The 144179-nt window shown below is 37.7% G+C and overlaps 1 protein-coding gene and 1 long non-coding RNA gene across 3 annotated transcripts; one reads left to right on the plus strand and one right to left on the minus strand.

The window, feature by feature from the left end:
* The first annotated feature begins 32879 nt into the window (after positions 1 to 32879).
* On the plus strand, positions 32880 to 93242 carry LOC136147922 (uncharacterized). The gene is made up of 3 exons (XR_010659414.1): positions 32880 to 33014; positions 92493 to 92567; positions 93165 to 93242. It is a non-coding gene; the product is annotated as an uncharacterized lncRNA (long non-coding RNA).
* On the minus strand, positions 34495 to 117319 carry ENPEP (glutamyl aminopeptidase). 2 transcript variants are annotated; one of them, XM_065907269.1, is made up of 20 exons: positions 116442 to 117319; positions 102554 to 102695; positions 100478 to 100609; positions 89604 to 89724; positions 88092 to 88246; positions 87828 to 87941; positions 84616 to 84750; positions 82215 to 82280; positions 79648 to 79713; positions 79361 to 79512; positions 69050 to 69129; positions 60010 to 60143; positions 59828 to 59883; positions 51414 to 51564; positions 50327 to 50400; positions 50114 to 50218; positions 49856 to 50026; positions 46865 to 47005; positions 37410 to 37488; positions 34497 to 36377 (listed from the first exon to the last, which is right to left on the minus strand). In XM_065907269.1, the coding sequence occupies exons 1-20, from the start codon at positions 117074 to 117076 to the stop codon at positions 36231 to 36233; spliced, it is 2856 nt and encodes a 951-aa protein (XP_065763341.1). In that variant the 5' UTR covers positions 117077 to 117319; the 3' UTR covers positions 34497 to 36230. The 2 variants fall into 2 exon arrangements, with proteins under 2 accessions (XP_065763342.1, XP_065763341.1); XM_065907270.1 differs by lacking the exons at positions 88092 to 88246; positions 89604 to 89724 and having other exon boundaries at positions 34495 to 36377.
* Between the last annotated feature and the right edge of the window lie 26860 nt (positions 117320 to 144179).

The following is a 144179-nucleotide window of genomic DNA, read 5'->3' on the forward strand; positions in this document are numbered from 1 at the left end:
TTGGGGGTGACATGGCATTTGTACATCTGTTTAAATTATTAGCACAGGAAGCAGGTAATAGATATATCCAACATGCCCTATGTTCCTTAAACGGGGAGAATAAGAGCAAAAGACTAAAAGGTATAGAACAACAGATGTTAAATAACACAGAGAAGCATTTTTGGATGCTTCCAGTTCTCTGACTAAAGAACAATTTCTTCACTGGAAGAATTGAAACACAGGCTAGATCATCACCTATAAAAATGCAGAACAGAAAAATCCTGGATTAGGATGTTGGATAAACTCTGAAAACTGTCTTCAAGGCTACTTTCTCATCTGTCCTAAGATATATTTATTCAGTTACCTGCAATAAGGAGCAGATTTATAGGAACTCCCATACGTGAACCTCTAAAATCTTGTAGCAGTTTCATCACAGGTGACACAGTAGACATTTTGCAGGGCCATGGAGTGTAATTCATGTTTTCCCAATTACATTAGCATCCAGAAACAAAGCAGAGATGACTAGAGAAGAAAGATACTCTATTAATTCTGAAGATTTAAAAAACTTCCCTGGGATAGATGTATTTTCTGAAGCTAAGATTCAATTGTTTTGGCCTCATTTTAAAGCAGGACATTGTGGATTAGATTGATTTATAAGATTTAAAGTCAACTTGTCTATCACAAAGTACAAAGAAGGTGAGCATAAATCAAATCATTTTCCCCACTGAGAATCATTTCATTATCTACTGTTTAAGGAACATCTAAGGGATCTATTATGTGCCCTATATGTTTCTGTAGGTGTTAAGCTTTCAATCAACTAAGCAGAGTCATATAACTGTTGATAATAGAGTTGGGAAAAGAGCTGAGGTTTCTTAAATCTAAATGTAATATGCACAATTTGGGGTTTTTTTAAGAGCTATATTACTTTTTCTAGAGTAATAAGAAGGAAAACTACACAGGAGTTTCAAACTACTACATAAAAAGTAATAAGCTACAAGCATATATTGTACAACGTAGGGAATATAGTAAATATTTTGTAATAATTTTAAGTGGAGTATAATCTATAAAAATATTGAATCACTATGCTGTATGTCTGAAACCAATATAACATTGTAAATCAACTATACTTAAATAAGAAAAACAAAAAATATACAGAAGATGAGTGAGTTGATGTCCTTATCCTTAAATAACTTCAGAATTATTGCTAAGAAAATATTTGCAATTATAAAAACAACAATATGCCTGTAACATTTTATTAGATAATTTTGTCTAATGTAATAATATTTCTCTAAACAGAAACAGAAAACAAAACTATACTCTTCACCAATCATCTCTGAAGTTATTAAAGAACCTTTTCTCAGTTTTATTATCTATAAATTGGGATTAATACTTACGTAGAACATACATGAATGTTATGCAAACACTGATTTGTTATCTATTGTGCTTTGAAGATGTTTCTGATAACTGTGAAATGCTTTCTAAAAAATATTTCATTTCTCAAATTTATTAGGACAGTGATCATATGTGCACTGAATAATGCATATTAAAATGCCAATCTTAAGCCTAAAGTAAACATTTTTTATTTCTTTATGTTACACAGGTTCAGTGTCCTGAGCGCTTTCCAGGGAATGTAAAAGCCCATTCTTAGGTTGCCGTCTTAGAAAAAGCTCATGCTTAACATCTTATCAATGATCCTCCTGGGTTATTTTTCTATCATCATTATTTTTATTTTATCTTACCAGTATAGATTAAGAAGAAAAATATATAAGGCAAACTATTCATAAATATATCAACATTTGAACATGTATACTTGCCTTTCAAAATCTTAATTAATATGGCAAGATTTTTAGATTGTAGTTCAAAATTCTTAAGTTTTTTGCTATGTAACTGAGGGGGAATGTCTGCTTTTTCTCACTTCTTACAAAATGTTTCTAGCCTATGAATCTTCACTTATCCTTGGGATCCACTGGGATTAACATTTATAAACTGCAAATACACAAAAGGCAAAGGGCCAAGGCTTTCCAAACAGGTATAATTTGCTTTTTTTAGTGGTGGTAAATGAGGTAATATTAATTATCATTAAGAAGAATGGAGAATACTCATTTTCAACATATATTGCAATTAAACACAGTTTCTTTAAAAACTGAATTGGTCTGGGTTTAGAATCTAGAAAACATAAGAAAGTGTATTTCTGATAATGAATGACAGGAGCATCCACTATTTCATACTAGATGGCTACTTACAAGTGCCATGTGGCAATGGTAAATATTTAAAATACTGAAAAATTAATATATTTAGTTCCCTTCTTAGAAAGGCTGAGGGCTTTTTAATTGAAAAGGCACTGTTAACCTATGTTTGAAGATTTAGTTTTAAGGACATTATCGTATAAACTAACTAAAATGTTGAATGTCTTTGAATGTGGAGTATAATTTTCTGAAAGACAATTAATCCATCCTCAACTTGTATGATCCTTTGCCCTAATAAATTGGTTCTCCTTTTGTGGCTTTGATATTTACAATTTAATTGACACTATCAGTGCAACAAATGATACGTATCTTCATATTTTAGAGTATAAATTTCATAGAATTTTTGATACATTATAGCTCATAAGAGTCTATCATTAACTCAGTGCATTAAAACAACACTGGAGAAATAAATACATACCATTTTAGATGGTATAATGGGAAAGAAGAGATTCAGTGTGGAATACACTGACCATTACCAGGGGTTCTTGGTTAGCTATCCTCTTCATTTATTTTTAGGCAAAAATAAGACCAAACCCATCAATTCAATAGCTCAGGTATTCAGATTGCATTTCTTTAAAAAGTGCTTTGAGGAAGGCAGTTTGAAGAACGTCTGGCCCATCGACATGCAAACAAATTCGAGTAAATACTTGGAAATGCTAAAATCGATCATTTATATTCTAAACATGTCACATTTATTGGAAGACTCTAAAACTTTGCTGGGGCTTCCCAGGTGGCGCTAGTGGTTAAGAACCTGCCTATCAAGGCAGAAGGCGCAAGAGATTCAGGTTCAATCCCTGGGGCAGGAAGATCTCCTGGAGGAGGGTACAGCAACCCACTCCAGCATTCTTGTCTGGAGAATCCCATGGACAGAGGAGCCTGGTGGGCTACAGCCCGTAGGGTTTGCAGAGTCAGACGCAACTTAGCACGCAATCAAAACTTTTGTTTAGCTCTGAGCTCGTATGATGGTTTCCCACTAGGAAAAAAAAAAAAAAAAAGGCAGAAAAGCCACTCCTTTCAACAAAAGATTGGAGGGAGACTTTTATGGCAAACCACTCCAGTATTGGTGCCTGGAGAATCCCATGGAAAGAGGAGCCTCGTGGGCTACAGTCCATACATGGAGTTGCAAAGAGTTGGACACGACTGAGCGACTTAGCAGGCACAGTTTTTTTTTTTTTTAATGTAAATGTAATTAAATTATGGGGGAAATTTTATCTTAAAAACAAAAACTAAACTATGAGTTAAACTAGATCTTATATATCTTTGTATATCCTCAGATCCTAACAGAATCAGGTATAAATTCACTAAATAGGAATTGAATGAATTATTTTACAAATGAAATTAAACAAACATTTAAAAAATGTAGCATCTTTAGTATTTATTACTAAGTTTGGCATCAATTCAACAATAGCAACTCAGTTTATTTTGTTTTCAAGGGCCAAATCTGTATCATTAAACATCATTTTATAGGTAATTTAAAAACTTTATACAGGTAGGCACAGTTGTATAAATACTACTTATTAACTCACATAAATTTAAAATTAATTTTTAAATTAATATGGAATCATTTAATGTTTTTCTGGTTAAAATCCCAAGCATGAAATATATCAAATAGAATGCTAATGTAAATGAGTTGATGCCAAATCACAAAGAGCTAAAAAACAGAAATTTGAGTACGTCTGAACATCTGTCATTTACATGGCTAACTAGAATAAGTAATTTTTTTTTTATTGAATCTGAAGTTTATTTTCATTTATTTCAGACACTTGGAAACTAGCCATTGTTATTGTGATTGATGTTGAACTTTTAATGGATCATACGTATGCCAATTTTAATAGGCAGTAATGTTTTGTCTAAAAGTATGAATGTGGGCTTCACTTGTAGCTCAGTTAGTAAAGAATCTGCCTGCAGTGCAGGATACCTGGGTTCGACCCCTGGGTTGGGAAGATCCCCTGGAGAAGGAAATGGCAATCCACTCCAGTATTCTTGCCTGGAAAATCTCATGGACAGAGGAGCCTGGTGGGCTGCAGTTCATGGGGCCACAAAGAGTCGGGCATGACTGAGTGACTAACACTAACGTGAACGTGTGAAAATTAAAACAAAATGGAATCCCTGACAGATGTTCAGTTTGAATATCACTATCTTGCACTTTATCTTGTGTTTTCAAGTTCTCTTTTTTTCTCAAACGTTTGAGAAAATCTCTCAACAGCCCTTGGAGTGACAGTGCGTCTTCACTGAGATCTTCTGGAATTCTGCATATCTTTATTCCCAATTTATGTTAAATGTCCAAATCCAATCTAGGACTACTAAATATATAAATAATACTAATTTACTAAAAAGAATTGCTCCCTCTAGTGAATTGACAGTATTACTTCACTTTCTGGCATGGCTGCACTAATTTAATAAATGATATAAATGATTATGACTATCAGGTTAATGATAGTGATCTGGTCTGCTTTTGCTGTATTATATAAATTTTAATGCTTTCTGTGCTTAAACATTGGGAAGTTTCATAATGATCACTTTGAGCTGTTTGCTGGATATTTCAGCACACTATTTGTACATTAAAAAACTGCATTGAAAAAATTATTTATTCCTAAAACCCTTCGTATTACTTTGGAAACACATTTGGTACCAAGTTATTTCCAGGGTTATGACCACGTTACTTCAGCAAAATAAAGAGGGTGATTTAAAGCAATTGTCCTTATAGTTAAAATACAGTAGAAGTAAGTTTAACTGGAAATTCAAGTCTAGACATAATGACTGTTTTTGCTCTGGTTACCAGAAAAATCAGACATTTTTAGCCTTATCCCTCTCTATTAATCAGAAATGTTGTGCAACTAATGATGGCACATGCAAAAATACTTGACATTCTTTGGAATTTTATTTAAATTTCTATCACAATACTTGAATATAAAGTAAAAGAGGGGGTTGCAGTGAAAGAAGAGCACTATTTAATTCTCAATTTGTTAATGCAAGACCTGGTCATCAAATAATTCATTTTAAACCACAGGAAGGAGAAATTAAAATTGAGAAGTTGTCCAGCTGATTACATTTATATACCTAATTAATTTAAATACACCAGTAATAACAGAATAAAACAAAACCAAATCAGTCAGAAGACTCAACTATTCTTTCAAAGCAGGATTGCTTTTGTGGGGAATTTGAATCACTTGGATCATTAGTTCTGTACTTGACCACTTTGCCTCAATAGGCAAAGCCTTTTTACATTGTAATTTCAGTTAATAAAGCAGATGGCATGGGTTACCAATCCCATCAAGTTAGTTTTCCTGTATCAATAATAATAGAGTAACTCCATCAAGTTTTATGTAGTTTTCACCTTCCAGGCACTTAGCAAATATTAATTTATCATCGCAGCACTCCCACGAGGAGGTAGGAATTTTTAATAAATAAAATATAATAAAATATAGTCTAGATTGATTTATTTGAAAGCATCCGTGAAAGACAAACAGAGAAACTCTAAAAATTAAATGATTATATTAACTATATGAAAGAAGGTAATATTGTTTTATGACTCACTCTCCCTGGAAGTCATTTCAGGAGAAACTCATGGGAGTCAGGGGCCTGTCAAGGCTTTACAGATTTTGTTTCCACGCTTCCTTCTCAAGGGAAGGAACAATTGGCAGCTTCTCCCTGGAGACACGGCTGAGCCCAGGTGAGGGGCAACCGGGGTCTGGCGGCCGGCCCTTCCCGGGAATCCCCGGGCCCCCGGAGGGCAGAGGCCCCGCCCCGGACGGCGGCGCGCGCCCGCGGGCGGGCGGGGATTCCGGCGCGCGGAGCTCAGCTAGGTAGGTCCCGCTCAGGGCTTGAGGCCCCTCTGCCTTTCCGGAGCCTTCCTCCCTCCCCTGCTCGGCCGAGCGCGCCGTCTACTCTGAGGACCCGCAGCTTCGCGCTGGCCCCCGGGCCTCCCCGCGCGCGCCCCTGGCTCCTCGCTCCCAGGCGGAGCGGCGCCCGGCCGGCGGGAGGCCTGGGCCGGCGCCCCGAGCCAGCCTGGGGCTGGGCGGCGGTGGGGTGGGTAGGCGGTGGAGCGCGAGGCGGGGCCCGGGCTGCGCGTGCGGGCGCCGGGCGCGGCTCGGGCCTCGCTCGCCGGCGCTCCGGGCGTGGAGCAGACGGTGGTCCAGGCTCCAGAGAGCCGGACGCGCATGCACACAGCGGGCAGGCGGCTGAGGTTTGCGGGCTCCGCGTCCCACGCGTTCCCTGGCGTTGGGGCCCGATTACAAGTCAAGGGAGGGGACCAACGGTCAGACTGCAGGGAGGAAGACTCCATCTGCAGTTCCTGTCACCGTTCCCGGCGACTCTCCCGGGTCCCCGGCACTGTCCTTTGTGAGACCCTGACGGATGTCTGCCGCTGGACATTGCTGAAGCTTTCCAGTTGTCCCCGTGTGTGGCATTGGACGTTGCGCCAAAGCCTCTGAGCCGTCGCTATAGGCAAACCTCGCATCCCAGCACCACTGTTGAGCTTTATCCAAAGGTGACATCGGTGTCTCTGTAGAAATAACTGATGAGGAAGAACATTTATTTACTTGTTTTAATTTAATAAGTAATGAGAAATCAAGGGTTTGGATGAGTATAGAAGAGTTCAGAGGAAGGAGAAGGGCAAGAGTATAAAACCAGAAGACATTTATTTGGTATATTCCCAGCCTTTCTCTTGCACTGAGAAAAGGACCCCCTTTGAAAACATGAAATGAGATCAGGAAAGGTTCATTGTTTCTCAGATGGAGAAGACATTTCTGTTCTCCTGAGTATTTCTGCTGCTGATGACCTTTGACTTAGGGAGATGAAAAGGATAAGTAAGATTTGGACTTAAGTTGGACTTCATCAAACCTGTCTGTCTTCAGTGAGGTTTTATCAGCGCTTTCATTCCTTGAAGTTGAATACTGCATGTGTAATGCACACACACACACACACACACACAAACCCACACACCTATGATTCTGACAATAAATGGCCCATCCAGTTAATAGCCTATTTCTATCTACAAAGAATTGAGGTTCAGTTCAGTTGCTTAGTTGTGTCCAACCTCTTTTTGACTCCATGGTCTGCAGCACGCCAGGCTTCCCTGTCCATCACCAACTCCCAGAGCTTGCTCAAATTCATGTCCATCCAATCGGTGATGCCATTCAACCATCTCATCCTCTGTCGTGCTCTTTTCCTCCTGCCTTCAATCTTCCCCAGCATCAGGGTCTTTTCCAATGAGTCCGTTCTTTGTATCAGGTGGCCAAAGTATTGGAGCTTCAGCCTCAGCATCAGTCCTTCCAGTGAATATTCAGGACTGATTTCCTTAAGGATTGACTGGTTAGATCTCCTTGCAATCCAAGGGACCCTCAAGAGTCTTCTCCAACACCACAGTTCAAATGCTGTGTTCTTTGGCACTCAACTTTCTTTATAGTCCAACTCTCAAGTCCATACATGACTATTAGAAAAACCATGGCTCTGACTAGACGGACCTTTGTCAGCAAAGTAATGTCTCTGCCTTTCAGTATGCTGTCTGGGTTGGTCATAACTTTTCTTCCAAGGAACAAGCATCTTTTAATTTCATGGCTACAGTCACCATCTGCAGTGATTTTAGAGTCCAAGAAAATAAAGTCTGTCTCTGTTTCCATTGTTTTCCCATCTATTTGCCATGAAGTCATGGAACCAGATGCCATGATCTTAGTTTTTTGGATGTTGAGTTTTAAGTCAGTTTTTTCACTCTCCTCTCACTTTCATCAAGAGGGTCTTCAGTTCCTCTTCACTTTCTGCCATAAGGGTGGTGTCATCTGCATATCTGAGGTTATTGATATTTCTCCCAGCAGTCTTTTTTTTTTTTTCCTCCCAGCAGTCTTGATTCCAGTTTGTGTTTCATCCAGTCCAGCATTTTGTATGATGTATTCTGCATATAAATTAAGTAAGCAGGGTAATAATATATAGCCTTGACATATTTCTTTCCCAATTTGGAACCAGTCCATTGTTCCATGTCTGGTTCTAACTGTTGCTTCGAGAACTGCATACAGCTTTCTCAGGAGGCAGGTAAGGTGGTCTGGTATCCCCATATCTTTAAGAATTTTCCACAGTTTGTTGTGATATACATAGTCAAAGGCTTTGGTGTAATCAATAAATTAGAAGGAGATGTTTTTTTGGAATTCTCTCTTGCTTTTTTGACAATCCAACAGATGTTGGCAATTTGATTTCTGGTTCCTCTGCCTTTCCTAAATCCAGCTTGAGAATCTGGAATTTCATGGTTTCACATACTGTTGAAACCTGGCGTGTAGAATTTTAGCATTACTTTGCGAGCATGTGAGATGAGTACAGTTGCTTGGTAATTTGAACATTCTTTGGTATTGCCCTACTTTGGGATTGGAACGAAAACTGACCTTTTCCAGTCCTGTGACCACTGCTGAGTTTTCCAAATTTGCTGGCATATTGAGTGCAGCACTTTCCAGCATCATCTTTTAGGATTTGAAATAGCTCAATTGGAATCCCATCGCCTCACTAGCTTTGTTCCTAGTGATGCTTCCTAAGGCCCACCTGACTTCACATTCCAGGATGTCTGGCTCTAGGTGAGTGATAACACCATCATGGTTATCTGGGTCATGAAGATCTTTTTTATATAGTTCTTTTGTGTATTCTTGCGACATCTTCTTAATATCTTCTGTTTCTGTTAGGTCCATACGGTTTCTGTCCTTTATTGTGCCCATCTTTGCATGAAACATTCCCTTGGTATCTCCAATTTTCTTGAAGAGATCTCTAGTCTTTCCCATTCTATTGTTTTCCTCTGTTTCTTTGCCTTGATCACTGAGGAAGGCTTTCTTATCTCTCCTTGTCGTTCTTTGGAATTCTGCATTCAAATAGGTATATCTTTCCTTTTCTCCTTTGCCTTTCTCTTCGCTTCTTTTCTCAGCTATTTGTAAGGCCTCCTCAGACAATCATTTTGCCTTTTTTTTCTTGGGGATTGTCTTGATCACTGCCTCCTGTACAATGTCAAGAACCACTGTCCAAAGTTCTTCAGGCACTCTGTCTGTCAGATCTAATCCCTTGAATCTGTTTGCCACTTCCACTGTATAATTGTAAGGGATTTGATTTAGGTCATACATGAATGGTCTGGTGGTTTTCCCTACTTTCTTCAATTTGAGTCTGAATTTGCCAATAAGGAGTTCATGATCTGAGCCACAGTCAGCTCCCAGTCTTGTTTTTGCTGAAGAGCTTCTCCATCTTCAGCTGCAAAGAATATAATCAGTCTGATTTTCATATTGACCACCTGGTGATGTCCATGTGTAGAGTCTTCTCTTGTGTTGTTGGAAGAGGGTGTTTGCTGTGACCAGTGTGTTCTCTTGGCAAAACTCTGTTAGCCTTTGCCCTGCTTCATTTTGTACTTCAAAGCCGAATATGCCTGTTACTCCAGGTATCTCTTGACTTCCTACTTTTGCATTTCAGTCCCCTATGATGTAAAGAACATCTTTTTTGAGTGTTAGTTCTAGAAGGTCATGTAGTTTTTATTTATTTTATTTTTGGCCACACCACACTGCTTGCAGGATCTTAGTTCTCAGACTAGAGATTGAAACCAGTGCTGCAGCAATGGAGGTACAGAGGGGTCCTAACCTCTGGACACCCCCCCCCCCCCGAAACTCCTTGAATGTGGTTATCAAAACTGCATATATTGAAAAAGAACACAAAATGTAATTGTTAGGTCAGTTTATCTCTCAGTTGCTTTCACAACAAAAATCTGGAACAACCGACTAAAGGGTTTAAAGCAACTGACAAGTTACAGCTCAGTTACAGATCAAGCAGATAGATATTTTGTTAAACATTCACTCCCAAAACACAGGAGTAGACTGACTCCAGAGAAGTCATTGTAATAACCCTGCTTGGCTTTCCTCTTTTTATACTTGCCCTTTCCTCCTTTTGGTTGTGCCCTGTGCCAACTAGGGCTTGTACCCAACACAGATCAAGAAAGGGAATGCAAATGGGCATATGCTCAAGGCTGATTGACAGTTTCAAGTTATCTAACAGGCTCTATTGCACACATCTTCCCATATTTCAGTGTGTTATAATCTGATGTATATATGTATAGAATATTTATAAACCCTTAATGGACTCCTAGCTGTCTAGGGTCACTAGAGGAAGCCCCTATGGTTAGCTTGTATCCACTATGTGCCTAGGGAATATGTGCAGGAGTTGTAAAAGTCTCTGTGGTTATTTTGTTGCATGTCTATGAGATTTCCCTCTGTGTCTGGGATGGGGTTTGGAGATCAGCTTGCATACTTTTCAGCTAGGCCACCCCTAGTTGCTCATTGAAGTGAGGTGAAAGTCGCTCAGTCGTGTCCAGCTCTTTGCGACCCATCAGTTATACAGTCCGTGGAATTCTCTAGGCCAGAATACTGGAGTGGTTAGCCTTTCCCTTCTCCAGGGATCTTCCCAACCCAAGGATCGAACTAGGTCTCCCGCATTGCAGGCGGATTCTTTACCAGCTGAGCCACAGAGAAGCCCAAGAATACTGGAGTGAAGATCCAGGGGATCTTCCTGACCTAGGAATCAAACTAGGGTATCCTGACTTGCAGGTGGATTCTTTACCAACTGAATTATTTAACTTCCTACCTAACATAACTATTAAGAACAGTAAAAGTGGGGATGAAATTATTATTTGGTAAAGTTAATTAGCAAATTTGTCCCTGAACTTCCCCAGGTTCCTTTGATGAAAGTACTTTCTGCTCAGAGTGAAAAGAACTAAAAGACATTTTAGTTTTGCAAGGCCATTCTGTAAAATCCTTAACCTGCCACTAGAGGATGCTCTTAATTCTTAATATGAGAGGACTAATCTAGTGAAATGAGTTTTTTTTCCACAGTCGATATGTAACAGGAGATGACTTTGGAAATTGCACTGCTTTGCTATTCACATGTTGATGTCTTTTTGCTACTAACAGTTCTTTTATACAAAAAAAGTGTGATTATCACATATTTTCAGGTTCATATCAATTCTGTTTAGTTGTTGGTATCTAAACAGAAAATGAAACGCTTTTATTTTTGGCTTATACTTTTGTATTTCAGTATGGTATGTAGGCCTGGAATGCTTTTGCTTGCTGTTACTGAATTTCCTTTTTTTGCAATTAGAAAGAAAACTCACTTTAAAAAATATAATCTTAAAAATTTTTTATTTGTTTTTCTGCATCAGGTTGGGTCTTAGTTCCGTCATGTGGGATTTTTCGCTGTGGCTCACAGACTCTCTAGTTGTGGCACAGAGATTCAGTAGTTGCGGCACTCGGGCTTAGCTGCTCTGCATCATGTGGGATCTTGGTTCCCCAGCCAAGGATCCAACGTCTGTACCCTGCATTGCACAGTGGATTCTTAACTACTGGACCACCAGGAAGTCTGAAAACTCACTTTTTATTAAGGCACAGTTCATGACCAAAATGCACTGTCTGTCACTTTTCTTATTAACCATTATAGTGAATTAAATGGTCATTCACTTTTACCTGCTCTCTTTTTTAATAAGATAAGGGATATTCAGAAAGAACTTTTCAAATAGGCAATATATAATTAGATCTCAAATAAGCAAAGACCAAATGAATATAGGTGAAGATTTATGAAAAGTTCTAACAGCTGAGAAAGACTTTATTGCTCATCCAGGGCATGCATATTGCATTCAAAATATTTCAGTTTCTGACAAGTGATATCTGCCGCTTCAGTGTCATATGGCAAAGTATTAATCTACAACATGAGATTTAAAGTAAACATTCAACTTTCTACATGACATACAAGAACTGCCCTTTTAGGCTTTTAGGTCTCATTGCAACTTGCGAACAGGTTGGATTTTAGCAGTTACTGAGCTCCTACTATGTGCCAACTACTGTGCTAGGTTATGTACAGTTATCTCATTTTATCCTAATAATAATCTTATGGGGCAGATATAGCACCTTTTTTAAATGAGGAAATAGGCTTAGTGAAATTAAAAGAAACTTGTTCAGGATCCAACAGCTATCAAGGGGTGAAGCTAAGATCAGATTTGATCTGATTAATGGCAAAGCCTATCCTCTTTCAGTTCATCCTGCTCGAAGAAATTTAGCAAGAACAAGGATATGTTAAGGAATCATTCGTACATTTGTTAAGTAGTTCTTGAATTTTATTTTCATCAGCTAAATTCCATACTTATTTTGATTTCCTTCATTTTTATCTGTTGCCTCTTTTCTGTATCAGGAACCCATTCAAGATACCATAATTGCATTTAATTGCTGTACTTCTTTGCAGTGCCTTTTGTTTGTAACAGTTTCTCAGACTTTTATTGTTTCTGATGCTTTTGACAGTTTTGAGAACCAGTCAGGTGTCAAGACTTTGTACATTGTCCCTCAGTTGCAGTTTGCCTCTTATTTTTCCACACGATTAGATTATGGTTATGGATTTCGGGAGAGTGACCAGAGAGGTGAACACCTCATCACATGATACCAAAGGTGCATACCATTAATATGATTTATCACTGATGCTGGCATGGAATACCTGACTGAGGTACTGTTTGTCAGGGCCTCCACCTTAGAGTTGCCTTTTTTCTCCCTTTCCATCCTATACTCTGTAAGGAGTTCATTGTGCACAGACTGCACTTAAGGATAGGGAAGATATGCTCCACCTCCTTGAGAGCAGAATCAGTTCACTTCATTCACTCAGTCATGTCCAACTCTTTGTGACCCCATGGACTGCAGCATGCCAGGCTCCCCTATCCTTCACCAACTCCCAGAGCTTGCTCGAACTCATGTCCATCCAGTCAATGATGCCATCCAACCATCTCATCCCCGGTTGTCCCCTTCTCCTCTTGCCTTCAATGTTTCCCAACATCAGGGTATTTTCCAGTGACTCAGTTCTTTGCATCAGGTGGCCAAAGTATCAGGGCTTCAGCTTCAACATCAGTCCTGCCAATGAACAATAAGGACTGATTTCATTTAGGATGGACTGGTTGGATCTCCTCACAGTCCAAGGGACTCTCAAGAGTCTTCTCCAACACCATAGTTCAAAAGCACCAATTCTTCAGCACTGAGCTTTTTTTTAATGGTCTAACCCTCACATCTATACATGACTACTGGAAAAACCATAGGTTTGACTTGAAGGACATTTGTTGGCAAAGTAATGTCTATGCTTTTTAATATGCTATCTAGGTTGGTCATAGCTTTTCTTCCAAGGAGTAGATGTCTTTTAATTTCATGTTTGCAATCACCATCTGCAGTGATTTTGGAGCCCCCCAAAATAAAGTCTGTCACAGTTTCCATTGTATCCCCATCTATTTGCCATGAAGTGGTGGGACCAGATGCCATGATCTCAGTTTTTTGAATGTTGAGTTTTAAGCCAGCTTTTTCACTCTCCTCTTTCACTTTCATCAAGAAGCTCTTTAGTTCCTCTTCACTTTCTGCCAAAAGGGTGGTGTCATCTGCATATCTGAGGTTATTGCTATTTCTCCCGGCAATCTTGATTCCAGCTTGTGCTTCTTCCAGCCCAGCGTTTCACATGATGTACTCTGCATATAAGTTAAATGAGCAGGGTGACAATATACAACTTTTATGTATTCCTTTCCCAATTTGGAACCAGTCTGTTGTTCTATGTCCGGTTCTAACTGTTGCTTCTTGACTTGCATACAGATTACTTAGGAGACAGATAAGGTGGTCTGGTATTCCCATATCTTTAAGAATTGTCCACAGTTTGTTGTGATCCACACAGTCAAAGGCTTGGCATAGTCAGTAAAGCAGAAGTAGATGTTTTTCTCAAATTCTCTTGCTTTTTTGATGATTCAGCAGATGTTGGCAATTTGATCTGTGGCTCCTCTGTCTTTTGTAAATCCAGCTTGAACATCTGGAAGTTCTTGGTTCACGTACTATTGAAACCTGGCTTGGGGAACTTAGAGCATTACTTTGCTAGCTTGTGAGATGAGTGCAGTGTTCAGTAGTTTGAGCATCCTTTGGCATTGCCCTACTTTGGGATTGGAATGAAAACTGACCTTTTCCGGCCGTGTGGCCACTGCTGAGTTTTCCAAATTTGCTGGCATACTGAGTTAAGTACTTTGACAGCATCATCTTTTAGGATTTGAAATAGCTCAATTGGAATCCCATAACCTCCAGTAGCTTTGTTTGTAGTGATGCTTCCTAAGGCCCACCTGACTTCACATTCCAGGATGTCTGGCTATAGGTGAGTGATCACACCATCATGGTTGTCTGGGTCATTAAGATCCTTTTTGTATAGTTCTCTGTATTCTTGTCACCTCTTCTAATATCTTCTGCATCTGTTAGGTGCATACTGTTTCTGTCCTTTATTGTGCCCATCTTTGCATGAAATTTTCCCTTGATATCTCTGATTTTCTTCAAGAGATCTCAAGTCTTTCCCATTCCATTGTTTTCCTCTATTTATTTGCATTGTTCACTGAGAAGGAGTTTTCTCATCTCTCCTTTCTCTTCTTTGGAACTCTTTATTCAAATGGGTATATCTTTCCTTCCTCCATTGCCTTTAGCTTCTCTTCTTTACTCATCTATTTGTAAGGCCTCCTCAGACAACCATTTTGCCTTTTTGCATTTCTCGGGATGGTCTTGATCACTGCCTCCTGTACAATGTCATGAACCTCCGTCCATAGTTCTTCATGCATTCTGCCTATCAGATCTAATCCCTTGAATGTATTCATTCACTGGATAGATCATGGGAGAGAGTTCTGATAAAACGTGGTCCACTGGAGAAGGGAATGGCAAACCACTTAAGCACTCTTGCCTTGAGAACCCCATGAACAGTATGAAAAGGCAAAAAGATTTGACACTGAAAGGTGAACTCTCCCGATCAGTAGGTGCCCAGTATGCTACTGGAGAACAGTGGAGAAATAACTCCAGAAAGAATGAGGAGACGGAGCCAGAGTGAAAACAATATCCAGTTGTGTATGTGAATGGTGAAGGAAGCAAGGTCTGATGCTATAAGGATCAATATTGCATAGGAACCTGGAATGTTAGGTCCATGAATCAAGGTAAATTGGAAGTGGTCAAACAGGAGATGGCAAGAGTGAACTTTGACATTTTAGAAATCAGTGAAATAAAATGGACCAGAATGGATTATTGGGTTTGATTCTAAACAGGATTTTGCCCCTCCTACCATCTTGGTAGGGCTTCTTTGCCCTTGGACGTGGGGTATCTTTTCCTAGTGGGATCCAACATTCTCCCATTGATGGTTGTTCAGCAGTAAATTGCAATTTTGGAGTTCTTACAGGAGAAGATAAATGGAATATCTACATCAATTATGTGAACTTCTATACAGGAGATTTGTATACTCTTCCTCAGTTATTTATTTGTTTAATAAATTTATCGGCTCTGTTTAACCCACCCAGTTTGTAGTACTTTCTTATGACAGCTTTGTTGTTGTTCAGTTGCTGAGTCATGTCCAAGTCTTTGCAACCCCATGGACTGCAGCACACCAGGATTCCTTGTCCTTCACTCTCTCCCAGAGTTTGCTCAAATTCATGTCCATTGAGTCAGCCACGCCATCCAACCATCTCATCCTCTGCCTCCCCCTAATGAACATGCTTTTATTAGGGTCCGTAGTGGAGTGTTTTGGGATTCCCTGGGCTAAGGCAGTACCATGGGGGCTTATCTAAGGAACACACAAGGAGAAAGCCCTGGGAGAAAGGGAGACTATTGATTACAAGGACTGTAGGGGGAGCCATATCAGGAACTTTGTGACTTTGTGGGTTGTTTAGGGTGTGTGCTTGCATGAAGGGCTTGTGTCAGTTTAAGGTCCCTCTAGGCCATTTGACCAAACAAAATGATGCTGAGGCAGCAATACCGTGGAGTAGGTTACCTAAACTCTTTGACAGTTTTCTTACTTCCCTCTGGAGTAAAGGCCTCAGTTTAACTTTCAAGACTTCACATATTCTGAATCCTACTACATCACTTCAAGTTTGTGATACTATGTTGTGGTCCTCGCCCCTTCATCTCTTCTGTATACATTGTATCAAGTTTATTAAAAACTCTAGCCTCCACCCCCCACCCCCCACCAACTTTGTTGTATCCCTCTAACTACATATTACTCATCCTTCAGGATAAAATTTAAGGCCTAATTCAACCAGGACTTGGGCAACTCTTTTTTTTTAAGTTAATTTATTTTTTAATTGAAGGATAATTGCTTTACAGACTTTTGTTGTTTTCTGTCAAACCTCAACATGAATCAGCCATAGGTATATATATATATCCCCTCCCTTTTGAGCCTCCCTCCCACCTCCCTCCCCATCCCACCCATCTAGGTTGATACAGAGCCCCTGTTTGAGTTTCCTGAGCCATTCAGCAAATTCCCTTTGGCTATCTATTTTATATATGGTAAGGTAAGTTTCCGTGTTATTCTTTCCACACATCTCATCCTCTCCTCCCCTCTCCCCATGTCCATAAGTCTATTCTCTATGTCTGTTTCTCCATTGCTGCCCTGTAAGTAATTTCTTCAGTACCATTTTTCTAGATTCAATATATATGTGTTAGAATATGGTATTTATCTTTCTCTTCCTGACTTACTTCACTCTTTATAGTAGGCCAGTTCTTTAAATTACTGTTTAAGGTTAACTTTTACTATTCAAACATCAGTTGAAAGCTAACAGCTCATTTCTACTTACTGATGTACATTTAAAGATATATCTTCAGAGGCAAAATAGTAGATAATTGGAAATATTTCTGAATAATGCTAGTCAGAGAATCCTACCTGGTGTCTAAAAACCTCATATTATATCTACTGGTTGAGTAGATATAGTTTTGTGCAATGCTGGGAAGGATTCCACCTGAGTTTTAGTCCATCAACAATTTATATGCCCCATTCCTTCTAGCTGAATTCTCAGCCAACTGAGAAACAAATAAGGACTTGCTATAGATAAAGGCTAGGTTGGAGGGCATAGTTTAGTAAAAATGGCAGTAAAAATGACAAACACACACACACACACACACACACAAAAAATGACAAACACAGACGGTCAGGTAAACTCACTACTCTGCCACAACTACCTGGGCAAATTCATGTCCATTTCCCCTCCCTCCCCCTCCTCCCACAGGGAACCTTTATTGCTGAGTTTGCTTTATTTCTGAAAACATGTCAGAACATACACTCTCTAGACAGGTAGACTCCTGGAAGAGGAAAGAAGTGTGAATTGACCCAAATATGCCCAGGATGTGAGAAGTGAATCAAGGGACAAAGAAGGATCCTGCTCTGAAATATGTGGGATGGAATACAGGGGCAGAGGAGGAATCAGTACTTTTGCTCCATTAGAAGATACTTCTACATTGAAGGACACATTAGGTGTGGAAATACTTTCATTCATAACATTTTCTGCTGTTGCTTAGTCACTTCAGTCGTGTCCGACTCTGTGTGATTTTATGGACTGCAGCCGCCAGGCTCCTCTGTCCATGGGATTTTCCAGGCAAGAATACTGAAGTGGGTTGCCATTTCCTTCTCCATTCTAACATCTGGGGAGAAAGAAAAGGGATTTTTTTCCAGTTTCCTTGGAACTCAGCACTTGCACCAATAGTCTGAAAACTTTCAAGAAAGAATATTTCTCTTCTACCACCTCTGAAATAATCCAAAGATCACCCTAATTCTTGAGTTTGATTTGTGGATAGCGACATCCTTGATTTATAAATTTCCTGTTGTCTATTGACAGTGTTCTATACAACATCAGACTTTACTACCATCACCAGTCACATCCACAACTGGGTGTTATTTTCGCTTTCACTCCATCTCTTCATTCTTTCTGGAGTCATTTCTCCACTGATCTCCAGTAGTATATTGGGCACCTACTGACTGGGGGAGTTCATCTTTCAGTGTCCTAGTTTTTGCCTTTTCAAGCTGTTCATGGGTTTCTCAAGACAAGAATGCTGAAGTGGTTTGCCATTCCCTTCTCCAGTGGACCATGTGTTATCAGAACTCTACACCATGACCTGTCTATCTTGGGTGGCTCTACACAGTATGGCTCATTAAATTAGACAAGGCTGTGGTCCCTGTGATCGGTTTGATTAGTTTTCTGTGATTGTGGTTTTCATTCTGTCTGCTCTCTAATGGATAAGGATACGTGGCTTGTGGAAGCTTCCTGATGGGAGAGCACCAAAAAACTGATGCTTTTGAACTGTGGTGTTGGAGAAGACTCTTGAGAGTCCCTTGGACAGCAAGGAGATCCAACCAGTCCATCCTAAAGGAAATCAGTCCTGAATATTCATTGGAAGGGTTGATGCTGAAGCTGAAATTCTAATACTTTGGCCACCTGATGTGACAACCTGACTCATTTGAAAAGACCCTGATACTGGGAAAGATTGAAGGTGGGAGGAGAAGGGGACAACAGAGGATGAGATGGTTGGATGGCATCACCAACTTGATGGACATGAGTTTGAGTAAGCTTCAGGAATTGGTGATGGACAGGGAAGCCTGGCCTGCTGCAGTCCATGGAGTTGCAAAGAGTTGGACATGACTAAGAGACTGAACCGAACTGATGGGAGAGACTGAGGGAGAAACTAGGTCATGTTCTGATGGGCAGGGCCATTCTCAGTAAATCTTTAACCTAATTTTCTGTTGATGGGCGGGGCTGTGTTCCGTCCCTGTTGTTTGACCTCAAGCCAAAATTATAGTGGAGGTAATGAATACAATGGTGACCTTCTACAAAAGGTCCCATGCACACACTGGAATGTTAGGTCCATGAATCAAGGTAAATTGGAAGTGGTCAAACAGGAGATGGCATGACTGAACATCAACATTTTAGGAATCAGTGAACAAAAATGGACTGGAATGGGTGAATATAACTCAGATGACCATTATATTTACTACTGTGGGCAATAATCCCTTAGAAGAAATGGAGTAGCCCTCAAAGTCAGCAAAAGAGTCTGAAATGCAATACTGGGATGTATTCTCAAAAATGACAGAATGATCTCTGTTCGTTTTCAAGGCAAACCATATCACAGTAATCCAAACCTATGCCCAGACCAGTAATGCTGAAGAAGCTAAAGTTGAATGGTTCTATGAAGACCTGCAAGACCTTCTAGAACTAACACCCAAAAATAGATGTCCTTTTCATTATAGGGGACTGGAATGCAAGAGTAGGAGGTCAAGAGATACTTGGAGTAATAGCAAATTTGGCCTTGAAGTACAAAAGGAAGCAGGGCAAAGGCTTACAGAGTTTTGCCAAGAGAATGCACTGGTTATCACAGACACCCTCTTCCAACAACACAAGAGAAGACTCTACACATGGACACCACTAGATGGTCAATACCAAAATCAGATTGATTATATTCTTTGCAGCCAAAGATGGAGAAGGTCTATGTAGTCAGCAAAAACAAGACTGGGAGCTGACTGTGGCTCAGATCATGAACTCCTTATTGGCAAATTCAGATTTAAGTTGAAGAAAGTAGGGAAAACCACTGGACCATTCAGGTATGACCTAAATCAAATCCCTTATGACTATACAGTGGAAGTGACAAACAGATTCAAGGGATTGGATCTTATGGAGTGTCTGAGGAACTATGGACGGAGGTTTCTGACATTGTACAGGCAGCAGTGATCAAGACCATCCCCAAGAAAAAGAAATGCAAAAAGGCAAAATGGATGTCTGAGGAGGTCTTACAAATAGCTGAGAAAAGAAGAGAAGTGAAAGGCAAAGGAGAAAAGGAAAGATATACCCATTTGAATGCAGAGTTCCAAAGAATAGCAGGGAGAGATAAGAAAGCCTTCCTCAATAATCAATGCAAAGAAACAGAGGAACACAATAGAATGGGAAAGACTAGAGATCTCTTCAAGAAATTTGGAGATACCAAGGGAATATTTCATGCAAAGATGGGCACAATAAAGGACAGAAACGGTATGGACCAAACAGAAGCAGAAGATATTAAGAAGACGTGGCAAGAATACACAGAAGAACTATGTAAAAAAGATCTTCATGACCCAGATAACCACAATGGTGTTATTACTCACCTAGAGCCAGACATCCTGGAATGCAAAGTCAAGTGGGTCTTAGGAAGCATCACTAGGAACAAAGCTAGTGGAGGTGATGGGATTCCAGTTGAGCTATTTCAAATCCAAAAAGGTGATGCTGGAAAGTGCTGCATTCAATATGCCAGCAAATTTGGAAAACCGAGCAGTGACCACAGGACTGGAAAAGGTCAGTTTTCATTCAAATCCCAATAAAAGGCAATGCCAAAGAATGTTCAAACTACCACACAATTGCACTCATCTCACATGCTAGCAAAGTAATGTTCAAAGTTCTCTAAGCCACACTTCAACAGTATGTGAACCAAGAGCTTCCAAATGTTCAAGCTGGATTTGGAAAAGACAGAGGAGCCACAGATAAAATTGCCAATATCTGCTGAATCATCAAAAAAGCAAGAGAATTTGAGAAAAACACCTATTTCTGCTTTACTGACTATGCCAAGCCTTTGACTGTGTGGATCACAACAAACTGTGGACAATTCTTAAAGATATGGGAATACCAGACCACCTTATCTGTCTCCTGAGAAATCTGTATGCAGGCCAAGAAGCAACAGTTAGAACCGGACATAGAACAACAGACTGGTTCCAAATTGGGAAAGGAATACATCAAGGCTGTTTATTGTCACCCTGCTCATTTAACTTATACGCAGAGTACATCATGCCAAATGCTAGGCTGCATGAAGCACAAGCTGGAATCAAATATGTAGATGACACCACCCTAAACTGTGGAAAATTCTTCAAGGGATGGGAATACCAGACCACCTGACCTGCCTCTTGAGAAACCTATATGCAGGTCAGGAAGCAACAGTTAGAACTGGACATGGAACAACAGACTGGTTCCAAATAGGAAAAGGAGTACGTCAAGGCTGTATATTGTTATCCTGCTTATTTAACTTATATGCAGAGTACATCATGAGACACGCTGGCCTGGAAGAAGCACAAGCTGGAATCAAGATTGCCAGGTGAAATATCAATAACCTCAGATATGCAGATGAAACCACCCTTATGGCAGAAAGTGAAGAGGAACTAAAGAGCCTCCTGATGAAAGTGAAAGAGGAGAATGAAAAAGTTGGCCTAAAGCTCATCATTCAGAAAACTAAGATCATGGCATCTGGTCCCATCACTTCATGGGAAATAGATGGGGAAACAGTGTTAGACTTTATTTTTTGGGGCTCCAAAATCACTGCAGATGGTGATTGCAGCCATGAAATTAAAAGACGCTTACTCCTTGGAAGGAAAGCTATGACCAACCTAGGTAGCATATTAAAAAGCAGAGACATTACTTTGCCAACAAAGTCCGTTTAGTCGAGGATGTCATCCTCGACTCGATGGACATGGGTTTGAGTAAGCTCCAGGAGTTGGTGATGGACAGGGAAGCCTGGCACGCTGCAGTCCATGGGGTCATAGAGTCGGACACAATTGAGTGACTGAACTGAACTGATTGACAGTTTATGGATGAAAAAGATTGGCAGTTAACAAATAAGGCACAGCTAAACAGCTAAAACTATGGCTAAATCTGTAAGCTGTATATGAAATCAAGTGCCCACATTGGATCTTGTGTTTCAAAATTAAGACTCTCCTTTCCCAATATCAAGAAGATATATGAAAATAAAAACATCCACATGAGAAAATCTAAGCATGGCAGGTAGAACCAGAATTTAGGATAGATTCTGAGGCAGTTTTAGATGAAAAATGAATTTGGTGAATAAATTTAGAAGATTAGATCCCAGTGATCTCTAGGACACTGTTAGCTGTTGTTCAATTGCTAAGTCATGTCTAACTCTTTGAGGCCCCATGAACTGCAGCCTGCCAGGCTTCCCTGTCCTTCACCATCTCTCAGAGTCTACTCAAACTCATATCCATTGAGTCAATGATGCCATCTAGCCATCTCATCCTATGTCATCCCCTTCCCCTCCTGCCCCAAATCTTTCCCAGCATCAGGGTCTTTTCCAATGAGTTGGCTCTTTGCATCATGTGGCCAAAGTATTGGAGCATCACTATCAGTCCTTCTAACAAATATTCAGGATTGATATCCTTTTGGATTGATTGGCTTTACTCCTTGCTCTCCAAGGGACTCTCAAGAGTCTTCTCCAACACCACAGTTCAAAAGCATCCATTCTGCAGTGCTCACCCTCTTTACTGTCCAGCTTTCACATCCATACACGACCGCTGGAAAAAGCGGAGCTTTGACTATATGGACCTTTGTCGGCAAAGGGATGTCTCTTCTTTTTAATACGCTGTATAGGTTTGTCATAGCTTTTCTCCAAGGAGGAAGTGTCTTTTAATTTCATTGGTGCAGTCACCATCCCCTGACTTCTCTGAATGTTGTAGATCCTGTGTTGCTCTGTGCTACTCTCAAGTTATGACTGGACATTTCATTTAAATGTTTAAGCTAAACTTTGATAATTTATATATAGTTATCGACTAATCGTTGCTGGATCCAGAGTGTAGCTTATCACTTTATATTTAAAATTTAAAAAAAAAAGCACAGCCTTTTACTTACCCCAAATTATGCATGTGTTATTTTACCTGGAATTTTGTCTAAATTTTTTATATCTTCCTTCTTGATAAAATTCAAATTTAGACTTTTCTGAAAAATCAGATCATTTAATCTCCTTATCATCATGTTGTGGATAAATCTTTAGGAATAGTATACATTTATTTGATCATTTATTGATTCTTATACCTAGACTTTTAATTTCTTGGATAGGAATCATTTACATCACTCAGGGATAAGCATTGTTATAAATTTTGACATAGATCCTTCAAATTAAAATACATCTTCAATTTATCTTGAACTGTTGATTGCAAAGCTATATTAATTAAAGTTATAGATTTTATGATTCTGTATCAAGAGTTGTTTTTTTTTTTTCCTTCTATGGGAAGATGGCTGAGGAAGGATCTTAGCAATACTTTCTTTTCATCATTTACAGGCTAAAACTATTGGAGCTATGTTCTACATCTTGTAATTTTGGTACCTTAATAGTTAGCCTGTATCTTAGCTAGTTGCAAAATTATTGATCTGAGGAAATCCTACGTTTGTTCTACATTTGAAGTATAAGTGTATTCAGACAGCTGCATCTCAACTTCATAAGAATGTGTCAGCAGTTCCCTCAGTTCATTTGACTGTTAAAGTAACAAGAGAGAAAATCTGTATTCCAGCTCACTCCTACTTTGATAAAACATCAAAACTCAGTTGAAAGTAGTATTTTTGAAAGGTTATCTGAAGAGTGTATAGTCCATTTCATTTGTCTAGAAGTCTTAAAGTTTAACTTTGGATTAAGTTATATCAGTTCACTGTATATTTGGGCACTATTATCTTGGCTTTTTGTAGAATTGTTTTGAGAACTGATTTTTGAATTTAGCAAGTCCTGACCTCAACAAGCAGTTTATGAGGAATAGTGGGGATGAAAGCCCAATTAGAATGGGCTCAAGGAAGAAATTTTATTTATTTATTTTTCCATTTATTTTTTTATTTTTATTAGTTGGAGGAAGGAAGAAATTTTAGATGAGCCTGGACAACTCTATTTTGTTTTGTTTTTGTCTTTTATTATCTGATAAAATCTTGAACATAAATGAATATCTATTAAGTATTTATATAAAAGGGATCCCTAATAGTGGAATTGCTAGGTCTGATGGCATACACATTTAAAATCTGATAGTTTTTGCTAAATTCTTCTCTAAACAAGCATGGATAACTCTTAAGAGAAGTTTTCAGGGCATAGAAGGAGAGATCAGGAAAGAAAAATAGGGTTAAGAGACGGGGGGGGGCGTTTTAATTGGGGGGGAAATAATAGCATGGTTCTCTGCTGATGCAAAGAATGTAGTAAGTAGGTAAGGAAACACTGATGGTATAAGAGAGAGAACGTAGACTTATTTACTAGTACAAGGCTTTGAGAAGTTGAACAAAGATGAGACCTAGTACATTGGCCTTAACTAGGAGCTTAGCCATAATGGAAGAGAAGGTAGAGCATATGAGAATGAATGCTGGTATCTTATTCTAGTGTAAGGGAGCACCATAATTTGTGTAACAGTCTTAGAAACTGCCATAGGTTCTTCACTTTAAGGTCTCTGCAGTGAAAATCCTTTCATCCTTGTATACCATGCAAGTATTTTTATACAGCATCTAAAGGATAAATTTCTAGAAATTGTATTGCTGGCTCAAAGGAAAAGCATATTTAAAATTACAAAATATGTTATCAAACTCCCATTTAAAACACTGTTCCAATCCACACTGCTACCAGCAGTGATGAGAGGTCCATTTCCGAACCATCCCCTCATCAACAGTGAATTTTCAGTCTCTTTAGTTTGGTTGATCTGGTAGGTAAAAAAAAATAAGTTTTGATTTTGTATATTTGGAGATATTCCTTCTCTTTTTTTCAATTTCTGGGTGACTTTTAAAAACGTCTTATTGAGACATACACATACCATTAAATTCACCCATTTAAAGTGTACAGTTATGATTTTCAAGGTTTATGTGTGTTATGTATTAGAATCATTCCTCTTCTATAATATTTCACTACAGGTATATACCATCTTTTAAAAATTCATTCATAATTTGATTTGTTTCATTTTGATTATTATTAATAATATTACTATAAACATTTGCATACAACTTTTTGTGTGGATATTTGTTTTCATTTTTCTTGGATTTATATATTGAAGTAAAATTGCTGGATTTATAGTAACTCTGTGTCTAATATTTTGAAGAACTACCAAACTGTTTTCCAAAGCAGCTGCTTTAAATTCCTACTAGCAATGTATGAAGGTTCCAATTTCTCCATATCCTTGCCAACAGTTGTTATTGTCTGTCTTTTTTATTATTGCCATCCTAGTGGGTGTGAAGTGGTATCTCACTGTGGTTTTAATTTGCATATCACTAGTGGTTTATAATGGAGAAGGCAATGGCACCCGACTCCAGTACTCTTGCCTAGAAAATCCCATGGGCAGAGGAGACTGGTGGGCTGCAGTCCATGGGGTCACTAAGAGTCTGACACGACTGAGCGACTTCATTTTCACTTTTCACTTTCATGCATTGGAGAAGGAAATGGCAACCCACTCCAGTGTTCTTGCCTGGAGAATCCCAGGGACGGGGGAGCCTGGTGGGCTGCCGTCTATGGGATTGTACAGAGTCGGACACGACTGAAGTGACTTGGCAGCAGCAGCAGCAGCAACAGTGGTTTATAATGTTGAGCATCTTTTCATGTACTTATTGGATATTTGTCTATCTTTAGAAAAATAGTTATGCAAATCTTTTGCCCATTTTTAATTGGGTCATCTTTTTATTGTGGAGTTGTAAGAGTTCTTTATATATTCTTCATTTTTTGGTTTATTCATTCACTAAATCATGTTTGCCTCTTTGAGGCCCCATGAACTACAGTATGCCAGGCTTCCCTGTCCTTCACTATCTCCCAGAGTTTACTCATACTCATGTCCGTTGAGTTGGTGATGCCATTCAACCATCTTATCCTCTGTTGCCCCCTTCCTCTCATGCCCTCAATCTTTCTCAGCATCAGGGTCTTTTCCAATGAGTCAGCTCTTTGCATCAGGTGGCCAAATTATTGGAGCATCAGTATCAGCATCAGTCCTTCCAGTGAATATTCAGGGTGATTTCTATTAGGATTGACTAGTTTGATCTCCTTGAAATCCAAGGGACTCTCAAGAGTCTTCTCCAGCACCACAATGCAAAAGCATCATTCTTTGGTGCTCAGCCTTCTTTGTGGTCCAACTCTCATATCCGTACATGACAACTAGAAAAACCATAGCTTTGAGTATATGGACCTTTGTTAGCAAAGTGATGTCTCTGCTTTTTAATATGCTGTTTAGGTTTGTCATAGCTTTTCTTCCAATTAGCAAGTGTCTTTTAGTTTCATGGCTGCAATCACTAGTGCACAGTGATTCTGGAGCCCAAGAAAATAAAATCTGTCACAGTTTCCTTTGTTTCCCCATCTATCTGCCATGAAGTGATGGGATTGGATGTCATGATCTTAGTTTTTTGAATGTTGAGTTTTAAGCCAGCTTTTTCACTCTGCTCTTTCACCTTCATCATGAGGCTGTTTAGCTACTCTTTGTGCCATTACGGTGGTGTGATCTGCGTGTCTGAGGTTATTGATATTTCTCTTGGCAATCTTGATTCCAGCTTGTGAGCCATCCAGCCTGGTTTTTCTCATTATGTACTCTACATGGAAGTAAAATAAACAATGTGACAATATACAGCTTTTATGTACTCCTTTCCCAATTTTGAACCAGTCCACTGTTCCACGTCTGGTTGTAACTGTTGCTTCTTGACCTGCATACGGATTTCTGGGGATAGGTAAGTGGATCTGGAATTCCCATCTGTAAAAATTATCCAGAGTTCGTTGTGATCTACACAGTCAAAGGCTTTAGTGTAGTCAATAAAACAGTAGTTTTTTTTTGTTGTTTTTTTTGTTTTTTTTTTTTTTTAATTCCATTGCTTTTTCTGCAATCCAGCAGATATTGGCAATTTGATCTCTGGTTCCTCTGCCTTTTCTAAATCCAGCTTGAATATCTGGAAGTTCTCAGTTCTGAGTTCATGCTGCAGCCTAGCTTGAAGGATTTTGAGCATAATCTTGCTAGCATGTGAAATGGGTGCAACTGTACAGTAATTTGGACATTCTTTGGCTTAGGCTTTCTTTGGGATTGGAATGAAAACTGACCTTTTCCAGTCCTGTGGCCACTGCTCAGTTTTCCAAATTGGTTGGTATAATGAGTGCAACCCTTTAACAGCCTCATCTTTTAGGATTTGAAATAGCTAGGCTGGAATCCCAAAACCTCCACTAGCTTTGTTCATAGTAACACTTCCTAGGGCCCGCTTGACTTCACACTCCAGGATGTTTGGCTCTAAGTCAGTGACCGCATAATCATGGTTATCCAGATCATTGACCTTTTACGTGTAGTTCTTTTGTGCATTCTTGCCACATATTAATCTCTTCTGCTTGTATTAGGTCCTTTATTTGTGCCCATCTTTGCATGAAATGTTCCCTTGGTATCTCCAACTTTCTTGAAGAGATCTCTAGTCTTTCCCATTCTATTGTATTCCTCTACTTCTTTGCATTGTTCACTTAAGAAAGCTTTCTTATCTCTCCTTGCTATTCTCTGGAACTCTGCATTCAGCTGGATATCTTTCCCTTACTCCTTTGCCTTTTGCTTCTCTTCTTTTCTCAGCTCTTTGTAAGGCCTCCTCAGACAACCACTTTGTCTTCTTGCATTTCTTTTTCTTGGGGATGGTTTTGCTCACCACCTCCTATATAATGTTACAAACCTCTGTCCATAATTTTTCAGGCACTCTGCCTACCAGCTGTAATCCCTTGAATCTAATCATCTCCACTGTATAATCATAAGAGATTTGATTTAGGTCATACCTGAATGGTCTAGTGGTTTTCCCAGTTTCTTCAATTTAAGCCTGAATTTTGCAATAAGGACCTGATGTTCTAGACCACAGTCAACTCCCGGTATTGTTTTTGCTGACTGTATAGAGCTTCTCTATTTTCGGCTGCAAAGAATATAATCAATCTGACTTCAGTATTAACCATCTGGTGATGTCCATGTGTGCTGTCGCAGCTGCCGTGCTCATGTGCCACAAGATGGAGAAGCTCTATACAGTCAGCAAAAAAAAGACCGGGAGCTGACTGTGGCTCAGACCATGAACTCCTTATTGCCAAAGTCAGACTTAAATTGAAGAAAGTGGAGAAAACCACTAAACCATCCAGGTATGACCTAAATCAAATCCCTTGTGACTATACAGTGGAAGTGAGAAATAGATTTAAGGGACTAGGTCTGATAGACAGAGTCTGATGATCTATGGACAGAGGTTCATGACATTGTACAGGAGAGAGAAATCAAGACCATCCCCAAGAAAAAGAAATGCAAAAAAACAAAAAGACTGTCTGAGGAGGCCTTACAAATAGCTGTGAAAAGAAGGGAAGTAAAAGCAAAGGAGAAAAGGAAAGATATTCCCATTTGAATGCAGAGTTCCAAAAAATAGCCAGGAGAGATAAGAAAGCCTTCCTCATCAATCAATGCAAAGAAATAGAAGAAAACAATAGAATGGGAAAGACTAGAGATCTCTTCAAGAAAATTAGAGATATCAAAGGAACATTTCATGCAAAAATGGGCTCAATAAAGGACAGAAATGATAGGGACCTAACAGAAGCAGAAGATATTAAGAAGAGGTGGTAAGAATACACAGAAGAACTGTACAAAAAAGATCTTCATGACCCAGGTAATCATGATGGTGTGATCACTCACCTAGAGCCAGACATCCTGGAATGTGAAGTCAAGTGGGCCTTAGGAAGCATCACTACAAACAAAGCTAGTGGAGGTGATGGAATTCCAGTTGAGCTGTTTCAAATCCTGAAATATGATGCTGTGAAAGTGCTGCACTCAATATGCCAGCAAATTTGGAAAACTGCGCAGTGGCCACAGGACTGGAAAAGGTCAGTTTTCATTCCAATCCCAAAGAAAGTCTATGCCAAAGGATGCTCAAACTACTGCACAGTTGCACTTATCTCACACACTAGTAAAGTGATGCTTAAAATTCTCCAAGCCAGGCTTCAGCAATATGTCAATCGTGAACTTCCAGAGGGTCAAGCTGGATTTAGAAAAGGCAGAGATCAAATTGCCAATATCTGCTGGATCATCAAAAAGCAAGAGAGTTCCAGAAAAAATCTACTTCTGCTTTATTGACTGTGCTAAAGCCTTTGACTGTGTGGATCACAATAAAGTGTGAGCAGACCACCTGACCTGCCTCTTGAGAAATCTGTATGCAGGTCAGAAAGCAACAGTTAGAACTGGACATGGAACAACAGACTGGCTCCAAATAGGAAAAGGAGTATGTCAAGGCTGTATATTGTCACCCTGCTTATTTAACTTATATGCAGAGTACATCATGAGAAATGCTGGGCTGGAGGAAGCACAAGCTGGAATCAAGATTGCCGGGAGAAATATCAGTAACCTCAGATATGCAGATGACACCATCCTTATGGCAGAAAGTGAAGAACAACTAAAGAGCCTCTTGATGAAAGTGAAACAGGAGAGTGAAGAAGTTGGCTTAAAGCTCATCATTCAGAAAACTAAGATCATGGCATCTGGTCCCATCACTTCATGGCAAATAGATGAGGAAACAGTGGCTGACTTTATTTTTCTGGGCTCTAAAATTACTACAGATGCTTGCTCCTTGGAAGGAAAGTTTTGACCAACCTAGACAGCATATTAAAAAGCAGAGACATTACTTTGCCAACAAAGATCCATCTAGTCAAGGCTATGGTTTCACAGTGATCATGTATGAATGTGAGAATTGGACTATAAAGAAAGCTGAGCACTGAAGAACTGATGCTTTTGAACTGTAGTGTTGGAGAAGACTCTTGAGAGTCCCTTGGACTGCAAGGAGGTCCATCCAGTCCATCCTAAAGGAGATCAGTCCTGGGTGTTCATTGGAAGGACTGATGTTGAAGCTGAAACTCCAGTACTTTGGTCACCTGATGCGAAAAGCTGACTCACTGGAAAAGACCCTGATGCTGGGAACGATTGAAGGCAGGAGGAGAAGGGGACGACAGAGGATGAGATGGTTGAATGGTATGACCGACTCAATGGACATGGATTTGGGTGGACTCCTGGAGTTGGTGATGGACAGGGAGGCCTGGCGTGCTGTGGTTCATGGATCACAAAGAGTTGGACATGACTGAGCGACTGAACTGAACTGAACTGATGTCCATGTGTAGAGTCATCTCTTATGTTGTTGGAAAAGGGGGTTTGCTATGACCAGCATGTTCTCTTGGCAAAACTTGTTAGCCTTTGCCTTTTTCCATTTTGTACTCCAAGGCCAAACTTGCCTTTTAGTCCCAGGTATCTCTTGACTTCCTACTTTTGCATTCTAAACCCCCTTGCTGAAAAGGACATCTTTTTTTGGTGTTAGTTCTAGAAGGTGTTGTAGATTTTCATAGAACTGTTCAGCTTCTTTGGCATTAGTGGTTGGGACATAGACTTAGATTACTGTGATGATGAATGACTTCCCTTGGAAATGAACTGAGATCATTCTGTCATTTGCGAGATTGCACCTAAGTACTGCGCTTCAGACTGTTTTGTTGACTATGGGGGCTGCTCCATTTCTTCTAAGTGATTCTCACCCACAGTAGTCGATGTAATGGTCATCTGAATTAAATTCGCCCATTCCCATCCATTTTAATTCACTGATTCCTAAAATGTTGATGTTCACTTTTGCCATCTGCTTGACTATGACCAATTTACTGTGATTCATGGACCTAACATTCCAGGTTTTTATGCAGTATTGTTCTTCATACCAGTCCCTAATGAGGATTTTTAATTTACAAATATTTTCTTTGGTACTATGGTTTGTCTTATAACTCTCTTGATAGTACCATTTGCAGCAATAAAGTTTTTGATTTTGATATAGACTAATTTGTCTATTGTTTTATTTTGTTGTTTATGCTTTTGGTATCATGATTAAGAAATCATTGTCTAATCCAAGATCACAAAGATTTACTTACTTGCATGTTTTTTGTTTTGTTCTTTTGTAGTTTTAGCTTTTAGGTTTATGATGTATTTTGAGTTAATTTTTGTGTATGATGTAAGAAAGTGTTCCAACTTCATTTTATTTGCATGTGGATATCCAGTTATCCTAACACCATTTATTGAAAAGATTTTTTCTACATTATTATTGTCTTGTAAAGAATCAAGTGACCATATATATAAGTATTTATTTCTGGACTCTCAATTCTATTACATTGACCTATATGTCTCTTCTTATGGCAGTATCATATTCTATTGATTATTGTAGTTGAGTAGTAAGTTTTAAATTTGAGAAATGTGAGTTCTACAGCCTGTTCTTACTTTGAAGATTCTTTTGTTTATTCTGTGTTCATTTCAATATGAATTTTATGATCAGGTTTTCAGTTTCTGCGAAAAAGCAAGGTGACATTTTTAAGGGATTATGTTGAATCTGTAGATTGGGTAGTATTGCTATTTTCACAGTATTATGTCTTCCAATCTATGAACCTGAGATGTCCTTCCATGTATTGAGATCTTTATTTTTTTAAACAATATTTCCTAGTTTTAAGTCTACAAGTCTTGGACTTCTTTTGTTAAATTTGTTGCTTAGTATGTTATCCTTTTAGATGGTCTTGGAATGTAACTAATTTTATTTTCTTATTTTTCATTGCTAGGGTATTGAAATGCAATTAATTTGTATCCTGCAACTTTGCTGAATTCATTTAGTGGTAATCGTCTGTGTGTGTGTATGTGCATGTATTCTTTAGGATATTCTATGTGCAAGATTATGTCATTTGATGATAAAGATCATTTTCTTTTTTCTTATTTGGATATCTTTTTAAAAATAATTTTTAAAATTTATTTATTTTTAGCCATGCTGGATCTTCATTGCTGTGTGGACTTTCTTTAGTTGCAGCGAGCAGGGGCTACTCTCTGGTGGTGAGCAGGCTTCTCATTGCCGTGGCTTCTCCTGTTGAGGAGCATGGGCTCTAGTGCTCACGGGCTTCAGTAGTTGCAGCTCCCAAGTTCTAGAGCACAGGCTCAATAGTTGTGGCCCTCTGGCTTAGTTGCTCCATGATATGTGAAATCTTCCTGAATCAGGGATGGAATTCATGAATCCTGCAGTGACAGGTGGATTCTTTACCACTGAGCCACCAGGGAAGCCCTGGGTGTCTTTTATTTCCTTTCCTTTCCTAATTTCCTTTGTAAGAGTTCCACTCCAGTGTTAAGTAAAGTTGCAAACATGCACGTCCTTGTCTTGTTGCTGATCTTAAGGGCAAAGCATTCAGTCTTTTCAGCTGTATGTGTGATGTTAGCTGCTGGTATTTTATAGATGCTGTTTTTCAGGTTGAAGGAGTTCCCTTCTATTCCTAGCTTGTTGAATGTCTTATCATGAAAGGGTACTGGATTTTTTCAAATGTTTCTTCTGCACCATGGGAATCATCATGTGGTTTTTGTCCTTATTCCATCAATATAGTACATCACATTGATTGATTTTCATGTGTCAAAGCAATCTTACATTCTTGGATAAATTCTACTTGGCACTTGGTCATGGTCTTTAATCATTTTTCTTTGTTGCTAGATTTGGTTTGTTAGTATTTTGTTGAGAGCCTTTGTGCATATATTAAAAAAGGATGTTGATCTGTAGTTTGGGGGATTTTTTTCTTGTGCTGTCTTTGCCTGGTTTTGGTATCATTGTGTTAATGACCTCATAGAATTGAGAAGTGTTCCCTCCTTGTCTATTTTTTGCAAATTTGTGAAGGATTGTTGCTAATTTTTCCTTAAATATTTGGTAAAATTCATGAAGTAAACCATCTGGTCCTGGGCTTTTCTTTGTGGCAAGTTTTTGTTTTTAATTACTAAATCAATCTCTGTTGTTACAGGTCTATTTAAATTGTCTGTTTCTCCTTGAGTCAGTTTGATAGTTTGTGTTTTTCTAGGAATTTGTTCATTTAATCTAAGTTATCTGATTTGTTGGTGTATGGCTATGCATAGAGTTCTCTTTAATCCTTATCTCTGTAAATTTGATAGTGATGCCTCCTCTTTCCTTCCTTATTTCAGTAATTTAAGTCTTCTCACTTTTTTCTTGATCATACTAGCTAACGGTTTGTCAGTTTTGTTGTTCTTTTCAAATAACTGATTTTTTATTTTATTGTTTTCCTCCTGAAATTCAGGCAAATAGAACAGCCCCTATCTGGAACATTGCTGGGTCTAGTGGCAGAAGGAAAATGGAGAATGTGGCAAACCATTGCTGACTCTGGACATTTCTGCCTGAGATTGACACACATCAGTCTCGTCAATATTTCACCAGCCGAAGTAAGTCACATGCCTGTGCTGAACTATCTCACAGTGGGGTGAGATGGTGGAATCTTCTTTAGGGATGGACAGTGACTGCTACTGAGCAATAGCACAGATTGACACATTGCCTTTCCTTCGTGCCTTCAGTTGCTTAGGTTGTTATTCCTGAACCCAACTTTATTTTATTCGCCAAACTGGTGTCTTAAGTGAAGACTAGGAGATATCACAATAGCAACAATAATAGCATCTAATGTTAACTGAGTGATTATCATTTTCCATACAATGCATCCTTTACCTGTGTTTTTGCATTTAATCCTCACAACAACCCAGTAATGTGGTGATTATTTTTGTCCTCACTTTATATATGAGGAAACTGAACAATAGGGAGATTAAAGGCAAGTAGTTGAAACTCAAATTAAGGTGACTAACTTTAAAACACTCGTTTCTACTTTAATATGTGGTTAAGTACGTAGATTCTGGTGATAAACTAAGTTCAAGTCCTGGCTCATGCCATACACTAACTTTTTGGCCTTGGGCAAGTTGTGTGACTTCTCTATTTCTCCATCTGTAAAATGAGGATATTAACAGTACCTATCTCATGGGTTTTTCTAAAGTTCAAATATAGAGATTGATGTATGTGGAGTGCTTGTGTTTAGAATAGGGCTTGGTATCAGAAAGGAATTTGTTATTATTGTTACTGTCACTATTAGTATTATTTAGCAGTTTTGGAAGTTTCATTGGTTATTCCACTCTTCTTCTGTTCCCTGCTTATTCTCCCTTTGAGAATTACCATTCTAGATTTCTCTTCCCACCTTATATTTATCTATTTTTGGAATAACACTTTATTTATGTGGAGGGTTAAACTGTAGGAGTACCACTGCCTTCAACCTACCAGTATATCTTTGCTCCCCAGAACTTCCCTGCCTGTCACTTATATGTTCATAGTTTATTATATAAGCTCCTAGTTTATACTTGTGTGGGTGCATAGCAGTGATCTGCAATATAGGAATAAACTGCCTAGAAGGAGGCAATAATTATTACTGGCCCTGCTTCTTGCTACATTATTTTGCTGATCATTTCTTCCTGTTAATTCTTTAAAGTTGATGGTTTATTGTGGTTTAATTTTGGATACAACATACTAAAATTTTTCCCTGTAAAAACCATGACACAACCGAAAACGCACAGTAGCAAACTCTTCTTGGCATAGATCTATCTATTGGTCATCAGCCTTTAAAAACCAGATACTATTTGTGAAGGGCCTGATTGGCTAGTGGAGTTATAAACACAGTGTGCAGTTCTTTTTCATATGGGGTAAAGAGACCTAAGTAATTCATTCTCAGGTTTAGTGCTTATAGACAAGTTGGGAATCTGTTTCATGTACCATCTCCTTCAAATTTTTTTCTTTTAAGATTTTATTGCATAAAGCCGAAGGATAAAACGTCCCACTTCCTTATTTATCCAGTTGAAACAATACATAGACTTTAAGTGCTGGTTTCGATTATGGTCAATATGAAGTTAGGGTGTTAATCCCCATGAGGATAGTGGGATTTTTTTTTTTCTAATGATTTATGATGTTAATGTTTTTTTCTTCTGAAGTAATTTAAAACAATATTTTAAAAGTTTTAGTCTGAAAATATCTTCTTTTTTTGTCTCCTTCCTCCTCCCCCCAGTCCACATTTGACTTTGACAGTTTAGCTATGTGGATTAAGAAGTAAAAATTAAGACACAGCAATAGGAAAGTTTACAAAGTTAGAGAGTCCTTGATTAGGGAACACTTTTTATGTACAGTAAAAGGTAGGGTTTTGATTGTTTCCATGTGTTTCAATTATCATCAAACCAATCTTAAATTATACTTCTGAAGGTTCCAAATAAATTTAGATTTTCTAGATACAGCAGATTGGAACATACTAATTTACTATTTTTTCTGTCTACTGGACTTGTGTTGTGGATCTACTAGGCAGCAAGTGCCATATTAAACATGTTCTTGCCACCAACTCCTACAAAATTGATGTCTTTAGTCAAATCACGAATATAAATTTGATTAGTGCTATTCTGTATGAATTGGTGATGAACAAGAAGGCCTGGCATGCTCCTGTCCATGGGGTCGCAAAGAGTCGGACATGATTGAGCGACTGAAGTGAATGGAACTGATTCTGTATGGATTAGGACATAAACGTTTCACATTAAAGTTATATCTAAGAAGATATATCCTCATATATGCAGAGTCATGTTGGAAACATCCATGGGTTTCCTTATTTTCACAATTAAAGATTGCTAGGTTAGATCAAAGCTAAATTCTAATTCCATTTAGTTTTATGGAATGATCAACCTTCTCTCTTTCCTAAGTTTCCAATTATTTAGCCCTTTGCCTCTAAAATCCATGTAGGATTTAAGCACTCTCTTCCCCTTAATTTCATAGCTTATTTGAAGGAACTTTGTAGGGAATGGAGCAAGATGACAGAAAACTAAGCATGAAAAAGACTGGGTTCTTGAATCTTATTGCCTACAAGTATTCGGGGAATGCTACAGTCACAGTCATTATTATTCCAGAGTAAAGGAATACTGGAAAACAATGTATTTTTTCAAGGTAACCATTCAGATTTATTTTAAAAAGGAGAGGAGAATTCTTTTGTTGATTTTATAAGAACAAAGGTAACAGTCAGGTATTCCTTTGGCTAATTCATGCAATCCTTGAGTAAAATTTAAGCCCAGGTTACTTTGATAGGATTTAAAAGAGTAAAAACATATGTGAATACAATGATGCTGGATCTGTGTAATTCTGAATAATAAAATAAAGATTAAGATGGTAATATTGGTCCCTCAAGTACTGGTATTTAAATTTTAAAAATCATTTAAGAGAGAAGATTAAGTGGTGTTTCTTTGGTACTAAAAATGTAAAGCTAAGACCAAATTGTTCTATTTTCACAGATTTAACATACAAAGAATGATATTTAAAGACCTTAAAATGGCTATTAAATGATCTTCAGTTTGTAAAGAATCTCCTACGAAGTATGCTTAGAAGAAATCCCTGAGTACATTAACTACTCTATTAGTATCGTCCTTCATAAACAAAAAGGAACAATTTAAAAGCTTTGCAAGACATATAAACACAGTACTTAGTGAAAGTAGTATCTATATATAAAACTCCTTCCATAGTGCTTGTAAATTAGGCCACCAGATATTTAACAGGAGAAACAATAGAGTCACAAAATTAAAATATGATATTTGGACACATTAACCATTCAAATCAAGAAACCAGTTTCTTATGGTGTCCCTGTTTTGTTTTAGCCACTCGATATTGTTTTCCACTGTTTCCAGTACTTGCTCCCTAGGTTTTTGTCCCGCTCCAGCTTCAGGATATCTTTCGAAAAAGCTCTTGATCTATAAAAGAGAAGGCAATAATTAAGAAAGTAATTTTAAGTCCCAATTATTCTTCAGGGATTTTATTTACATTCTGGATTTGTTTCCTTCTTCCCTGTAAATTCAGTATCACTGAACAACATTAAGGTACATCTTCTGATGCATCATTCAGATTGAGCCCATCTCTCAGATTAGTAGTCATGACCCCTGGCTTTGGACGCCTGGCAGCATGTCCCGCAAAAGAGGCCCTGATGTGTTGGGGAAGGAGAGCGGCACAGTGGTGGCTGGCATGCTCTCTTTGCTTCTGTAGGTTTCTCAGTTCTCTGCACGTTCCCCCAAGGTGTTTCCTGGAAAATCTGTACTGTGGAATGATGGCTTTGCTTAGCCTTTTGTTGCAAGAGTCTAGATTGTTTTATATACTTTCAGTTCACTCATTGAGGGCTCATCAAAAAAGCTCTATTAAATTTGGTTTGTTTTCCCTCTTGCCTCCAAAACCCTCTCCCAAACTTAACCATAGTAGTATCTGCTATTTACAAAAATAAGAATTATTTTGTTTCACAGAAGGATGTAACATTCCAATATCTTAAACAGATACTGAAAATTCATACAGTCTCTGTCTAGCGTTAATGAACACCCCTCACCCCTCCACCCCAGAGGAACCGAGGTATCCAAAATCTGAAAGATTTGGGCTTAGTTTTGAAATTCCAAAACTCTGAATTCTGAAAGGAATCAAATCTTGACCAGCTTATCCCAGGATTACACTTATCTGGAAAGGGGAGATGAACTGCTCATGGCTTACTGAACTCTATGGTCTCATGGACCATGCGCTTAAGCCTTCCCAGGCCTCACCTTTCTCAACTTTTAAACTTTATTTCTTGGTTATTTGAAATTTTTTTAGTTTAGAAAAAAAATAGATGTACATTTAATTATATACAAGAATTATTACTTTTTCCTTGTCTTCTAGGATCTGAATAGAGAAAATATCATTTCTACTTGAAAAAAAAATTAATTCTGTTCCTTCCTTGACAAGTATAGCGGAATGTATCTTCCCACCTGCCACAGCTGCAGTTCGGTGTTGAATGGCTCTGCTATGGTGACAATCCGGCCAAGGTTTCTGTTATTGAGTGTATACCTGAAGAGAAATTTAGGGTGGAAAAGGCTACATTAGTGCTCAGAACTTTAAATCTTTCCTCTAGATGCAGACATGTCCTTTTTATTTTGAGAGCTTTTTAAAGGTAATTTTCAAAGTACAGTAAGTATAAAACAGTAAGTAAACATATTTAATTTAAAATAATTCTATTCAGGAGAAATTCGCAGCAACTTCTGCACTTTTTTTTTTTTTTGTAGACAGATCCACACCACTTTCCCAGAAATGGTAGACTGGTTGTTATATTCCCCAAATTCTCCTTTTTCCTGCACACATGAGAACCGTAGTCAGATTACATGTCTCAGCCTTCCTCTTAGCTAGGTGCAAACAGGTGATCCAGTTCTCATCAATGGAACATAAACAGGAGTGGTAGGCTCAACTTCCACCTTCTTGTTAGGGAAGTAAAGGGAAATTGCTTGCCTTTGATCTTCTTTTCTTCCTTCCCCTTCTTCCAGATTTCAACTACACAGAATAGGGCCCTGGGCCTCATGGAGCACAACTACCCTGACAACCTGGAATGCTCACTTCAGGAGACCAATCTGAATGAGAAATCATTACATATGCCCTTTAAGCTGCTGTATTTCTATGTTTCTGTTACAGCAGAATAGCTCTGTCACCTTTATCTTAACTAATAATCTATGTGTCTTCCTGCAGATACAGAAATTTGAATATAGGTTATTTATTCTGCTTCCATAAAGCTTTATTGGCTACTTGCATATTTGGCATTATGATCTATATCAGCCTGCTAAGCAAAGACATTTGAAGCTAAGTGCAAAGATACCACTTTAGTGATTATATTCTATTCCTATACCTTTTGCATTTCTCTCTTAAAAAGAATCACAAATTTCCTTAAAAACCAAATGCAAATGACAGTGATACAGGTAAAATTTCATCCCAATTAATCACAGTGTAAAGAAAACAATCACAAGAATTATCTATAAACCTTGAATTTTTGGAATGTTGGGAAAGGATAAAGGAAATATATCAACATATAAAGTAAGCACATAAAGTAAACAGGAGGAGAAATTTTACATTTTACATTTAAAAAGTATCACATGAAAAGCAGAAATCATGAAGATAAAAACTAATAGTTTGTCACATACACATTAAAAAATTTATGCAAAAGGAAGCCTGCCATAAAATTAAAAGTAAAAATTTATTATTTTGTTGTAAAAAGAGCAAATATTTTGACTATATAAAGAACCCTTTCAGATTGGTGAAAGTCGCTCAGTCGTGTCTGACTCTTTGCAACCCCATGGACTATACACTCCATGGAATTCTCCAGGCCAGAATACTGGAGTGGGTAGCCCTTCTCTTCTCCAGGGATCTTCCCAACCCAGGGATCGAACCCAGGTCTCCCTCATTGCAGGTGGATTCTTTACCAGTTGAGCCGCCAGGGACACACTTTCAGATTGGTAATAGGGAGAAATATGCCAACATGAAATGAGCAAAAGAATGAATCATCAGTTTGCAAAAGAAATATATAGAGAAAATGTACCCAATGGAAACAGATGAAATGTTCTAATGATTATCCACAATTTCGGTATACTAGATCCAGTGATCACTCTTATCACAGACACCACTGAATTTAAATCTGTTATGTCTTTTGTCTTTATTCTCTTAGAAGTCTAAGGCAAACAATTTCCCTTTACTTAATATCATCAGTCATTATCCATAATGTAAGACTCAGGCATGACCCTGCGCCTATCACGTGTGTGCCTCCTTGCCTCTGACTTGGCTGTCTAGAGCTACCCAGCCTCTCAAACCCTTCACCTAGCCCTTTGGAGCTACCCCTTTACAGGGAATACTACTACTCATTTGGAGAGTGTTTCTTTTCCTGTATTCTCCGTAGCACCAGGTCAGAAAAGGAATTGGTGTGATCATGCTCCCCGTTAGGGATTATAAACCATTATTCCTTCACTCTTTAAGACCCTCCGCTTCTTCAGGCTATTCCCCTTCATCTCATTTATGATACACTTTGGCATCTGACTCCTAGTTGTCTTTTCTACCCCAGGCCATGACTTCAAGTTTCACTCAGATGAAGATACAACAGCTTAACTCCTTAGTTTCTTGACCTCCTCATTTCCAATGATATTTTCTCCACTCTACTCCAGCCACCAATTTCCATCATCATACTTTGTGATCATCCATAAGTATGCTACCTCTAAAATCATTAATTTATGTATGCTCCATGACATAATTTACCCTCATGATTTGACTTTATCTGGATTTCTGTTCCATTGAGCATCTCTATCCCTACTTTCTTCAAGATCATCAGCTTTTCCTTTGCTTTCGCTTTTTTCCTAAAATAGTTTAAATTCCATGATATACCATTTTTCAATAACATTTTTGCCTAAGCCCTAAACTTTCTTATAGTTCAATACACACACACACACGTACCTGAACTCACTGTTCTTCTGAAAACTTTTCTAGAAATCTAGACATTTTATTTTCGTCACTTCACTTGCCTTCCATTATTAATCTCAGTCAGTTCAGTGGATCAGTTGTGTCCAACTCTTTGCAACCCCATGGACTGCAGCATGCCAGGTTTCCCTGTCCATCACCAACTCCTGGAGCTTGCTCAAACTCATGTCCATCGAGCTGGTGATGCCATCCAACCGTCTCATCCTCGGTCATCCCCTTTTCCTCATGCCTTCAATCTTTCCCAGCATCAGGGTCTTTTCCAATGAGTCGGTTCTTCACATCAGGAGGCCAAAGTATTGGAATTTCAGCTTCAGCATCAGTTTTTCCAATGAATATTCAGGACTGATTTTCTTTAGGATTGACTGGTTGGATCTCCTTGAAATCCAAGGGACTCTCAAGAGTCTTCACCAATACCACAGTTCAAAAGCATCAATTCTTTGGTGCTCAGCTTTCTTTATAGTCCAACTCTCACATCCATATATCACTACTGGAAAAACCATAGCTTTGACTAGACAGACCTTTGTCAGCAAAATAATGTCTCTGCTTTTTAATATGCTGTCTAGGTTGGTCATAGCTTTTCTTCCAAGGAGCAAGTGTCTTTTAATTTCATGGCTGCAGTCACCATCTGCAGTGATTTTGGAACCCAAGAAAATAAGGTCTCTTACTGTTTCCATTGTTTCCCCATCTATTTGCCATGAAGTGATGGGACTAGATGCCATGATCTTAGTTTTTTGAATGTTGAGTTTTAAGCCAGGATTTTCACTCTTCTCTTTCACTTTCATCAAGAGGCTCTTTAGTTCCTCTTTGCTTTCTGCCATAAGTGTGGTGTCATCTGCATATCTGAGGTTATTGATATTTCTCCTGACAATCTTGATCCTAGCGTATGCTTCATCCAGCCTAGCATTTCGCATGATGTATTCTGCATATAAGTTGAATAAGCTTTCTAACTTCTAATCTATCAAATTCTAAAGGTTGTTCTTATCTTTTCATCTTTATCATTACATCCACAGTATAATCTACCACCATCTTTTATTAGGATTACTCTAGTATTTACTCCTGCCCTTCTTTCAGAATTCAGCTCAGTCATCACTCCCTTAGGGAAGCTCTTAACCTCCAACTTCTCTTGACTTGGTCAGTTTCCCCATTACACTCTTTCAGTGTACCCAGAACCTTTTCTATCTGTAGTTATTACAGTTTTAATTATACATGTATTTATGTGATTCTTTGCTTACTATCACAGGCTTCCCTGATGACTCAGATGGTAAAGGATCTGCCTGCAGTGCAGGAGACCTAGGTTTGATCCCTGGGTTCGGAAAATCCTTTGGAGAAGGGAATGGCTACTTGCTCCAGTATTCTTGCCTGGAGAATTCCATGGACACAGGAACCTGGTGGGCTACAGTCCATGGGGTCACAAAGAGTTGAACATGACTGAATGACTAACACTTTCACTTTACTTAATATTGCTCTTCATCATTAGACTCTAAACTCCATGAAAACAGAGAACCAGATCTTTTTCTCCTTGTACACTATTGTACCTTTAGTGCCAAGCACAGAGCCTAGCACATAGTATGTCCTCCATCATCTTTATCGAATGAAAGAATTATTATTTAAAATGAGATACCAGTTTTCATGTACTCAATTAATAAGAATATTTTTAAATGATACCACTGAGTATTGGCAAGGGTTGGAAAGTAGGCAAAGTTAATAGTAAAGTTTGTTTTGGGAGACAGTTTTACAATATCTAAATACAATATTTAGAGCTTCATCAGAAGCTCTAAAAATGAACACATCTTTTAACTCAGCAGTATTGCTTCTAGTATTATTTGTATCCTAAGGAAATTGTCAAGGACATTCAAAGAGAACAAAGAAGTTCAGTTTCAAAGATGTTCATTAGTGCATTATTTATACAGTGGAAAATTTTGAACAATTTTATTATCCAATAGATGGAGATTAGCTAAATAAACTAAGATGTTTATTTACATGTTAAATTTACATGTTGAAATATGACTGAAAGACAAGGATGCCCACTCTCACCACTACTATTCAGCATAGTGTTGGAAGTTTTGGCCACAGCAATCAGAGCAGAAAAAGACGTAAAAGGAATCCAGATAGGAAAAGAAGAAGTGAAACTCTCGCTGTTTGCAGATAACATGATCCTCTACATAGAAAACCCTAAAGACTCTTCCAGAAAATTACTAGAGCTAATCAATGAATATAGTAAAGTTGCAGGATATAAAATTAACACACAGAAATCCCTTGCATTCCTATATACTAACAATGAAAAAACAGAAAGAGAAATTAAGGAAACAATACCATTCACCATTGCAACAAAAAGAATAAAATACTTAGGAGTATATCTACCTAAAGAAACAAAAGACCTATACATAGAAAACTATAAAACACTGATGAAAGAAATCAAAGAGGACACAAACAGATGGAGAAACATACCGTGTTCATGGATTGGAAGAATCAATATTGTCAAAATGGCTATTCTACCCAAAGCAATCTATAGATTCAATGCAATCCCTATCAAGCTACCAACGGTATTTTTCACAGAACCAGAACAAATAATTTCACAATTTGTATGGAAATACAAAAAACCTCGAATAGCCAAAGTAATCTTGAGAAAGAAGAATGGAACTGGAGGAATCAACCTGCCTGACTTCAGACTCTACTACAAAGTCACAGTCATCAAGACAGTGTGGTACTGGCACAAAGACAGAAATATAGACCAATGGAACAGAATAGAAAACCCAGAGATAAATCCACGAACCTATGGACACCTTATCTTTGACAAAGGAGGCAAGGATATACAATGGAAAAAAGACAATCTCTTTAACAAGTGGTGCTGGGAAAACTGGTCAACCACTTGTAAAAGAATGAAACTAGAACACTTTCTAACACCATACACAAAAATAAACTAAAATGGATTAAAGAGCTAAATGTAAGACCAGAAACTATAAAACTCCTAGAGGAGAACATAGGCAAAACACTCTCCAACATAAATCACAGCAAGATCTTCTATGACCCACCTCCCAGAATATTGGAAATAAAAGCAAAAATAAACAAATGGGACCTAATGAAAATTAAAAGCTTTTGCACAAGAAAGGAAACTATAAGTAAGGTGAAAAGACAGCCCTCGGATTGGGAGAAAATAATAGCAAATGAGGAAACAGACAAAGGATTAATCTCAAAACTATACAAGCAACTCCTGAAGCTCAATTCCAGAAAAATAAATGACCCAATCAACAAATGGGCCAAAGAACTAAACAGACATTTCTCCAAAGAAAACATACAGATGGCTAACAAACACATGAAAAGATGCTCAACATCACTCATTATCAGAGAAATGCAAATCAAAACCACAATGAGGTACCATTACACGCCAGTCAGGATGGCTGCTATCCAAAAGTCTACAAGCAATAAATGCTGGAGAGGGTGTGGAGAAAAGGGAACCCTCTTACACTGTTGGTGGGAATGCAAACTAGTATAGCCACTATGGAAAACAGTGTGGAGATTTCTTAAAAAACTGGAAATAGAACTGCCATATGACCCAGCAATACCACTTCTGGGCATACACACTGAGGAATCCAGATTTGAAAGAGACACGTGCACCCCAATGTTCATCGCAGCACTGTTTATAATAGCCAGGACATGGAAGCAACCTAGATGCCCATCAGGAGATGAATGGATAAGGAAGCTGTGGTACATATACACCATGGAATATTACTCAGTCGTTAAAAAGAATTCATTTGAATCAGTTCTAATGAGATGGATGAAACTGGAGCCCATTATACAGAGTGAAGTGAGCCAGAAAGATAAAGAACATTACAGTATACTAACACATATACACGGAATTTAGAAAGATGGTAATGATGGCCCTATATGCAGGGCAGAAGAAGACACGCAGAAGTACAGAACAGACTTTTGAACTCTGTGGGAGAAGGTGAGGGTGGGATGTTTCGAAAGAACAGCATGTATATTATCTATGGTGAAACAGATCACCAGCCCAGGTGGGATGCATGAGTCAAGTGCTCCGGCCTGGTGGGCTGGGAAGACCCAAAGGAATCGGGTGGAGAGGGAGGTGGGAGGGGGGGTCGGGATGGGGAATACATGTAACTCTATGGCTGATTCATATCAATGTATGACAAAACCCACTGAAAAATAAATAAATAAAAGAAATATGACTGAGAATTTGCATAGGTAGTTGCAGTTTTTATTCAATCTATTCATTGCTAGTTTCTAAATATATTCTTTAAGTTTTAGTCACAAAGAATAAAACAGAAGAGAAATGTTATAGAAATTATAGAAAATCACTGGAAAAACTGTTAGCTGTTAATAACAGACTTTCTTCGAATCTGTAAAATATCATTATAGGAACTTAGTATGATTTCCTTTTTTAAAATTTCAATTTTCTTATCATAAAATGGGTGTATATTATTTTGCACAAAATATAGAGAAGCAAAAGTAAGGATACAGACACCACCCATAATCACACCACCTAAAAATAATCCCTATTGTCACATAGCTATTTTCCCTTGAGTCATTTTCCCATGACTGTTTGTTTATTTACAGAAATGGAATGATATTAGACATATGTTTTTATAATCTGCTGTTTTTTACATTATCCTATATTGTGGCTATCTTTTTGTGTCTTTAAATACGCTTCTTTGATGTTATTTTTAATTCTCAGTCATATTTCAACATTTAATATAAATATGCTTATTCCAAGAAACTAATACCATTTAAGGGGAAATATGTAACATTCAGAAAACTAAGATCATGGCATCTGGTCCCATCACTTCATGGGAAATAGATGGGGAAACAGTGGAAACAGTGGTTGACTTTATTTTTGGGGCTCCAAAATCACTGCAAATGGTGACTGCAGCCATGAAATTAAAAGATGCTTACTCCTTGGAAGGACAGTTATGACCAACCTAGATAGCATATTAAAAAGTAGAGACATTACTTTGCCAACAAAGGTCCATCTACTCAAGGCTATGGTTTTTCCAGTGGTCATGTATGGATGTGAGAATTGGACTGTGAAGAAAGTTGATCACCGAAAAATTGATGCTTTTGAACTATGGTGTTGCAACAAAGGTCCATCTACTCAAGGCTATGGTTTTTCCAGTGGTCATGTATGGATGTGAGAATTGGACTGTGAAGAAAGTTGATCACCGAAAAATTGATGCTTTTGAACTATGGTGTTGGAGAAGACTCTTGAGAGTCCCTTGTACTGCAAGGAGATCCAACCAGTCCATCCTAGAGGAGATCAGTCCTGGGTGTTCATTGGAAGGACTGATGCTGAAGCTGAAACTCCAGTACTTTGGCCACCTCATGTGAAGAGTTGACTCATTGGAAAAGACCCTGATGCGGGGAGGGATTGGGGGCAGGAGGTGAAGGGGACGACAGAGGATGAGATGGCTGGATGGCATCACTGACTCGATTGGCATGGGTTTGGGTAGACTCTGGGAGCTAGTGATGGACAGGAAGGCCTGGCGTGCTGCAATTCATGGGGTCGCAAAGAGTCGGACACGACTGAGTGACTGAACTGAACTGAACTGATGTTATATATTTATCATATTGATTATTTTTAAAACTAAAATAAGGATTTAATTATATCTTAAATATTTTGAAAAATAATTATGTAAAAATAATCTCTGATTTAACATTATATGGTATGAGGCAGTATTTATATGATTTCAGTCATGTGCCATTGACTTAATTTTTCATTCATAATCATAAATTAAAGTCAAACTTTATCATCACACAATATTGACTTATTGAGTTCATTCAACTTCAGTTTCATGTAAGTGTTTAGTGGAATAAATAAAAGCAAATAATAATTTCTGAAGTGTTTTTGGAACTTTGTGGTTAAGTCTCAAACTGGAAAGGACATTAGTGGTTGGTCATCAACTGTCATAAAAATCATAAAGCAAAAGCTTTATAACAAAGCAGATTATTTATTTTAAGATGACTATAAATTATTTAGAAACAGAGGCAGTAAAACCACTCATTCTGAAGTCTGGAAAATGTTTAAGAGTTTGAAAATATTTGACTGAAGCTTGGCTCATTTCTGTTTTATTTGTCTTATCCTATTTTAATGGGAAAATTATACTTTTTCAAATTAACCATAATTAATATTGGGCTTTTTTGTTTGTGTCTCACATATGTTTATTATATGATTTAGGCTACTTGAAATAATATGAGAATTAGATTATCATACGATGAAGAAATATTAAAAGCCTTGGGAGAGGGGTTTAACTAGCACTGGAAATAGTCCATTAATTTATTTGTCCTGAAAAAATTAAACTTTAGGTCTAATAAATTCTAAGGCCAACTGTTTTTGACTTTTATGATCATACAAACCTGTTTTTTCCTACTTAATTTTTTAAGAGGTAAACAATGAACTAACTTTTTAAATGAAATATGCATTATTTGAAATAAATCACAAGTGTATGCTTAGTTGCTCGGTCGTGTCCGACTCTTTACGAGCCCATGGACTATAGCCCACCAGGCTCCTCTGTCCATGGGATTCTCCAGCAAGAACACTGGACTGGGTTGCCATTCTCTTCTCCAGAGGACCTTCCCTTCCCAGGGATCGCACCTGGGTCTTCTGCATTTCAGGCAGATTCTTTACTGTATGAGCTACAGGGAAACTCCTTTAGGGTCTTCTCTGATGACTCTGATGCAATTTAGGCATGTTTGAAGATTTGAGAAATCTACTGATCAGTTGGAAACACTACTTTCCAAGAAAGGAATTATGCTTAAACTAGTATATTGCTTCCCTGGAGGGAAAATACCACGATCCTTTACTTCTGACAATATACCATTTCAGATATTGTATAGATGTCAGAGAAAGCACAAAAAAGAGAAAAAAGACCTTGTAGATGGTATCAGACAAAGACAACAACAAATCATTATCTGATCACCTCACCTGTTGACTAGATATTCCCAGTTGAGTTGTATCCAATTCCAGGCCATAGTCTTCCCATAGCTGTTATATGAGATGTATTGAATGACTGTAAACACATCCTGTGTTTTAATAAGGTTTGGGTCCTTGAGTAAATCCAAATACCTAAAAGAAGTCAAATGGAAAAGCAATTCAAAATGAACTTTCAGTGTTCACCCTTAGCTAAATTCCAATAGAACATAGCTTTCATTCCAGTAATTTAATTCTTGAGTCATCAACTGAAACAAATAAGAAAAATAATAAAATATAATTTAATATTTTCTAAAATACTTAACTGATTGTAATTTTGAGGACTACTGAATTGTAAACTGAATGAAAATTTCAGTTGTTTTGGAAGTACTATAACAGTTAAAACCCACAGTTTTAACTATTAATTTAAAAAATTAATTGTATTTATTTAATAGAAGCACTTCATCAATTTGCCTATTATTCCATTAAACTAAAAAAGGAACTAATAAAGTACTGATGCTCTTTCTTTTTCATAATTTTATAAAATTATAAAATTTTGGCTGTGCTGGGTCTTCCTTGCCGCACAGGTTTTTCTCTAGTTGCGGTGCATCTCATTGGGGTGACTTCTCTCATTGTGGGGCATGGGCTCTAGGGCATGTGGGCTTTGGTAGTTGTGGTGTGTGGGCTCAGTAATTGTACCTCCAGGGCTCTAGAGCATGGGCTCAGTAGTTGTGGTACATGAGCTTAGCTGCTCTGCAGCATGTGAGGTCTTCCTGGATCAGGATTCAAATCCACATCTGCATTGGCAGGCAGATTATTCACCCCTGCACCACCAGGGAGGTCCTTATATACTTATTTTATATGGGATTACAGTTAAGTCTTAATTGATGCTTTTGAACTGTGGTGTTGGAGAAGACTCTTGAGAGTCCCTTGGACTGCAAGGAGATCCAACCAGTCCATCCTAAAGGAGATCAGTTCTGGGTGTTCATTGGAAGGACTGATACTGAAGCTGAAACTCCAATACTTTGGCCACCTGATGGAAAGAGCTGACTCATTTGAAAAGACCCTGATGCTGGGAAAGATTGAAGGTGGGAGGAAAAGGGGACGACAGAGGTTGAGATGGTTGGATGGCATCACTGACTCAATGGATATGAGTTTAAGTAAACTCTGGGAGTTGGTGATGGACAGGGAGGCCTGGCGTGCTGCAGTCCATGGGGTTGCAAAGAGTCAGACATGACTGAGCAACTGAACTGAACTGAAGATTGTAAAAAACAACTTTCTAATATAATCTGTATGATTAGATTAGTTGGCTATAATTAGAGTATAAAGCAAATAAGTCCAAGATAAATTAAGTGACCAAATAGATTTTTATTCACTTTATTCCATGGCTGTACCCAGAGGGAATATCTGAGCATGCTCTAATAAACTTCCATAAACTGCACTGGAGTCGGGCACTCCTGAATTTTGTACAATTTATCTTTTATCCTCTAGTTTGTAAGAATATTAGTAAGGCATCTAAGTGGAGCTTCCTATGTGGCACAGTGGTAAAGAATTTGCCTGCCAATGCAGGAGATCCAAGAGACGTGGTTTGATCCTTGGGTCAGGAAGATCCCTTGGAGTAGGAAATGGCAACCCACCCCTGTATTCCTGCCTGGAAAGTTCTGTGGACAGAGGAGCCTGGCGGGCCACACAAAGTATATAGTTGGCCCTGCTAAGTAAAAACAAACGGTTTCTGGTAGCTCTTACAAATTCGTTCTTGCACTATCATTTACTATTTATATTCTGCCTCTCCCATGAACCTTAATTGATGCTCAAGAATAGATATTATTCTTTTTCATTTTTATTCCCACAATCTACATACCTATACATAGAAAGCATATCTTAGGTGTTGGTTAAATGAATGAAGCAAATAACTCATTATCTATACAAACAAAAAATGAATAAGGCAGAAACTAGTTGATTTGGGACATAGGTGTGAAGTGGGAGAACATTCATAGATGGGCTTCAACTGGTTTTTGTATATTTTGAGTATAATGTAAATAACTATTTATGTGTGCATGCATGTTGTGGTGGACAGTCCTCTGCTGACAGAAACCAGTTTCCTCCTGGGTTTGGATCAAGGTATCCATCCTAAAGGAGATCAGTCCTGGGTGTTCATTGGAAGGTCTGATGCTGAAGCTGAAACTCCAATTCTTTGGCCACCTCATGTGAAGAGTTGATTCATTGGAAAAGACCCTGATGCAGGGAGGGATTGGGGGCAGGAGGAGAAGGGGATGACAGAGGATGAGATGGCTGGATGGCATCACCGACTCAATGGACATGAGTTTGAGTAAACGCTGGGAGTTGGTGATGGACAGGGAGTCCTGGCGTGCTGCGATTCATGGGGTTGCAAAGAGTCGGACACGACTGAGCGACTGAACTGAACTGATCTTTGATTCTAGGGAGGGCAAATTGCTACCCCATCGTCAGAGTAGCATGATTGGCCCAAGTCACTCAAAGGAACTTGAGTTCGTCATAGTCAGCAGGTGATCAAGTGGTAGACCCAGAATGATCAAAGGTGACCTAGTGCTGGATTATGAGAGGAAGTGGAGATAACTGACCTCTTATCATAAAAGACAGAGTCTTGTGAGGAGGAGCTCTTTTGCTCCTGTCTTTCTTCCATTGAACATATTTATGTGAAGACAAAATATTTGGAGCTCTGGAAGTCATAAAACATCCAACATGTTGAAGATGGCAGAAAAGAAAGAGAAAGAGCCCTGGTCTTGGATAAAATGTTGAATCACTGTACATGACTGGAAGTTATCTACCTCTAGAATTTTTTATATGAGATAATGTGTCTTTATTTTTTAAGCCACTCTTACATGGATATTTTGTTTCTTGCCAGGAAAATAATTTTTTAATAGACTTTATTGGAAATGTATCTTCCATTAATTAGCATTTTAAAGAGACTGTGACATGTAAACTATCAAGTACCATTCATGTAATTTTTAAAAAGTTCCAGCTTACCTTGACAAAAGAGTAACATTCTTCACTGATGCTAATCCATACAGTAGCTTTTCTTTTTCTTGAGCTAATGAAGTTTTCTGGTATTGCTCGAGAGTGTAATTCCATGAAGTCTCATTGCCAGAGTTCTGCATACCATACCGATATACCAGAAGCCTGAGATTTACAGGAAGGCTAGAAGAAGAAGCAGTGTTTCAGAGATTTTAATTCCTCATTTCTCAGTTTAAAGTCTTCTAGATATGAAATCATGGGAACAGTCACCTTACAGTCCCAGTTAGCCACTCCTGAAATAACTGGGAAGCATTGTTCAAGGCATCGCTGTCTCCCATCTTGCACGCCAGTCCTAATACAGAGGCACGGAGTAATCTAAGAAAACAAACACACACAGAGCTGGGGCCTTGAGCACTTTTCAACATATCTTAACACACACAAATATTAAGCAAAAGTTAATTTTTAAAAAGGTAAAAAATTTACTTTGTGAGGTGGTCTCCAATATCATTCCATCCCAGAAAATCTGCAATGGGCTTCACTTGATCTCGGAAGTATTTCTGAAATAAAAGCACCATGTGCAGTGAGTAATAATTTACTATTTAGCAACAGTCTCCCATTTATTATTATCCACAATTCCCAGTGGTAATCTTTTCCCCTACTAGTTCAGAGAACTTTGGGCCTGTACTTAGGAAAGGAATATATTCCAGTTTTTATCACATAGCAATTTTACTTCAGTCCTGAACATAAGAGCATTCTGGATCACTCTCTAATTTATCGAACTTTGGGTCATCCCCTTTTAACCTCCACTTCTTAACTGACATTTTAATAAATAGAATAACACCTGATAGACTTACCATACTAAAGATTGCTCAAGTATTAATGAAATAGTAACTAACATTTGTATATTGACTTAAGATCTAAAAAGGATATTTATATTATATGATTCTTACTATCCCATTACCATGGGCATTCAAGTACTAACTTCCTATTGTACAAAGAAAATAAAGAAATATGAAATCATTTGTCCAATTTCTTTCATAAAGAAAATGGAAGAGCTAGAAATTGGAATCCAGAATTTGTTTAAAGTTACAAGTGTCCTTGTAATCAGAAAGTGCTACAGAAATCACAAAGTCAAGAAAAGTAGTCTGAATGACTGTCACAATAAAATCTCAATGTGAAAATAGCAGCAGTAATAATAAGGAAAATGATGTTATATTTTGATAAGAATAAATTCATTTTAACATAGGTAAATCCATTAAAAATAGGATCTAGTTTGTATCTATGGTTTAAAACATTATTTGTTTTAAATAAAATACTGACTATTGTATTTCTTCTAACACTAAAATGCACCTTTAAATGGTATACCGAACCAGAAATACTGATACACTTCAAGCTGAAAGAACAGAACATCTCTTTGATTTGATTAGTCAAGTCATTGTAGCTTCCTTTGCTTTTACGTGGCAGTCAAGATTTGCTTTTGTGTTTCCCAGGAGCTCCTTCTCTCAGAAATCTTCCTATTCTACCAACGGGACTAAACATCTACTCTCATGAGCTATAGCATTAGCATTACCTCAATCACAGGGTATAGCTCTTTATCATCTTCAAACATGCTAATAATATAGGTTATAGCTGAAATGACTCTGTGCCATGGTAAATATTCCTTTTCTTCTTTGAGATACTTGGTCAAGTTCAGAGCCTCCTTATAATTTAGAAGCTGAGCTCTAAGAAAGAAAAAAAAAATCCCACAGTAAATTAAAACCAATTGATTGGTTTCCTTTGACTGAAAGTACTAACATGGGCATCATAGACTTCAATGTTAATGAGAATCCTTCAATTAAACAATTAAGAAAATGCATTATGATTAAGGTCCAATCAAAGAGGTTTCTTCACAATGATGTATTAGTGTTTTCATATGTTCAACAATAAAGGGGAAGACAAAACATTAAGGTATGCATTGAAAAATTGCTGTGGCAGAATTTTAGATAAAACAAAAGCCATTTAGTTGTATGGTTAATATTGACAAATAGAAACTTTTAAACATTAGGTTCACTAGCTGATTTTAATATACAAATGCACCATTATAAATGTACCTTATTGAATTTGTTATATTTGATATGAATAAGAAATATAATAGTACTTGTGAATCATCAATTGAAACATTCAATTGAAATGTTTTAAGGAGTACATCTCCTTTTAATACATTTCCCAGTAATATTTGTAAATAAAAATGGATTTTGTTCCTCAAAACAATGTGAAATTACTATTGACACTTTAGTGTTTAAAAAGTCCAACTTATTCCTCCTTAGAAAAGATTTTAGAACCTTTTGAAATAATATTCTCAGAAATCTGTTATGCCTGAAATTTTAGCCTAGGTTTTGTAAAGGCTCTTAGGTGGGAATCCTGTCTTTCCAAATTACATTTTGAAAGTTTCAGTTAAATAATAAACTTTAAATTACTGAGGAGTGAAAAAGTTGCCTTAAAGCTTAACATTCAGAAAACTAAGATCATGGCATCTCGTCCCATCACTTCATGGGAAATAGATGGGGAGACGGTGGAAACAGTGTCAGACTTTATTTTTTACGGCTCCAAAATCACTGCAGATGGTGGCTGCAGCCATGAAATTAAAAGACGCTTCCTCCTTGGAAGGAAAGTTATGACCAACCTAGATAGCATATTAAAAAGCAGAGATATTACTTTGCCAACAAAGGTCCATCTAGTCAAGGCTATGGTTTTTCCAGTGGTCATGTATGGATGTGAGAGTTGGACTGTGAAGAAAGCTGAGCAACAAAAAATTGATGCTTTTGAACTATGGTGTTGGAGAAGACTCTTGAGAGTCCCTTGAACTGCAAGGAGATCCAACCAGTCCATCCTAAAGGAGATCAGTGCTGGATGTTCATTGGAAGGACTGATGGTGAAGCTAAAACTCCAAAACTTTGGCCACCTCATGCGAAGAGGTGACTCATTGGAAAAGGCCCTGATGCAGGGAGGGATTGGGGACAGGAGGAGAAGGGGGCGACAGATGAGATGGCTGGATGGCATCACCGACTCAATGGGCATGAGTTTGAGTAAACTCCGGGAGTTGGTGATGGACAGGGAGGCCCGGCGTGCTGCGATTCTTAGGGTCGCAAAGAGTTGGACACGACTGAGCAACTGAATTGAACTGAAGTCGTACTGGTGCATTGAGTGCTTTTATGTTTGATATCATTTTTTTGTGAATGAGGAATAATGTAATCATATCTTGATTTCTCTCCTGAATTGATAAGGTAAAATGGTACTGGAGATCTAGGTAAGAATAAACACTTTCAGCATCATATGATTTGTACTAATGTCATATAATGCAAAGTTTGTTTTCAGTTCAGAGAGCCGATTTCTCCTATTTTCTCAGATCTTGATCTTACTTATTGTTCAGTCACTCAATTGTTTCCAACTCTTTGTGACCCCGCGGACTGCAGCACGCCAGGCTTCCCTGTCCTTTACCATCTCCTGGAGCTTGCTCAAATTCATGTCCATTGAGTCGGTGATGGCATCCAACCATCTAATCCTCTGTCATCCCCTTTTCCTCCTGCCTTAAATCCTTGCCAGCATCAGGGTCTTTTCTAATGGGTCGGCTATTCGCATCAGGTGGCCAAAATACTGGAGCTTCGGTTTCATCAGTCCTTCCAATGAATATTTAGGGTTGATTTCTTGTAGGATTGACTGGTTTGATTTCCTTGCTGTCCAAGGGACTCTCAAGAGTCTTCTCCAGCACCACAGTTCAAAAGCATCAATTCTTCGGTGCTCAGCTTTCTTTATGCTGCTCAAACTTTTTTATGATTTTTTTAAAACGATTTATATTTTGGATCATTCAACTTGTCTTAATAAAAGTATAACTAATATTGAGAAATGGAGTACTTTATTGAGAATGTTTGTTGAGTAGAAAGTGATTGTAGAATTTTACGTTGCAATTTGAAACTTGAGAATTTTCTAATTTTAATAATTCTCTAGTTTCCTGGATGGATAGAGCAACAGCTTTGTCCAGTCAGTATTTTCTTAGAATAACTCTGAATAGTTGTTGCTCTGAGGATCAAATTGGCGAAGGCTAATGAAAGTTTATGAAGAATAATAGGTAATTCAAAAACCTAGTGGGCTGTAAATTTATAGCAGGTGAAATTTAGAGGCCCATTTTATAAATATATATAAATATTATATATTTAACTGTTGAAAAATTGATATCCTATCCTAGTGCCTTGTTTTTTCAACATATTTGATAGCTATGCAATCATTGCACTGGTATCACTTGTTTTTTTTAAGGCTGAGTCACTTGGTCAGAACACTGGACTGAGAATGAATTGTCAATTATTATAGAGATAATATTTTGAGAATTAAGTTGATGCCCTTTTCATTTCCCACACATCATGCTGCTGCTACTGCTGCTAAGTTGCTTCAGTCGTGGCCGACTCTGTGAGACCCCGTAGACGGCAGCCCACCAGGCTCCTCTGTCCCTGGGATCCTCCAGGCAAGAACACCGGAGTGGGTTGTCATTTCCTTCTCCAGTGTATGAAAGTGAAAAGTGAAAGTGAAGCCAGCCTCTCAGTCATGTCCAACTCTTAGTGACCCCAGGGACTGCAGCCTACTAGGCTCCTCCGTCCATGGGATTTTCCAGGCAAGAGTACTGGAGTGGGGTGCCATTGCCTTCTCCCACATCATGCTATTCTGTGGTATTCGATACTTCCAAGGAAGAGCAGTGTCTTTTAGGATCATGATTCTCAAGTTTGAGCATGTATCAGCAACATCTGGAAGGTTTTTTAACACTTGGGCCCCATCTCTAGAATTTGTGACTCAGCAGGTCTGGTGTAGGGCCTAAAAATTCTCATTTCTCACAAGTTCCCAGCAATGCTGATACTACTGGGACCGTGTGTGAAGAATCAGTTTTTAGAACAAAAACATCTGCAGTGCCCTTCCCTCCCAGGTCCCCTTACAGTGCTCTTTTGGCTCATAGCTGCACTTTTTCTTCAGAGAATAGCCCTTGACCAAATACATCCATCTTGCCTAAAAGGTTATGCAACCCCTACCCCTGGTCATTGATTGTCTGATGCAGGAATGCAACAGGCCAGTCTGCTTCCCTCAAGCTGGGTCACTGTGTAGTACAATTTATGAATGGCTTCCTACTGGAATCTGGCAAAGCTAGACTCGAGCTAAGACCATGTCATCATTGCTCAGCTTTTCCCCTGCCCCACCCTGCTTCTCACACTCCCTACCTCATGAGAGTCCTCTTTCAATAAACCATGTGTTCATGAACCTCCATTTCAGACTCTGCTTTGAGGGAACTCAAGACAGCATTTTTACTCACTTTGAGTCTCCAACCCTATTTATTAAATCTGTAGACCAACAGCAGTTCTGAAAGCCAGATTTGGTTGAGAATTTTCCTTATTCAAAAATCTTCCATTTAAGAGTCCAGCCTGAGGAACTTTGATCCTAGAACTGACCTACAGTCTATCTTGTAGAGAGGATGGAGGCTATAACTTAAAGAAAGTTCCCACAAAATGCTATGAAGAAGAAAACAAAAAGGTCTTTTGAGGAAATGCTTGCTCTGTCTTGGGCTGAGGTACTCAGAAGTTTGGGGAATCTTGGAACAAAAGGTTTGGATTTGCTTTCCTGGGTGTAACCTGGAAAGACTGCACAGTCCTTCTTCCAAGAAGGTCGAGTTCAGCCCAATGTCTTATCAAACAACGGCTTTTGAATGGGACAGTAGAAATGGGACAGTAGAGGGATCTGACCTATGGTCTCAAGTTCTTCAGCAAAGCCTTCAGGTGGTGTGGAGACTTTTGAAAACTTCGCATGTGTTTGGTCTCTCGACGTTAACTTTCTAATTAAATTCAGATTTCTGGCTTAAAACAGTCTCCTTGCAATCAACTAGACCCTTTTGGAGTCTTTCCCCAGCAACTCACTTCTCCTTTCTTTAAAAGGCAGTCCTCAATAGGGTGGGAAAAGTTACTTATCTAGTTCTATGCCATGGTCTGGTCAGCTTTGTAAGCATCTATAAAAAGGTAATCTGGTGCGCCTAGAGGTCTGTAACCTTGGCATTGCTGATGTTCACTTTGAGGTCTTTATTTGCTAACCTGGCCCTCGCCTTGGACATGGTTGGAGCCACAGTACCATGCAGTCTGGCAAAAGTCTGATTGCATCATTAGTTTAGGCGGCCCTTGAAACGGCCTTCTCTGCCATCCTTTGCTCAGCTAGAAACTCCTGCTGCCTCCCGTGTGCTGGCCAGCTTTCCCGGGTGCTGTTCCTGGCGCCTCTTGTGGCTTTGGCGCACAGTGGGCTGCAAAGTGCCAAATAAGCTATTGAAAAGATAAAACTCTACTGTAACAGGTAGACAAAAAAGGATTCTTTCTGTCTCAATTTTGGCAAGGTCCCCCATACCAAGCCCCTTGGCCTATGCTCTAAAGTAAGATGTGGGCCCATCCAATCGGGATTGACACGGTCAGGAGCCTCAGCTTTCTGCGACCCTCAGCTGATAGCCCACTACAGCCTGGGAAAGAGGCTGGAATGCCTAACAGGGAGAGAGAGATGTTTTAGAAGAGGGCTTTTGGAGAAGGAAATGCCAACCCACTCCAGTATTCTTGCCTAGAGAATTCCACAGACAGAGGAGCCTGGCGGGCTATAGTCCATGGGCTCACAAAGAGTCAGACACGACTGAGCGACTAACACACACTTCTGGAGGATTCCATCAGTGTACGCAAGTGCTATCCTCTCACGGAGGACAAGACTGTAGGATGCTTCCCCCCTCACACCCAGACTAGAAAAGAGGTTTTCATGAAACCACTTGAAGAGTTTTATCTGTGTATCCTGGAACTCATGTGGACACAGTGGCCTGGTATCTGATCCCAAGAAATCTAAAGGATGAGAGACTGTAGTTGACTACTGTTTTAACATCAGAGTGAAGAGATAAGACTGCATGAGGTGGCCCGTCTCTCCAGACTTTGTCAGGGGAAAGGACATGTGAATACCTGCTATAGACTAGATGTGGTTTGGAAGTTTTCACTTCCTCACCTCAGGGAAATGCAGAAGAAAGACCGTTGGTCATGGAATGGGCCATAAGATAGCACATATCCCAAAGTAGACAGCATGTCAGGATCTCCCCTCATCGGCCCCCTCTGTGCTCCTTGCAGTGGAGAATCAGAGGTGACATGGTAAGAAGCCAGAGCTCCATGTAGCAAAACGGGTAGATCAGGCACCTTGTTCTCATTGCAGAGAAACTAGCCTGAGTGGGGACTGGGAGGAACTTTAAAGGAACTTAAAAACTTTGAGGGTATAACTAGGCAGGGCATATGGTTGAGCTGAACCTGTCGGGGGACTCAAAGTGACTGGGTGAATTCTTACTCCTTGTCTTCAGCAGATATGCCCAGCTGGAGAGCAGTTAAGAGTCCTGGCTCCTCACATTTGGGGGCAGGGGAATCAAGAATATATTTATTTTTAGATCTGCCCTTTTACTGATGAAACATAATAGTTCATTTCTTTTTGAATATCAGAGTAGAACTGTGTGAATTCTAATCCTACCTCATGCACCTATCTACGCATTTCTATTTTTCTCTGAAGTTTGAGTGATTTGGAACAGACTCTAACTAATACAGGTGGGGGCCTGTTTCTCTCTGAGTCCATTTTTCCTCATGTGTTGCAGACAGAAATTGGGTGATAACTCAGTAGCTCAGGTAATGTTTCAGATGACAGCTCAGTATTTTCTGGATTGGTGCTGTGTGATTCTGCATGCTTTTTGACTTTCAAATTTGTTTCACTTTCTTCCTTTCTGAAGCTCTTCAAAATTTGATGGGGCTATGGTCAAGCAGCTGAACAAATGCAAGAAGATTGTTCAATTGTGTGAGTTATCCACTTTGTACACCATTCCTCACAGAAAGTTGTTCAAGAGGCTTTCACTTCTTAAAGCACAAGAACTGTCTGCATTGTGTTATGATGGAAATTAAACTGTAAAGATACAAGATTCTAAGCTTTGGAAAAGGTCACGATCCATACACAGGAGAGTTTTCAGAAAAAAAAAAAATCTAATAGTACTGTTATGTTTAAAAAAGGTGTTTTTTTTTTTCTTTTTTTTTTTTCCACACCATGCAGCTTTCAATTTCTTAGTTGCTGGACCAGGGATTGAACCCATGCCCTCAGCAGCAAAAGTGCAGAGTCCTGACCACTGCACCACGAGGGAATTCCCTAAAAGGTAGATCATTTTCTTTCACCATATCACCACTTAATTTTCCCAACCTACATAGTGCCAGGAACAGAGTAGGTGCTCAATAAATATTTATCAAATGAAGGATTGACATACCATAACATAATTAAAATAATCTGTTACACAGCCAGGAGATTAAACTTGGAGGTTCACCAAAGAGAATCAAGTCCTATTACCTACAATAGAGTCTAGATTACAAATTTAGAAGAGCTTTTCTAAAATACCTGTCTTGTTTAGCTGCTAAATTGTGTCCAACTCTGTGCAATCCCAGGGAATGTAGTCTGCCAGGCTCCTCTGTCCATGAGATTTCTGAGGCAAGAATACTGAAGTAGGCGGTCATTTCCTTCTCCAGGCTATCTTCCTGACCCAGGGATCAAACCCGTGTTTCCTGCATTGACAGGTGGATTCTTCACCACTGAGCTACCAAATGCTTCTTTGCTGCTGCTAATCAATGGCGGGTGCCTTTCGGTCAAGCACTATGATCTATTGGGCACTTCATAAAGAATGGACAGTGGTTGGGGTCCTTTGTGTACATTCTCTCACTTATTCCTCACAAGAGTCTTCTAAGTTCATATCCATTTTACTAATAAGGAAATGAACTGAAGCAGAGACAAGTTAAGAAACTCTCTCAAGGTTATACAGAGCCAGGATTTTAATGTGGTTTGAGAGCTTGTTTTTAATTCCCTATAAATTCCCCCCTTTAAAATGTCACAAAGGATTTCTAACTTGCAGTCTCTAGGGAGTCCATGTAAAATAGTTCTCCCATGCCTTTAGTGCTATTATACTATCCTTCTAGCCATGTATTCAGTTCCTATTTAATGAGCATCAACCAGGGCCCAGGCACAGTTAGGAGCCGGGGATAAAATGAAGAGGAACATGATCCAGGTGCCTACCTTCATGAAACTTACAATTTGGTGGGTGAGACGGATAATTAATAAGCAATGACAATTAATATTATTGGAAACACAGGGGCCCATAAAAGGGACACCCAACTCAGAGAAGGGGAACTAGCATCTCATTGTCAGTACATTGCTTGTGTCTAAAATGAGGCTACTACAAAGCCAGAAAAGCAAGTTGGGTGTGCCCCTAGCTCCTACAGAAGTGCCAGAAATTAAAAAAACACTGGCCAAATTACTAGTGTTAGCCTATCTGAAAAATAGATCTCAAAAGTGCTATGGTTACTACTCTTACATTACCCCAGTCTATGTTGATTTTTTTTTTCAAAGTGTAGGTTGTTTTTTTCTAAGTTTAACTACCTTTAGGCCATGAGAAAAAATTCAGATTTCTGAAATGACACCTTAATTATATCAATCCTAGAGCACCATGTCTCATTCTTCTTACCCCAATGACCTGAATAACATTTGAAAACTCTAGCCATAAAATCTTACAGTGGGCTTGGGCTCACAGAGATGAGTTTATGAAACACATTGTTTATCTTTTTATTAAATCAAATTATAACAGTGTACTTTTGAGCATTTGTAAGTGTTGCTCCTAATTAACTCAAGAACAGATTAGTCAAACCTCACTTAAAGCCAATAGGGTAGGTGAGGTTTTGTGTCTGTTAAGGGCTAATATCAGTATTTTGGCTATAAGGTTAATATTAGTTTTAAAGAAGAAAGTTATGTAAAATAATAATGTTGTAAATAGTGGTGTTGGATACTTTAAACTATAAATTAATACTCAAACTTTGTTGTAATTCATTTTAAAAGAAATTTATGACAAGATCCATAGTATTTTACAAAATTGACTCTCATTCTGAAACCTACCGTGCCAAGGCAAAAGCATCATCAATAAAACTTGCACGATCAGCAGAAGAGAAGTCCTGGGAAGAGAAAGAAAAAAGGCAGGAAACATGAATCTTAAAGCAAAATATACTGAAAAATTAATATCACTAAGATGCTATTCTCAGAACAAAAGTAAAACAATTCACAACCATTTCTACTCTTACCATGTGGTTGAGGAAAAGATTGGTAGCTATCCACTCCCAAGTTGATACTTCATAATTTACACGATAAAACCCAATATGATCAGGGTTTATTTTGAGAAAAGCATTTCCACTATGAGTAGATTCCAAAGTGATTCCTGTGGTAGTAAATAAACACTAATGAGAAACATGTTTGCACATACTGTAAACACACAGAAATTAGACTCACAGGGCAAAAAGAAAAGAAATGTTAGCTTGAAGAGTCAAGTTTGATATGGATCCAAAGCCCTAAAGTCTAATTCTTATTACTCTTATTGCCTAACTTTAACATGTCATTGTAGTGTGTGAGCTGAAAAAGAAATAAGTAATGTAAATAAGTGCCATGTAATTTGTGACTTATTATTATTTCTTACTGACAGAAGCTTGTCATATGGGTGAGATAATTCTATGCTTGTCAATACCTCAATAAAAAAATTTTTAAAAAACCCCAACAATACTTAAAGACAGAGAACTCCATGCCCTTTGTGGGTAATCCATATATTCTTAATCATAATGGATTAATTACACAAAGAATATTCACTGGGATAGCTTGGGAAGGGGATAAAAATGTAAACATTTAAAAGAATACTCTGGTTAATTAAAATCAATATTCTAATTGATGGATATGGTGATTACTAAGCAGAATAATGATTTGAGAGTCAGTAACAATTTTTTTTCAAATGTCAAGAAGGCTTGCAATAGGACTAAAATTCAAATACAGCATTTCTGATCTTGTAGTCCATTTCATACTTGTTGTCCCAATTTTATTTATTTTTGTAAAGCCTTCTACTTCCATATTTCAATTGATTATATCAATATTTTTTCATCAATGGATTTACCAAATTAACTTTATTTCTAAAGTAGTATTTAGTATTTACATAAGGCTCTAGGATATAGATTTTGGAAGCTCAACATTGAAGGAACAAAGACGTTTTAAGTAAAAACTACTCAAAATAAGGCAGGAGGAGAAGGGGCTGACAGAGGATAAAATGGTTGGAGGGTGTCACTGACTCAGTGGACATGAGTTTGAGCAAGCTCCAGGAGTTGGTGAAGGACAGGGAAGCCTGGCATACTGCAGTCCATGGGGTCTCAAAGAGTCAGACACTGAGCAATTGAACTGAACTGAACTGAACTGAACTCCAAATAGTATTTATGCTCTGTATGACCAGTGTTTGGTTAGCATTACTCATATACATCTTAACTCCTATACTCTTGTCTGTATGGGCAACATGCAATTTAAATAATGATGTGGGAATACTTAGTATATTTAAAAAACTTCAGATAGTTTAATGTAATAATAACATGGGATGTGATATTGGAAAATAGGATATGAGGCTGGAAGTAAAAGTGGGGCTTCAGTGTGAAGAGCCACATGCTGTTTTAAGTCCATCTTCTGAGAGACAGTAAGAAAAGAGAAGACTTTTAGGCAGGTGAACAATATACTCAGGTCTGTTTCTAGAAAGATAATTTTGATGGTAGTATGGGAAGGAAATATTAGAAGGAGATTCTAGAGTCTACTATAATAATCTAGGGCAAGAGAAAATGAGGGCTTACCTTAATGTGGAGATGATGAAAATAAATGATGTATTCAAAAGACACATCACAAGTAAAATCAACACTATCTTTTCTGACTTGATGTGGACAGTTAGAGAGGAAAATGACGTGCATGACTGGATGAATGATGGTGTTGCCGTTACAGAAGGAATAGACGAAGATGAGTCAGTTTGGGAGGAAAGGTGATTTACATTTTGGAAGTGCTCACAAGGTTTGGAAGATATCCAACGACACAGTAGTTTTTCATAATACATGAGTAAACACTTCAACAAGACAATAAGTTTCTTCAGGAACATTCATAGTAGGTTCTTGACAAATTGTAAACCTTTACCTCACTCATGTAGTATTTATCTTTCTTTGTCATTCTCCCACGGACAGGTTGTTGAAAGGAAGCTAATCTTTTGGCAGCCATACACTTTGGATGTTTGTATCAGGAGGAGAGCCTCTTGCTAAGCACAGAGCCATATGTTACAGGAGAAAAAGCATGAACTCTTGAGTCTGACAGATCTAGGATAAAATCTTTGCTCTCTGACTTACTAGCTGTGTGATCTTGGCCAAATCACTTGACCTATCTGTGTCTCAGTTCACCATGAGGGAAACAGGGATAAAAGTCCCTCACAGGGCTATTGTGAAGATTAAATAAGATAACATAGGTAAAGTGTTGGCTACATAGTTCTGTGTCCAACAGATGGTAGCTATCCCCATTATTATGAAAGGGGATATGCCGCCAGTTCTATAAATAGCAAAGCAAATATAAATAACATTGAGAAGTTCCTGGCAATCCATCTAAATACAGCAGTATTTTAGTGTGCTTTAAATATACCTAGTTAAGCCTGTCTAGAGTTACTGTGATTTTTCTCACTTTATGGATGAGGAAGCTGAGGTCCAGGAAGTCAGTAGTTACTGGACTTTCCAAGTTCATGCTACTCCTGGAACAGCTGTCAACAACAAAATACTGTTGGGTTGTTTAGTTGCATACTTACTAAGTAAGTGGGATAAAATACTGATGCCTGTTCCAGGCAGTACTTAGAAGTAAATGGTGCATGTTTCATTATTCTGTTTCTCCAGTTGCTATTAAGATTTTTCTGATTATAACAGCAGTATTTGCTCTTTATGATTTCAAATATGTATTTGGAAAATAAAAAAAGAGTATAATGAAGAATACAAAAATTATCCACCACCAGTTGACATTATGTTTTTTATCTTGTGTGTATATGTACATGTGTGTTTATCTTCCATATATATGCACATGTGAAGACACATACATATAGAGAACTTTACTGTGTTTTTGATTATTAATCCTTTTCACTTGAAATTATATTATAAACACTTTGCAATTTTATTTTATATATATGAAGATGTAGATTTAATGGCCACATAGTAATCATACAACTTATAAATTGTTTTGTATGGTTTCTTGCTAGTTTTATGCATAAGAGTGGTAAATGGATTCTTTCTGGGTAGAAGCTGTTTCTAAAATTTTTTTTCCTTTTGTCTGGTAATTATCTTTTCAAAATTTCATCCAGAGGCTAATTTCAACTTGGATAGATTTCAATAATAAAGCATGCATACTAGTTCTTTAATATACTGTTTTATGTAAATAATTATAACAAAATTCTGTCAACTAGACAGCTTGTGATAGCCTGAAATTTCTAGAGAAAGAAACATTTTTTCTTTGGTGACACAAATACTGTGTTCCATCAATCCTTTAAGCAAATTATCTTTCTGTGTAAAATTACAGTTCATATCTATTTTATTAAATTTGTGTATCTATTAATAGTAAAACAGCTGAAAGGTATAAGAATACTATTTTTTACTAATGACATACAAATTATATTTGGAGATCTAAAAATTTCAAGTAGGATACACTACTTGAAGGAAAAAATGTTTAATCTCTGAAACAAACACTAACATGATCCATTGTAAAATGGATTGGTTATCCATTTGTGACAATGTTCTCAACAAATTACTTATTCAAGGAAATTTCAATTATTGTATTAGTAATAATTACAGAGCCCCATCTAAATCTCAGCAAGAAGCCTAGAGAATCTCCCTGAAAAGAAAGATATAGGATTAGTATGTAATACATAATAAGCAGGAATTGGGGAAAAAATGCAATGTGACTGTCGTGATGAAGGATTATCACAGGCAGGGGTTTTGGTGACTGGGAATAAATAACTGCAAAAGAGAGTTGGATAGTGAAGATCTGTTGATGTGTCCCTAGTCTGCCTAAGGAAGCTGGTATATGTATTCCAGAGCATTTGACAGATCTGCTCTTACAGAAAAGAATGTATGTGGAGAAATGTGTTGGCTGTTTACCACACTGTCCCCTTTTCCTCGAGGTACACAGCTAGACTATATTTATTAGCCTCCCTTGCAGTTAGGTGGCAACATATGATTGACACTGGGGCATAAAGTGTGGGCAGAATTAATAGAAGCACTTCTAGGTCTGGTCCCTCCATTATCTTCCTCTGTCTTCTGATCAGATGCAAAATATCCAGCACAGAAGTGTAATATTAGTAGTTTAGAGAGAGAGAGGAAGTGGAGCCATAAGAAGGAAAAAGACAGGAATTCTAAGTTATTATCTGGGAGTGAGCTACCTAGGAGAGGTGGCAGGTCAGGAACACCTCCTTTGAATAAGAAATTTTTATTGCATTGAACTACTACTGATAGCCAATATATGGAATAATTAGGCTCCGCTGGTTAATGCAATATACAAAGCTGTCACAGCTTGATTGACATCTTTAAAATAATTGACGTAACTTAGCTTTCCCTTTACCCTAATTAAGTAAACTTTTTTCCTGGAAGAGATACCTAATTAGCTGAAATGAATATTCTAGTTCATGTTAGCCAGTATATTTTTATTTGTGTAAATTAACAAATTAGCATTCTTATATGTATGGTTCATGTGAATAAATCTTTCAAGACTTGGTTGACCAGTGCTGGATTAAACAAACTGAGCTTCTGAATCTGCAAAACTGAATCCATAATGAATGATTATGGATTTCTTTTCTTTTTCTTTTCTTTCTCTCTCTCTCATTAAATTAGAAAAATATATGCACATCACTATTTTGATATGAAATGTTTAAATATAACTACCATAAAATTTTAGGAATATTTATATGATAAAATTTGGTTATCTAAATCATCCATAATACATAATCTGAAAGAGTTGTGAAAACAGTCATCACAAAGTCTATTCTACTTCCTATGCCCTAAAACTATCTTTTAGACCCTATATGCTCATGAATCCCTATTTTAAAATATGTTTTAGCAAGATTGGTTGTCTGATATCGTATGCTAATCTATAAGTCTTCTAAATGTTGGAAAGCAGCAGATTAAAAACCAAAAGGTGGTATACTACTAATGTAGATGCATTGACAATAGACAGTATAGTAACTGATGCTAAAGATAGAGGCATTCACTACACATAGGCAATCTTTAGAAGCACAGCAGTCTTCAGGCAAATAAGCCTTAATTAAGAAAGGACTTGCTGAATTCTTAGTACATGGTAAGATGTACACAGCACCTTGAGGGAATAGGGTGAGCAGGAGACAGGGAATATGATGTGCAGTGTGCATCTTCAAAGAGCTTATAATTTACATAAAAACACAAGACAGAGAATATGAACCTTAATAATGATGTTGCTTAAAGTCTAAGGAATAATACTAAGGATCGATGAAACTAATAGCATAAAATAAGCTCTCAACAATAAGAGGAGAGATTATTCAGGGTAGGTTAGAATTGCCAGAGAAGGCCCTGAGATGGAGAGCCTCTTCTTTGTTACAAAGTACATGTCTAATTGTTTTCATGTTTAAAATATTGTGCATAACACAAATGTGAATAAAAGACCTTAGGGGAAGCCCCACTATTGCCTGGGAAATTTCTAGCTGATGAATCACCAAAGAAACCAAGAAGAAGGAGGTGGGGCTGGTAACCTGAGCTGAATGCCCATTCAGTACCCTCAGGACATGTTGTCATCCGCGCTCTGAGCTGGGAGTTGAAGATGTCCCTAAACAGGAAACAGGAACTTACTGCATAGCCTAAAAATGGAGCAGGCACTTTGAAGTCGGGAGAGATGTCTAATTTGCTTCTGGCTAAATGACCAGTCATGATTCTGAAATTGCAGATAAAGATAGATTTGTCATCAAAGCTCTGTGGACATTAGAGCCACTTCATTCATTCCTTCAATTAACAATTACTAGGTATCTGCTGGTGATATGGAACAACCACACAACAACAAAAAATAAGCTCCATTTCTCAAGGAATATTCTACAGGGAGGGGAGGGACAGATAAAAGTCGGGAGTTACAGCAAAAGAAATGTCTCAAATCTAATGACAGAGGGACAGAAGCTGCCCAGAGAGCCATTTGCACTCTCACATTTTCTGTCCATGGCACTGTTTGAGTCTATACTCAGTCAATCCTATTACCAACGTAAACTCTACCTTTAGTCCCCCTAACCCTCAGACAGATGTCCCTTTCTTTACTAACTTTCCTCAACTTCCAGATCTCCACTTGTATTTCTGCTGGGAGCCCCTTTGGCTCTTACCACACCAGGCCCTTATGACATGGTGTTGTATTTGCCTGCTGACTCGTCCACACCCTCCCTAGACAGTAAGTGCTACAAAGTAAGAATTGTGGGGATTTTCCCCTCAGCATTATCTCTATACCGACCCCTGTGTCTGGCCCGTTAGTTAAGTGAAGTGAAGTCGCTCAGTCATGTCCGACTCTTTGCGACCCCATGGACTGTAGACCACCAGGATCCTCAGTCCATGGGATTTTCCAGGCAAGAATACTGGAGTGGGTTGCCATTTCCTTCTCCATTGAAAGAATTAATTAATATTTTAATTAAGGACTAAGTTCATTATTAAAATATTGTGTCTAATAAGGACATAATACATATAAGAAAAATGTTTATTATTAACTCCTGAAATCTATTTTGTGGACCACTGGAATAAACTTTAGTTACCTGGAAATTTTACTTTTATGAAAACCTCAGGTTATGAAAATTCTGGATAGATTGTATTAGTGAAAATAAATTATCCATGCTTTTAAATTTGTAAACATCAAATCAAGAAGATTCCCAGATGTTCCTCCAATCTTCAGTTAACCAGTGGAGACCAGTGGTGAAAATATGTAGTAATATTTCAGCCAAATCCACTGAAAATTTCCCAAGGGAATCCTAGCTTCATTATGTTGTTTATAGGTGCTATTAAACATTTTTTTTTTTAACGTATTTTTTTCTGTCTCTATTTTCCTTTGGCTTAAGTAAGAAAAAGGTCAGAAAAGATCTTGGTATGCAAACAATATTATCCTATATAAAATACTGATCTGGGTATTCTAGAAGAATTTAGGAGAAATTGCTGACTACATCAATTAAAGTTAGTATAAATGACCAAGGGAAAGTTTTTGTTGTAAAGGCAACAGTAAAGGGTCTTAACCTTGACAATAGCGAAGTTGGTAGAGTTTATAGTACAAACTAAAAATTACAAAATAGGGCTTCCCTGGTGGCTCAGTGGTAAAGCATCTGCCTGCCAATGCAGGAGACACAGGTTGGATCTGTGACCCGGGGAAAATCCCACGTACCATGGAGTAACTAACCCTGTGGGCCGCAACCATCAAGCCTGTGCTCTAGAGCTGAAGAGTCAGAATTACCAAAGCCCGCGAGCCCTAGAGCCCCTGCTTTGCGATAGGAGAAGCCGCCCCAGTGGGAAGCCCGCACTGCAACCAGAGAGCAATCCTGCTGAACGAAGCTGGAGAAAAGCCTTGTCACAACGGAGACCCCACACAGCCAAACATACACAAATAAATACAATTATTTTTAAAATCACGAATGATTTATAATAAAAATTAAAAAAGAAACAAAGCTGAAAAAACCTTATTGGAGCCACATAGAAACTTATACCCAAATGTGTATAGGGATATTATTCATAATAGCCACAAGACAGAAACAATCCATATGCTCATCAACTGATGAACAGATAAACAAAAGGTGGTATATCAATATGATATGACTATAACTTGGCAATAAAAAGAAATGAAGTTCTGATACATGCTTTGACATAGATGAACTTGAAAACAAGCTAGGTGAAAGGAGCCACTCACAAAATGCTATAGATATCATTCTATTTATATGAAATGTCCAAAATAACCAAATCTCTGAAGACAAAAAATAGGTTAGTTTTTGCTTAAGGCTGGGAGTATAGGAGAAGAGAGGAGTTGATAGCTAAAGGGTGTGGAATTTCTTTTTGAGGTGACTGAAATGCTGTAGAGTAGACTGTGGTGATGGTTACACATATCTGTGAATGTAATAAAAACTGGATTGCACACTTTAAATGGGGGAATTTTATACTATGAGAATTGTATCTCAATGAAGCTTTTTCTTAAAAATCTACTAGGAATAGGGTAAAAATTTACTTGCCAGAGGTAATGAATTTTAGAATATTTTGCACAAGCAAACAGGCATAGGTAAATGGAGGGCAGATGTTCTGCTTTTATTCTTGAGAAGCAATGGGTGAAAGTCCATGCCAAATGCTATCTGGAAACCAAGTCCTCATGAGATGGGATGAAGAAGGGTCTCATTTTGTTTTAGATAAGAAGCGACTTTTGAAACACAAAACAAGCACAATAGCAGAAGTATGGAAAGCAGGATTCTTCCTGGATGGTTGCTAAAACTTGCCTTTTTTATTATTTTCTCAGCGATCTATAGTAAAAAACATGTGATAAGATCTCCTTGTTTTTATATAACTCTAAAATTTTTCAAGAAAAGAAAATACAAATGAATGGATATAGAATACAGAAATATATTTCTAGTTGACCTTAGTGGGTAGAACAGTCACAGCTGAATTTTAACACAGGCAAGGGCCAAAGCATTCACTTAGGGAGATGGATGGATGGATGGATGGATGGATGGGTAGATGAATGGGTATAGATATAGATAGTCCCTTGAGCTACTGGTGACAACTTACAGCTTAGAAAAAATAATTTAGTGTCATTAAAAATTCTAGTGTCATGCTGATTTGAGAAAAACATTAGGTCTGATTTAATGGCAGTATTTTAAAAGTCAGGCTTGTCACATAACATTTTAAGAAATTCAGTGACATTTGATATTTTAAAAAAGAAAGGAAGAGAAAAGGAAAAAAGAAAGGAAGGAAAAAAAGAGGGAAGAGAGGAACGGAAAAAAGAAAACTGATGTATTGACCTTCTAATGGTTGGGTGTATGACCCTTCTCTTTGAATGTAGGTATTTATTATTGTGTCGGTTATGGTAAATCATTACAAAGAATTTCTTAAGGCAAAAAATTCTCATTATTATAGATAAGGATTTGGGCTCATCAGTTAATTATTTAAGAGATTTCTTTTAGCTGAAATTTACATCATAAGTTCCAGTTTTACTGTTGTTTCTTTACACATTCTTATCTAATGTAGTACATTAATTCAAGGAAGAAATAAATCAATTGACAATATTTACCTCCTGTTTCTGACCTATTGTATAATGTAATCCTTTGTTCATCATCTTCAATCCATTTAACTGGAATATTCCATGTGTAACTAGTTTTTTAAAAAGAAAAATTTAACTTTTATTACTAAAACAAAAAAACATTTCCAAAGTAAAAATAGACAAGCATAAAAGGCAATAGACAAACATATTTTCTTCTAAAGCAATTGTCCAGTGTATAGTATACAATTAACACAGTTAATACATTATACTCTTTTTATGGTAAGGATAGGCTATGTAATTGCTTTCAATTTATATAAATCTTTAAAATTTGGAAATCTGTTTCATAAAATTAGCTAAGGTAAAGAAGATTATTTCAAGAAAATGCCTTCAGACTTTGGAATAGAGGTATTGCATAAATATAATAATTATATATATTATATAAGAAAACTGAGCATTCACATACATACTCGTATGCACTCTAATATGCTATAGTTCCTGTCAAGGAACATAATGCATTGTTAGAATTCAAAAGTAAAGAATTAAAATGCTGTGAAGGAAATAAAACATTTTAGAAATTACATTGAAATGACACCACCACCATCATCCCTTAAAATGTCTCATACTCTTTAAATATCTCCTATTTAGAATCATGTGAACCAGTGTGCTGCAAAGAAAATCACTGGGCAAGCACGTTTCAGGGATTTTTAGTGTTTTCTTTAGCTCCTTAGTATTTTCTCATGGAGCCACGGGAGGAGATGAGCTTTGTATTTTGATACAGTATGTATGCCAGATATTTACTCTTGAAATCTCTTAAAAGATATCTTAAGTGTCTTTTTGGTTGTTCTCATTATCATCCCTTACCAGTCAGAAAATACAGGTGATCTAGAGAAAAGATGAATCTGAGTTTGGGTTTAGGTTTCACCTCAAAGTGGACCAATGATCTGTGATCATTCAAGTTCCTAACAGAGAATGGGGGAATGATATTTCTCCTTTTCAAGATCTAGTGAAATCTATATAATTCAAAGAGATGTGTGTTTGTCATCTGCATGAAAGAAGTAATCCTTTGTTGTATAATTAGTGAAATGTTTTATAGATTGAGCTTTTACTAGCTTTCTTGAAGGAATTTTTTGCATATGAATATTTTCGGCTGTGTCACAGAACCAATACATAAACTGTCTCTTGGATCTTATGGGAGACACTGTCAGTGGTCCAGCCTTATCCCCTTGAATTCCTCTGTCATGTTTGTGCTTCCAGTTGTAGATTCCAATGTGCTTTCCCTGCCAGCAGCCAGCACCAGGTCTGTCTGTCAGAGGACTGCTCTCTGGCTGCCTGATCAGGAAAAGCCAGAAGTTCCTGAAAATGTACATCCTTGGGTGCAGTCTTTAGTCAATGATGGCCGAGCATGAGAATGTTCTTTGCCCCATCTGGCAGGACCACGTTGAAGCAGTTTCTAGACCTTCCTTACAGGGTAGTTACCCTGGACAGCACCCGCCTGTTGTATTTTGCTGTTTGATATTCCACTGCCAACCCCCAACTAGCCTTTCCTAGATTTCCTTATGAGTCACTCTCACTTGAATGATCAGAGTCTGATTTCAGTGAGCCTAAGAATGATACCTTATAACTTCTCAACAGATAGACAAAGGTTTTTTTAAAGTCATATCCTACCAGATTTCACCCTTTCACTGCTCTGCTGATTTGGCTTTGCTATGCAGACTAACATTTCAATCTCCTCACCTTTCCCCCATGCCAACCCAACTGAAACAACAGATTCTGCAGTGTCTGGATACCCTATGTATACAGTTAGGATTTCACACTTCCACTGTCCCCTCTAAGACATGGTGTCTGGGACTAGGCTGTCCTTAAGAGTAAGCATAAGACATATTACTAAGGTCATGTAAAAAAAATATTACTCTGAGGCCTCTAAGAGCATCATAAGACAAGAAAAAGTTAGAGGGTTAAGACTATATAATTTTATAGTTTGGGAACCACTTGCAGGATCTATTATAATCTGAATAAAACAATAGATTTGAGAGTACAAAATATCAAGAAATAGAAATTACATAAATGAAATGATAGAGTTTCTTATATGTTATCTAAAATTCAAGAGTATATTTTTAAAGGTATAATTCACTTTTTAAATATCTAACAGGGAATATATATATGTGTGTGTATGTGCTTAATTGCTCAGTCGTGTCTAACTCTTAGCAACCCATGGACTTGGATTTTTTAAAACTACTCCTGCATTATGGATCCCTCTCCAAACAAAAAAACTTTATTGCCAATGGAACTAAGCATATCAGCCAGTCTAAAATCACTTTTAAAGGTTATAATAAATCTTTAAATTGCATTCAGGCTCCTCTGTCCATGGGATTCTCCAGGCAAGAACACTGGAGTGGGTTGCCATGCCCTCCTCCAGGGGATCTTCCCAACCCAGGGATCTAACTGAGGTATCCCACATTGCAGGCAGATTCTTTACCATCTGAGCCACCGGGGAAGCCCATATATGTGTGTGTGTGTGTGTGTGTGTATAAAATTATACCCAACACAACACCGTAAAGCAATTTTCCTCCAATTAAAAAATAAGTTAAAAAAAAAAGAAAAAAATGCCTCTCTCCAGAAATATGTAAAACAATATAACAGTTTCTGGCAGTATAAATATGGCCAATCTAATTTTCAAAATAAGGAAACTAATTTTGCCCCAGTATACCTGCTAGCATTCTTCCACCTGTTTACATTGACTAGACCGCCAAAGACATGTAAACCTGTCCCATAGAGAACTCTTTCTGATGGAGACGTGAAACTCACCCATTTCTAATGGATGGGTTGAGGCCATAGCGTTAGAACAATAACTTACATACTTGTGAGCCATTTAGGTTATAAAAAATTTCTGATCAGCAAGAATTCCCTAATGTTGGATTTAAGCAGTGAGAAAAGGGAATAGGTCATTTACTTTATAGTATGACTTAAAGTTGTCTACCAGACAGGAATATATCTGAACAGAGAGCGAGTGAATACTAGGATTGGAGGGAATAAAAGATTCCTCTCTGGGGGTATTAGGCATAAATTATGATCTAGCTTTTAAATCAAATTGAAAAATAAGGAATGACAACTTTTTATATAATGTCTTTTTTCTCTCTTATTTGTTCAGGAACCACTACAGATTTTAAAGAAATGTTCTTTAGCCTGTGTTTTCTAGGTTTATTTTCCTATGTATATATAATCTGTAACTTTTTTTTAGAAAGGGAACAAATAGATTGATTTTATGATAAATGATCACTAAAAATCATGCATCTATTAATCTAAAAAAATTTTTTTAAGTATCTGAAGATTCAGACTAAAAAATTTAAAGAAAAGTATAAATGTTAGTATAGTTCCATGTTCTAAATCTTCATGGGGCTTCCCTGATGGCTCAGACGGTAAAGAATCTGCCTACAATGTGGGAGACCTTAGTTCAATCCCTGGGTTGGGAGGATCCCCTGGAGGAGGGCATGGCAACCCACTCCAGTATTCTTGCCTGGAGAATCCCCATGGACAGAGGAGCCTGAATGCAATTTAAAGATTTATTATAACTTTTAAAAGTGATTTTAGACTGGCTGATATGCTTAGTTCCATTGGCAATAAAGTTTTTTTTTGTTTGTTTGGAGAGGGGTCCATAATGCAGGAGTGGTTTTAAAAAATCCAATTCCACAGGTTTAAAAACACCATTGGCTGTCTTTGACTTAGCAAATCAGTGGATGTGAATGAGAGAAGGGAATAACTACCGTGAAAGTTTCCCAATGGAAGTTTGTTTCTCAAGAAAGAAATATATTTTAAAAATTTTATATGTTCAAAGACTACTATAGAGCAGTATTAAAGATAGCCAATCTGATCTGCTAGAACATAAACAGTAACTGTAAAAAAAACAATTTATGGTTATTAGAATGATCACATAAATTATATAGGTTTATGTAATTGAACTGTTACCTGATAACAGCTCAGACCTAAGTATCAAATCATTCACATATTATGAAGAGGAAAGAATGAAAAACAAAGTCTTCTCCAGCATAATCTTTCCTCTCCAAAATAAAGGATATACAGACACTCCCTGACTGACTTCATTGGGCCTAAAAACTCAAATTTTCCTTTATTTTGGCGTGAACTATTAATTTTCAGAACCTGCATTCTGCAAGATATCCAGTTTCTCTGAATTTCGTTTACTGTGGGAGAGCTGAGTGTCTGAGGTTTTCGGGGTGGGGAGACTGGTAACGAGTTTCAACAAGGTGACCACCACTGGCTTCTCTGGTTTAAGTGCCAACCAGTTTATCGGAAGTAGCTTATTAATTCTGAGTGTTCTTCATTCTCCATGCCTTGGACAGAAAGTTTTTGGCAATTTGAATTTTTGGAAATACCTGAGGTGCTGTTAATGTGACTTAATTCTCAGAGTCCTGAATTGGAAGCCAAGAAACAGATTCTGTTCCCTACTGCATGGAATATGTATCATAACGTGGGTCTATAAAGCTTTTTCAGTTCTCTAGAAATATGGCTATGACCCCTATAAACAAGATGAAAACAATGTTCTAAAAGGAGATTGTTCCTTGCAAATTCATCTGATTCGATTCCCTGTACACTGTTTATTCCTTAATTGGAAATTTTAGCTCAAGTCAATCTTTGGAACATCTGCCACATGCCCCCAGCCCTAACCACTCTCCTGGTGCAGGCCCCAGCAGCTCCATCATCTCTCACAGGGGTCACCGCTATGATATCATCCAAACAGGTCTCCCTGAATCCACACTGGCCCCACGTGATCTGTTGTCCATAGTACACTAGAGGGGAACTTTGAAAAATGTAAACGTGATCCTACCTATCCTCGCCTTAACTTCCTTGAATTTGCACACTCTTGTTCAGAATCTTTAACATGGTCTGCATGCCTGGCCCCCGCCTTCCTCTCCAGCTTTATCCCCCAGCCCCCCACTCTTCCCAGAGCCTCTTTGTCACCCGGTTCTTGGAGCCAGACTGCCTGCAGTCGCTTACACTTTGTGCAACCTTGAATAAGCTGTTTAATCATGTTCTGCCTCAATTTCTCCATCTGTTATAATAAAATACCCTACAGTACTTAAAACTGTGCCAGCTACTTAGTAAACGCCCGATCAGTATTGCACATCGTATGTTTAATGCTCCTTTTCAACGTTAGAGCCTTCATACGTGTTTTCTATGGTGACAACCCTGACAGTCACCCTCAACACCAAGTTTTACCCAGTTTAAGAATCACTTCCTCAAGACAGAACGTCTTCTGTAGCCATCTCTACTCCACCACACCTCTTGCCTCAGGCTCAGTGTATCAGTGGACACGTATGGCAGGAGAGAATAATTACTGTGAAACTGCCAAGTGGGAGCTCGTTTTACGAGAGAGAAGTGTTTTTTAAGATTTTAATATCCAGAGGCTTTAGCAATATTAAAATGGGCCAATCTATTGATAATTTGCTGGAACATACAACTAACTATAAAAGAACCAGTTTACAGTTACTAGCTTAACCACTTCCTGAGACACTTTCTTTATACCCTGTAATTCTCCTTCCTCATATTATCCTAATTGCTATTGAATAAGTGATCTTGTGATGCTTTACATATGTGACTGTAAGATAAGGTCAGTGAGACTATTTAAAATGAGAGGAAGAAGGTGAAGGGTCTTTACAATAGAAATCAGGCAGTGGCAATTAGAAGCCACCTGGAGTCTGGTGGGTACAAAATTGTCTCCACCCAAAGCAAGTGTTAAGCTAAAAGGCAATTAAATCAGCATGGATGAAGTTGGAATGGTGTCCAGGGGATGTAGTGTATGGGTCACATTTAGCCAGAATCCTGTCCAGGAGGGGGCTCACTTGGGTAGGGGGGTCTGAAGTGATATCCCCAAAGTGGCACACCTGGGTTCCTGTGGCCAGCCCCGTGGCTGGGAGACCCTGTGGGTGTGGGGGCAGTTGGCACTCTATTCATGTCTACAAAAATAACTAATTATGTAGCAAGGCTATAGTGTTAACTCTTGTAAAAGCTGTTGTCATGCAAGGGTGATAAGTTTGGAAACCCCTGGCTGTGTGGCACATATTTTGTCAGCTGTTACAATATTTGAGATGTTTAAGAAATCTGGCAAATTAGAGGGAATGAATGACACATTGGATTTGTAATTTTAACTGAAATCCTTAGAATATCTTAACTCAGTAGTCATGTTTATATGTCTAGAAAAATCTGGTTGTGCTGGGGAGTTTTTTGTTATTGTACTTTTATTGGAATATAATTGACTTACAATGTCAGTCTCAGGTATATGGCATAGTGATTCAGTTATACATATACATATATCATGCTTTTTCAGAGTCCTTCCCCATATAGGTGATTATTGAATGTTGAGTGGAGTTCCATGTGCTATACAGTAGGCCCCTGTTGGCCATCTATTTTATGTACAGTGTGTGTATATTAATCCAAGCTCCTAATTTATACTCCCCCACCATGTTTCCCCTTTAGTAACCCCAAGTATATTTTTGAAATCTGTGTCTGTTCCAAACATGATTCCATATATGAGTGATATCATATGACATTTGTCTTTCTCTGACTTAACTTCACCTAGTATGACAATCTCTAGGTCTGTCCATGTTGCTTCCACTGGCACTATTTTGTTCCTTTATGGCTGAGTAGCAGTGTATACACATACCACATGTTCTTTATCCATTCTTCTGTTGATGGACATTCAGATTGCTTCCATGTCTTGGCTATTATAAATAGTGCTGCAATGAACACTGGGGTGAATGTATCTTTTTAAATTACGGCTTTCTCCGGATATATGGCCAGTAGTAGGATTGTTGGATCATCTGGTAGTTCTATTTTTAGTTTAAGAAATCATCATACTGTTCTCCGTAGTATTTGTACCAATTAACATTCCCACAAACAGTGTAACAGCGTTCCCTTTTCTCCATTCCCTCTCCAGCTTTTATTGTTTGTAGGCTTTTTGATGCTTGTCATTCTGACCAGTGTGAGGTGATAACCTCACTGTAGTTTTGACTTGCGTTTCTCTGATATTTAGTAATGCTGAGCATCTTTTTATGTGCTAGAAAAGTCTCATGTTGTAAAGTTAAAGGTTTGATTATTTTTGTTGTTGTTGTTTTTAAAGCTTAATGTGTTGAAAATTTCCAAGAATTGATATGTCATATTTGTGAATTTTCATTTGTTATGTCCATAAAAATGTATAGAAAAGTATCTTTTAATTAGATTTATAAAGCTGTGTCTTTAGGTGTTTGTATTTGAAATTATAATTGGAATTTAATAACATTTTAAGTATTGTTGGGGGCTTCTGTGATAACTCAGTTGGTAAAGAATCTGCCTACAATGCAGGAGACCTGGGTTCAGTCCTTGGGTTGGGAAGATCCCCTGGAGAAGGGAAAGGTTACCCACTCCAGAATTCTGGCCTGGAGAATTCCACGAACTGGATGCTCCATGGGGTTGCAAAGAGTGGGACACAACTGAGGGACTTTCATTTTCACTTCACTAAGTAGTGTTCTTTAGAAGTTTCTTGTAAATGAAATATACAAAATAATTTGATTGGTTGAGTTTGTCATTGTTAAAATGTTTGGGAGAATTTCATTTATGCATTGTAAATTAAAAAATCCTCAATCAAAAACTAGAAAAACTGCTATTGAAAAGCCACAGTCTCCTCCACCCTACCCACAGGCCAGCACCTCTCTCAGAAGCACCCTCTTTTAAATGCTTCTGGTTTTAGTTCTTCGGATGTCTAATCCTGTAACTGTAAATACCTCTGTATTATTTAGGTAGTATTTATTAACTCACCCACGAAAGAGGGTGATTTAATTCACTTTCACTGCTTTCTTTTTCATTCTCCCTTTAACAGGTAGAGTGATTTCTATTAACTCACATCATGACCAGCTTCAGGCTGCTGGCATAATATCTCTGAGTTGGGATTAAAACCAGCTTCAGTCCACCTCTGAATCAGTATCCCAACACTCTTCCACCTTTTCTTCCTTTTCCACCTCCTTTCTTCTGTCAATTATTTTTTTTTTCCTTGTTACAGTGTTAAAACTGTTTATATGTACAATCTAACCTGCCAGCAGAACAAAATTTTAACATGTTATCCATTGGTTGATTATAAAAAAACTAAAAGACAATAAATAACATATATGGAGTTATGCTGTATACCTATTGTTGGCCAAGAAGTGTGTTGGAGTTATATTTCCTTTTCTATGGTTTGATTTCATGGCTCTTGAGTCACTTAAGTAAAACTTTCCCCTAACATCTTTTTTTATAAGGGTAAAGTAGTCTCCTTTTTGGGCTTCCCAGGTAGATCAGTGGTAAAGTATCCACCGGCCAGCGCAAGAGACTCCTTTTCCTTATACTTTATCAGTGGCATAAAATCATTCTACCTGCTTCTTTTTTTTTTTGGGGGGGGGGTGTCACAATTTTTACATACGGCCTTGATTTTTTTTTCTAATTTTTCTTCGTTATAGTTGACCAAACTGATAGGCCTTCACCAACTCCTCAATTTTGCCATCCTCCCAATCATACTGTCTTTTTTCCTGCAGATCACCTAACTCAGCTCCAGTCCTCCTGGGGCACTGGGAGCCCACTGGATGGCTACTGATCTGCATTTCCTTTCTTGGATCTCCTAGGACAGATACACTGTTTCCTGGATCCTGTGTCTTCCTGTTTTTATATATTCATTTTTTTCTCTCCCTGCTCCAGTTTGCCTAGAGTGTAACCTTAGTAACTTTCTAAGTGCTGTGTGGAAAGCATTTTCTGGGGCTGCATGTCAGAAAATGTCTTCACTATGCTGCTACACTTGGTTTAGGGACTGGGTAGAGAATCAGAGGTTGAAAATATTTTTTGCACCTACATTTTAAATGTCTGCTTTATTTTCTTGTGTTCAGAGCTGTTGTGAAGAATTCTAATGTCACAGTAACTCATGTACCCTTATTCTCTGAAATTTCATGAGGCTGTAGCTAAGTATGTTTTGGTTTTTACCATTTTGTACTGTGTACTCAATGGGGCTTTTTAATCAGAATCCTTGTGTCTTTTATTATTTCTTTGATATAATATGCCTATTAAGTTTCTCTGTTTTCCTTTTTTGAGAGACTTCTATTAGTTGGTGCTAGGTTTTTTTCATATTTATCTTCTCTTTCACATTTACCAGTTCTGTGTATGCTTGTCCTGTACTTTTAGAGAATTCTCCAAATTTATTTCTAATTGGTCTATTAATTTCTTTGACAACTGAAATTTTAATCTTTCATAGCTCTTTTATATTTTTAGTTTGTCCTTTCAAAAACAATCTGCTCTTAGTTAATGTGTATAAGAGCTTTGATCTCAATATATTTCATAAATTTATTTTTTATTTCGATTATGTCTCTTATTGAGATGGGTTTATTGTTTGTTCATGTGAGATTTCAACTTTTATGTTTTTAGATTTTTTTCATGCATCTTGTTATCTTTGATCGTTCATTCATGTTTAAGAAAGAAGGACTAAATTGATTATTCTTGGTGTCTTGTATGTAACCCCCCTACTGTTGAGAAGAGAGGTATATTTTTGAGACAGACTTCTCCGCTGAACAGGAAGTCTGACTAGAGGCTCTGTGTATGTGTGAGTGGAGCTGGCTGCTCCAGCCCGTTCATCCTACAAATGCCACAAGGAGGAAAGCTTTAGTCTGCGTGCACCAACCAAGTGGAAATTCTTAGCTCTCCTCCACTGTTTTAGTCAATTTGTTCAGAAAATAAAAAAAGCCCTCTGGGTTTTTGCTGGGTCATTGACAGACTTTTGAGAGCTCTGTGCAGAGGAGAGAATGGCAGTCAGTGAAGGGAAAGTGGAGGGAGAGGGGTCTGGCTAACACAGTGGTTCTGAGTGCAGACTTCATAACTGCCCTACTTCCCACCTCACCTCTCACACCTGCCGCGCACTCTGAGTGCTGACTCTGAGCCCAGGCCCATCTAGGGCAGGGGAACTCAGCTGCCAGCTCTGCTCAAGTCTCCTCCTCTGGCTGCACCCTCTCAGTTTGTTTTCTGTCTATATCCCTCCCTCTGCTTTTCTTCATCTAGGAGTCTATCATGCACTTAGCCCTTCCTCTCTGCTTTCTTTACGTCTCTGAGTTTATTTCTTTTAGTATTTCTATTTCCTTATTCAATCACTTCTGGGAAGAATAAGACTTGCGTGCACATGCTCAATCCACCATTTTGAATCCAGAGATGACTGAGCTACTTCTAAATGTCTTTATTTCCATAAAGACACTGTGCTTATGAATCAGGTACCGAAGAACAAGTTCTAAATGAATTGCCAGTATTTCCATCAAATTTCCCCTGAAGTGCATTATAGAGTCGTACCCAAAAGCTGAATGTGGCTCAGAAGAATTAGCTCTCGAGTCCAACAGAAAACGTTTCTGTGTGATGTTCTTCATATTGTCCACATTAAGTACAGGGTAACCCATCTGATTGGTCCAGGTGTCCATTACTTCTTTCACTGGGAGATTACTTGCCTAAGATTTAAAAAAAAATAGAGAATAATCAATCAACAAATAAGGGGAGATAAAAGGATAGAATAAGCAGATAAAGAAATGATTGATAAATCATTTGTTAATCAAAGAAATTTTTGAGGATATACTTCTCATTACCTCTTCAAGTGCTTCCCAGAAATCTGAAGTTTTGGCATTCTGAAATTTGTATTTTTTCAAGTAATTCTGCATGTGAAAGATAAATATTTTAGAAGTCAATGTTTGCTTTTTCCATACTTTCACAACATCAGTGAGCCGTTCAACAATCTCATTCTAATGTATAATATAGCAAGTATACCTAGAATGAAAATCGAATGATATTCTGTATGTAAAACATTTCATAACCTATAAAAACACTGTACAAATAATGATTTATTTGTAAAGCATGAGAAATACTTTTTATTATTAATGAGATAATTTTTTTTTAGTCTAATGGAATTGTGAACAGGAGAGGAAAAGTTTAATTTTTTCAGGATATACAATGCGAGGTACTTAAGGACAGTTGAGTGTTCAGCAGACAGTCAACAGACCGTAACATTTTTGATCTGCTAGGGAAAGAAGACTCATGATTCTATGATGTTCACTTACTAGTGTTAAACTGTCCACTACCAGCTGTATCCCTTACCTTTATTTACACCAGTACTGCTTTCTCATCTCAGACCCTAGACGGCCCCATCACTCATGAGTGGTTTAAGTGATATGCAAAGATAAAAACTGGTAAGCTTGGCTCTAAGCCAGGGCTCTCAGCAAACTTCTTCCATAAAAAGCTGTAAAGATTTTAAGTGTTGTGAGCCATATAAGTCTCTGTCACAACTACCCAACTCTGCCTCCATAGCCCCAAAGCAGCCAAGATAATATGTAAGTGAGTAATCAAGGCTGTTTTCCAGTGAAGCATTATTTATGCACTAATATTTGACTTCCATGAAATGTTCACATGTCATGAAATATGCTTCTTTTGATTTTTTCCAGCCATTTAAAAATGTAGAAATGATTTTCATTTGCAGACCTTACAAAAATGGGCGGTGGACTGGATTTGACCCACAAGCTATAGGAGTAGTTTGCAGACTTTTGTTCTAAAGAAATGAATATACAGTCTTTGGAATAATAATAATGATGATGATGATAATGGATAAATTGGGAAAATTACCTTATAAAATGTAAGCCTTCGTTTTTCAAATATTTTTACAATGCAAATACAAAATATTTTTAACTAGAAGGTTCCCCATTTTGTCAGTTCTGGTCCCCAAACCTCTCTGCATATGAGTTTTCAGGGATACTGTGATATCCCTAAAGAAAATACCTAGTCTTCTAATCTCATAATTGGGCACTGCTTGTGGTTCTCCAGGAAACCTGCCAAAATTCCCACTGTAATCACTTCTCTGTTATGCTCTAGAATTGTCCTGTTTAAAATATGGATGTCTTTGATGGAAACAGAACCTTCTTAAGTGGTCTTTGAGTCTTCAAAGAAAATAAACCAGTGGTTGACTTTGCACATATCATTTTCACTCTAAGTTGCTCAAACTTTCAAGAGGTGCTATACCTAAGTCATGTTATCTTCTAAGTTCCTTTTTTTAGCCATGGAGAGATAAAACAATACTAGCAGGACTGCTCCAAGATACCTGGGAGAGGGTTGAAACCAGTTTGAAACGCTGCCTTCATATTTGTTCTTTTGGTTGGCTGACTGCTCAGCACTGCCACTGGAGGGCAGGCAAAGGAAGGGAGAGGAAATGAGAGTCACAGGTTCTTGATCTAATTCACTCCAGAGTTTTATGTAGGTCATCTTTCTTAGTAAAATAATTGGACACTTGAAATAGTAATAATTATAATCATAGCTACCTGTTAATGATGATTTTTAGTGAATAGTTTCTGCTTAAAATTAATTTCAAGGAACTTCCTTGTATATTCACAGTGTCTTGTATGGAGAAGCATGCAATCTTGAGACTGAAAGGAACCTTAAATACTATTTTATACGACTCACATTTTGGGGGTGAAGGAAACTGGTGTCTAGAGAGAAGAGATTTGCCTGAGATTACAGTGAAGAGACTTCTGAGTCCTGGATCAGTTTGTGTGGTTTTCATCACGGCTGTTACTGGCTTTTAAGTCAGTTTCTTGCTTCTTCTGAGTGAGAGGATTGCAGCCTATAGTATACTAAAAGTAACTCATTTTATCTAGATTAGTGCTTTTGAATATTCTATACTGACATTTTCTTCTTCACTTTGAATAATCACAATATAGTCATTCTAGTCAAAAGTTCATGATGACCTAGATCGCTGGATAATAGTCCCTCACTTGTTACTGGTAAGCACAAAATGAAAGTGTTTCTATTACTAATATCTTAGGAAGGGAAAGGACATTTTCCAAGCCCTAACCCTGTAAAGGATATCAAAAATAACTAAGTAATCTGTTTAACTTCTCTGTGAAACGTGTGCTAAGTGACAGTTACAGACACAATGTAGGTAACAGACTGTATGTGAAATCACTTTTTTTGAGTTTGCAATATTATCTATTCCTGAACAAGGAAAGTAAAAGTAAAAGGGGAATTGTCCTTAATCACATATCTTAACGTTCATCAGTCACATGCCAATGTAGTTTTTTAATAGTATTAAAAGTAATTAAAAAAAAAAAAAGAAAGAAAAATGAAAAGAAAAAAAAATAAAATAAAAATAAATAAAAGTAATAAATCATACCTGACATCCTGCTTGAAATTTCTCTGGTGTTATCCAGTTTTCAAGCATTCTCAGAATGGAAGCTCCCTATGATGTAAAAGAATGGCAAGAAAAACTAATATAGGATATATAAAAGAAACAAATATCAGTGATGTCTACTGGGACTAGTATCTCATGATCATATTTGTGGGATAATGTCTTCAAGATGACTCTGCTAAATGGTTATCAATCTGTGATTCTAGGGTGAAAATACCATCTGGCATACCCCCATATCTATGCTTCTAAAATAACTAAAAGGCAGGGAAAAAAGGATACAAGGGCCATCCTTCCAGAAACCTAAGATTCAAATAATTATTGCACTTCGCCACATGAACCAGTAGATGGGGCTTTCCTGATGAAAGAGAAACTTGGGGAGGGGAAAGTATCAAGTCATCTTCTTTGAACAAAGAAAGCAATTTCAGGATAAAATTCTGGCTACTTCTTAGGTATATGGAATATTTGGAGAACTTATATTTAACAGAGGGGAGTAAATAGTTGAGGGATTAATCAGGTCATATAGTTCAATATAGATTAGACATATGATTTCTAATATAGATTAGACATATGATTTCTAATATAGATTAGACATATAATTTACTGAAGCCCAGGTATCTCAGTGGTAAAGAACCCGCCTGCCAGTGCAGGAGACACAAGAGACGCAAGTTTAACCCCTGGGCTGGGAAGATTCCCTGGAGAAGGAAATGGCAACCCACTCCAGTATTCTTGCTGGAAAATCCCATGGACAGCGGAGCTTGGCGAGTCTATGGAATCACAAAGAGTCAGACACAACTGAGCACTATCCACACACGAAGACGTATAATTTAGGCATAAAATGCTTCTCTTCCAAAATGGTTTATCTCACTTGGTTTTATTTAGTCTGAAGCATCTGATGAATACCTCTGCTCTCTACTTGCTTTTCATATGTTATAAGATTAACTCTAAAACACTTTATTGGTAGATTTAAAGGGCTTCCTGGTGACTTAGTAGTAAAGAATCTACCTGCCACTGCAGGAGACCTGGGTTCATTCCCTGTGTTGGGAAGATCCCCTGGAAAAGGAAATGACATCCCACATCAATATTCTTGCCTGGGAAACCCCATGGACAGAGGAGCCTGGCGGGCTATAATCCATGGGGTTGTAAAGAGTCGGACACGACTTAGTGACTAAACAATAACAATAGCCAAAATATATTTAAAAATCAATTTTCAAGTAGCTGACCAGAGAAACATTGCTTACTCATTTAAATTAGCAATTTTTACTGTAATTTATTAAAATATAAGTTATTTTTGTACCTAGTGGAAGGCTAAAGGCTTAGAAACATGTATTTATCTCTGACCTAATACCTTAAACCCATGGAATATCTGGGACTTAGGAAGGTCATTTAATAAATATAAATGTCTCTCCATGAATTATTAGAATATACTATAAGTAGATTCAAATTTTTCATTTTAACTGAACAATAAAAAGAATCATTGACAATGTAAAAGAAAAACGAATAAAGGAAGCCTAAAAATGCCATGAAAATATATGAGAGGGAAAGTCAAAAAATACGATGCTGTAAGCTTCAAATACTAATATATGGTATTTTTCACTCAAGCCAATTTTATCTACTATTCATTTTAATAATTATCATAGTCTGTCTTAAATAAAACTTTGGGTATCACCTAGAACAATAAAATGTATTAGTTTACAGTGGTTTTTGGACAACTTAGTATAGTCGGCAAACTTAAGAAGCTGAGGTAGAAAACTGACTAAAATATGCTGCATACAGGTGTGGAATATGTTTTCAGGAGAAGCTACAGAAGAAAAACTTGTAAGAGAAAATGGGTAGCATGGAACTTTGGGTCACTATGGATTTTCAACACCTTTCATAGGATTTTAGTGGATAAAGATGCCGCATCTATCACATGCTAACAAAAGTCATTCATCTTTAAATCTTATATGAAACCAGATGAAAGTAATTCCTTAAATGGACTTGGATTTAAGTACTTACTGGAAGCATTCTACTAGGAAAGGTGTCCATGTATATGGCATTTCTCATTGACTACAGAAAAAGATTTATTGTCATTCAAATAATCAAATCAAATAATTTTAAATTGGATGTTTAAAGTATAAATGTTCAGTTATCAGAATGAGAGCCATTTTTAGCAAAAGTGAAAAGAGAAACTTTAAAAAAATCTGATTCAGAATTCTGTGACAATGACCAGCATTGATCATTTCCACTCAAAATTGCAAACTGTGGAATATTCAGCACTGGAATAAGTTCTTCACTATTTCTCCAAACCCATTAACATAATCTAACCATTCATACCATTTTTAGGCATTTGCTAAGGAAAAAGCCATTAAACAGGAAGACATTCAAAACAGTGTCATATTTTCCCCACCTTACTATAGGAAATTCCATCAAAAACAGATGTTATTTCATCAGGAGTTGTCACAGTGACTACAATTGGGTGTGAAGATATCAAAGAATCATCCTCTTGCACAGGTAATACATCGTCAAGTATCATCTGATCACGCTGAAATGACAATGAACCAAAGAAATATAGCACTTTATACTGGTTTATATATAAAAATATTTATATAATAAAGATTGACTCATGTTATTTAAAGCAAGCATTAGGTGGTCAACTAATCACATTTGGCATTGATTTTTCTACACTGATTCCATTCCCTTCCCCTACATATAATTCCTTTGACTTTTCCCCTATATGGCTGGCCAAAAAGACACAAGCATTTATAAATTGTTTCTGCTATTTCTGTATGTCTTTCAGACATGTGTCAAACTTCTCAGGCTCTATTTCCATATCAGCGCAACAGGAATGATGGTATATCACCTCACAAATTAGTCTGAGAAGTAAGGAAGAATGTTGATTTGCCAAAAAAGGATGTTTTAGGCTTCTTTTCTGACAACTAATCATTAGAATTTGGATTATTCATTATTGAAGAAAATACCAACTTTTGCATTAGTTCTAATAGTTACCTTCTCATTCCAACCCTAGGTTTTCACAGCAAAATAGAGTGGTTGAGAGGTCTAGCCCTATAGTCAAACTTTGTGGGTTCAAAGCTCATTATCTCGACATGTAAGTTTAAGTAATTTCCCTCACTCATTAAATAGGAGTAATGATGGCAGCTACTTTTCAGAAATGTGCAGAGGATTTAATGAGACAATGCATGCAAGCATTGGACATAGTACCTGGCACAGAGTGAAATCTTAACACATTAGCTCCTATAATCATTTTGATCCTTAATTAGTTAGAATCTGAAATCTAGCTCTAATAAGCACTGCTAATAAAAAATCAAAAGCTTTATTGGTCTTACTTAATCAAAAAATATTTCCAAAAGGGAGCATGCTATATTAGTTTACATTTTCCAAGTTTGCAAATTCCATTAATAATAGGCAGGATACTATTGTCAAATGATGACTGTCAATCAAGGTAATTTGATTTAAATTTTAATTTTTGTGCCCCTAAAATGTTTTGATAAGAAGAAAGAATCTTATTCTCATCGATAAATTTGACTCTAGTCTTGGTTGTGTTACCAATTGTCTATGTAATATTGCAAACTTATATTACCTTCCTGGGCATCAGAGTTTTCACCTGTGAAATGAGGCTCCTCTATTGTGGTACTTAGCACGCTTTCTTACAATGCATCTTTGTTCATCTATCCCCTCCACCATCAGACCCTAAATTGGGAGATTTTATAAGGGCAGGAAGTGTGTGTGTTTTAGTTAGTTTTGGGTCCTCTATAGTGTTCATTGAATGGAGAATGAATGAATGGATGAAGAATGAATGAGTTGGATCATATGATTACATTTCATTTAAGAACTGAATACTAAATTCTTATAATATTTAATTGGTGTTTTTGAAACATTAAAAATTAAATGTTAAAATATTACATATTATATTATGCATAATATAGTAATATTAAAATGTTATAATTTCTTATACCTTGATATACAGAGGGTTACTTTATAAAAAGTAAAGGAAAAAATGGCTTTTCATTTATATAGTTTAATTTCAATAAATTACAAAATCAGCATTTTTCAACATAAATGAATGGTCTTCAGCTAGGAGAATTTTGTCCAAGTGACATATGAAAATATGTGGGGAAATTTGGGGTTTTACAACTGGGATGGAGAGTTACTCGAATCTAGTAGATACAGGCCAGGGATGCTGCTAAATAGCCTACAATACACAGAACACCCCCCACAACAAAGAAATATCTGGCCCAATAGTTCCAGATGAGAAATCCTGATGTAAATTAAATTTTAAGGAAGCAATTGTTGCAAATTAATTTTTTAGTTTTTTTTTAAATTTATTTTTATTAGTTGGAGGCTAATTACTTTACAATATTGTAGTGGTTTTAGTTTTTAAACCAGGTTGTGCAAACTTAAAGAAGTTTGAAGGCAATGGCAACCCACTCCACTACTCTTGCCTGGAAAATCCCATGGACGGAGGAGCCTAGAGGGCTACAGTCCATGGGGTTGCGAAGAGTCAGACACGACTGAACGACTTCACTTTCACTTTTCACTTTCATGCACTGGAGAAGGAAATGGCAACCCACTCCAGGGTTCTTGCCTGGAGAATCCCAGGGACGGGGGAGCCTGGTGGGCTGCCGTCTGTGGGGTCGCACAGAGACGGACACGACTGACGTGACTTAGCCACAGTGCAAACGTAAAGGACCTCAAGCATATACTGGTCTTCTCATTCTGTCCAGTAGAGGGCAGTGGTCTATACAATAGACAACCTTCTGTAACGCTTCTTTCACACGTCTACATGCTTAATACTTTTATATACACAGACTGATAAGCCTGGTGGCTTGCGATGTGTAAAGCATCTGCATGCAATGTGGGAGACCCGGGTTTGATTCCTGGATCGGGAAGATACCCTGGAGATACTTACACCATCTAAATATACTTGAAAACAGATATAGCTTTTCAGGAAACAATATGAGTTCATAGAAGCCTCTGTTCCGGGCTCCTCGGGGACACACAGTATAATAATAGTAATTACCTGTACATTTTTCTGGGCGCTTTTTAGCTTACAAGATAGAGAACAATGTTCTTCTTTAATGGAAGATAGAACGGCCTTAGAGAAACTATGTAACTTTTTCAAGGTCACATTCCCTGTAACACACCTTAAAATGATGCATCCAGGATTTAAACCTGAGTCTAACTACTAAGTTTATGTGCTTATCTTTTTGCCACATCATTTCAGCAAACTGTGTAAGGGAAGTCATTTATAAAATTAGGCTTAGACGTTTTTCAAAGGGTTACAACTACAGGCACTTTCTTGAACACAGAGTTCACACGGTTTAAGGTAGATATTTTTGCCTGCCTTGGCGTATGTTCTTGAATGACTCTACCTGCGGCATCCGAGGCTTGTGGTGTTCAACTGCTCTCTGGTGCTTGGGTGTAGGCTCTGAGCATGGTGTAGTCACTGGAGCCAGCTGGCTCCACCCCATCCTCCCAGTGCAATTCCCAGTTCAGTACTGCACGTGGTCCCCAACTCAGGGCCTTTGTCATAGTCCAAAGTCTCCAGTCTGCTTGGCATGAGGATAATAGAGATTTGAAATGTATGTGTTTCAAGCTCACCATTCGCCAGTCTGTTTCTGCATGGTCTACTCCCAGGTACTCAAAGAAGGAAGCAAATCCTTCATTTAGCCACAAGTCTTCCCACCATTCCATGGTCACGATATTTCCAAACCACTGAAATTATAAGTAATAAAGAGATAGTTAAATTTCCCATGCCTGTGGTACAGAGGCCTAGGAATTTGCAATGACATAGAAGTAGCAGACATCATACTCAGCATTTACTTCCTGCTCTATTTCTCCCTAGTTGATGCTAAGGCTCTCTACCTGATGCACAAGCTCATGGGCTATCACAGCGGCCACCCTCTGCTGGTTTGATGAGGCGGATTCTTTAGGGTCATAAAGCAGGTTTGTTTCTCTGTAAGTGATGAGTCCCCAGTTCTCCATAGCCCCAGTGCCGAAATCCGGAATAGCAATTTTATCTATGGAAAAAGAGTGCAGTGAGAAACACATTCTTTCCATTTTGTTCATAACATTTCTTACCAAATTAAGTTCTTTAGATGAATGTTTTTTAACAGGCTAAAAATAATTTCTCAGAGTGAAAAACAATCATCTATTTGTATAAACTTTTTAGTCTTTAATGTGCTCAAAATTTCCATGGAACTTTTCCTGTTGACTCCAGAAATCAGTGTCTTTTATTTTTTAAGAATATGATTGGCAATGCTCTTTTCAAGTCCTCTATAATTTTATGTCTTTGGTTTCTTTCTGTATTTCATTTTTATTTGCTTTTTTACCATGACTTTCATTTAGATAATACCAAGCTTCTGTTTTGGAGGATATGCTGTAAGGAATAAATTGGTGAGAATTCTACTTTCCAGATTATCATGGGTGGTACAAGAGAAATAAACAGAAAAAGACTTTTAAATTAATGTGCTTAATATTTTATTAGATACTATGCTGATTTTTGTGAAGTATTTCTCTTCCTGTCTCCTTCTCTGATAGTTGTGAAGCAATCAAAAGAAAGGGGGGAGGAGCTTCCACAAAGTTTTTCAGAGCCACAGCCATTCCCATGTAGAGAATTTGGCATACCAGTTGCTTTGCATTGGTAATTTATTAAAGTAAGGGCAGAAATAGAAAAAGAGAAGTCAGTTGTTGGTTGGTTGGTTTTTTGTTGTTGTCTTCATTTCATCCCTACAGTCATCTGTATGGGTGTTACATTTACAGTCTTTGCTTATACCACTTGAACTTACTAATAAAGTGTTTCTGTTACTGATAGATGTATCATCCACACCATTTTGATTATAACACTGTTTTTATTTTCAAAAGAAAACATGTTCCCCCATCCTTCATATTAGAAAAAATATTTACAGTAGGAGCACCAGCTCATTTTAACTGCTGGAGAATCTAGAATTAGTCTTCTACAACTATGGAAAGGCTGGAAGTACATAAGACTCTAACAGCAATATTTATCCCTATTATCTGTTAACTCACTGATGGTAGGAAGGCAATGTAAGCTATTGGGATGGGTATTAATTTTGAAATCAACAAATCTAGGTTGTTCATTCTGGCTCCATCATTATCAGTGTCTGTAGTTTAATCTTTATTTGGAAATAAAATACATTTATCAGGTAAGAACAGAGAATAGACATTACTCTTGGAGGAATCCAGAATGAATCTTTCAGCATCCAGTAAGTGTTAGACAAATAGTGTAGGCATATGATAAAAAGACTAACGGATAACCATTAACTCAGGATGCTAAAGGTGGAGGAAGTGAATTAACTTAGATGAAAACAAAAGCGATATTAAAAATAAGAAAATAAAAAAAAAAATGGTTCTCACCTAATTTAGGAAGAGAATAATTCATAGCAAAGTAGTCTTCAAAATAGTCAAACACACTTTTAGTTATGTTTGCAGCATATTCAGCTGTGTGCTTTTGCTCTGGCTGGACATATATAGTGAGCTATTAAAAAACAGAAAAATTCAGTGAAAATTCTTCATTTGGTAAAACACAAAAACTATGATACATGACATAGTAGAAAGAAGGTGGGCTTTGGAGCCAGAGAAGTCTAATTGAATCCCTATTCTGCATGGCCTTGGGCAAATCACTTCACATCTCTGAGACTCAGGTGTAAAGGAGAAGAATACTGCCTAACTCACTGAGTAATTTCATCAATAACTATAAATAACTAAAGACACAATGGTTGGCATAGTGTATGATATATTTGTAAAATATTATTACTTTTTTTCTACTTAGAGCATATATTGTCATCTTAGTATTTATGTATCTAGCTATGTATCTCTATGTAATTTGTGTTTGAGGAAATGAGGCATATGATTTTTCTTATCTAAAGAGCCCTTACATATTTATGCCTTTCCATTTTCCATTTATGGAAAATGCCTTTCTATTCATTGCCACCAAATTACCATTTTGATATTTTAACTGTTCTACTCTCAGAGTCTAAAATACAGTGATTCAAAATTTTCTTAAGAGGGAGGCATCTTGATAAGCTACATCTCTAAATACCCTGGATATTATTTTATGCCATGATATAATTTATAAATCAAACCAAGGATAGACTTTTTACTCCTCAGTCCTAAGCATGTATAACCCAGAGTAGCCAGCACAATATTGGAGGAGAAAAACAATAATGAAAAATTGATACTATCTGACTCCAAGACTTACTGTAATGCTACAGTAATCAAGACAGTGTGGTGTTAACAAAACAATAGAAAAATAGATCAGTACAAGACAACAGAGAGCCTAGAAATAGACCCACATAAAAATAGTCAATTGTTATTTGACAGAGGAGTAAAGGCAATACATCAGAGCACAGACAGTCTCAAGAAATGACGCTGGAATAACTGAACATCCACATGGAAAAAAGTGAATCTAGACACAGTCCTTACACCCTTCACAAATATTAGCTTAAAATTGATTGCATGCCTAAATATAAAACACAAAACTATAAAACTTCTTTAAGATAACGTAGAAAATCTATCAATAGATGATGTTGGATATGAAGGTGATTTCTTAGCTTCAAAACCAAAGGCATAATCTATGAAAGAAAAACTGATAAGCTGGGCTTCATTAAAACTTTTGCTCTGTGAAAGGCAGTGTCAAAAGAATGAGAAGATAAGGCATAGACTGGGAGGAAATATTTATGAAAGGTCCATCTGATAATTAATTATTATCCAAAATATACAAAGAACTCTTAAAACCCAATAAGAAGAAGGCAAACAACCTGATTTTAAAAAATGGGCCAAAGGCCTTAACAGACACCTCACCAGGGAAGATATACATACAGCAAGTAGGTATGTGGAAAGCTGATTCATATCATATTCATCAAGGAGATGCAAATTAAAATAACAATGAGATACCACTACAAACTTACTAAAATGCCAAAATTCAAAACGCTGACACCACCAAATGCTGATGAGGCTGTGGAACAATAGGAACTCCTATACATTGCTGATGAGAATGCAAAATGGTACAGCCACTTTGGAAGACAGTTTTGGCAGTTTCTTATAAAAATTAAACATACTTTTACCATATGGCCCAACAATTGTGCACCTTTGTATTTACCCTAAGGAGTTTAAAACACATCTTGCACAAAAATGTTTATAGCAGTAGTAGTCATAACTGCCAAAACTTGGAAGCACCCAAGATGTCTCTCATGTACCACATAAACTGTGAACAATGGAATATTATACAGTGCTAAAAAGAAATTAACTATGAAACCATCACCAAAAAAAACAGGGAGGAACCTTAAATGCATATTACTAAATGAAAGAAACCAATCTGAAAGGGCTACATACTGTATGATTCCAACTATATGACATTTTGGAAGAGTCAAAGCTATGGAGATACGTAAAGAGATGAGTGGTTGGCAGGCTGAGGGGTGAAAGGTGGAGAGATTAATAGGTAGAGCACAGATTTTTAGAGCAGTGAAAACACTCTGCATGATACAGTAATAATGGATATTTGTCATTATACATTTGTCCAAATACATAGAATAAACAACACCAAGAATGAACCCTAAGGTAAACTATGGACTTTGGGTATTATGATGGTTCAATATAGCTTCATCCTTGGTAGCAAATGTACTGTTTGGAGGAGGGGTATTAATAATGAGGAAGGATATGCATGTGTGGGAGCCAGTGGGGGGGGCAGAGCTTAAATAAAATCTTTGTACCGTCCTCTTCACTTAGTTATAAACCTAAAACTGCTCTAAGAAAGCAGTCTTTTTAACAAAGTTTGTGAGGAATTCAAGTGAACTGTATTTGTTGAACTTGAGGCCTGTTTCTAAAACCTCAAATAAAGCAAAAGATGCAGTCATTTGGTAAGTTTAAGCCTGTCTACCTAACTAGAACTGGGGCCTCATCACTTTTTAATAAGGAAAAATGAAAAATTATGCCTACTCTTTTCCTTTTTTATTATCTCAAATGCATTGTTAGTTTTGCTATTCTTTCAGGCTCACCCCTTTAGCCGTCTTTTCTTAGACGTGAAGAACTAAAGGAAAGATCCAATCATTTAAGGTGTGAGTTCCTAAAATCATTTAAATTACCAGTGCCTAGCATTCTCCCAGATACTGGGTGATTAACATTCTTGCTTTATTTGCATAAATAAAGTTGTGTTCATCTTCATCTCAAAAGCCTACAAAATTCACTCATTTATCAGCCTTTCTTTTAGATTTCATTTTTATTCATTTTTAAATTTTTGTTTTCCAGAAGAGGTGGTACATTTCCTCACTGCCACTGCCCTCCTGTTCTCTTTGTGAACAACGACAAGCATTTTCCAAGATGGTAAGTAAAGCTGGCGATCCCGTTGGTGGTCACCAAACAAAGCGAAGGTAATTGCCCCCTATGAAATCAAAACCATCATGTTCATATAGCATTACCATGTCGTAAACTGAGGTTCTCAGAATTTTTCACCGGTGAGCTGATTAGTATGTCAGGACTTCCTCAGACTTTCTGTTCTCTTCTGTTAAAAATTTCAGAAATGGTAGTTTCTCTTGACTCACTCTGCTGTTATCTACACACTCTGTACATTTATGTTGCCCATAATATTTGGAGAGTGAAAGAGGGTTAAAAAGAGGAAGAGGCGATAACAGGCAGGTCTCCCACGTTAGGTGGAGCAGTGGGGAGGAGAAAGACTGCTTTTTCTGCCAGTATGTTCTTATTGCCCATGCTGGTAGACTGACTTCCTTCAATCATAAGGCTTCTGAGACAATGTAATCAGGTTTTCCTTACTCTCCATATTTCTGTTGTCAGCAGCAACAGGAATGCAGTGTCCTTCAATAGAGTTGCGTTCATGTAAATCCAATAAAAATAAAAGTAACACCTTCTTCTTTTGTTTCTGAGAAACTCAACATCACAGAGAAGTATGTTCTGTCTTTACAGTCTTACCAGTCTGCAGATCACCTGTGATTTATGACCTTTATTTTGATGCGTCATCTTTTATGACCACTGAGATATGGTCATATTTGATCAACTTTGATCAACGAGGTAAGCTGAGGTAAGCAATTTGATGAACTGAGATAAGCAATCACAGAATATAAAGACGCAGCCCATTAACCTTGTAAGAGTATTAGCCAGAGCATATCTGTATGTCCTATCTGCTATATATCACAAATGTATTTTTATTTTAAAGATAGCTTTCTGTAGGCTTTGGGAGGAGTAGTTAACTTCCCTCCATCATCTGCTAAGCTTCAGTACTTCTGTCCATGACAAAGTTCAGTCAGTTCCTCCTGAATTGTCATTGCTTTGTAATAAACTATTGTTCTAAGTTGACATGCTTGCTTTACTCAGATGATTTTTTTTAAGCATGTGACTAGCCATATTGAAATAGCATGGGGTAAGGAAGAAGATATGCATGTATATTCTTTCTTCTTAATTTCTAAAAAGTCACATATGCCTTTATTATTTAAAGATTTTATTAAAGGTTAAATGTAAAGGTTTTATATAAGCCTAATAACTACAGCTATATGAAGTGTGCAAGCCTTCAAGAACCTACCTAACTTGAATGCATATATTTAGTCTTAGATACTAAATTCTCTAAGTGGACTAAATTACTGAGATATACCACTGTTGGATACTATTAGTGTAGTAGTGTTAATCACTCCATCGTGTCTGATTCTTTGCAACCCCATGGACTGTAGCCCACCAGGCTCCTCTGTCCATGGGATTTGCCAGGCAAGAATACTGGAGTTGGTTGCCATTTCCTTCTCCAGGGGATCTTCCTGACCCAGGGATCTCCTGCATTGTAGGCAGATTCTTTACCATCTGAGCTACAGGGAAGACCTGTTGGATACTATTAGGCATAAGTTAAAGCACTAAACCCACTGAGCTAGCATCAGATGTAAAATCTGTGCTTCCTGGTCTATATGCAGTTGATTATTCTTTTGGGAGGTGTGCTTCATCTGTTTTATCAATGTTGTTGTTGTTGCCTTTCTCTCATCACATGGGAACCCTACCCAAGAAGGCTTTTAGAGTTGTTAATATTATCCCTTTAATTAAAGGTCTCCAGGAATTTGAGAAATGGAATTTAAGTCCACAAGAATTTATTCTAATTGGTTGCTGTCACTTCTTTTATGTATAATCATTATGGTTAATTATTAGTCTTACTGAGTACTTAAAAATTTCCAGGTAATCTGACACTTACCATGCACATCAATCCTATTAATCTGGCACTATTAATAATAATAATAGAGTATAATATTTTGCATCACTAATGATATCTTTACTCCAATGCTTTCATTAGCCCAGTTTTCACGATTACAGAATCCAAAGAGTTTTGAAAATCCAAAGTTTTTTTTAATATTTGTATTAAAATAATATTTAATATTTATTAAAAAATAATATTTATAATATTAATTATTATTAATAATCAGCAAATTAAGTTGGTGGTATCATCTGACCAGAACTGAGAGGAATTTTTTTTTAATAACTTATTTTTCTCACTACAAAAATATTGCTGTAGAAATACTACTATTTGATTATAAGGAGCTGCCCCAAGATCCCACTGCAGTTACTCAATAATACGCAATATTTGCACATACTGCCTTTCACAAATCTAAAAATTTCTCAATTCCAACATGCAACTAATCACAAAGATTTTAGATAAGGATTGTAAACTTCTATCTCAAATTTTAGAGTTTGAAGAGTTTTAAAAGTAAACTTCCAATTGTATATATGAGGAAAATATATACACAAGAAAAATGCAGACAAAACTGACACTAAACTTCAGCACAAAGTCTGTTTTTACTATGTTTTATTGCTTCTTTTCTCTACTCCTAAGAATGAAGCCTGACTTTCCCAAGTTACAAAATAGAGATAACAGCAGCATATAACTAATAGTTAATGTGTGCATTAAATAAGCTAATCCATAAGCAATACTTGACACATAATAGTTTTTATGTGTTCCATCAAGAACGTTAGTATCATCAGAGATAATACATTGAATGATTATCCCCTGTAATTTTCTTTGTCCGTACTTCCTTATATGTGGGATATCCATTAGGAACACCATTAGGATTACCATTAGGCATACTAGAAGAATGAAGAGGGAAAAAATAAAATGTAAAATCCAGAATAGGCTTTTCACACCCACACAAATAAATTTGAAAGCCAAAACCTTTTGATTTGCAAGAGCCTGGTTGGAAAAGGCTTTAGCAATGAAAATAGAAGGCAAGGGAAAAAGTAAACCACAGAGTTTATGCTTGAACAGTAGATTGGAAAGAGACTGGAGGCAAGTCCAGAGGGCTGTGTGTCAATAAATGACTACCCCAGGAGAGGGGTAGTAAGGTTGGAGGCACAAGACTCTGGACGGGTGTCTTAAGAGTCTGAGATAAAGGCAGTGAACTTGGAAAGACCATGTGAACAAAAAGGAATCAAACTGGCCACTGCCACCTCGTCCAGCCAGCGCCTGCAGGGTTCCCACCGCCGCCTGTGAGCCCTGCAGGCCCGCTGTGCCTGGGACCATGTTTTTATTGCTTTTGTCTGCCGAGTGTCTTCTATGGACAGAGTTGACCAGGTATCCAAGTTTGCCCAGAAATGTTCCGGGATTCTAAGTCTGTTTATCTGTTTACACCTCTTACCCCAGCATAATTCATAACACCTCTATTATTTATGTTCTCTAAATAATAAAATATTTGTTCACTCTACCCATTGACAACAGCCTGCCTTTCCACTGCCGATCATCCATCAGACTTAGCACCTGTTCATCTCTTGAGATTTTTCCATCTTATCTGAATTGTTCCAAATAGACACACTCCTTTATGTGGCCCATGACTCTTGCAGAGCCCCCTCTTTTTGTTTTTCCTGTTTTAGAAGCTGAGATCTTTGGCACCAAAGGGATGGTATGATCAAAGACCTTAAAACACAGTTGGGTGACCGTGGACAGTGGTGACCACCTACGTTTCACATGTCCATTGAGGTGTAGATATCTTAGCACTCCCTATCATATTTCACTCCCTTTAGGACTTAGCATACTATTGTGCACATAGTAGGTGCTCAATAAAAACTGACAAAATGTTGGGGGGAACCTCAGTTTTATTATCAATGCTGATATAGCCAGGATGAGAAAGAGAAAAGAATCTGACATTTTTTAATTCTGTAAACTGATGTTTAAGTTACATAGTTAGTATTACTGAATGTCGTCAATGTGTTTAATTTTATAACTTTGCATGTGTGCTAATTTGCTTCAGTCATGTCCGACTCTTTGTGACCCGATAGACCGTAGCCTGCCAGGTTCCTCTGTCCGTGGGATTTTCCAGGCAAGAAGACTGGAGTGGGTTGGTTGCCATGCCCTTCTCCAGAGGGTCTTCCCAACCCAAGGGTCTAACCCGTGACTCTTAGTCGCGTGCATTGGCAGGTTGATTCTTTGCCACTAGCACCACCTGGGAAGCATGTCCTTCTAGGTATTCTCCCAGCAGTAGACGGAAATTTGGGGAGGAGGAGTACTCAGGTAAAAGAATTGTGATCTTTTGGTTCTTTAAGTTTTATTTGTGATCGTGCTTTATCACAGGAATGTGATAAACTCTTCCTACATTTTAGATTGTCCCTTATCTATAGATAAATTATTATAAATATGGAAAACCTTGGCTCGAAGTTTGGGTGGCTTAGGACTGTGTTTTTGCTGTGGCTTTGAAGTTTCAACACGTGTTCAGGACGCTGAGTCCCAGAACTCGGCAGGCATGAGGTGCTGTTTGAGACGCAGCCCAGAATCATTGCTTAGGCTACACAGAACATTTACTGGCCACTCACTTCTCATCTAAGTCAAAATTTGAGTAGTTTGATGCGTGGTGATGATCATGACTGCAGTAGAGTTTTTTCAAAACAAATAATTAACATTAAAAAATCTAACTTACCTCACAGAATTTTATATACTTCTTTGTTAATATTATTTTTGTAAATTTAAATAAAGAATAAGAATCATTAGCAATCTTCTGTGGCTTCCTGAATTAAATGCATTCCTTCAGGGAAGATTGATAGCCCTTAATTTAGAATAGTCCTTCCAGTAAAGAAATTTAAAAAAAAATAAAAATGTTATAAAAATCAAACTCATTCTGAAAATGTACCACAAATAGCAGATGTTTTTGAGAATATGGAGAAAAGGGAGACATAGTACACTGTTGGTGGGAATGCAGATTGGAGCAGCCATTGTGGAAAACAGTGTGGAGGTTCCTCAAAAAACTAAAGATAGAGTTACCATATGGTCCAGCAACTACACTGCTGGGTATACATTCAAAGGAAACAAAAACATTAATTCAGAAATATATATGCACCACAGTTTTCATAGGAGCTTATTTACAATAGCCAAGATACGGAAGCAAACTAAATGACCGGCAACAGATGAATGAAGAATGTGTGGTGTGTGTATATACACAATGAAATACTACTCAGCCAAAAAGGAAAGAAATTCTGACATTTGCAACAACATGGATGGGCTGGAGTGTATAATGCTTAGTGAAATAAGTCAGACAGAGGGAAACAAATACTCTCTGATGTCACTTATATGTTGAATCTGAAAAAATGAAACAAAAGTGAATATAAGAGAAAAGAAAATGGACTCACAGATATAGAAAACAAACTAGTGGTTACCAGTGGGGAGAGAGAAAAAGGGAGGGGCAAAATATAGGTAGGGGTTTAAATGGTACAAACAACTATATATAAAGTAAATATTTGTACAGCCCCAGGAATATAGCCAAAATTTTATAATAACCACAAACAGAGTATAACCTTTAAAATTATGAACTGCTATGTTGTCCATCTGAACTTTATCTAATATTATAAACCAACTATACCTCAATAAAAGTGTAATGCAACTGACAGTCACAAAAGGAAATATGCAGAGTTAAGTCTTTTGAACTACATTCCAAACTTGGTTACCTTTTTTCCTAACAATTTCTTAGGGCTGGGTCCCTAATCTTCAAGAGCAACAAGGACATTTTAGACGTAGTGAACGGTTCAAGTACTAATATCTGCTATCAGAAGAACATAGGCCTTGACTTGGTTTTTATTGATGTAAAGTAGTTCTTGCCAGAATGGTGACTTCAGTTAGGGTATTATAGAGTCTTGGATTCTACAGTATAACCTGATTGTGAAAGCAGCTGATACATATACCAGAATAATACTGTCAGAAGTGGAGTGGGTAAGAACGGTTTTCTGATTCATGGAATTTCTACTAAAAATGTTGTATTACACAAAAACCAACTTCATTTGTTAGGGGGACCAGTAATATGGAGACTTTGGTTCTAGAGCATACAGCATATTAAAGCTTTAATATACCCCCACTTCTCCTAACAGGCTTCCCCGGTGGCTCACCCACCAATGCGGGGTACTCGGGTTCAATCCCTGGGTCGGGAAGATCCCCTGGAGAAGGAAATGGCAACCCACTCCAGTATTCTTGCCTGGAGAATCCCATGGACAGAGGAGCCTGGGGTCGGAAAGAGTCAGACATGACTTAGCAACTAAAGAGGAACCACACTGCTCCTACCAAACAGAAATGACAGTTGCAACATAAAAGTGGAAAGCCCACAAGACACATCAGGTCTTCAAACAACATAAGCATCTCTGTGGAGTGGATAAAAATACAGAGCAGTTGGCAGGAACTAAACCTGCCGGCCTACTGGGCTCTGGGTTTGGAAGGAATCAGCAACAAGATACTGGGGGTTACAGCCATGTCATGCTTTGAAAGTTATGTTCTTAAACTCTGACTACTATTTCTGATTGTTTTCTCATAGTTTTCTGTTTTTATTTTACTGTGGTCATATCTTCTTGAATCTTTGAGGGTAATAATTAAAGGCTGGGTGTGTGAGAATGTTTAATCTTTATGGCTTTTTTTGGTTTCTAACTATTACTATTTGCTCACACTGTGCTTGGCTATTTATTTGTCTTGGATTTTCTCTTTTATGTTGCTTGTTTTCCTCATATGCCGGTTTGTCTTAGGCTGTCTTTTTAGCTATAAGAATGTAGTACTGTGAGAATAATGTGGGTTCCCACTGAGGTTACTTTTAAGTAGATAAAAGTGGTGTGGTTTTCCTGTAATTCTCTCTGGAGTGGGAAATTGTACTGGAGCATCTGTGCTTGAGTGCTAAGTGCTAGATTTCACTTTAGAGTGAATGGGTAGGGAGCCAGTCAAATGCCATCGAGGCAGAATTTACCTTGGACTGACATTTCACACTAGATGCCTTTAAGTTCTCCTGCAAGGTTCTGTTCCATTTTGAAGAGCCCCACAGGTTTTTGCAGGAGGGAAAACTCTGGCTAGCTGTCTTCTATAGATAGGATGGAGGGAGAAGTACCTCTTCCCTCCAGTGACTGGTGAAGAGGTAAAGATATTTTTCAGGATATCACATTTCAGGAGGTTTACAGCAGGGTACATTGTTGGAAAAGAATCTGGAATTTGAGTCTCCACACTTGCCGGTTGCATGATTTTGAGAAAATTACTTAAACCCATTATTTCAGTTTTCTCATTTGTAAAGTGAGGGTGATGATTACTTCCTTATAAAATTATACTACAAAGAATATAATGTTTCATATGTATACTATATGGCACAGAGGCAGACTAACCATTCGATAGCAAGTTTAGGGCATGAGCAGAATGAGGGCCTCCAAAAAGAGAAAAATAATTAGGTAATAATTAGGTAAAAGTATTTAGTATTTAATTTTTCAAGAGAAAATTATTAAGTTCATCATTTTGATTTTTTTTTAAAGCTTATTTGTATTTTCTTACATTTTTAAGAAAATTGTTTTTGATACCTTGCTGCAGTCTTATGTTGAATTACATATTGGGATGGCACCACAAACATCTCAGTACTTACCTACCTGAAGGATATTCATCTACCTCTGATTTCCTCCTTTCCCTCTGGCCTCCATCTTGGATGCCACCCACACACATAAACCCAATCATTTTACTAAATTGAGCATGCTCAAATATTTAATACCTTTGTGCTGATATCCTTAGGAACTAGCTTTGGGTTTATAGTGAATTTTCTCCTGAAACAATTCAGGGCCATCCATTCCTATGGCTGTTTTCATTTTTCACCTGGGTCCTTTCAGCTTACGTTTTTCTATATTGGTCAGTGTTTCATCAGACTCACAGACCTTGGTGACTAATGGGCTTTCCTAGTGTGGGGTAAAAAGAAACTGTTCAAAAAAAGTAGACAATCACAAATGCATAGGTGGTAAATTTTTTAAAATATAGTGGTACTCACAGGTATCCCCCTGTTTGATATTCTCGTTACAGAGTCAAACTGATGTACCGCAAAGCACACCAGGTAAGTACTCATGGGAACAGACTTCTGGAAAGTTGTCCGATTCCATTTATCATCCACCGACTCTTCTTTCTATTGAGAGCAAAAGATAATCTTTTATTTATAAAATGATCAATCATGGACAAGACAAACAGTTACTCTAAACCTGGCTTTCCAGTCAGAAAAAAAGCTTGTCAAAGCTTAATAGTAGCAAGAAATTTTACCCCTAAATGGTGATGTTGAAAAGACTGGAGGAAAATTCATTTTATTTTTAGTACTGTGAGAGTGTGATTGAACTATATACTGTATGAGGTTTCTTAGGGAGAAGTTCAACTTTGTGATATAAACTAGACAGGAGTTTATCTTTCTGCATTAAACACAAAATCCTGACCATAATATTTGAGCATTCACCATGACCCCTTAGTGAAGAATAGGCTAGTGATCAGTGCCTTGCACACAGGAAGAACTAAGCAGGTATTTGCTGATTTGACTACTTGCAAGAGGGCATTAGCTGTGCCAGGCACAGCGGGAGGTCGGGTTGTCTCTGGTTGTCTCCATCAGAGACCTAGGGATGGTCACTAAAGTCACTGCCTTGGTTACCATGGAAAGAGACTATATCACTTGCTGCAGCTACCAACTCCATCTGTCTGGTTTTCTGTCCATGTCACTTTGCCTTCCTCACTGCCAATCACCAGTCCTAATACTTCATCCATGAATACTTGCCTAATTCCTGCTGCCCATTGTGTAAACACTTCCACATGCCCTGCAACCACAGTGAGTCACTCTACAGTGGGAAGTTAAAAAAGGATTAAGAGAGCGAGGCTGGACTAGAGTTTGATGCCTCATAGACAAGGTAAGCATGTGCTTGTAGAGAAGAGTTGAAGCTCCAGCAGTTACTCTATGATAAAAACCTCGAAGTAGTTCTGATATCCTAAGGCTATTCACCTTCCTCCAGGGCTAGTTTCTGAAACTAGGTGAAGGTGAAGAAGTGTGTACTCTGCATGACAAAAAGGTCCTGTGGGAGAACCTTAAACAGCAGTTAGTAAAGTTTGCATTCTTCCTCCCACCTTCACATGCCAAGAATTCTGATGGCATTGTACTCTGACCCAGTGCTCTGGATTAGTGTGTTTTAAGTTCATCTTTTCCTCTTTCTTCTCCAGTCAAAACCCAATTGCCTAGGAGTCTGACACTAGAAGAAACATTGAAAAGCTTGCATTTAACCTTCTTAAAGCTTTTGTTTGCTTTTTTGAGGAACATCTGTAATTAAAGAGGATGATTTCAGTGATTATACTTCAGATAGTGGATCAGAAAGATGGGAAGTGTAATGTAGACACCGTGCTTTTCTGGTATTGGGTAGGTGACAATTATATCTAAGGATGAGCTTCACGCTTTTACATGTCAAAGATATAAGGCATAATAAACCTCAACCTTGAAGTAATGATCCTTTAGTTAAGTGTGTTACCCATTATAGGGTTGAAGAGCTGGAACAGAGGGAAGAGTCATGTTAATAATTATACAAACAGAATTTATTGTAGCCTGTTTGTGTGTGTGTGTGTGTGTGTTTTGAACATTTAATGAGTATTTCTTGTTCACTAGAATACTATGGGCATGGTGATCCCTGGAGCTGGTAGCTATATTTCAACATTTAAGTGATAATTTTTTTTTTTTTTTTGTAGAAACCAAGAAGACTAGGCCCCTGAATATTTTTAAATCTGTAATTCCATTCATTTGCCTTTAATTTGTCATGATTAGGGGATTCTTTCATTTAAGCAGAGCCTAGCTGACATATGTCTACTGTATCCATTCTTGCTTAGAAAACCCAACATGGTATTTTGACTAGATTGTAATATCTTGAATTAAAGACTCCTAGTACTCAAGGATAAGAGACTGTCCAAATGTATTTTCAAGCCTCTAAATAAGCTATTAGAGCACATTTATTTTAGAATTCAGTAGGTTCTCTCATAGCAAATCAGGAAATTTACCTGATATTATAAACAAACTATCTGCATAAATTTTAAAAGAATTTAAAATACTCACCTCCACTGGCATATTTGAAAGTGCCTTATATTCTTTGGAGTGGACAATGGATATTGTATATGTTGCCTTTTTGTTGGGCTCATCAAAACAAGGGAAGGATTTCCTGGCATCTGTTGGTTCATGATCAGTGGCTGCTATGCTCCTGAGAAACAAACACACAAACAAAATATATGTTGCCTCTTCTGACAGCCTCTATTCCTATAGAAAACAATCAACTATGTAATCAACTCTTGCATTTCTTAAAGCAAGTGTCCATCCAGAAATCTATCAAATAGTTGTCAAGGTCTTCACTGAAATTTTTAGGTTAACAAATGAAAATTCAGAAACTGCTTTGGTTATTTTATATGACTAGTTAAGTATTTTGGTTCCATAACTAAAAATCTGTGATGAGCAAAAATCAATCTAATTTATGTGCTATCATTCTTTCCATCCTAAAGCTATCAAGTGACAAGTAAATAAACACAAAGCCAAACTCAAAGGCTTGCTTGTAGCTGTCCTTGTAAGTGTGAACAGCTGTGTTCTGTCATGGAGTAGAGGAGTATATTCGAGTCACAGATCCTGTCCCTAATAGCACATTCTTTCTTACTTATGTTACACCAGGGACAAAACCCTTAGTTTCATTTCTATGCAAAGCAGTCCCTGAACAATCTCCCAGTGAAGCAATCTTTGGCCAGATTTAAAACCCCTTTTGGAAAGAGACAATATTCTTTTATGGCTCTAACTAGGCATATACGTTATTAAACTAAAATGTTACTTTATAATGTTTCCATCATTTCAAAGTGGGACTATTTGCTCAAAAAAATCAATGAATATACACTTTTTATATGTAGTTATAGTACGGTAAGATTGTACATTTGCTCATTTGAAGACTAAGCAGAGTAAAAAGTATAAAATAGAAATGTTGACATATTCATTAATAATTTATATAAGAAAAATATTTTGTCCTTCAGAATTCTGAGGGACTAATGAAGGTATTTCATAAAGAATAACAAATTATTACATCCTGCATTCATCCAATAAATATTTGTTAAACCCACTCTTTCATACACAGACACACACGTACATTTACCAGGTATCATTCTACATACTGAGGATATAACAAAGGATAGATAGATAGGGAGAGTCATAAGAGCTATGTAGAAAATAAAACAAGGAAAGTGACAGAGAATGACCCAGGAAAAGTGGTGGGCAATATAAGGTAGAATAGTCAAGGACAGTCTCTTGCCAGAGGTGATGGTTTGCTGAGATCTAAATGATGAGAAAACCCCAGATAGGTGAAGATTAAGGAAAATGTGTTTCTTTAATAGAGGGAACAACAAGTGCATAGTTGCTAAAGTGGAAAAGAATTTACTGTGGTTGAGGACCTGAAAGATGTCCAGAGTAGCTGAAGTACAGTGAACTGGAGGGACTAAATGATCAGCAGAGGCCATGGTAAAAGTCTGCACTTTATTTGGATTCAAGGATGCATTATATACATAATTTATCTAAAAACTAATATGTCATAGGTCAACATTCATCTACAAGAAATTAAAATATTTTTGAAGTTCCTTTTAAAACCCTCTGGATATAAAAATTACTTGTTAAAAACTTAGCCAATAAAACTAATCTCTGAAAAACAAAACTGGAAAAGGGCTGTCTTTTGGGATACTGTTGACTGAGGGGACAACTTTCTGGGATGATTGAAAAAAGTCTATACTTTATTATGGGTGTGATTAACAAAGATGTGTACATTTCTCAAAATTCATTAGATTGTTCCCATTACATTTGTGCACTTTATATAAAATCTATCTTAAAATAACTGTAAATCAATATTGAGTTCCAGTAAGTAGGTTTGAATAGTTGCAGTGATATGAGTTAGCAATGAAAAAAGAAACTTTTCTATATTCTGAGTTTGAGCAAATTAAAAATGAAAAAAAGAAGATGACAGAAGCAGGTTTCTAACTGCTGGGGAAGAGAGTTATGAATTTGTTTAAAAAAAAAAAAAAAGGAGACTAGACCTTGAGACTGAACTGTAACTGAAGGATCAGTTTAAATTCAATGATTTTTTTTGTAAATATGTAAATGGACATAAAAATGTACAAGACATGTATTTCCTGTCTTTGTCTGCTGAACAGGACTAGACGAAATAACACGCTTGTAGCAGTGAGCACAACTAGTTCCCGTTACCACTCTCCAATAAAAGGACCCAGAACTCATCACAAAAATTATATCAATGTTTAATGTTCTGGTTCTGATAACTGCACTGTGGCTTATGTTAGAAAAGGTTCCCTACTTAAAAAACATATACTGAATGTGAAGAGATAAAGGGAGACAATGTTTCAACATAGTCTAAAGAGAGAGACAGAAATGTGGGGCTGTGGGGAAGAGAGAAAATAGGACAAAATGTAAACCATTGGTTGTGTTCCTACAATTCCTTGTATTATTATTGTAACTTTCCTGTTAAGTTTGAAATTATTTCAAAACAGAAAGTTATCCAAACAGTCCCAGTATTACTGATTAGTTTTTGTGATGATAACAGTTTAACTAGTCAATCGAAGTTTCTAACACCTGAGACTGTTACGTAAGTAAGTGCTTGTCGCTCAGTCCTGCCCAACTCTTCACAACCCCATGGACCATGAGATTTTCCAGGCAAGGAGACTGGAGTGGGTCGCCATTTCCTTCTCCAGGGGACCTTCCCGACCCAGGGATCGAACCCGGATCTCCTGCACTGCAGGCAGAGTCTTTACTGACTGAGCTACAAGGGAAGTGTGAATCTCAAATGCATCAGAACATAAAGAAATCTGTACACTTTCCCAGAGTACTGAGGGCTTATAATAAGATTCATTAGCTCCAACTCCATGTTTAGTCAGCCTGTTTTTCTTCTGAATTCTTCCGGATTCTGATTTCTTTCTCAGACAAAAGTAAAGGAAAAGTTACTCTCTGCAAGAATGTTTCAGTTTAATCACATCCCAGAAATGAACCAGCCAACTAATTTGGGAATATGAGAGAGAGAGAGAGAGTGTGTGTGTGTGTGTGCGCACGTGAGCATGTGCGTGTGCATGAACCTGCATGTGTGGGGGAGGTGGCGTGATGAAGGAGTGGAATAATACTATTCTAAGCAACAGCCATTGGGTACTTTTTCAAATATTTGGTTTCAGTGTCTGTGCTCCAGTATGTACTCCTAAGCATATAAGAAGAATTTTCCATCCTTTGCTCACAATCTCTCTTTAAAAGAGATTGTGCTTGATTGTAGGGGAAAGATGCCTTACTACATTACAGTACATCAGAGCTTACCTTTGGAAGTGGAATGGGGCGGTATTGGTGAGATCTCTGTTGTCGTATGTTTGGTCCATGTTGGTGGTCCTGTCAGCAAGCGTTAATTACATCAAGTCCCACTCAATCATAGTGATCTGGACGTACACTGGTATACATATAGTGACATTCATCAACCAGAAGGGCTACAAAATGTGGATTTCTTTTTTTTTTTTTTTTTTTCATTTTTAAAGTTCAGAGCCTATGTGATTTTATGGGGAAAACCCTCTTCTAAAAGTAAAAATTCCTAGATTCTAATCCTACTCCATCCCTTTAAGTGTGATTTTGTGCAAGTCACAAAACCTATTATTTCTTAGTGTCTTCGTCTATAAAACCTGGTTACCAGAGCACATCTGGCCTTTCCACAGAGTTATAGCGGAAGGAAAAGTGGTAGATCACATGTAGTAATGTATTAGAAACTCCCTTGAAATTTGCACAACAGTATTAGAATACACTTTATTTTCTTTCCTATAGAAGGCTAACTATGCTTTCTGATATAGCACTTTTCACAACAGATTTCAAAATATATTCATTAGGCAGAAATATCTGTACTGGAACAAAATTACTTTGTATATAAATAATATACAACTATATATACAAAAAGCAAGACCCTTCCACATGTTGCTTACAAGAGACTTGCTTCAGAGCTGAAGACACACACAGATGAAAGTGAGGGGATTAAAAAAAGATATTTAATGTACATGGAAGTGTCAAGAAAGCTGGGATAGCAATATTCATATGAAACAAAGTAGACTGAAAATAGAGTCTATAACAAAAGACAAGGCATTTTATAATGATAGAGGATCAGTACAAGAAGAAACTATGGACCATAAAGAAGGCTGAGAGCCGAAGAATTGATGTTTCAAATTGTGGTGCTGGAGAAGACTCTTGGGAGTCCTTTGGACAGCAAGGAGATCAAACTACACAATCCTAAAGGAAATCAACCCTGAATATTCACTGAAGCTGAAGCTGAAGCTCCAATACTTTGGCCACCTAATGCAAAGAACTGACTCATTGGAAAACCGACTCTGATGCTGGGAAAGATTGAGGGCAGGAGGAGAAGGGGATGACAGAGGATGAGATGATTGGACAGCATCATCAACTCAGTGGACTTAACTTTGAGCAAACTCCAGGAGATAGTGAAAGACATGGAAGCCTGGTGTGCTGCAGTCCGTGAGGTCACAAAGAGTCGGACAAAAGTTAGCGACTGAAGAACAACACATATGAACCCATTATAGGAATACTTAAATATATAAAGCAAACAGTAACAGACAAAAGGAGAAATTGACAATAGTACAGTAATAAGTAAGGACTTGATCACATCACTTACATCAATGGACAGTCATTCAGATAGGATTGTTAGATAGAAAACCATTAAGAAATCAGTGATCTTAAATGACAGCTTGGACTAGTTGTGCTTAATATGTATCTGTAGGACGTTACATCCAAAAACAGTAGAAAACATTCTTTTCAAGAGTACATGCAATGTTCTCCAGGATGTTTGTTAGGCCACAAAACAAGTCTAAACAAATTTAAGAGGACAGAAATTATATTGAGCATTTTTTCTGACTACAGCATTATGAAACCATAGGTATCATTTACAGGAATAAAAATGAGAAAAAACACAAACAGGTGGAGACTAAAAAACATGCTACTAAAAAAAACCCCAATGTTTCAATCAGGAAATCAAAGAGGAAATCACAAAATACCTTGAGACAAATGAAAATAAAAACTATGTCGCAAAAACTGTTCTAAAAGAGAAGTTTATAGAAACACATGCGTACCTCAAGAAACAAGAAAAGTCTCAAATAAACAACCTGAAAGAAAAAGAACAGAGCCCAATGTCAGCAGAAAGAAGGAAATAATAAAGATCAGAAGGAAATAAATAGAAACCTAAAAAAAATAGAAAAGATCAATAAAACCAAGAGCTGTTCCTTGGAAAGATAAACAAAATTTATAAATGTTTAGCCAGATTCACCAAGAAAAAAGAGAGAGGACACAAATTAACAAAATAAGAAATGAAAGAAGAGAAAAATTATAACCAATATAACAGATTTAAAAACATGAGAGAGTATTATGAACAGCTATAAAGCATAAAGCAATAAATTGAACAACCTAGAAGAAATGGATAAATTTCTAGAGACATAGAATCTTCCAGACTGAATTAGAAACAAATAGACAATCTGAACAGACCAATTTAAAAAAACTCCTAGCAAACAAAAATCCAGGACTAGACAGTTTCACAGGGGAATTCTACCAGTATAGAATATATATATAGAGAGAGAAGAGTTAATATCTATCCTTCTCAAAATATTCTAAAAAAATTAAAGAGAAGGGAACACTTCCAAACTCATTCCACAAAGCCACCATTAATTTGATACTGAAAATAGGCGAAAACAGTACAAAAAAGAAAATTATAACCCAATATCTCAGATGAATATAGATATAAAAATCCTCAACAAAATATTAGCAAACTGAATTCAATAATAAATAAAAAAGATCAGACACTATCATCGAGTAGGATTTATTCTAGGGATGGAAGGATAGTTCAAGATCCATAAATCAATCAATGTGATACACCACATTGACAACAGGAATGCAGAAAATACAAATAATAAATGTTGGTAAGGATATGGAGAAAAGGGAACCCTTGTAGGACGTTGGAGGGAATGTAAATTGGTACATTTACCAATGTCACTGTGGAAAGCAGTATGGAGGTTCCTCAAAACAATAAAAATAGAACTACCATATGATCCAGTAATTTCAGTCCTGGGGATCTATCTGGAAAAAAAGTGAAAACACTAATTTGAAAAGATAGATGCACTTCAATGTTCATAGCCATGATATGAAAACAACCTAAGTGTCATCAACAAATGAATGGATAAAGATGATGTGGTGTATGTGTATACAGTGAATATTGCTCAACCACTGAAAAGAATGAGAGTGCTATTTGCAACAATATCCATAGACCTGAAGGGTATTATGCTTAATGGAGTAAGTCAGACAGAGAAAGACAGATATTGTGTTGTCACCTATATGTGGAATCTAAAAAATAAATAAATATAACAAAACAGAAACAGACTCAGATATAGAGAACAAGCTAGTGGTTACCAGTGGGAAGAGGGAGGCGGGGAGAAGTAAGATAAGGGGAGGGGATTAAGAGGCGTGAACCACTATGAACGAAACAGATGCTCAGGATATATCGTACAGCACAGGGAATATAGCCAATATTTTATAATAACTTTACATGGAATATCATCTGTAAAAATATTGAATCTCTATACTATAAACCTGAAGCTAATATTATAAATCAAGTATTCTTCAGTTTTTTAAAAAGGCCCTATTTGTATATGCTAAATTCCATCAGAGTTACTAAAGTTTTCTAAATATATGCAAATGTGAAAACAATGTATATGAGATAGCCGTACAAAACCATTTCAGACGGTGACTTCTTTGGAGAGGTGTTATTCAGTGATAAGAGCTTCTTTTTAAAATTAGATGAATTGTTTTGCAAATTTAATGGAAAAAGCCTGTCTAATCACAGTACGCTCAGGAGTAACTCTTGGGTATGTCTTGAATAATTACAATGCTAGGCAAAAGTGCTGAGGCAGACCATTTTTCTACAGGAGCCTCTCCATGTCATGTCACTTACTAGACCCAGCACATTAAAAATATAATTCTGTGTAGCCTGTTAGTTTTACAAAAGGGAAGGCATTCCTCTGACTTCTCTGAGTGTGGGAGATTAAGGTAACCTCAGAGAAAGCTGAAGGGAGAGGAAGTGATGATGCAAGCACCAAGCCGTTCACTTGGAATCAACTGAAAATAAAAACAACTGCTTGATGGCCTCATAAATCATCTGGCACACCGTTTCCAGGGAAGCCTGTCAGGCTACGTTCAGTAGTTTAATAACTTGAGCCAGCAAAGTGAACAGCAAGGTCTGAGTGAAAACTTAAACGAAGGACTTCTAATGCAGGTGAGGCAGCCACAACTAAATCACTGCAGACTTAGTACAGGGTTCCAGAATTAAGTACGGGAGCTGATCAGTGCAAAACAACCCATTTAGATTATTATCCAGACTCTAACCTATTTTTATGGCGGTTTGAACCAGTTAATTATTTTATTTTCCAATGGCTTTTTTTTCTAAGTGGAGGATACTTAAGTAAAATTTCTTTTTGTTTCTTTGCTTCCAACATAAAGGAAATTACTGTGCCTCCTGCAAAAAGTAAACAAGGCCTCCCCCCCCCCCAATCTGTTCTTTAGTGATAATGGGCATACCAATAACTTGACATATCAATCTAAGAATATAATGAATAAACCAACATACAGTTAAAATTTCAAGAGCAGAACTACAGTGAGTATACATATCCATGTGTGAGCATATCACACACATACACACACACACACCCATAATTATGACCATCCCACTGATTTCTTTTCTGCCGTGTTTCCACTTAACTCTTACATCTTTATCGCAAGCCCTAACCTTGTGCTTCAGATTTATTTATCCAAATGCCTTCTAGACATCTCTTCCTAGATATCTAACATTCAACACATCTGACACAAACTCATGGCCTTCCCTTCTAAACCTGGTTCTTCTATTTCTAATATCAGTGAAAGGTGGGCTATCAGATCAGACTTCTGGAGCATCCTTGATCTGTAACTTTAACTCATCTCTTCCCTATAGCCAGCTAGTCTGCCAATCCTGACTACGTTGCCTCCAGACTGTTTCCTTCATTGTATTCTCTTCTGTCTGTCCTGAAGTCGCTGTCCTACCTGATCTTTATCATCTCTTTCCTGGATACCTGCAGTTTCTCTCATATACTCATGTATAGATTTAGTTCTTTTCTCTCCATGTAAATAGTCATGGGTAAATAGTTAACATTTTCTGCATAATGCCTCTCATTAATTAGTTATCCTTACTTTTTTTCCCAATGGGTTTTCCAGACTTATCTCTAGTTAGCCTCTTCATATAAACCTCTCCTACAAACGTATTTCTTCTCCTTAATCTGCTTTTTTGACTTAGTGCCTTTCTTTTTTGCCTTCTTTTACCTTATTATCTGTCTCTGCCTATTGAAATCCCACCATTACATCAAAATTCAATCCCAGCAATACTGTTGTTGTTCAGTTGTGTCCAGCTCTTTGCAACCTCATGGACTGCCGCATGCCAGGCTCCCCTGGTCCTTCACTATCTCCCACAGTTTGCTCAAAGTCATGTCCATTGGGTCAATGATATTACCTGTCTCATCCTCTGCCAAAACCCCAGAAAACCCAAACTGAAAACTGTCCATCCTTCTTTAGGTTCTTGTTGTAATTCCTATCAATTCCAATGATTGTCAGTCCTTAAAGTATGAAGATGGCATTCCTAAGTCAAAAAAAAGAGATTTTACCAGCTCCTCTTGCCTTTGACATGAGATAGGGAGAAAAAGAAGCAAAAGAAGTTTTCCATGCTTAGTGGGGAAGTGAAGGCGTCGTTGGTGGAAAGTGGATTCCTCTACAGGAAAGGAGCTGTGGCGATGCAGTGGGTCCCAGAATTTGCCAGAGCACACTAGTTATGTGAGAGCCTACATGAAAATGCTTCTATACTATACATTCATTTAATAATAGTTAAGTTCTCTCTGTGGGCTAGGTAGTGAACAAGAGACACAGAGACCCCACTCAGGGGCCACAGACAATTCCACGGTCATGTGGTTGTGAAACTGCATACTATGGCTGCTTCTAGAGGTTTGCCATAAACTTTATCATATAAAAGTCTCTAAAAAGTCCCACCATTTAAAAAAAAAATCATTTTGTATTCAGTATTATTTCCCAAACAACTTTGGCCACAGAATAACTCCCCTGCTTTTTTCTGGCAATATCTATTAATGCCTTCATGCAACTAGAACTCTGTGGAACAGATAATTAGGAAATGCTGTGTAAGAGCAATCCAGATGTAGAGAAGGAAATGCTGAAGAGGTGAGTAGAGGGGAACTCTGAGAAGAGAATAACCGAGAATCCTATGTAACTGTTGAGAGTGTTAAGAGGGTTTAGTGGTGTGGGCAGGAAATCATTCCAAAGGTTTCAGTCCTTTGAAGTGGTTTTCCTCAGACCCAAAGGAACAGACCAGATGATAGAAAAAGTAGCTGTTAAGTTTCTCAAACTTTCTCCTCCCAAGCCTCACTACAACTCTGTCCCCAGTGAGATGGTATGGTTATTATAGCTAGGGAACTCTGAACTGGCTCTACCTTCTTCTCCAAGTCTCCATTTGCCTCTGAACTTTGACTGAAAGAAGCTCAGACAGTTGTCTCCTTTCTGTGAAGTCCAAGTCTCCGTTGTATTTACAGAAATCAAGTAATTTTGGTTATTATTGAGTGCACTTATGTTTAGTTTACACTGTGGTTCCAACAGTAATATCCCATACCACACATACTCAATCCCAGAGTTAATTTTACAATAAGGCAGAAAAGCTAGAAAATATAATCTTGACAGTATACATAAAAATGCATTACTCTGATGGCATTTGAAATTGTATAAGCATCAAATATTACAAAGTTCATTATGTGCTATGAAAGAATGGTGCTATTCCCCCTGAACTCACTCTTGTGGCTCTTCTCTGCATTTTGTATGAAACCCACTGGGGACCTGCATTGTCAAAACATTATTGAAAGAAAAGAAAGAAAACAATACACTTTTCTCATACGCTTGAAATATTTCATAATAAGAAAAACAAAAATTATTCCATTGAGCCTAAATGAGGTTACTGAGTATGTGCCAGAATCGTTCCAAAATCATGAATGCAGTACAGAACTGGCTGCATCCTGTGTAATGTGAGAGCCTCAACTGCTACCAATGAAAACAGACAAACTTGGGGACACCAGTCCTCCAAGGGAGCCTAACTGACCACTGGCCTTCCCCCCACCTTGCAGTCACTTAGTACTTCTGAGTATTTTCTCAACAGCTAAATTTCAAAATGTCAGCTCTCAAGTGTATATTATAAAATTAACTCATATGGTAAAATAATCCAAAGATTCAGAATGAATAATATATGTTAGCATATAGTAATTTTTATACGTATGAAATACATAACAGAAACTTATGGGTGGAACTGTGTTCCTTATTTTTTGGCCTTCCTATAGTGTATAGAATTTTTATAAAGTATTTTGATGGCTTTACTCAGATGCAATTTTTGTTGTTTTCACAACCCAAGAAGCAATTTTAAACTCTTAGCAATAATAATTTAAAAGTTTTGACTTGTTTTCACTTTATACTAACAGATTTTTAGAATCTCTTGAAGGTAGATGTTCTTTAGAAGTAAATATATCTTTAGATATTCCTTTTCCTCTCCCAAACTGCAAACACTTAAATCATTTTATTGTTAGTGAGACTCAGAGAAATAGGTACTTTATTAATTGTTTGTGGAAATGTAATTTGGGACATATTTTTGAAAGTCAGTTTGGAGATACATACATATACATAAGCACATGCACATGTGTTATATATGTGTAGATGTGTGTATATACACACACACACACATGTGCTCATACATACATGCTGCTGCTGCTGCTAAGTTGCTTCAGTCGTGTCCGACTCTGTGCGACCCCACAGACGGCAGCCCACCAGGCTCCGCCGTCCCTGGGATTCTCCAGGCAAGAACCCTGGAGTGGGGTGCCATTTCCTTTTACATAGTTTGAGTCAATTTCCTAAGAATTTTCCTATAGAAATATGAGAAAATATTATTCCTAGTTTTTTAAAAGGCTGTTTATTACATTTTATAGGTGTTTATAGGTAAAAAAAAGTGGGAGTGATTTAAGTGCCCAAATCTAATGGGAAAGTTGAATAAGTTACATTATATTCAGACCATGGACTATAGTGTATGCACTAAGTCATGTGCAGAAGAACACCAAATAAATGTTAAAGTGTTGATATATTGTAAAAACATGTTACACAACATTATATAAAGCATAATAATGCTATGTTTGTGTCCAGAAAAAAATGACTAGAGAACTATCTGCCTAAATACTAACAATTACTATACTTGAGTGATGGGGTTATAGATGGATTTTTCTAATAATTTTTTGATTCTCAAGTTTTCTGTAGTGAATGTCTCATTAATATATTTTATAAAATAACTAACAAAAATAAATGTTACAAGTTTCTTGACATATTTTTACTTTGACCCAGCAATTTTATTTTTCAGACTACATCCTAACATAAGGAAATACACTGTAAATACACTTACAAATGTACTTATAGCTATGTTCTTTCTGACTTGTTTATAGTAATAAAATACTGGAAGCTACTCAAATGTCTAGCAATAGTGAATTGGTTTTAAAAAATACTTTACAATATTCTAGTGGTTTCTGTCATACATTGACATGAATTAACCTAGATGCCCATCAGCAGATAAATGGATAAGGAAGCTGTGGTACATATACACCATGGAATATTACTCAGCCGTTAAAAAGAATTCATTTGAATCAGTTCTAATGAGATGGATGAAACTGGAGCCCACTATACAGAGTGAAGTAAGCCAGAAAGATAAAGAACATTACATCATACTAACACATATATATGGAATTTAGAAAGATGGTAACGATAACCCTATATGCAAAACAGAAAAGGAGACACAGATGTACAGAACAGACTTTTGAACTCTGTGGGAGAAGGTGAGGGTGGGATGTTTTGAGAGAACAGCATGTATATTATATATGGTGAAACAGATCACCGGCCCAGGTGGGATGCATGAGACAAGTGCTCGGGCCTGGTGCACTGGGAGGACCCAGAGGAGTCGGGTGGAGAGGGAGGTGGGAGGGGGGATCGGGATGGGGAATACGTGTAACTCTATGGCTGATTCATGTCAATATATGACAAAACCCACTGAAATGGTGTGAAGTAATTAGCCTCCAACTAATAAAATAAAATTTAAAAAAAAAAAGAAAAAAAAATAACAATGCATTCATTCAGTGGAATATTGCTCAATCTTTAAAATCAGATTCTTGAAAATATTTAATAAAGGGAAATGCTTATAATATATTCAGTTAAAAGGCATATGGATGGAGAGATATGTAGAGATAATTTAATTACAATTTTGATTACCTAAAAAAATTAGAATATACATTAGCATGTTAACAGGGCTTACCACTGGATGGTGAAATTATTTATACGTTCTTTTAATTTTCCTTTTTATAATTTCTATGCTTTCAACATTTGCAATTTTTATAAACAGAAAAATATGTAAACAATAAAGAAGCTTGTTTTATTGCTAGTACTATTAATATATGCTATCTATATAAACATGATCCCTCCAAATATTTTTTCAAACTATCATTTCTAGTCTACTCAGTTTAATACTATTCCACACAATAAGAATGTTTAAATATTTTATTTTAATCCCTTGGTCTTTCTGATAAAAAACAGGAAGCATTTTGATCAAAAGATTTGCTTTGCACTATAAAATGTTTCAAACAACATAGGAAAGGGATATTCAGAGGGCTGGCCTTAAACTTTCTCTAAACAGGTATATAAGGTTTCTTTTCCTTTTTTTTTTTAGAATGTAAATACTTTGTATTGTATATACCAAATTTGATTGATTATCAGATATTTGCTTATATGTTTGTAGTTGCCAACCTTATTTTCAGTTGCCAAATTTTAAGGTTTCTTCATTATTCATTTGTTCAGAATCTAAGGAGGTAAACGTCAAAACAGTTTCAAGTTCAGTGGTACCTCAGGTGTAACCATCCTCTCTGATGCAAGAACCATACCCACAGGGTGAAGGTTTTTTTAATTCATTGAGAGAATTTATGTCTTTGACATAGGTCTAAGTAGTAGCCTCTAACTAAATGAAAGACAAGTAACTATTTGTCTCAAGAAATGCAAATATATATACAGGTATACTTGAAGGGCTCTGTGTGGGGGGATATTTTTATGTCCTTAATTGCTTAATATATCTTTTTTGTCACAAAAGACTTAGCATAACTACTGTATGCTGCATGGTAGATAATAAGCCTAAAGATTTATCCATGTGCTACTACTGATGCATGGACTCAATGAGTATTTATCGAGTAAAACATAGTTCTGGCCATATGAGATTAAAAAAACAGCCGTACCTTTCTTAAGTGAAAACACAAAGACAGTTACATGAATTTTATATACTCTTTCAATGTTTAGTCTCCAATAAAACAAAAAATTATAATTGATATTTATTGATTTTCACTTAAATTTAGTGTGATATCATTTTAAAAGTTCAGCTTAAAATCATTGCCAAATAGCCCACAAATGTCACCAGTGAAAGTTACCAAAAACACTTATTTTTAAAGTTTCAGGTAGTTATATAAATATTAAGAATAAAATGCAGTATATTATGATTTTTCCTGATGAAAAAAAAGGACTTACACTGATTTTTTGGACTCCATGCAGCTCATTCAATAGTTTCAAATTTTGTGATAGGCTTTGAAAACACAACCGGGCGAGTTTTTGCTTCCAGAGTAACAGGCAGAAACGCAGTCAAGTTTAGATAAAGATCAGGCCATGAAAATAACTGAAAGGTGAAAAGAGGAAAGGAAGAGAAACGGGAAGCAAAGATAAAAGCTTTGGAAAAACAAAGCAAAAAAATTTTTTTTACTTGGTTTGTCCTTTCTCCACGTATGTCGTTCTGTAAAATCCCACGAGCGAGCCGTTCAGCCAGCCGGCGAACTCCATGATCAGGTGGTAGGGACCCTCGCCAGCGCTGGGAGCGAGCTCTTCCTCTGCTTCCACCACCACATATTCCTGCTTCTTGTATTCGAAGCACCGCCTGACTTGAACCTGCTCCCCAGACGGCCTCCGCAGCACCGGGAGCTTGGTGATCCTCGTCTCCCGGAGATGTAGCCACAGGTAGCGGGTGCGAGAGCTCACGTTGATGGAGATGTCCACGCTGCCCGTGTACGTGTCCTCCTCCATCAGGGGCTTCACCTCGAGGTCGTAGTGCACCGGGCTGATGAAGTCCGGCAGCCGGAAATCTTTCCAGCCTCCGCTTTCATCCTCACTGGCCGGGCAGACCCCCTGGTCCTGTGGAGGGCTGGTAACGGGAGGCAGGTGGGAAGGAGCCTGGGTCGTGCTCTGTTCAGTCTCTGTAGAGTCACACGATCTGGTCAAACCCACAGAAAGTCCTACAATCACTCCGACAGCCACCACCACTGCGCAGATAATGGCCACATGTTTCGTCTTAATGCAGTATCTCTTAGAGCCTTCCCAAGATGATCCCTCCTCCAAGATCATTTTTGTTTCCAAAATCAAATGTTACACATGAAAGGATGTTAAATTTAACTAACTAACGTCAGCAGTCCTTTTCCAGTTGGAAGTAATTCCCTGGTTTGGCAGCCTGCTTTCGCCTTTCGCAAACCTCTCTCTGGCTTCTTGCGTCTTTTCCTCTGCCTTCACGTTCCCACTAGCCACAGGATGAATGTGGAAACAAGGGGGTGGAGTAAGGACTCCAGAAGAGGGGCTGAGCTGGAGGAAGAAGGCTGACGAGAACATTGTCACGGCTCCTCTTATAAACAACGCATCCCTCACCCCACCCCTCCTGCGCTGGAGTGAGTTAAATATAAAACAGGGCTTAGCTTATCAGCCAAGGGGAGGATGATCTTTTGCCAAAGCTCTGTCAGCAGCTTTCAGGGAGAGAGCATTTGGGAAAGAGGTGTGCTTGTGATAGAAAAATTCAACCTTTGCCACTGAGTCACAATGTCAGTGTGTCTCAGTCACAATCTCAGTTTGTGCGCTGTGTGCACAATCTCTCACTCCTAGTCAAAGCGCTTCTTGAATTTCAGCTATTTTTCAGGTAACTTGCTAAAGAAGCTGTGTTTTTTTTTTCATTTTTTTCCCCTCATGTAAGCATTCAGATTCTGTCTTTTGCCAAAGCTAGATCCTAGAATTCGGTGCTCAGTATGATACATAAATTCAGGGACCATGTAAGTACTCAGTAAATATTTCTTGAATTGGTGGATTAACAAAACATGGCCAGGTCACCATAAATCAGTTGATGCTGGATAAAAGAAGGAAACATGAGACATTAATCAAAGCAATACTGGAGCTGAAATGCTTAAAAATAAAAAAAGAGAAAGGGAATGGGTTGAAAGGACAGAAGGATAAGGAAGATAAACTTGTTAGCTTAGATAACTAAACTATGTTAAACAGGTCTGGTCTCAGTGAGATTGAATTTAACCTTGAGTATGGTAGATGACATTTGCAGCAGAATCCAGATGCAAAACTTGGCCTTTTAGAAAGATCTGTTATCTGCCCAAACCTATTGCCTATATATGAAAAGGTCAAGATAATGAAAATCACAATAATTGACTCCCACTGTTGTGAGTACCTAAGATGTATATACACCCAAGCCTTCTCTAATAGTAACAGTACAATCACAAGTACAAAAATCTGAGAGCTTTCTACATGCCAGGCAGTGTACTAGGTACTTTAAAGAAGATCTGTCTTACAAACAACTCCATAAGATTGGTACTATTACAATGCCCATTTTAGAGACAGAAAGACTGGCATTCAAAGAGGTTAAGTCATTTGCTCAAGGTCACAGAATTGAAGTTAGAACTCAGGCTGTCTGAGTCCAAAATCCAAATATCTAATTATACTGCCTCTCTTCTCTGAAGAGGAAAAATATTTAAGGGTTAAATAACTAGGAAAAACTTGGTCAGTATTTCCCAACGGACAATCCATGGATATTAACAGATATACTTGCAAAGCAGGCAACTCTGGGGTAGATAAATTTAAGAGCATTCTTTCATTACCTTCCATTCTTACAGGGCCTCCAGGTTGCATTACCATCTCACCGTGAGTCTCCCAGACATTTCTGCCCTTAGTTAATGAGAAAGCTTTGGTTTGGTGAGGTACCTTTTGGGGCAGTCTTGAAGGTCTTCTGTTCCTTGAAACACACTCTGAGGGTCTTGTGTTCCACACTCTGAGAAATGCTACCCTAAACGGTTCCAAATTATAAACACACAGAAAAAAAGAGAAGATTTTAAGAATGAAAGGGTCCATTTTGCTCTGTACATTTCTATCGTTTTCATAAAAATAGTAGTAAAAGAAATAAAGGGGAGAGGGTATATTTTTCTAAATTATAGATACACCTTGTCATTTATTAATTTCACATTCTGAAGCAATCCTAAACTTTTAAAATTATAGTATGTTCAGCTTTGGTAAGTCAACTTCCTGAATTTTAGACTCTAAAAAAAATCCCTTTTTTTAATCAGAAAGATCATCTGATATTTCACTAAATGTTTTAGAAATAATTTTGATGTGTTCTCCATAAATTAAAAGGAAGATGTAGAATAAATTTATCTCAGCATAATGACTGAAAATGAAAAGGAAAAACATTTGGAAGGATGTACATAAAATTATATTAAACTGGAAGCATTTTTTAAAAAAATCTCAGCTGAAGTCTTAAACACAGCTAAAACTCTTGAACTTAATCTTGTCTAGAAAGATAGCAGTCTTATCACCAGCTCACATGTTTGGGCTAAACTGAACAAAGAGGGTAATATACCTTTGAAATAAGTTACACTTCAGGGGAATTGAGAATGGCCACCTGAAATTAAGTATCTCAGGGTTCCCAGGTGGCTCAGTGGTAAAGAATCTGCCAGCCATTGCGGGAGCCATAGGAGATGCAGATTTGATCCCTGGATCAGGAAGATTCCCCTGAAGAAGGAAATAGCAACCCACTCCAGTATTCTTGCCTCGGAAATCCCATGGACAGAGGAGCTTGGTGGGCTACAGTCCATGGGGTCTCAGAGTAGGAAAAGACTGAGCACACACGCATCAAATGTCTCTCCTACTTTGCCTGAAATCCATAAGGAATTCATTATTTAAATGCATTTTTTTTGTTAGAAGAAATAAAATAACTTAAATCCACGTAGTGTGTGTGCACACATCCATAAACTTTTAGTCTAAGGCCCAGTTCTAGCCACAACATCTAGTAAGATGGTACTAATAAGTACCAGCCTAAAAGAGCCGCCTACATCCATTGAAGGGTTCACGTCTTACCCATATCAGCGTATTGGGGTTGCCTAATGTGCCTGATGTGATAGAGGTAAAGGGTCCAGCCAGGCAAGTTGGAGTAGCAGAGCCAGCAGGTGCACTAAACACATTTAGGGTCAACACACTTGGGTTTACCAAACATAAAGCCCCAGCTTTCATAATTAGTAACGCTGCAGTCTGCTGCAGCAGTGCCTGCTCACCTTCCTCTCCCTGACACTGGAATGTGGAGTCTGTGGCAGGAGACTCTTGATCTTGAACGCCCTTATTCCAGATCCAATCCACAGTAAAGGTCAAGGTAGCCACTAGCAGAACAGAGAGAGAGAATCTGCTCCTGCAATAAGATCAACAAACCATCATAGGCACTCACCTAGATTAAACAGTTTATATTGACTAATCTTGTGTCAGAGAGTCTTCATTACATATAATTAATTTGAAAAGGCTACCTCCAGTCAGTTTCCATTTAGGTTCAAGCCAGTGGAGTGAATGAATGCACAGCTGTTCATTGTAGACCCTAGATCACACTATCCCTCCCCCACAGCTTTTGACAATGGGTGTTATCAGCTTGTATCCCAAGTACAAATACAATCTTCCAAATATGACCTCCGTAAATGTTCATTGATTGCTTGTTGAATAAACAAATGGATGGATAAATAAAAAGGAGGAAAAAGACTCCAAGAATCCAGAATGGGAAGGGTCAGTGGACATAACATAGCAGAAATGTTGAGGTAAACTCAGTTCATATTCCAAGAATGACTGTAAAGGAATTCCTTGGAGGTGAGGGCTTGAAAAACATTCCTGCATCTTGAGAAGATGAGCAACTTCTTGGCTAATTCCTTCCCACAGCAGGTAGATTGACGCAGGAGACTCAATACTGAATCATGCTTAGTTGTTCAGTCATGTCCAACTCTTCATGACTCCATGGTCTATAACCTGCCAAGCTCCTCTGTCCATGGGCTTCTCCAGGCAAGAATACTGGAGTGGGTCGCCATTCCCTTCCCCAGGGCATCTGCCCAACCCAGGGATCAAATTCAGGTCTCCTGCATTGCAAGCAGATTCATTACCATCTTAGCCACCAGGGAAATCCATAATAACTGCATACACAGTGTGTACCCCACGACCCCACCCCCCACCCCCCGCCCTGCCTTTTCATTTGGAGCTTCAGTTTAAAGCTCTTCTGTTCAGTTCAGTTCAGTTCAGTCGCTCGGTTGTGTCCGACTCTTTGCGACCCCATGAACCACAGCATGCCAGGTCTCCCTGTCCATCACAAACTCCCGGAGTTTACCCAAACACATGTCCATGGAGTCAGTGATGCCATCCAGCCATCTCATCTTCTGCCATCCCCTTCTCCTCCTCCCCCCAATCCCTCCCAGCATCAGTGTCTTTTCCAATGAGTCAACTCTTCACATGAGGTGGCCAAAGTATTGGAGTTTCAGCTTCAGCATCAGTCCTTCCAATGAGCACCCAGGACTGATCTGCTTTAGGATGGACTGATTGGATCTCCTTAGAGTCCAAGGGACTCTCAAGAGTCTTCTCCAACACCACAGTTAAAAAGCATCAATTCTTCAGTGCTCAGCTTTCTTCACAGTCCTACTCTCACATCCATACATGACCACTGGAAAAACCATAGCCTTGACTAGACGGACTTTTTTTGGCAAAGTAATGTCTCTGCTTTTTAATATGCTATCTAGGCTGTTCATAACTTTCCTTCCAAGGAGTAAGCGTCTTTTAATTTCATTGCTGTAATCACCATCTGCAGTGATTTTGGAGCCCCCAAAAATAAAGTCTGACACTGTTTCCACTGTTTCCCCATCTATTTCGCATGAAGTGGCTACTGGATCTTCTGTGTCTCTTGGCTGCTATCAGCTCACCTAAAAACTAGGAGCATCTCCAGAAATACTGTCAGCAATTTACACTACAGTGTGATTATTTAACTGACTCTCTTGTTAGTCAATGAAAACTGAATGTTTGTTCCTGTTCAGGAAAGCAACAAACAAAAATGGCAAGATAGAATCATACTGGATGGAAGAAGCAGAATATGTGAATTGGGCTATATTATATAGGGAGCAGGGAGAATCAGAACCAGTTTTTTTCCATCCTCCCAAAGCGTCTCTATAATCAACCATGTCAATTCTATAAATGTCATGGTCAGTCCGAGTATCTCTAAACTTTAAAGGTTTAGCTGGAATTTAAAAGGGGGGAGTGCCATTCCATTTGACTTCACCAACCATGCATTCTAAATCCAAGTTGGTAATGTTCATTGTGATCCTGTTCAATTATATTTTATTCTTCTCAGGAACATCATCTTTTGTTCAGCCTCAGGAACTGTTTTACAAGGTTCAATTGGTTTTTATTTTCTTACTCTCCATTTTTTTTTCTTACCCATGACCCTCACACTTGAACATCCCTCCACCCACCCTCCCCCCCAGTCCACTCCTCAACTGGTTTTAAGACTAAGTGATCTCAGCTAACTTTTTCCATGAGCTGAAAATAACTGCATACATCAGGCAGAAAGTGTTCATCAGACCACCTAACTTTTGTTGGTTGGTAAAGATGAATTTGTCCAATGACTAGCACAATAAGAAAAAATACACAGTAGGGAAGACAAGGAAGAGAGAAGAAAAAGTGGGTCAACAGGTAAGGAAGAGTAGGAAGAAGAAAAATTTTCAGAGAAACTGATGAGAATAAATTTCCAAAACATATTCAAACATAATTCAATAAAAAATGAAAATCAATGAAACAATACATTTATGTCTTCTCTATTTTTGTCATTTGCAGACTGACTTGAGAATCCTTTTGTAGGATTTTCTTGACACTCAGACTGTGCTCATGGTATTCTCGACCCACGTAGTCCAAGGATACCAGGATTTCATAAGCTTTGAGCAATAATCACATTCCTGTTTCTCATTTGGATTGTTCTAGGGAAAATTGGTGCACTTTACCTGCCTCTGAAAAAGTGTCTATGGGCCACTTTTTTCTTTCAGTCATTCAACAAATATATACTAACTCCATAAATAGTTCAATTCAGTTCAGTCGCTCAGTCGTGTCTGACTCTTTGCGACCCCATGAACTGCAGCACACCAGGCCTCCCTGTCCATTACCAACTCCCAGAGTTTACCCAAACTCATGTCCATTGAGTTGGTGATGCTATCTAACCATCTAATCCTCTGCCATCCCCTTCTCCTCCTCTCTTCAATCTTTCCCAACATCAGGGTCTTTTCAAATGAGTCAGCTCTTTGAATCAGGTGGCCAAAATATTGAAGTTTCAACTTTAACATCAGTCATTCCAATGAACCCCAGGACTGATTTCCTTTAGGATAGACTTGTTGGATCTCCTTGCAGTCCAAGGGACTCTCAAGAGTCTTCTCCAACACCACAGTTCAAAAGCATCAATTCTGTGCTCAGCTTTCTTTACAGTCCAACTCTCACATCCATACATGACCACAGGAAAAACCATAGCCTTGACTAGACGGACCTTTGTTGACAAAGTAATGTCTCTGCTTTTTAATATGCTGTCTAGGTTGATCATAACTTTCCTTCCAAGGAGTAAGCATCTTTTAATTTCATGGCTGCAATCACCATCTACAGTGGTTTTGGAGCACCCAAAAATAATATCTGACATTGCTTCCACTGCTTCCCCATCTATTTGCCATGAAGTGATAGGACCAGATGCCATGATCTTAGTTTTCTGAATGTTGAGGTTTAAGCTAACTTTTTCACTCTCCTCTTTCACTTTCATCAAGAGGCTCTTTAGTTCTTCTTCACTTTCTGCTATAAGGGTGGTGTCATCTGCATATCTGAGGTTATTGATATTTCTCCCAGCGATCTTGATTTCAGCTTGTGCTTCTTCCAGCCCAGCATTTCTCATGATGTACTCTGCATATAAGTTAAACAAGCAGGGTGACAATATACAGCCTTGACGTACTCCTTTTCCTATTTAGAACCAGTCTGTTGTTCCATGTCCAGTTCTAACTGTTGCTTCTTGACCTGCATACAGATTTCTCAAAAGGCAGGTCAGGTGGTCTGGTATTCCCATCTCTTTCAGAATTTTCCACAGTTTGTTGTGATCCACACAGTGAAAGGCTTTGGCGTAGTCAATAAAACAGAAATAAATGTTTTTCTGGAACTCTCTTGCTTTTTTGATGATCCAGTGAATGTTGGCAATTTGATCTCTGGTTCCTCTGCCTTTTCTAAAACTAGCTTGAACATTTGAAAGTTCACGGTTCATGTATTGCTGAAGCCTGGCTTAGAGAATTTTGAGAATTACTTTACTAGTGTGTGAGATGAGTGCAATTGTGCAATAGTTTGAGCATTCTTTGCCATTGCCTTTCTTTGGGATTAGAAGGAAAACTGACCTTTTCCAGTCCTGTGGCCACTGCTGAGTTTTCCAAATTTGCTGACATATTGAGTGCAGCACCTTCACAGCATCGTCTTTTTGGATTTGAAATAGCTCAACTGGAATTTTCTCAGCTCCACTAGCTTTGTTCGTAGTGATACTTCCTAAGGCCCACTTGACTTCACATTCCAGGTTGTCTGGCTACACCATCGTGATTATCTGGGTGGTAAAAATCTTTTTTGTATAGTTCTTCTGTGTATTCTTGCCACCTCTTCTTAATATCTTCTGCTTCTGTTAGGTTCATAAATATTTACTTTTAAGAAAATATCTACTGGATAAGGAATTCAAGGATAAACTTTAAAATGTGGACGTTAAAAGAAATGTTAATAAATACTCTTTAAGGCATGTGTGTAAACCCCTGCTTTGTTCTTAGAATGTGAAAGTTTTGAAAATATTCATGAAAGCCAAGAAAATAAAATGAAAGGATTTTTATTATTCTCATAATTTTTTTCTGTATTTATATTAATGCTTTTATTCTTATAATTTTAAACTGCTTTTATATTCGGTTCTCTGAGGTACAATAATTCTTTGGGAGACAGTGGCAGGACTTGGAAACAGCAGGAGAAGAATAATAGTGATAATATAGTCTAGATTTCTGTTCTGATAACTTCAAAATTATCCTTATCCATTTTCTCAGTGTACTAAAAAACAGCTCTATATTCTGAGTTTTAAAACTTCCTGAAATGTTTAATTCGCTCAACATTTCCTCTCAGCCTTTTGTAGCATCAAAATTCTTGGCAATATCTTATCTTTCTTCTCTCCTATCTGCAGAAATCTGAAAAAATAATGTTGATGTAGAGAAAATATCTTACATAATGTTCTTTTATTTCATAAGGAATCCAAGTGAATTATACTAGTAATGATGATTTTGGATCACGTTCCCCACAGAAATTCTCATAGATTCATTCTTCATCTTAGTAGTAATCATTTCTTTCAAGAAAGAGCATGTAATTTTCCAATTTTTATTTCTTAGCACTGGCTGTTTGGTTTGAAATTTTCTTCATTACGAGATTAATTTTAGCAAAGATGTCTTTAATTTTTGTTTTCTCAGAAGTAAAGATTTTAACTGCATTAGTGCTCGTGTTAGATTCTTTGTGACCCCATGAGGCTCCTCTGTCCGTGGGATTCTCTAGGCAAGAATACTGGAGGAGCTGCCATTTCTTCCTCCAGTGAATCTTCCCAACCCAGGGATCGAACCCACATCTTTTGCATCTCCTGCATTGCAGGTGGATTCTTTACCACTGAGCCACCTGGGAAGCCCCTTTAATGTCAGTAAGATGATCCAAGTCATCCATGTGAGAAACAAACATGTTATTTCTTTGTTAGACTCCCTTTTCTTCATGTATCTTCTGTTTTTCACTAATTACTTTCTTAGTATGCTTCTGTATTAAGCTGAAAAATTGTCCCATTAAAAGATACCCATGTTCCTAATTCCTGGAACCTAGGAATGTTAGCTTGCATATTTTTTAAAAGCTTTTGTAGATATAATTAAATTAAGAATCTTGAGATGAGGGCATTATTTGGGGATTATTGGTATTAGGATAGATTTTAAATGCAATCTTACATATTCTTATAAAAAGGAGGCAGAGAGAGATTTTTCCCACTGACATACATGTGATGTGAAGACGGAACAGTGGAAAATTGGAAGATCCTGGTCTTAAAGATTGTAGTGATGTAGTCACAAACTGCAGAATTCTGGCAGCTACTAGAAGTTGTAAGAGGCAAGGACCAGATTCTCCTCTATAGCTTCTGGAGAAGGGGTAGCCTGCTGACACCTTGATTTAGGCCCTGTGATACCGATTTTGGACTTCTGGCTTTCAAAAATGTGAGAGAATGAATTTCTGTCATTTTAAGCTACTAAGCTTGTGGTGATTGTTACAGCAGCCACAGGAAATTAATACAACAGTCTTTAGATATTCATTCAACAAATATATATTGAGATCCACAGCATGCCAGATATTTTCAACTGACAGAAAGCACTAAATAAGAATGCAAAAAAAAAAAAAAAAAAATGCAAAAACAGTCTCAGAGCAGAAGAGTTTTTCTCAAGTAGGAATAAGGTTGGAATAAGAGAGAATATTGGCTTTTTGGACAATGACATATTCTCCTTTCATCCACTTCTGATTTTCTAGAGATACACTTCAGAGCTCTGTTTTTGCTCTTCAGGGCATATGTAGATTTTACTCAAGGTTTTAAAGGATCTTTAAAAATATTTGTCTGCATGCGGTCTTTGTTGCAGCACACAGGATCTTTCTTTGTAGACTCTCTAGTTGTGGCCCACAGACTCAGTAGCTCCATGACATTGGGATGCTAGTTCCCCGACCAGGAATGAAACCCACATCCCCCGCATTGCGAGGTGGATTCTTACCCAATGGACCCCCAGGGAAGTCCCCTTTTAAAGGATTTTTATGCATTTTTTCCCAATTGCCTTCACCATGGAACATTTGTAAGAGGATTGATAAATAGTTTCTTCAGTGAATAGAATATATGTGTTTCTGTATAAACATTATAAATCCCACTGAATTTATCTGAATCATTTATTAAATTACATCTGGGGAAATTTTACATTTACTTTTGATTTGGAAGCTTTAATTCTAAACGTTTTTTTTGGTCAGTGATATTGCAAGTCCAAGACAAAATAATACTATTTTTTCTGGATGGCGTGATTCCCTTCTATCTTCTGAATGTTTTGCCTCATTTATTTCTGCTCTTGTCATTGCCAGTAATCTGGTGAATTATTTAGCTTCTGCATTTAGATACTTTCCTTTGATATCTTGATTTTCATTATCTTTTAAAGGGTTTTCAGGTGAGTTTTATTCTTGGTTTATCTGATCTCTTTTGCATCTGTGGCTAAGATATTTATATGCGTATGTGGCAAGGGTTGGACTTCCCACATGGATCAGCAGAAAAGAACTTGCCTGCAGTGCAGGAGACATGGGTTCAATCACTGGGTCGGGAAGATCTCCTGGAGGAAGGCATGGCAACCTATTCCAGTATTCTTGCTGGGAAAACCCCATGAACAGAGAAGCCTGGCATGCTGCAGCCCATGGGGTCGCAAAGAGTCGGACACGACTTAGCGACTGAACCATGATGCTCTCTAGTAACAAGAAGTCTGGAGTTAGGGAGTAGCATCATGATTTGGCACCTCAATAATGTCTTCAGGAAACAAATATGTACTTATCTTTTCATTCCATAACCTTTATTATGTGGTCCCAAGCTGGTTGTCACAATTCTGGCTGTGACAATCATTTTCAAGATTAAGAAGTGGAGGGAGGAAGGAAGAGTAACTTCTTTTTCCCTTAAGAGTTCTTTTTCTTTTATCAGTGAAGACAATAATTTCCCAGAAGTCCTCAGCAGTCTGCGTCTAGAATTTCATTCAGGAGTCCTGATTCACTTGGCCCGTCTGTAGCTTTACCTGCCGGAGAGGAATGTGATAGAAATTACTGACCTGAATCAACAGCAACTTATCTCTAGAGCAGCTCACATTGCTGGTGCAAACTCAGGATATTTGTTGGCAAATAAGAGGAGAAACAGCTGTTGGCTAGGCACTGGCACAGCCTCACTAGATCTTATCTCTGGAGAGGATCAGGACAAATCTGAGAAGGGCAGAGAGTTTGTACTTCTTACTGTGTTCTATCTGCTGCCTCTATCCTCCCAACATCTTTACTGGTTTTCTGCTTTGTTTTTGTTGGGGTGTTTTTCTGGGGGCGGAGGCAGGTAGGGTGAGGCGGGGGGGGGGGGGTAGGCCAAGGTGAGGAGGACTCTCCTATTTCCTATCTCCTCACAACTTTCTAAAGTGACCTCATGTTGCCGTCACACTATGCAAAAATCTTCAGTACGTCCCATTCACTGACAGGATCAAGTTCATGGCATGGTATTCCAAGTCCCAGTTCCCTTAACTCCCGAAGGTTCATGACATCTTAAATTCCTTTTTTAAATTTACCCCCAAGCCAGACTGGCCAACGGATTGTTTTGCAAACACACAGTACTCATTGTTATCATGGTGCATTTGCTGGTGCTGATGCTCCTGCCTCTTCTCCTTTGAGTCATTCTCAGGACCCAGCTTACCTCTCTTCTCAAGTAAGCAAACATTCCCTGCTCCAAATGGACCAAACTGGTCAATCCTTCTTTACCTCCTATAAACGCACTTGATGTCATCCATTTGTCATTTATTTTTAGTCCAGTCCCCAAATGGCCACTCATGCTGTGTATTAGTAAACACAATCCAACTGCCCAAACAAGCAGTACCCATCTATCTGCTGTGTCGTTTATTTCTCACTCAGGCTATATCCAAGGTGGATATTTTTGTTCATGGGCTCCCCTGGATGGCACTCCATTTAAGCAGTAAGTCAGGAATTTAGGTTCCTTCCATCTTGTTTTGTTTTTCTCTTTAATATATGACTCCAAGGTGGCCGTAGGACGAGAAGAAAACATGAGAAACTCCTACTGGACTTTTAGTTATCTTGGCCTGAAAGTTGCTTTCATTCACAACCGTTGGCCAGAATTAGTCCCATAACTCCGCCAAAAAGCAGAGGGGCTGGGGCAGGCAGCAACAACTCAAGCCTTCAGGAGAGGAGCTTTGGTGGTCAGCTAGCCATGACTGCCTTCTGCTGGCCTCCCCTCATCTTAGGGTGAATGTTGCTAGTGTGGCACCGTGACTCAGAAGGAGAAGGTCATATGTAGGAAAAAAACAAACATCGCTGTGCCAGTTGCTATTATTTTTATTAAGTCCTCAGGATATATCCAAGGCAAAGCACCTTCCTTCTTCATGCATGTATAAAAATGATTTACCTACATGCTCATAGTTTATGCTTATTTTTATCATTGCTGCTCTAAATATTTACTTTAACTTGATTTCTCCTGAACAGACATGTACTATGAGTGGGACGCACACTCGAGTGATTTACTCTGGATCCCACTCTGCTTCTAGGGATGGCTGAGGTACAGAAGCTCCTATTTTCCAAAGGTTATTTTATTGGCACTTCAGAATACCATAGAAACAAATGTAAGTAAAGGTAATTGCATTCAGGTGGAAGGAAAGAAGAAGGAAAAGGAACGAAAAAGAACTAGCATTCATGGTACATATTTAGTGCCAGATGTCTTTCATTTGCTGTCTTTTTAATGCATCCAGCAATGCTATGAATTAGTTATTATGTGTCCCAGCTGCTACTAACCAACCCATGCTGTCTCCAAACCTAGTAGAAGGAATTTAGTACTGTTTATGGGCTAGTCCAGACTTCTCCATGAATAATTTTGTATTTTAGGTACATCGCGGACTATCTAGATCTTTGCAGCTAGCCTAAGTGACAAATCTTATTTATAATATTGTTTTTAGGTGAAAATGTACCACAGGAATCAACACATAAGACCTGCTTACTCAGCTGGTCTTCAGGCCTGTCGGGACACTGGGAGAGTCCCCGTCCCACCTTGCATGTGGTATTGCATGGTGCCAAATTCATACAAGATATTATGCAGGTAGAATGAGTGGTTAAGTGGCAATTACATAAAATCTAAGTTGAAAGAGAAACTAATTTGCTCTTTTAATCATAAATTTAACTGTTTATAAAACAGCATTTTCCCAGATTTTCTCTCTAAAACATTAACCGCTTTTGTTGGAATACAACATATAACTGTTTTAGTCAGAGTCCAACATAGGTTTGTGACAGAAAAAAAGAAAATGCACAAAATGTAATATATGTGTCCTTACATGAAGTGATAAAAGCAAGATAACAAAACGATACATACAATGTGAAATTCCTGTGGTAAAAGGATTGGAAAACATAAATCAAAGTGTTAAAAGCAGTGATTTTCTTTGGTGATACATAAAATTATGGGAAATTTCTTTTGCAGTTTTGCGTTATCGTTCTTGTGTTTTGTGTACAGTATTTCCCTGAAGATATGTTATTTAATATTTAGGAGAAAGACACACATATGCATATTGTTATACTAGGTCAAGTCTTTCATGGAAAAATCTAGATGTTTATTTGTATCTGTTACTTGCCTGTAGTAACTATCCCTTGAAATCTTGATCCATTAAATTAAATAAACTAAGAAAAGATGTTTATACTGTCTCTAGAAAATACAAATCCATTTTCTCTCATCATTTCATATTTCCAGTTTATTAGGATAAGTTAAATTATTATGTGGGTTCCCTTTTTGCACTTTTCCACAAATTGTATTTTTGATTGCTGAGATTTCCAGTCCATGGATCATCCACTTCTTTCCAATCTTCTTTCCCACATCTCATCCATCCCGCCCATCTGGGAACCCTCTTTCAGACGTTATTAAACATCATTCTTTCCCTTGGAGGTTGTGTTTTACAACATGGATTACAGGTCAGACAAATAACAAATATGCCTTATTAAGCCTTTATTAGGACAACTGACATTCAGACACACATAGAGAAAACAAATGTTTCACATTTAAAAATTGGATTTTATTTTTCTCTAAAAGAAAAGCTTTATGAATTTTTATATAAATTTTACTTTTCCCTTTCTTATTCCCAAACAATATGGTTTACACCACAGCCATAGTAACCTTTTAAAAACATAAATCATGTTACTTCTCTGCTTACTACTTTTAATGTCTTCTCAGTGCAATTGAAACAACATTGAGATACCTTTTTATGGCCTTCAAGTCCTCCAAGATATCTTTTCATGTTATCCTATAGGCTCTGAAAAAACAAAAACTTTTCTTTCTGTTCCTTAAACACTCAAGAGTCCCATTTTGGCCTTTTTTTCTTACTTAAAATAGGTCTCCCAAACAGCTTTGCAAGACTGCCTCCTTCTCACCATTCACGTCTCACCTCAAAAGCCTCCTCCTCTGAGGGGGCCTCACCGACTGCCTTACTCCATTATTACTGCCCTTCCCCCTCTTCTGTTACACTGTCTATCCCATTACACCACATCATAGTTCTCATAGCCTTCTCTTCACCTGAAGTTATTTTACTTAGTTTTTCGTTAATGAGTATTGTCTGACTCACCAACTAGAATGTAAGTTCCACACAGAGTAGGAACTTTTTCTTGTATCCCCATTGCTAGAATTATGCCGGGCACATAGTAGGCACAAAATAAATATCTCTTGTTTAAACGAAAACTGACTTTGAGTAATGCACAGTACCGTGTCTCGTTTGCTCCTAAAAACGGCTACAGGATCTGCGGCTCAGGACGTGAAGAACACACCTTTCGTCTTTGAGCAGAGAAAGTCCTTCCTCCCAGTTCCTTCCTTCCTTTATCTCCATTCGGGAACTACCAGTGCCTTTCCAGGCCACCACTAGGAGGGCAATTTTCTTGATTCTGCTTTCACCAAATTCCTGAAAACTCCTATTAGTTTCTGTAATGGAAAATCAACCTGAATCAGAGAGTCTCACTGTTGTTCTTTGGTCTGTGAGGATGAAACTACAGTACTATCCTCAGCACAGTGGGTGCTTTTAGTTGGATGGTCACTTATCTGTCACACCCACGCCATTCCCCCGAATCAGAGCATTTTTCTACAAGGCTGGTCAGTAGGACTTGGAATGAGTCTGTTTTAGAACTTAGGTCAAAACGGGAATTATGGTAATCACGAGCATGGTTTCATTAGCATCACAGCCTAACTAATTTTTCTAATTCATCCTAAAATGTTATTCAACCATCACTTATTGAAAAATAAACACAAATTTATCTTTCATAAAAACATGGGAATTTAGAGCTGCAATGCAATTTAGATACGATCTAGTTTAGATCGTATCTAGTTAGATATGACCATGGTTTTTATGATGTAGTTTATCAAACTAGATGTGATCTAGTTTATCAAACTAGATATGACATAGTTTATCAAACTAGATATGATCTAGTTTATAGTTTTAAATATTTAAATATAAATATTTTAAAAATATTTAAGAATAATAAAACCCAGGGTGAGGCTAAGTAACCTTTCAAAGGTCACTGAGCCAGGCGAAGGCAGAGCCACATTTAGACACCCAGTCCAACACTCTTTCTACTACATATAATGAAATTCAAAGTTTATTAGTTGTAGGATTAACTATTCTGCAATATTTAATAATCTTTTTCTCTGTTACAGTGCCTGGAACATAGAAGGCAAGCAATAATTATGAAGGATTTTACTTCAATTTGGAATAGCAATTATAATGCCTTGTTGCTTTTCATTTATCTCTGTTTTTTGAGGTTGTGTTTTACAATAGTTATGACTGTTATACACAATGACTTAAGCAGTATTAATTTTCATAGTTAACTGACTCTTGTATGCATCATTTCACACATTTCTACCTGATGAACACACCCTGGGATGTGTATCATCTCTGTATTCATAATGCATGTATATAATTCCATTTCTGATGTGAATAGTATAGAAATGTTACTTTATTTATTTACTGATAATTATTTATAAAAGGAAAATAAGGTGGAATTCTTGGATTTAATTATCAGTACTTATTCATATGGTAATGACTTTAAACTATTTGGCATTGAAATAATAACAAAGATTTGGCATTATAATAAAAAACGCTGAATCCTCTGTTTATGAGCTCATAGTATTTGAAAATTTATTTGGAAAAGTCATAGCAAGTTGAGAAAAAAAAGTTCTATTTGACATTAAAAGTGAGATGTAGAAAATGGAAAATGAAATAAGGAAGATTTCCTGGAATTTCAATCTGAAGAGTAATTATAATGGTGACTATAATTTTATGAAATAAAATGCCGAACATCATTTAAGATATTTTGAAATTACACTTTATATTTTGAATATAAGCCGAGCCAAGTCTGGAAACAGTCCCATGATCCAAGAGAGTGTTTTGCTTTCCCTCACAGGTCATGCACTGGGTGTTCTAAAGGTAATGACCGCTCTTCACTGCTTTCGCCTCTCTGTTTGCATGTACTCTAACTCGCCCCAATTTACCTTTGTTCTGCAGAAGAGCACACAGCATTATGTTTTCCTTCTTCATGGGTTTGTCTTCATTTGTCTCCCGTGAGTCTCAACTTTCGCTAGCTCTGTTTATCACTTCTGTTGGTAGATGTAGAACATTATTGCTTCTCTGTGACCTGACGGGAGGGAAGAATAAATAGTACACTCCCTCTGCTTCACTGACAAGCAGTTCTAGATTCAGCAGTTTTCTAGCATCCAGTCTGTAAGATACTTCCACAGACAGCAGAAAAATGATGCTACCATTCTTGCATGAAGATACAAAGCGGTACTGAAAACAACTGTCTCATTAGTTCACTGAATCAGACAATGATCAAAATAGTGGGTAATTCTTTGCACTATTATGTAGTACTCAATGACAGAGTACCTGCCTTATGCACAATGTCTTTCCCTCCCTACCTTGGTAAAGTAAGAGTTTAGAAGCTATTTTTGTGGGACCACTACTGCTGGAGAGCCCAGGAGAAGCAGGGATTTGGTTGTCTCTAGGATATAATGTTTCAGAGTTTCCAATGTGGAGAATGCTGAATTTTATAATTATTTGCAATTATTTCCCTTTCTTGAAACTGCCTTCTATCTTTGAAGGTGAATCTGTGAAATGAAAGTTATAATACAATGAGCCATAATGAATCTTGTAGTAGAAAGAATTCAAAATCTGTTCACTGACATCCTGTCAAGCACAACATAAGTCGCACTTCTTCCATGAAACCTTTTTAAATCAACCCAGTTAGTGGTTACACATCCCTCTGAACTTGTAAATATGACTGTTTTCTCTACCATGTGTTTTATAACCCATGAAATTTATTCTGTTGGCACTTTATATTGTTATTTGCCTTTCTTTCCTTTGTGCTACTCTTTAATAAACACACGACTTACTTCCCCTCTAGAGCCCAGGCACTTCCTTGTTAGATATTGTTGTTGTTGTTGTTTAGTCACTAAGTTGTGTCTGACTCTTTTGTGACCCCATGGACTGTAGCCCCTCAACCTCCTCTGTTCTTGGGATTTCCCTGGCAAGAATACTGGAGTGCATTGCATTTCCTTTTCCAGGGGATCTTCCTGACTCAGGGATCAAACTCATGTCTCCTGCTTGTCAAGTGGATTCTTTACAACTGATCCACCTGGGAAGCCCTCCTTGTCAGATACTTACATATGTTCCTTGAAGCACCTAAAACTATCATTTTGTGAAGTTATATTAAAAATTAAAAGATGAGTTTATTTCCAAGTAGGTGAGTATAGGTTCTTGAAAAATACGATGTCTGCTTTAGATAGTAACCTTTGTAAGAACTCAGGTGGGGAGAAAGGGTTTCTTAGATCAATGTATCCTCACTCATTAAGGTAGGTTATTCTATCTTTTCTGACTGTCTCTACACCCCTGCCGTGGAGAATCACCCAGGCTTCATGTAGGCATGTGCTTGACTGCTTTGTATCCACTTGAAGTATGGTTAATGAAATAAATCTGACAAACATGACTACATGTTTTCAGAATGGGTGTCTCGCTAGTTTCATCCCACTCCTGAGTTAGCCCACAGTGTGTTGCCTTTGGTATTCCATGCCAGATTCATAAGTAAGCAGGCAGACTGTGCAAAGTCTGAGCAGAAAGACCTGCTATGTTTTTATATTCTACAAGGCATTGTCCTTCCCATTATTGAACTGTTAAGAAGAGGTGGGTAGAATGTTAATTATGTGTGGGTAAACACTTTTCAACTTTGGTGTTTGAACCTGACATGGAGATTAAGGACAGATTGGCATAAAAATCTCAAGAGCTATTTTGATTAAAAAAAGAGATTGAGACCCCAACCCAAAGGCAAAACCAACCAGGCTCAACCCGCCCCCCATAATCTCCCTCATTTTTTATAGAATGTGTATTATTTCCATACTATATAATATGCTATGCAAACACAACTTTATGTAACTTCTTTCAATAAGATTGCCATCTATAAACATCTCTTGTTTAGACATTCTCATAGTACCACTTCTTCAAATCCTTACCCTCAAGGTGGAAAATTATTGAAATCTGTCTGATATTCAAAATTGGAGTGTACTTTCATTTATAGCCAGGATTAAATAACAGGGACCAAATTTATCCTTCCATTGAAACTACTACAAAGAAAAGGAAAATAAGGTATGGAATATATGATTTCCAGGACACCAAACATCAGGCAACATGAGACAGTTACCTGGAAAGACAGGAAACAAACAGGTGACTCTTATTTTTGCCCAAGCTTACTGCTTTAAAAGAGTTTCCAGACTGTAGTGCAAATAAGAGGAGCCCGGGAGGAGTTAGCAGGCTCTTTGAGTTGAATAGAACCCAGGGACACAAAGTCACCTAGAGTTCGAAAGAGTAATAAAGAGGAGGGGGAAATCCAGAAATATACGGTGTGTTTCCCTGACCATGCAGCGTGTACTCATTAGTATATGTTTGTGAGGAAACTATCAGTGGCAAGGAAATCTCCCAGAAGAATTAGAGGGAACGATGTGAGCACTCACACAGGGCTGGGTAGAGCTGCTGTTCTAGCCAGTCTGGAAAACCTCAGTGTGCCCAGGGTGAAAATGGATTGTTCAGGAGGGTTTAACCTCAACAGTGGAAATTAGCCAACCAAGACCCAAAAGGATAAAAGTGTTTCCTATTCTCTTAATTGTATCTTAGCATAAAGCTCAAGAATATTGATAGGAATACAAGAATATCCAGCATTCAACATGATAAAATTCACAATGTCTGACCTCCAATCAAAGATTACAAGGCATGCAAAGAAGCAGGAAATAATCTCTAAATAGGTGGAAAATAAATCAATTGAAACCAGAGCTGACAGACATAGTAGAATTAGCAGATAAAAACATAAAAACAATTGCTACAATTATATGTTCAAAAAGTTAGGCAGACATGGAAAAAAGTAAAAACAGCCAAATTGAATCTCGAGATAAAAACTATAATGTCTGAGGTGAAAAATACACCAGATGGGATAAATAGTAGTTAGACAATGCAGAAGAAAATGCTTAGTGAATTTGAAGGAATGGTAAAAGAAACTACCCAAAACTAATGGGTCCATGTATTCTGACTGGAAGGAAGGGCATGGAAGCTCCTGGGGGAAAACTCTCCATGAGGGTGGAAAGAGACAGAATAGGTGAGCTGATTCATGGTCTTAGTGTGTAGTCAAGGGTGGGGGGTGGGCATCTATGGTTTTGAGTCTGTGGGGTGGCAGACACTAGAACCACTCCCAAAGCAGTCATCCACCTTGGAGGGGTGGGAGATAGGGAGCCTTTGAACTTGGGGTGGTCTGAGTGAATTATCTGTCACATTGAGGGTGAGACCAATTTTAATGCTAACCAATTTTATGGTTATGGGGACAACTATCCTCTCTTGTACCTGAAGAAACACTCTGGTGATTGCAGCAAGCATCACCATGGAGGCAGCAATAACATGTCTAATGCAGGCTGTGATGAATGGTACATTTCCCTGAACTCTACAGGTTTAAGCTGCATTAACAGGCAGAAACCATGTCGCGTATTCTGCGCACTTAGCTTCTCACAGCATTTGTGGAGTTCATCATTGTCAGAGAGAGTACAATCAGTTACAGTTCTATCTGTAAGCCAAAGGCAAACATGGCTGGTCTTTCATAAGAGGGAAGCATTCTGAGGGATTCTGAGATCGCTCAAGGGAGGGAGAACCTAGTACCGAAGAAACTCGTGTTCCTTTTAACATGGGCTTGAGTGTTAGACTTTAATTTGCTCCTGAGGAGTAGTTATTATGCTCCAAATTGAAACTTGACCACTCCAGTCACACAGGAAAAGTTGAGGTATATTTCTTGGCTTTTTATCTACTAAAATGTTTCTAGAAAAAAGTACCCAAATAAAAAGGAACAAATAGTCCTAGAATAGAGTTTTGGGAAATTCTGCCCAATTTAAACCTTGCCTTTAGATTCCACTAAACCTCATGTGTTATTTTGCTTTGTTGTGAGTGACGAAGAAGGAAGTTATTCAGATAAATGTCCCTTACCCAGTTCCGTAACCCATTTTTAAAAATTTTATTTTATGATCATTTTTGACTGTGCTGCATGTGGGCTTTCTCTAGTTGCCACAAGCGAGGACCGGTCTAGTTGTGGTGCGTGGGCTTCTCATTGTGGCGGCTTCTCTTGTGGAAAAGCCTGGGCTCTGGATATGCGGCTCAGTGATTGCAGGGCATGGGCTTTGTTGCCCTGTGGCATATGGAATCTCCCCAGCCCGGGGATCACACCCACATCCCCTGCATTGGCAGGCAGATTCTTAACCCCTGGGACGCCAGCGAAGGTCCCATAGCCAGTTTTTATCTACCATCACTGTTCTGAATGGTTATAGCTAATACATGTGAAGATTTATTATATGCCAAGCACTGTTCTACACACTGAGTTAACTCATTAAATGTAGTTCACTTAAGTCTCAAATCTAGCCTTCTCTATTCATAAAAAAAAACCCACAGTTAGAATGTGAAACATTTCCTGTGGGGGAAAAAATATTGGGTGTAGTACAAATAAATGCTGTCTGTACAAGACTTAACTTGATGCAGAATTACAATTACTTACTAGCAAATTTCATGTGATGCAACTTTATTTGGATTGCCTTTTGCAAAAAAAAAGAAAAAAAAACCTTATTATTCAGACATGCTTACACTTGAGTGGGATGATTTAGGGCCTGTTACACAAAAATAGTTGTAAGTGTATATAAAGCCATGTAAAACATTCGACCTATAAAAATGCTTTCCCCTAAAGTGTTCATGAAAGAAATGAGACTGAGGAGTGGAAGAGATTTTACTAATTTGTACAGAATTGCCCATACATGCAAATCTCAAAACTTCCAAGTTTGTTATTTTCAAGTAAATCTATTTATTGATATACAGTCTCTTTTGTCTCATTGTAATGAAAATTGTTTCCAATCATTTTGTAAATAAAAAAGTTCTGTACTCCCCAGTTGTGATTTATATAACTATATATAGATAGTCCGAAGCAAAAATGTCAACTATACTGTCCTTTTACCTATTTTTTAAATATACCAATCTCAATGCTTACTTTGTACTCAAAGGATAGCTTTCTATGTGAATAATTTCAAAAGCATGAGAACTTAAAGTACAATAAGTTTAAAAATATGCTAATGCTTGGAAATTAATGGGTTTCGGTTCTTCGTAAATTGCAGTTTTAAAAGAGATACCTCTTCACTGGGTGTCCTTAAATTACTATACTTTTGATACAAATGAATTTTATTATCATAAAATGCTGTAAAATTAAAAGGAACTTTAAAAAATATTTTGATTAAAAAATAAAATTCTCAGGTAATTTGCCTATTGCTAGTCTTTTCAAATGTACAGATAATGTTTTAAAAATCAGGCAATATAGTATTGCAGATTTGAGGAGAAAACAAGTATTCAATTCTGTGTGCTCTTCTTGTAGTCCTCAACAGGGCCAGAACTCTATTAGATAATGTATTTAATGGGTACAAAGTAAGTTATGATATGAGTCTATTCCTTCATTTAGTCCACTTAGATACAATGCTAATGTGCTGAGTGAAACTTTCTTTTCCTAAAATGTGTATGTAACATTAGGAAAAATAAAAAGCTAACTTTGCTCTGAGAACTAGTTTATTCACTCATGGAAATATGACAAAAAAACAACCCTAAAAACCACAATTTTACTTGTCAATCATCTTTACTTTAAAATATTGATATAAACAGTTCTAAGATATTATGCTTAATCTCTAGGAAAAATAACATTGAAAATAACACTGAAGCAGCAAATTGTACTGAATATGTAGCTCCTCACAGTTGATTATTCTGTTTCAGTACCAAAAGAATTTTTTTTAGAATATCAAGTTAGAAGTCGGTCATTTTTCAGGAAACATCTTCTTTCCCTGTATATGAAAATATCGCTTATCAGAATGAAAAACACTAGAAAAAAGCTTTTAAATTTGTTGCTGTTTTTAAAACATGAGTAATAGCGTTAGTTACATAGGAATCTGATGCTAGTGCGTTGATCTGGTCTACATAGACATACTTATTGACCAACACCAAACACTGGGTTCTGAAAATACCACTGTTGTGGAAAGCTCAGCTAACTTTACTCGAACTTAACAGAACTTCTTGAACTTATCGCAGTGAGTCAGGAGACAGAACTGGTGGTACACACCTGCCAAGAGTCCACTTACATCTGAAATGAATTACCTTCTTGAAGAAGAATTTATCCTGAAAGAGAGTGGGGCCCTTAGAGGGCGGTCATGATCAGTACTCAGCCTTCGGGGGAGGAGGACTTCTGAAGAGAGCAGTGTCTGCCTCTTGGCTCAGCTTTCCCACCTTGACTTTTGACTGAGGCCGTGGGAGTGGGGGGAGACAGAGGCCTGACTCAGTCCAGCACTCCTGCTAGCAGGTTGTGACCTTTGCCGGCAACAGATTTTGGCAGCGTGGCCCCTGCTGCGTCAGTGACTGCGTGCAAGCTGGCAGCTGCAGCATGGCACGGATGACCATTGGCAGGAGAGGCCCGCAGTGGAGCGGCGGCACCATCAGTAACAATGCTTTCATGAGGGGGTTGGCTGATTCAGGAGGGATAACTGGGGGGAACCAGATCAGAGCAAGGATGTTAGAGAAGATGGTGTATGCGACACAGCAGCTAAAATTATCATGTGCCGGTGACACACACCTGCAAGGTCCTGGGTGTAACTAGACGATTTTGAAAGGGTCTGGAGGAACCCAAACAGTGGTTACTATGGAAAATACTGTTTGGGATGCAACACAGACCATAGAGACAGACTGTGTTTAAATCCTACCTGCACTGCTTGTCAGCTATGTCAGCAATTTAATCTCTGTTTCCTTGTTAGTAGTATTTACTTACTCCATCAAGTTTTATGAAGAAAGATGAAATAGAGTCTTTCTTTCTGCATAGGAAACTAACAATTTTTTTCATTAGGATTGCACTACAGCCAACTGTGCTAGTGAATCAGAATATAAAATTTTAGTGATCAATATTTCTTCATAAACACACATCTTCCCTCTCAAGCTGTCTTACATAAACTAATCTGGGCATTGCCAAGACTTTGTGATTTTTTTCTTCTTTTAATTATTGAAAATATAACTGCATGAAACTATAATTAAAGAAATGTATTGCTGGGCAAATAGCACCTGAAGATCTCATGTGGATGATGAAAATAGTACAAAGTGAGATGGGTGATGGAGATATATCCAAACAATGAGATCAAACAGTAACTAAAGCCCATAGACAAAAGTGAGCATCAAAAATGGTAAATATGTGAACTAATATAAAGACCATGCTTTCTTCTTTCTTCTCTTCTTTAAAAGACATAAAAATGTACAAAGAAATAATCATGACACATAAGAATAGCACAGAAGAGGGGAGAGAGAATCCAGTTACAACGGAAAAAAAATTAATTTTTACTGTCATCCTCTTAGAACACTGCCTTGTGACCATGACACAGGGATGATAAGAAGCTACCTGGAGGGGCTTTTGGAAGACTTGTGTTGGGAAAATATCATCAGTTCGGAGTGAAAAAGGAAAGATAGACAATACACAATGAAATGAGGCCTTTGGTCCATCAATTTTCTGGGGGCAGAAAGCAGCAGCCCAATTGAGAAAGCTGCACAGCTACAAGCAGATGTTTGTTCACCATAAAGGAAAGATGTCACAGAATCCAGAGTCAATAGTCTAGAGGAGAGGGTCATGGATAACTGAGAACAATGGATTAGGAAGCTACCAATAAACTAACCTAGCTGGTTGTAGGAAATAAGACCAATAAGCAAAAATCAATAGTTTTTCTATATGCCAACCATACAAACTGAAAAATAAAAATACCTTCTCTAGGCGAGGGTGGGATGGTTAGAGAGAATAGCACTGAAACATGTATATTGCCATATGTGAAATAGATGACCAATCCAAGTTCAATGCATGAAACAGGGCCCTCAAAGCCGGTGCTCTGGAACAACCCGGAGGGATGGAATGGGGAGGGAGGTGGGAGGGGGTTCAGGATGGGGAAACACATGTACACCTGCGATTGATTCATGTCAATGTACGGCACAAACCACCACAATATTATAAAGTGATTCGCCTCCAACTAAAACAAATTAATTAATTTAAAAAATACCTTCTCTAACTTCCAAATGTATTAAACACTAAGGGATAAATTTATCAAAATATTTGCAAGATCTGTATACTGAAAGCTATAAAATTTTGTTCAGAGAATTTAATAAATTGCCAAACAACTGGATAGATACTCCATGTTCATAGATGGGAAGATTCAATATTTTTGAGGTGTCAGTTCTCTCATATTGATCTAGCATTCAACTCAATCCCAATCAAAATCTTAATAGGCTTTTTTCAGATAGAAATTTATGTCAGTTCAAAATGTAATTATTATATAGACCCCAGATCTGAAAGAGCCATGACAATTTTGAAAGGGAATCAATAAGGTTTTCCAGAACTAAACACTACCTGATTTCAAGATTTGTTGTAAAGCTACAGCAACAGAAAACGTGAGGTATTTACATAAGAACAGGTATGTAGAACTTGCAACCCTATAGACTGTGCTCCTCTGTCCATGGTATTCTCTAGGCAAGAATACTGGAATGGGTTGGTTGCCATGGCCCCCTCCAGGGGATCTTCCCAACCCAGGGACTGAACTCAGGTCTGCTACATTGCAGACAGATTCTTTACCCCCTGAGCCACCTTGGTGCCAGTGGTAAAGAACCTGCCTGTCAGCACAGGAAATATAAAAGATGAAGATTCAATCCTTGAGTCAGGAAGATACCCTGCAGAAGGGGATGGCAACCCACTCCAGTATTCTTGCCTGGAGAGTCTCATGGACAGAGGAGCCTGGTGGCCTACAGTCCATAGAATCTCAAAGAATCAGACACCGCTGATAAAACTAAGCAAGCACATATGTAGAACAATTTCATCTCAGTTCAGTTACTCAGTCATGTCCGACTCCTTGTAACCCCATGGACTGCAGCACACCAGGCTTCCCTGTCCATCACCAACTCCCAGAGCTTGCTCAAACTCATGTCCATCGAGTCAGTGATGCCATCCAACCATCTCATCCTCTGTTGTCCCATTCTCCTCCTACCTTTAATCATTCCCAGCATCAGGGTCTTTTCAAATGAGTCAGTTCTTTGTATCGGTGACCAAATTATTGGAGTTTCAGCTTCAGCATCAGTCCTTCCAGTGAATATTCAGGACTGGTTTCCTTTTGGATTGACTGGTTTGATCTCCTTGCTCTCCAAGGGACTCTCAAGAGTCTTCTCTAACACTACAATTCAAAAGCATCAATTCTTCGGTGCTCAGCTTTCTTTACAGTTCAACTCTCACATCCATACATGACTACTGGAAAAACCATAGCTTTGACTAGATGGACCTTTGTTGGTAAAGTAATGTCCCTGCTTTTTAATATGCTGTCTAGGTTGGTCATAGCTCTTCTTGCAAGAAGCAAGTGTCTTTTAATTTCATGGCTGCTGTCACCATCTGCCGTGATTTTGGAGCCCAAGAAAATAAAGTCTGTCTCTGTTTCCATTGTTTCCCCATCTATTTGCCATGAAGTGATGGGACCAGAACTGTGGTGTTTGAGAAGATTCTTGAGAGTCCCTTGGACAGCAAGGAGATCCAACCAGTCCATCCTAAAGGAGATCAGACCTGAATATTCATTGGAAGGACTGATGATGAAGCTGAAACTCCAATATTTTGGCCACCTGATACAATCTGACTCATTGGAAAAGACCCTGATGCTGGGAAAGATTGAAGGTGGGAGGAGAAAGGGACAACGGAGGATGAGACGGTTGGATGGCATCACCGACTCAAGGAACATGAGTTCGAGTAAACTCTGGGAGTTGGTGATGGACAGGGAAGCCTGGTATGCTGCAGTCCATGGGGTTGCAAAGAGCTGGACACGAATGAGCAATTGAACTTAACTGAACTGATGGGATTAGATGCCATGATCTTAGTTTTCTGAATGTTGAGTTTTAAGCCAACTTTTTCACTCTCCTCTTTCACTTTTATCAAGAGGCTCTATAGTTCTTTTCTTTCTGCCATAAGGGTGGTGTCATCCATGGATCTGAGGTTATTGATATTTCTCCCGGCAATCTTGATTCTATCTTGTGCTTTATTCAACCCAGCATTTTGCATGATATACTCTGCATATAAGTTAAATAAGCAGGGTGATAATATATAGCCTTGATGTACTCCTTTCCCAATTTGGAACCAGTCTGTTGTTCCAAGTACAGTTCTAACTGTTGCTTCTTAACCTGCATACAGATTTCTCAGGGGGCAGGTAAGGTGGTCTGGTATTCCTGTCTCTTTAAGAATTTTCCACAGTTTGTTGTGATCCACACAGTCAAAGGCTTTGGTGTAATCAATAAAGCAGAAGTTCATGTTTTTCTGGAACTCTCTTGCTTTCTCGATGATCCAACAGATGTTGGCAATTTGATCTCTGGTTTTTCTGGCTTTTCTAAATACAGCTTGAATATCTGGAAGTTCATAGTTCATGTACTGTTGAAGCCTGGCTTGGAGAATTTTGAGTATTACTTTGCTGGCGTGTGAGCTGAGTGCAATTGTATGGTAGTTTGAACATTTTGGCATTGGCTTTCTTTTGAATTGGAATGAAAACTGATTAAAGAGAATGAATAGACTAGTGATACATACATATGGACAGTTAATTTTTGACAAAGGTACCAAGGTAACTCATGAGAAAATGATGACTTTTCTTTTTTTTTAAGCAAGTAATACTGAAATAAGTAGATAGAAGACACTAGTTGTACTGAAGGAAATGAATTTTGATCCATAATACTTCACTATATTAAAAAACTGAATTGATTGGAGACCTAAATGAAAAATTAAAACCATAAAACTCCTAGAAGAAAGTATTTGGGACAAGCAAGTTTTCTTAGGACACACAAATATTAAATATGAAAGAGTTTATAAATTAGACTTTACTAAAAATCTCTGCTCTTCAAAATACACCAAAAAAGAATATGATAAAGCAAGATATAGACCAGGAGAAATAAAATTAGAA

The sequence above is a fragment of the Muntiacus reevesi genome, chromosome 16 (genome assembly GCF_963930625.1).
Source record: "Muntiacus reevesi chromosome 16, mMunRee1.1, whole genome shotgun sequence".
Taxonomy (NCBI): domain Eukaryota; kingdom Metazoa; phylum Chordata; class Mammalia; order Artiodactyla; family Cervidae; genus Muntiacus; species Muntiacus reevesi.

Bases quoted from the DNA above. Each gene is read 5' to 3' on its own strand.
- ENPEP (XM_065907269.1), bottom strand. From the start codon at position 117,076: ATGATCTTGGAGGAGGGATCATCTTGGGAAGGCTCTAAGAGATACTGC. The intron at 100,610-102,553 runs GTGAGTATTTTA...TGCTCTCAATAG, and splicing joins TTTCAAATATGCCAGTGGAG to AAAGAAGAGTCGGTGGATGA. The intron at 79,513-79,647 runs GTAATGAGAAGT...TTTAAATCTTAG, and splicing joins TCTGGGAAGCACTTGAAGAG to GCAAGTAATCTCCCAGTGAA.